Raw genomic sequence first — 144179 nt, 5'->3', positions numbered from 1 at the left:
CCCCATTTCAGTTTACGCAGATTGAATTTTTCAGTATACTGACTGATGGTGTTTTGTTTTTCCGTCTTACTGACCAGCATTTTTATTTTGGTAATTAGTGGAAGGTGATCACTTTCCGCGCGTTGCCCCACCGAAAATGAGCTCACCTTCGATATCAAATTTTTGCTCATTATTGTGAAGTCTATTGTTGACTTCGGGTTGCCGCTTACAAAGGTTACAGGTATGCCATTGTCCCCATTGTCGTTCTTGTTCAGGATAAAAAGGCCCAGTTTACCGAGAGCTTGGATTATTTTGTCATCTTTTGTTATATTGATATTAAAATCCCCTGAGATAATCATGGAATATGACTCATGGGTGTTTTGCAATGCCCTGATCAAAGTTAGTAATGTTATCAATTTTTCATTTTTCTCTTTCTTTTCAGGGTGTACATAAACATTAATCACCAATAGGTTACGAATACATGGACCCTGATCCAGCTTCTCCGTAAGTTTTATTGCTTGTATCCAGTTTGCCCCAGTGTCGACTTCTTCCGCTTGCCATCTGTATTGTTGGGCGATGTATGTTGATAAGCCTCCTCTCGGGTGACCACATTTTGATAATTTTTCAGCGAGGACGTGAAACTCAATATAGCCCGGGATGGAAGTTTGATGTAGCTTCCAGGTTTCTTGTAGCAATATTAGGTCATGCTGTTCCAAGAAGTTTACGGTTTCTTGGTCGTGCCCCATACTATTAAAACCATGAACATTCCAGGAGCAGAGGCTGATCATATGTGGGTTTGTATCAATTAAATCATTTTGGTTACAAACTGTTATCTGTAGGTGTAATTTTCTATTTTCTTTTAAATGTTTAGGCTTGCTAGGTACACTTATTGCTCAAAACCGATACCACCCAGGACCAGTCAGTAGTTTGTTCCTGAGCTCCTCCTTGCACCACTGTCTTTTCTTGTCTTCTTGTGTTTTGTGATATTTTTTGCGGGGTTACTGAGCATGCTCCCTTTAGACATGATTTTTGGGTATTCCCCTCTTCCATTTTCTTTTTGCTTGTGGTTATGCTTTTTAAAAGTGGGAATGGGTATTTTTTCCGTTCTTCCCACCTTAGTCTTATGCCCCAAGCTTCAAAAGACGTGCTCTTAGCAAGTAGTCTATCAACTATGTCCTTAGACGACCAGGTGGTTAAAGACTCTTCTACTTCTGTGTTGTTTTTTGTGTGTTTAAATTCTACAGACAGAAGGTTTTGGGATGTAATGTCGTCCAGTTCTGGTATTTCTCTCAGCAGCCGCATTATATTACCTCTGTTCAAGAAGTCTCGACCCCTGTTGTCTGGTAATCGGGTGTAAATACCAGTTTGTCATTTGTATCTGTTATTTGTGAATTCCATTTTGCTTCTTCCAATTTTGAATCTTGTGTTATTTCACCGTTTACGATTATTCTTCTCCCTTGGCTCAGAGTATCTATTGTTATTTTTTCATTGAAATCGGCTGTTCTTCTAGGGTGGGTAGTGGGTTCGTTAATCCTGTCTGTATTCAGTTTATAATCCTTCTTATTTATTTTATCCGTGATTTTGTCGATATTTCTTTTTTTGAGTATCTAAGTGCACACTGTTTGTTTGTTTGTTTGATGAATACTGCAGGTTCGTCCATCTTCATTTGAATTAATTTTTATTGGTGTTCTTAAGTTTTCTTTTTCCTCTACACTTTTTATGGATTGACTTTGGTTGGTTTTGTCTATTACATTTTGTATGTTGTCGGCGTTGATTGCGGCATTTTGATGTCTCATTTCTTGATTTAATGATTTGACCTTAGATATTTGCATTTCATCTGTCTGGTGAATCGTTACTATCCGATTTACACAGGGCTCTTGAACTAAAACCCTTTCGTCCGCGTTGATTGTGGCATTTTGATGTCTCATTTCTTGATTTAATGATTTGACCTCAGATATTTGCATTTCATCGGTCTGGTGAATCGTTACTATCCGATTTACACAGGGCTCTTGAACTAAAACCCTTTCGTCAACCTTGTCCTGAGAATTGTCTTTATCCTGCGCTCCTGTTGTTTTTTTCTGAGTATTCAAATGTTTACTCCATTGTGTTTGTTTTGATTTTGTATCGGTAGGGCCTGTTGGTGATTCTATAATCTGGCTATTCCCGTTCACTGCACTTGACTGGGCTGGTTGGTCTGGGGACTTGACTATATGCTTTGAGATGGTTACTTCAGAAACTGGTTTCTCTTTCTTAGAGGAGGTATGGTAGAAGATGGGGTACATATGAGTGTCTGCTGTAGGTTGGAATTTAAGTTGTAACCTTCCTTTTCTAGCGTGCTTTCTTTGTCTTTTTGTTAGCTTGACTTTAGTTTGGATTGTTGCACTTTGCGCCTCCTCTATTTGGCCTGCTCCATTGTCGGACTTTTCTTCACTTGTCTTACTTATCTGTTCCTCTACGTAACTGTTTTGGTTAGGATCAATTTCTATGTGTTGGCTCCTAGTTTCTACTTCCGAATTTGTTTCCTTAGTATGGCTCGTGGATTTGAAGTTTTGTTTTGTATCCACTGATGATTGAACCACCCTTAGGATGTCATTTAGTATGACCGGTAAATTTGACATGTTGTCCACTAATTTGCCGCATACACAGCTTGGCTTGATGGTCTCTGTATGGAGTCCCTTTTCGGCCCTCCCTAGAAGCAGGTTTGCCATATGGTCCAGCCTGGTGTTTATACCTGAAATATGACCCGCAATAAGGTTTATTAGGTCGATTTGGACATCCATTTTATCTGACTGCAAATTCAGTGCTTTAATTGCCTGGTCTAAGGTGTTTAGTAATGTTTTACTCCATGGGGCCTTGTCGTCTTCTCTGGACGGTATTTCCAGTACCTCTGACTCTTCATCCGACTTACTCGTAGATGATATCGTAATTGGAAATTCTAGGTTTAGTTTGTTATTAGACCATCCTCTAGTTTTATTTTGGGCTTTATCCCATTCGAGGGGGTTGACGTTTGGATGCAATGGGGTGGATTCCAGCCTTCTGTTACCACTAGGACCGTTTTCCTGGTCTCCTTGTCGTCTATGACTGGTTTGTAGACCTTGGCTGATTTTTGAGTATGCTTCTAACTGGGATTGGTTGTTATTTTCTCTTCCTGTGTGTCTGTCCAAGCTTATGTCATCAGGTAGGGAGAGGGAGGTTAGCCATGAGTTGTCCTGTGAGGCATTATGCTTAGCCCCCAATTTATTCCCCGTTATTGTTTCTTTCACTTTTCCCTTGTCCTTGATCTTTATTTCCTCGACTCTTTCGTGAATTTGGGAGTCATTCCTGTTTATTTGGGCTGTTACTACAAGGGACTTGCAAGGGCCAATGTTACTGTTTTGATTTGCAGGGGACCGAGAGGTTTGTAGCTGGTCTATTGGATTGTTTGATGGACTATTCTCACTATGAGTACCTTGTGATACTTTTTTTTCCACCTTCTTGGTGGTAGATTACTCCTGCGCGTTCTTTTTTACGCTTGGTGCCGGTATAATTGGGCTAGGTTGGAGGTCTTGTTTCTGCATTTGTCCATAGATGGTCGCCATGGGGTCTTTTAAGTAAAATAATTTTTTGATCCCAATGTTACTTTGTTTTGGGCTTGGAATTGCTAGCTCAGGTGCCGATACTAGTCTCTCTCTTTGTTGTGCTATCCTCTTCCTTTTTATACTTGCCTTTTGTATGCCCTGGTACGTATCTTCCTCGTTCTTTTTTGATCTTACACTTATATTCAGCCGCACTTTCCCAGATCTCATTCTTTCCGATTTTAATAAAATCCGTCCGGCCACCTATGCCACCTCTGCTCCACTTCCTACTCCACCTCCACTCCCCCTCCCAAGCCTGTCTGCCCCCTATGAGTAGGAACAGCTGCCGACAGGGAGGATAGCGAGGTGTGATTACGGTGTGTAACGTATGGGTGGGGTGATTACTGGCGTTGAAAAAGCACTTGGGAAGTCAGGATATGATAGAGCCCAAATGGAGCCCGATGGAGATCGCTCTTGTGTGAGATATTTTAACAAGCTTTCGGTCTGCTGATACCTGTCACTGCTGTTAAATAGCTGTTCAGGTGGGCAGTTCCTTAGTTACTGTAGGGCCGGTTATAGACCCCGACAGCTGTTGCTGAACTGTAGCTGAAACTATAGTCCGTAGCCTAATCTGCAGAGTCTGTTGGATTGCAGCTGCACGGCTACACGCTACTGCTGTGTCACTCTTTCACTGTTACTGCTGCCCTCTGCTGCTGCTTCAGGCGCCATCGAGGGACTATTCTGAACAATGTGGGGTGGATATAAGGTGAATATAGTGAAAATAGTCTCTTACCCCACTCACCGGTACTCGCCGTAAAATGTCGCAGTCCGTGCTCTGTCATCTGCGGCGACCATCCGCCAAGCGCACCGAGATGATCGCCCTCCCACAGTGGCGACAACGTCCTGCTTAGCGTCCTTAGCGTCCTTTTCGCTTGTTCTGCCTCTGCCACTGCTCTCTGCCACTGCTGCACTCCGCTGCTCTCTGCTCCTGGACAACTAAAACACTCTAGGAGGCTGACAGCGTTCCACTCGCTGTTCTCTGAGCTAAGCAGCTCTCTCCCGCTGTCTCCTGCAGTCCTGCAGCTGCTCCAGGTCTGGATCTTGGGCGGGTGTGGCTCAGGTCAGCGTCTCGTGGCTCACGGCGAGTCTCCCGCGTTTCCCCCGCGGCCGCGGGTCTCCGCGGCAGTTTACCGCTATTCCCTTTTTTTTGCCTCTGGGTTCACCACTCGCCGCTCACCTCTCCTCGGCTCAGCTCGGCTAATGGCAAACGGCAAGGCAATGGCGGCGGATGGCGGCTTGCGGGACTGAGGCTGGAGACCGGAGCAGCGCAGCGCGGCGGTGACGGCTCTGCTGCCTGCTCTGCACTGTGTGGGCGTGTACTCAGCAGAGATACAGTGCAGAGACAGGATTCAGCGGTGGTGAGCAGGTAAAAAGACCGCAAAGAGTAAATGCGTGTCCTCAATATTGGTTGCAAGAAGAGAATGGCAGTGTGCCGGATGAAAGTTTCTGACGGTGCCTGAGGGAGGAAGAAGAGTGTGTGCTTGGAGCCACTCTTGGGGTAGATCAGTCAGGTCCATTTGTGAGCGGAAAGGTGAATGATGTGGAAATAACTTTCCTAGTGGACACTGGTGCTACCCGTTCTACTGTTAGATCAGTGGAAATTCAAAATCTTCCTCTCTCAGGTAAGACAATCCAGGTTGTAGGTGTAGCTAACAGACAAATAAATACTCCTTTGACAAAACCAGTTGAAATAGAAATTGGGACATATAAAAATATGCATCAGTTTGTAGTGTGTGACAGTAGTCCTGTTAATTTGCTAGGCAGGGATATATTGTGTAAAATGAACTGTGCCATATACTGTTCACCAGATGGCATAGAATTGCAGACTCCAGACGAAGATAGTTTGTATAAATTGACAATGCTCATGATTGAGGCAGAACAAGACAAACTGTTTTCTGTTTTTGATAAAGAGAAAATTCCTGTTGAACTGAAAGAGGCAGTGAAAGAAAGTGTGTGGGATTTCACTGCAAAAGACATAGGTTTGATGAAAGGAGTTGATTCTGTGAAAGTGTCCATAAAAGAAGGTGCAAGTTATCCGAATATACCGCAGTATAAAATGACTGCGAAGTAATTGAAGGAATTACTCCAGTGATCGACAAAATGATTGAGCAGGAAATTCTAAGAGAAATTGAGAGTAGTCCTTGTAATTCACCAATAATGGGATTGAAAAAGCCAAATGGAACATTTAGAATTGTACAGGACCTGAGAAATGTTAATAAAATCGTAGTCCCATGTTGTCCAATTATTCCGAATCCAGCAGTGATTTTGTACCAAATATTCCCTACCTATTCCCCTATAAACCCACAACCCGCTACAGAAAATAAATTAATACAATTAAAATAATTATCAATTAATCAATTAATTGAAATGCATCACCAATTATATTTTAATTAATTACCAATTAACAATTAATTAACAATTAATTCAAAATAAATACCAATGAATAAATTAGAAAATGTAATATTTATAATTAAATTACTTCCCACCCTATTCCCCTATAAACCCACAACCCGCTACAGAATTTTATCACGCAAAAATTAAATACCATAAAATGAATTAATTAAAATAAATTATAAAATAAATATACACTTTTCACACATATACTAACAAAAAATCACTTTAACAAATTGGATATTATTAAAAAATTGAAATGAACTTGCTTACCTGAAATTTGATATTTTTGTTATCTATATTCTGTTCATTCTATATTTTTGTTGTCTATATTCTGTCCATTCTATGTTTTTGATGTCTATATTCTGTCCATTCGATATTTTTGTTGTCTATATTCTGTCCATTCGATATTTTGTCCATTCTATATTTTGAATTCGATATTACTGCTATTCTATTCGATATTTTTGTAGTCTATATTCTGTCCATTCGATATTGTGTCCATTCTATATTTTTAATTCGATATTAATGCAAATCAATATTAAAAACTCGATATTTTGAGTGTATACCATGCAATACATATGGATATCTGGTGGAATTAGAGTGATTACAGGCAGTAACCTGGTCAGAGTGCATTTATAACATTTGAAAAACACTAAAAACTGGCAGATGGCGGAACCTTCATAGCAATGCACCTGACCCACAATACCTCAACAATAATTTCCCCTTTTATATGGTGGACTGGGGTTTATGTGCACACTGATACCACACCCACCATCACAGTGATAGTTCTATACAGAACTTAACATGTATCAAATTTATAAGCACTGGTGCACCATATATCAGAACTGTAAAAAGGCAGTGAACTTGTTATAAAGACACTGAAAGTGATATCCAAATTTTCTTGATTAATTCTTTTATTATTCCAATAGATAGAAACGAACAGCCGACGCGTTTCGTCCCGGATGGGACTTCTTCAGGGCTGTATTTTCACAAAAAAACATTTGAAAAACAACCACAAGTGAAATGCTGCTTTATGCTGCCTGTCTTTTCGTCACAGGTATCACCGGTGGCCTGCATGGAAACATATGACAATCATATATTTTTAACATCTAGACATAATAAGGGTTCTTTTCCGAAGGGCCAGACCTCTCTTGGTCTCATTGGCTGGCCCTGCAAATTTGCTGTCCATGACTTTTGTCATTTTGACTAATTCTTTTTGTAATAAAACCTCGTAATCCTTTTGTGGATAACTCATATACCAGTAAGCGTGAGTCCTAACATGATAGGGATTTTTCCTGTGAAAAAGAATAAGAGCATAATGGGGAATCAGTGAATCAAAACATGATAGAAGGAGATTCAATGATGTGCATTCCTGAGACCTCTGTTATTTGCACAGTTCCAGATGCACTTACAGTTCCTTTTAGCATTAGACCAGTAGTTTCTATATATAAACCAGGTCCCGGGGAAAGCCGGATTCAAAACTCAGAAGCCCGCACTCAAAAACAAGCATCATAGGTTACACCCATGAGTCAGAGGGTGGGAGAATTTATTCCTTTAAGTCTGATTAATACATATTCTCCTTGTGTTGCATATGCCGACACATCTGTGCATCAGAATGTTGTAGTGTAGTTCCTATATTCCCAATAGGCTCTGCGCATTGGAATAATATATCCTTTAGATTAGACGTAGGACTGAGGTCTACTAGGTCTCCATCGAATATACTAGACTTAATTGTGAGTGCCAGCTAGCTCAGAGGTCACTAGAAACTTTCTCGAATTCACAAGAAGGGATTAGTTTCTGACAACCGCATAAACATGACAACTTTGTTTCCCCAAGATAAAACTGATCATCAGAGTTGTGGAGACAATAGATATATATTTCACTCAGTCAATCGTGCATGCTTCGTTTCACCAGAGGTGCAGAGAAATAGAGAGATGGGCGTTTTCAATGAAAAGGTTTTATTGAAGAGTCTTCTTTCTCCAGCATAAGAAATTAACTGCTACAATCGTAAAACTGGTTGTAAAATATAATGCATACAGTATAAAGAGTAGAATAAAATAATACTGTAAGAGCATTGTATGGTTCCTAAACCATAGATAAATACATACATAAATAACAGAGGCTAAAAGTACTCAACTGGTGCTTCTAAAATACGGCTACCCTGGTGTACCTAACCTAAGTTTAGTACGAGGGAAGAAGTAAGTGAGGTGTAGCATAAATGTAGTATTTTTTTACCAAGAATTTGTCCAAGATTTCTCTTAGGATCTAATCAGCTCCGTACCTTAGTTTAGAATGGGGAAGGTCAGTCTCGGGACTCGATTTCCCAACAACCTGAAAGGGTAGCTTGAAAACACTGGAGCTGGATTTCTCGGCAGGAGAAAAGACAGTGTCTCTCTCAGTGCGCCTGCTGGAGGGTCGACTTCTCTCGGCACTTGCTGTAGCAGGATGCGTTGGAGCAAGTAGATAGTCGAACTGCTCCAAACCACCGTGTGTTTGCTAAGGCAAGTGTGGGCAAGTGTGGGCATATTTATACCAAGAAGTTGCCGAGTTGGACGTAAAGGTGGACATAATAGCGTCATTAAAGACTCTTGGTTCTTTGAAAGCTCCATGAGTTCTTGTACAATTCCGTTCTCGAGCAAGGGAAAGTCCCTAGCTGCTGAAGCCGAGTTTTCCAAGAAATCGTTGTAGATTTTCGGAACTAGTGGAAGTAGTCCTGCCGTATTTGGACTGCATGAGCTATGCCTAAATATGGTTATGATTTCTATGCCTATATAAGGATATGGTGATTTACAACTATATAAGGGCATGAATCGAGAAATTCACAATAGTGTCCTAAAATGGTTTCCAACAATGGATTTGGACTTCTGAGGGAATTCCCAATTTTACCAGATATGGGTTCACTTACTTTGATACCGCCTTTAAATATGCAGTCCACTTATGTAGGAAAGTGCCTCCTTTGACATTGTTAGCTCCCGTTTTCCCCCTGAATTCTGATGCACATTTGAACTGTGAGTGTACTGGGTCCCTGCTATCCAGGTTCTCAGTGCCAGATCTCTTTTACCAAAACTGTACAACAATTGGCACAACTTGAGTTGTCCCTGTAAGTCCCTAATAAATGGTATCCCTGGTAGCTAGGTCATGGGTGCAGAAGAGGGTCCTCTTGGGCTGCAGCACTGGTTGTGCCACCCTAGGGATCTCTCACCAAGGCTATGCACTCTGCCAATGCAGGCTGTGTATCTTGGTGCAGAGAAATCCAAAAAGTCGACACAGCACACAGTACTGTGTGTCATGCCTCCCATACACTACACGGGATGTAAGCCACAAATACTGCAGGCAGGGTGCACTATATCCTTTGTGTGGGCATATCAGCCTGAGCAGATATGCCCCTACAATGTCCGGTCCATTCTGAGATGTCGTAAGTGCACAGGGAAGCCACAAAGAATACATGAGCTGGATACTTGTCTACACTAGTTTCTTAGCTCCATGATGGCTTCATTGATTTCTAAGGTGTTTGGTACCAAACATCTTGTATTTATAAATCCTCACTGATGCCAGTGGTAGATTTATTTATTAAATTCATTCAGGAGACCCTTTTAGAGGGTCCCCAGAGAATGTACCAAGCACTGGTATGGTTCCTGGCTTATTTTCACCATCCTTCCACTACCAGACATGTTTCTGACCCCATGGGGGGAGAGGCAGTGCTCAAGGAGTACAGAGACAAAGCCTCCTTTGGCCAAAGGTGCTGCACATCTCTTCCAGGACATGATGGCCTTCTTGGGCAGGACACTTCAAAGACAATGTCAACTTTGAAATCTATTCAGGAACTTCCAGATGGTGGGGGAGGCCAAGCTCCCTTTTCAACTCCATTTTTGTTGGAAGGAAAGGAGGAAACATTTGTTAGGTTAGGAGGAGGGTGCCAACTTAGCCTACATCACCCCTAGGGTGGGGCAGGCGAAATGGGGAGCGGAACAAAGATGGACCTAGGGCTACTGAAATTCCATCAGCTTGGGATGAGGAGAAAATCTCCTATTAGGGCTACTTTAGTGCTTTTTCACACAGAAAGTGGGCACTAGAGGGTGTAGACATCCTACAGGGAGGTAGCCCATTGGCTACTACCAGACTCCCCTAAAACACTCATAAATTAATTATTTAGGTGGCACCCCGTAACCGGAATATTAGATTTGATGGACAAGAGAAGACCAGGGAAAAGAAGATTTGGTGCTTGACAAATTACGCCCTGCTGCAGGACAAAAAGGCACCAAACCCTGCCTGCTGCTCCTAGTACTCGAAAAGTGCTGCTGCAGTGTCTTCCGGAAACCAGAAAGAACTCTAAGAACCCCGGAGCACCTCCAGCCTTTCAGAAATTGCTGTGAAGCTCCCTTGGAGTGAAGGTATCTGTTGGAAAGTTAATTATTGGTAGGGGTAAGTATGCACGTATCACTAGTAATAAGGCCACTAACAAAGTATGGGGTCCAGTAAAGGTCTCAGTAAATTAGCCCCTTGCTCAGCCTTTGGTAGCTAACAACAAACAGTCAGGCCTAACTTAGGAGACAGGAGGGTAAAGCATTAAAAAAAACATATATAAAATAAGTAAGACATAACACACAATAAAAATCCCACACTAATTTATAAACATAGGAAATAATTTTACCCCAACATATAGACACCAAACAACAAGAATCCAATGTAGGGATCAGGAGATATGAGTTTTTAAAGATTAACCATTTACTAGTTATTAAAAACATATAGCGCCACTCTCGAATATCTGGTCGCACTTGATTGGGATAAAGTCAAAGTTTCAGGCTGACTGCAATTTGACCCTGGTGGGATACACTAAGCTGGAGACCCCAGTCAAAATGTTACCTTCATACTTAGAAACCTATATGGAGCTTTTTCTTACAATGGCACTGGACCCTTCTCAGCAGGTTGGATTCGGGAAGGGTTCGCCACCTTGACTTTCTGCAAGGCCTCGGTCAAATCCTGGAAGTCTGGAGCTTTCAGCGGGATGAATCTGAAATCCTGGCCAGGTCGCAGTTGAAGAAAATTGACTTATATCTCGCGTTGGGTCGGTAACCTTATGGAGCTTTTTCCCAAACGTTCTCCAAACTATAGGAGGTGCTTCATGAAGGTCTCCTTGTAGGTTCAAAGTGTCCAAAACACAAATCCAAAGGTGTGGAATTTCCTAGTTGTTCTCTGAAAGGTCTGCGCCACAATTCCCACAATACACCTGGCCAAAGCCTTAAAAGTGTACTGGACACACTCCAAGCTGAAGATTCTTGGAGATGATGCATGTCTGCCCTGTTAACCTGTAGCTTCAAGGAGTACACTCCTTAATCCTTCTTGAAGCAAGACACAGTCCCCAGGGTTATAGTACCAAATTGTGGAGCAGGCGCAGTCATTCAGAGTGCTGGCCTTTGGGTGCAAATTCAGGTTCAAGCAAGTCAGCCCTTCTTTTCCTCGTAATTTCAGCAGCAGATCTGAGAAAAGGTGCAGGTCTCATATATTCATTCTGAGATCTGTTGTGGCAAGCAGGGGGCACCTCTGCCCAATGAGATTCTTGGTGCCACCCAAAAGCATGGCAACTTACTCCAAAGAGTTGTGACCTCTTCTTGCCCCACAAAACATTGCAAGTCCAAAAACTAACAGGGATGAATTCTTTCCAGAGGAGTAAGAGCTAGCTAAACCAACCCACCGTGAGGCTCATTTCCATTAGCTCTCCTCCCCTTAACCTCTGCAAATACCTGTTCTAAACCTGCCATCTGGTTGGATCACAGGATTTGTGGATGGATTGGCTTGCTGATTTGCTCTCTCTTTGAGTTGAGTTTGATTTACCTAGCCCCAACTGCAGGACTTGTCCTCCCCAGCTGAAGAGCTTTCTCCGTCAGATAACCTGTGCTCCTGCCAGGCCACTTGTCACCTAATCATAGCAGCCTGGCTAAATCTGTTAAGACTGACCAATCAGCAGAGATCACTAGAAAGCTGGATTCTGGCTTACACAAGAGAAAGCTTTGTACTACATATGATAAATTCAACAGTGGCAAGTTGTTGGATTTCTCAATACCAATATTTCAAGTCTTTGAATGAGGTTTTTCACTCCTTTTATAGCAATATTTATAACTACATTCCATATTGCAATGTTAGCCTATGAAGTATCTATGATGGGTAAAATGAAATGGGCAGTTTTTTACTCACCAGGACATATAACACATCTTTTATAAGGTCCCTGAATATACATACATAACCCCCCCCCACACCTGGGACAACTAGGGGAGACCCTGGGGGTATCTCATAGGCAGAAATAAGGTAGATTATCACTTTTAAAGTGCCCAAAGCACCAAAGTCATGTTTGTACACACTTTTACTTTTAAAGACAGTCTGCAAGGTCAGTGTGCCTTTAAAATGACAGCAAGCACATAGCAGCACGCACATGCAAGTACAGGGAACCTGCTGGCCTCTAAACCAGCATCTAAACCTCCATGCACCATTATATACTAGGGACCTGTAGGTAGATTGCACCCCCTGGCCCTAATATCTACTAGGGACTTATAGAGTCTGTCCTGTCATTGCCAATTGTTAGCGTCCCCTATTGTATGTACCTTTTTACACATAGCACTGGCCCTGGATCTTGTTATCAGAGTCCAGGGTCTAGTCAGTGTCAGTTACCATCAGTATTCTTCAGCAGCAAAAAGGGGGTGAACACCGCAAATGGTTGACTTTCTAACAGTATCACTCCTCTACACACTGCAGGCACTGATCCCGTGTAGTCCGGTTTGTCGACATGCTACTCCCAGATGACCTAGACACAGCACCAAAGTGAGAAAAGGTACAACCGCACCTGAGGGTCAGATCTGTCTTCCCACCAAGTTTGTAGACACTAGGACCTGCCAGAGCTACGGCGTACCAATACCTGGGGTAACGGATGCACAACGGGCAAACACCAAGAAGAACAGTTCACTCCGTACTCCCGAACCATCAGAATTAAGCAACTATGAGAGACATCAAGACGCATGAGACCCACTTCTTAAGTGGTCCAGCTGCCCCAAGATTGCCTCTCCAAGTTGCCTCCTCCTGACCGCAAGGACCTCAAGATGCATGACACCTGGTTGACCTGTTCGCCCTGCACCTGGCCCCATCAGCCCCTGTACTGACCAACTTGCCCTGCTCCGGTAGTCCCCAGCCCCTTGCGACCTCCTCCTTTCAAGGAAACCTACTGGAATTTCCTGTAAGTCTCTCTGTGAAGTGTTTTTTCAAGTGGCACCCTTCGTCTTTGAGCATCAGTTTCCAAGACCTCAGCACCTCTGCCCACCAGCTGATACGGGACGCTGCTGAACTTCTACTGCTGGAACTTTGGACCTGGTCCCGACATCAACTTAAAACGAGAAGAAGAAATTTGTGAAAGCATTGCCTTAATTTCTACGCAATTTTCTGTTTTTCCCCCATTGTTTCCTATGGTGCGTAATGGCGTATAGGAGTGATATATTTTCCAAAGTTTGAAAAATCGTCACCCTTAAAGCACTTAACATAGAACTGTGCTCTTGGTCTTAAAAATTATATAAACATCATGTTATTTCTTAGAAGTTGGTCTCGGAATTATTCTTGAGCGTCTGTCTCATTCATTGCCTCTGTGAAAACAACAAATGCTTAACACTACCCTCTGAAAAGCCTAACTGCTCGCCCACACTACCACAAAAAGAGAGTTGGTATTATCTACTTTGACGTCTGCCAGCCTTTTGGGGATTTCTTGCACTCTCTACAAAGTGTACTTGATTTTAGTGCACAGTATAGAGAAGCAGTTTCCTTCAATTTTAAAGGTAAACTTGGTGGATGTGAGTAAATTGAAGGTGGAGTTGGATAAAATGATAAGTGGTTATCTCATATTGCATTGCAAAGAAACTTATCAGCAATGTGAATTTTTGTTCATGAGTAAGGATGTTACTAGGAGAGCAAGACAAGCCCATGATAAAGTATCTCAATTAGCTCAGAAATGTGAAGTAATTTTGGAGCGGACAAAGGACTTACAGAAAAGGCACCAACTAATTTTACAGTGGTCAGGACATAGAACATATGTGAATACCAGGGATGAAGATGCAAATTCGGGAACTAATCCACAGCATCAGAATTTGGATTGAACTAGTTAAGTAGAAACTTAAATGGCCAAACAGAACAACTCTCAAGAGAACGACGGGAGAGCAATCTCTTACAGGAGGTGGTGGGGAGATTGGAGATGGAACATACCTAATAGAGGTTACATATATGTCCCTTGGAGTAGGAGTGATCTTGCATCATTTACAAATTAATTTTCCAAGTTAAGGGAGAAGTGTGTGGAGTGGTATAAACAAGTTGAGCAGTTTGATACTATTTCAACATTGTTCTGGAATTGATTTGAATACCTTGTTTGATATTGTGGTCCCAAGTGATTGCCATAGAGTGGCCTGAGAGAGAGCAGACAAGAGATTCTGCCACTCATTGTTTTTCAGTTATAGTAATAAGGAGTCATAATAAGGTGATGATTTGGTTGAAGTCTAAGGTATCACCCCAAGATATTGACTGGGTCAAGATGGACCGGACATCTCAGGAAGCAAAATAAACAATTCATGCATACTATGAGAGATTTTTGCAGGCATTCAAACAGTATAGTGGAATGGGAACACTGAAGCCTAAAGATGTGGGACATTTTGGTCCAGGTTTGTGACAGGATTGAGGCCCGAGATTAGTATGATGATTCAACAGCATTTGATTTTTTGGTCGAATAAGTCGATTGATGAGATTGTGGGCTATGTTAAATATAGCAATGATGAGAATAAAATGAGATAGAAAAAGTTAAAGGAAAAATTGATGGTGTTACAAATGAAGACTGCTAAGAGAGGAATTCAAAATCCACCGTTAGTAGGTAAAGCCTCTCAAAATTAGGGAAGGTATCAACAGGGAGCTCTGGCGATGGAGGTGACTTCAGTCGCACGGTAGGGGTCGGGTGTCCCCATTAATCCAAGTACTGGAATTGATGTAGCTTCATTGAAGAAGTCAAATTCATGCCACTACTGCAATAGGTTGGGGCATTGTAAGCAAGAGTGTTGCCTTAGTCCGGCAAATCAGGGACAAAATCCAGGGTTTGCACCACCTTAAAAAAAGTATTTTCATGCAACAACAGAATGTACCCAGACCTAGATCTCTTAATTTTAATGTGCCACAAGCACCAGTGTTGCAGGTTCCCATCCCTTGTTGCCATTGCAAGCTGCTAATATTCCCTGATTTTCTTCATACCAGATCCTGAATTTAAATCAGAATGCTTTCCAGAATACTAATGCTTACCAACAATTTCCCATGTTTGAGACAAGTGAAAATGTCAGCACGATCAGTCTTCCTGATGGTTTCTGAGGGGGGGGGGAAGATTGCATTCTTGGAGCCGTCTTTGAGGTAGACCAGAGTGGCCCATTTATAGATGCTGAGGTAAATGGCTACGATATATCATTTTGGGTTGATACTCGTGCTACTCATTTTACTGTGAGATCAGTGGAAGTCCCATACCTACCCCTCATGGGAAGAACTATCCAAGTGTTGGAGTCGCTAATCAACAAATGAAAAACCCCATTAGTGAAGATGTCTCTGTAAAGATAGGGAGTTTTGAGGATAATCATCAATTTGTGGTTTGTGATTCGAGTTCTGTGAGTTTATTGGGATGTAATTTGTTGTGCAAACTGAATTGCACCATATACTGTACCCTGAAAGGTGTAGAGCTAAAAACTCATGATGAGGACATTGTCTTTAAATTGGCATGTCAGAATTTATTACTGGAATGTTCCCGACGATGACAACAGAAGACTTGCCTTTATATCTTAAAGATTAAGTGAGACCAGAAGTTTGGGATATTTTTGCAGTAAAGGACATTGGACTCATCAAAGGAGTTGAGCCTATCTGTAAACAGTCAAAGCTGCATGTGGAATATCCCAGAACACCGCAGTATAATTTGGCCCTGGAATTGATTACAAGAATACCTCTGGTGATCAAGACAATGACTCTGTCGGGGATTGGCCTGCAGCTAATGAAGATGGCCGCACACTAACGCAGCTCTAGCGTCCCATACCCGACAACCCGCATCATCCGCTGATTACTCCGCATTATACTGCAACAAGCAAACTAACAATTGTTGGCCACTTGCAACGCTCTCAATCCAGCGCCTTTGTGGAGGGCTCTGGTGCAGAACCAAGGCCATCTGGATCGGGGCCTATGCCGGGTGAAAGGCCGAAGATGGCAACTCCCTGTCTCCGTAGAAACAGCAAATGGGCAGCCCTATCTGACGCAGTAAAAGATGGGAGCAGCTGATACTGCACGGCTGAGGGAGAACCGGCCACACCAGCACAGACACGACACAGGCAAGTCAGATCTAGCGCAAGCAGAACACAAGCAACAAACCGGCCTGGAGGGGAGATATACCAGGCCCAGCTGACACATCTACTAGGAGAGCAAGGTGCGGCAGCCCGGATGAGATGAGCCACGGCGGCGTTCAAATCCGCAAGATATCCCCGCATAAAGATAGAGGTGAGCCGGGAGTTGATGTCACATGGGTCACTCAGAGAGGCTCCTGTGCCCGAGATGGGTTGCTGTCATTGGAGCACCACGCAGTGAAAGGCTGGAAGGGAGGGGCAATCCTCAGTGGGCCCGGCAAGACTCCCTGCCCATTAGAGGTGACTGCTTAAGTGGGTGGTGCCCCTCAAGTGAACACGAGGGGAAAGGGGGGCCACACCCAGCAGACAGTATAAACCGTTCCCAATAACGAGAAACATGAGCTAGCAGAGAATGAGCTGTGCCTTGGAAACCGAACAGCGGGAAGGGGCACCCAGCTGAACAGCAGGCAGAAGGTATTACCCAGCGGACTGCGGGATTTGTAAAAATTCCACAAAAGGCCCCATCCAATCTGAGTGATTAAGGGCGGGAAAAGTGGACAGGCCTCACTCCAGACAAAGCTGGATAGGTTTGCATGGCAAAAGGGGGCATAGACACAAGAAAATGTGGTGGATGCGATCCAATCACAGGATCAAGCGCCTATAGAGCACACTGATCTCAATCTTCACAATATCATTGCCGCAATAAACAGTTTATGTACTTTACTGGAATTGAGACTGGACTCCCTGGTCAGAGCTGAAACGCTCAACAGAGACACCAGAGTCAAAGAAGACTCATTAGCTGACGACACTGCTCACTTAAAACAACAGATCAGTGACCTACAAACCAATTGTGAACTCCTGGAAACCCAGCTAGGAATAACATACGCATTTAGGTGTACACGAACACGCAGAGGGACCAGTGCCAGATCTCTTCGTAGAAGAACTAATCACGAAACAGCTGCAGCTACGAGGCCTCTCAAACTACTTTTCCATTTAAAGAACCCACAGAATATTATGGGGGAGGTCGAAACCGTGGGCCTCTCCCTAGACCTATACTAGCACGAGTCTTCAACTTCTGGGACAGAGATGTTAACTTACAAACTGCCCATAGTGTACCATCAGTCACCTACGAAAACAGCAACATCAAGTTTTTCCCTGATTTCACTCTAAAAGTACAAAGACAAAGCTTTCTGGAAGTCAAACTGGCTTTAAGAGAAAAATAACTGAAATATGCCATGGTATTTCAGCCAAATTGAGAGTTGCAGCGAAGGCAAAACTTGATTCTCCACAACCCTTGAAAAAGAATGGGAATGGCTTGATGGATGGCGCAAACTCGGAAACCGTGCACCCACCGGAAGATGCTCAAAACAGATGTGGAACTGGCAGAAGCAGACAAACACCAACCCTCGGGCCATGAGCTCCAAGGAGGAGGAAACGGACGAGACCCACTAAGAAAACTTAGACGATGTGGCCACGTAGAGGCGAGACACTGCTGACAAAATAGTTTCCACCAGCTGACTAGCTCAAAGAACAATAACGAAAGTTCGACCGTCCCAGTGACTTTTATGTTGTTTCCTACAGGTCCAAAAATTGACAACTCCACAATTGAAGGTGTTAGGTAAAGGAACTACCTTAAACAGATGCCCACCAGTTTGTCGGACAACAGACAAGTTGCATGTGTCACCGGTTTGTTGTATATGGAAGGGAGGGGATGAACTGGTGGTGTCACGTTCCATTGAATTTTTTGGGGGAGTTCAAATGGCACTCTGAAATGTTGGGGAGGCGGGGAGTTTACTTACCATCATGCAGGGAGGTAGGGTGGAGGAACGAGGTAGTACAATTTAGTGGGGGGAGTTTTTAGATTAATTAAGTTTTACTCATCAGAGCAGTAGGGCGTGTGATAACACACCCTCATAAACATATCCAATCCATGCAACCCAAACAAACAAACTGGGCCCCGAACAGAGAGAGCACCCACAACAGCGCGACAGGACATGGACCCACAATGCCCACTGTAAAAGCAGTAGGCCGCAGAGGCCAGGGAGTGAGCAAATACAGAAATTATGCCTCCGATGATGGATAGCAAATAGGGGGCTACACTCCAAATCCTATCCTGGAATGTAAACAGATTAGGAGTCAAACTCAAACGAGTGTTAGTGCTCCAATTTATAAATGTTAAGCACCAGAGGCAGTACTATTACAGGAAACACAACTGGTAGGCAACACCTGCAAAGCCCTGGATAGATAGGGTTATGAACTAATCACACATGCAGGATTCAGCTCGGGATCCAGAGGGACCGGTGTACTTATTCGCAAAAGCTTTCCTTTCATAGTGCAGAAGCCCAGGGCAATTTTGCAGCAACTGTAACATGGGAAGGAGACTGTCGCGTATAGACTGCATGTTCACACTAACAGACGATGTTCGCAACTTCAGGGAGGCACGATGTCTGGTGAGGGGTATATGCAATCACTCCCCTATTCTGGGCAGGTTTGCCTTTGACATGCTTGCTTGACAGACAACTCTTAATCCATGTTACCTGAAAGTTCCACACATCAGAAAGGAAATAGTGCAATACATGGATACATACTTTAACGAAAACGCTTGATCAGTCGAATCACCACAAACACTTTGGAACATTCAGAACAGTAAAAAAGAGCCAAGCACTCTTGCTCACAGTAGGATATAAGAGAGAAAAGAGAGCAAGGATAGAAGCATTAGAGTAGGAGAAATTAGACATAGAGGCGAGGGCCATATATTCCGAGGAAGATTTGACCAGGCATACCCTAGACATTAAGGGGTCGATTCCGATTCGGGATTAAAATCCGTGTTACGATTCGTATTCGTACCCGTTTACGTATGCATTTAAAAAACCCGTACGAATTGCGTAGTACGATTCGAAAACCGCAAATACGTACGAATATCTGCGACCCGTACGAACCACATTCGAAAACAAGTACGAAAAGTCATCGTAACGTCAATCTTGCGATTTGTAAACATGCCGTACGAACTAACAAGTACGATCCGGACCCGGGACCAAGTACGCGATTTGTACGGGCAAACGTTGTCCCGCATGAAGCAAGATTCGTACGGAAAACATGGCGTATGAGCGAGCCGCACCAACAAATATGAGGCGCACACCCCACGATCAAGCGTACACGTACCCCCGACCCCGATACACGAGCCTAACTGCCAGACGCACTCACAAATACGAGGCGCACACCCCACGATCAAGCGTACACGTACCCCCTACCCCGATACACGAGCCTAACTGCCAGACGCACTCACAAATACGAGGCGAACACCCCACGATCAAGCGTACACGTACCCCCGACCCCGATACACGAGCCTAACTGACAGACGCACCCACAAATACGAGGCGCACACCCCACGATCAAGTGTACACGTACCCCCGACCCCGATACACGAGCCTAACTGCCAGACGCACTCACAAATACGAGGCGCACACCCCACTATCAAGCGTACACGTACCCCCGACCCCGATACATGAGCCTAACTGCCAAACGCACTCACAAATACGAGGCGCACACCCCACGATCAAGCGTACACGTACCCCCGACCCCGATACACGAGCCTAACTGCCAGACGCACTCACAAATACGAGGCGCACACCCCACGATCAAGCGTACACGTACCCCCGACCCCGATACACGAGCCTAACTGCCAGACGCACTCACAAATACGAGGCGCACACCCCACGATCAAGCGGACACGTACCCCCGACCCCGATACACGAGCCTAACTGCCAGATGCACTCACAAATACGAGGCGCACACCCCACTATCAAGCGTACACGTACCCCCGACCCCGATACACGAGCCTAACTGCCAGACGCACTCACAAATACGAGGCGCACACCCCACGATCAAGCGGACACGTACCCCCGACCCCGATACACGAGCCTAACTGCCAGATGCACTCACAAATACGAGGCGCACACCCCACTATCAAGCGTACACGTACCCCGACCCCGATTCACGAGCCTAACTGCCAGACGCACTCACAAATATGAGGCGCACACCCCACGATCAAGCGTACACGTACCCCCGACCCGATACATGAGCCTAACTGCCAGACGCACTCACAAATACGAGGCGTACACCCCACTATCAAGCGTACACGTACCCCCGACCCCAATACACGAGCCTAACTGCCAGACGCACTCACAAATACGAGGCGCACACCCCACGATCAAGCGTACACGTACCCCCGACCCCGATACACGAGCCTAACTGCCAGAAGCACTCACAAATACGAGGCGCACACCCCACGATCAAGCGTACACGTATCCCCGACCCCGATACACGAGCCTAACTGACAGACGCACCCACAAATACGAGGCACACACCCCACGATCTAGTGTACACGTACCCCCGACCCCGATACACGAGCCTAACTGCCAGACGCACTACCAAATACGAGGCGCACACCGCACGATCAAGCATACACGTACCCCCGACCCCGATACACAAGCCTAACTGCCAGACGCACTCACAAATACGAGGCGCACACCCCACGATCAAGTGTACACGTAGCCTAGCGACAATACACTAGCATAACTGACAGGCGCACTAACAAATACAAGGCGCACAGCACAATAAAGAAGGCTACAGTCTACACAGCATATGAAAACAATGTCCTTGGAACATACAAACAAACAAACAGAGGGCCCAAGTCACAAACACCCTTTATGACACACCCACCAAAAATTCAAAAAAAGCCACGCCCACAAATGGACCAATAAAAGGGCCCACACATACACCCCATCATCCTTTGCAAATACCTATGCTTGCCAAGAAACAATCATCACACCAACTGCAGCCACACACCTTCACACACACACACCCTATCTCATTCACACACACCACCCCTTCACAATCTGACCCACACACCCTTATCCATATACACCATCACACCCCCAATCACATACACCCCACACCATGACCACACCAAAGGGTCCAAAGTTCACTAACCCGGAGATGGAGATCCTTACAGATGAGGTCATCCGAGTCTATCCATAGCTGTTTGGTGCATTGGTCAGACAGACCAGCATAGCTGAGAAGACACGCTTGTGGGAGAGGATAGTCGAGAAGGTGAATGCTGTTGCACCCATCAGGCGCACCAGGGCGGTTTACCAGAACAGGTGGTACGATCTGCGGAGGATGGTCAAGCGCAAGATGGATGACGACTACGCCAACGCTCATCACACTGGAGGTGGACCTCCCCGCAGACCTGCACAATACCATCCCTGGGAGGAGAAAGTCATGGCCATGCTACCACCGGTGGGAGTTCACGGAATTGAAGGAGCCGTTGAGCCTGGTGAGTATACAAACAACTCATGGAACATGGGTGGACTCCCAGCAGTGGGGGGGTAGGGTTTTGGGGGTGTGTGGCCATGACTCTCAGCAGTGCCCAACAGTAGGGGGGTGTTGGGGGGTGTGGGGGGGGGGCTGTGGTCATGACTCCCAGCAGTGCCCAACAGTAGGGGGTGTGGGGGTGTGTGTTTTGTGTGGGGGTGGGGTGTGACCATGACTCCCAGCAGTGCCCACCAGTATGGGGGTATGGGGTGGTGTGTGGGGGGGTGTCACCATGACTCCCAGCAGTGCCCACCAGTAGGGGGGGTGGGGGGGGTGTTGGGGGGTGTGGGTGGGGGTGTCGCCATGACTCCCAGCAGTGCCCAAAAGTATGGGGGGTGTTGGAGGGTGTGGGGGGGTGGCCATGATCCCCAGCAGTGCCCACCAGTATGGGGTGGGGGGGTGTATCTTGTGTGGGGTTGGGGTGTGGCCATGACTCCCAGCAGTGCCCACCAGTATGGGGGGGTGGTGGGGGGTGTCTTGTGTGGGGGTGGGGTTTGGCCATGACTCCCAGCAGTGCCCACCAGTATGGGGGTGTGGGGGTGTGTGTTGAGGGGTGTGGGGGGGGCTGTGGCGTGCCCCACTGGCACGTGTGTAGCATACCCCACTGGTGCGTGCGGTTGTACGGGTCGTATCACCAATGCATTGTGCCTATACGCGTGTGTAGCGAACCCCACTGGTGCGTGCGGGTGTACGGGTCGTCCCACCACTGCATTGTGCCTATACGCGATACAAGCGTGTAGCGTACCCCACTGGTGCGTGCGGGTGTACGGGTCGTCTCACCAATGCATTGTGCCTATATGGGTGTGTAGCGTACCCCACTGGTGCGTGCGGGTGTACGGGTCATCCCACCAATGCATTGTGCCTATACGCGATACAAGTGTGTGGCGTACCCCACTGGTGCGTGCGGGTGTACGGGTCGCATCACTATCGAAACATGGCGTTTGCAACGATTCACGCACCGTACTTGTGTGTGGATGCCTGAAAATACCTAGGGGACGAGTTGGATGCACTGAATGCAGGCTGGTTGTCATGGAAATTGATATTTGAATGTGCTACAGGTGTCCTGCAAAATTCAGTTGGCCAAAAGTATACAATGTTGCTATGTTTGCTGTGTAGCTGGAGCTAGAATTTCAAACCATGCAAATGTGTGTCAGGTCCTTATGTGTAATGGGATTGGATGAAACATAGGATGCAAAGTGATGTGCCCTATCACACTGTCTTCCTGAGAATGACAGCCCCTCAGCAGCAGAGATTTAAGGCTGCATGTGGCTGTGAGAGGGCACTTGCCTGCACAATATTTGAGTGGACAACACTGCTGCTGTCTCTGCATTCCCTGGACCCTGATTTTGCTGGACATGGAGATGGCACCTGCATTCAGTGAAGGGGAGAACCAGGCACTGTTGGATGCCCTCCTACCCAACTACAGCAAGCTGTATGGGAAACCAGGGGATCAGGTGAGTGCTTAGTGTGAGTGTGACTACAGCCATTGTGTATTTATGGGACAGAGAGAGATGCAATGTACTTCAGAGTGAGTGCCTGGTGTGTACAATAAAATATCTACCATGCAGTGAATGATGTATCTAAATCTTGTGTACTGCGTACCGCCATTGTGCTAAGTACATTCACTTGAGAGTGTGTGGTCTGCATAGAGTTCTTAGGTGTCGTGGGATATGTGCCAGCATGTCACGTGCTGGACACCACCATGAAAAAGCATAGCTTGTTCAGTGTTAGCCATGCTCAGTGAGTGTTTAGAAAGCCCTAGGGCATCATTTTGCTTTCACAGGCATGTAGTGCAGTGGTGTTTGCTCACAGGCCACATTCACATGAACAATGATACTAGTCCTGTCTGCATCCTCTGCCCTGTTGTTATTATCAATGTGGGGCAAGTGTGGGTTTTTGGGACATGGAGCATGTATACTAATGTACTTTCACTTTTTATTCATGACAGGTATCTGCCTATGAGAAGGGTGAAATCTGGCTGGACATCGCCAGGGCTGTCAGGAGTGAGGGGGGCCTCGCAGGAAGCTCAGTAACATCAGGAAGAGGTGGCTGGACATCCGGTGCTGGAGCCGCCGCATCGCCAGGGTACAGCTCAAGCTGGAAGCTCAATGCCGGCATGGCGGCAGCCGCCACCTCACCTCCCACATGCTCCGGGTCCTGGAAGTGGTGTTCCCAGACCTCCATAGGCAGTTGCAGGAGGGACAGCAGCAAGAAGGGGGTAGGTCCATGTCTGTTTGTTGTCATGTGTGTCACATGCTACCTACAGTGCTCCGAGGCATGCTAACACTCCCACAGTTGGAGTGGTGTGGTCAGACAGGCACTTTATGCATTGGCATTAGAATGGCCCAGTTTCAGCAGATGCTTGTTTACATGCCTTGCCCTACTCCACATTTGAGCAGCGAATTGCCTATTGATAGTTTTTGACATGTACTCCTATGGTGCAATGTCTTAGTATGCATATTTCTTTGCACATCATCATGTTGGAGGGGGGTCTGAGGCACCTGTTGTTACCCTACATGTAGCACCACATGTGCACTGTGTCTGGCCTTTTTCATATTTTTGCACTGATCTTGAGTCTCAACATGTGTTCATTGCACAATTCTGCCTCAGTGGCCTTTGTCCATGGTACACTTTCTAATTGTCATGTGTTAACTACAGGTGCACACTGTACATGTGCATTAATTTGTGCATGTGCATACTCACACTGGGCAGTGCGTGTGTGCATATTTTCAAAGTATGTGGCATGTTCTTTGTAAATTATATTGTTGGTGAGCCACACAATGTGAGTTTGGGTGTAGACAGCTGTGATGGCAGTGTGAGGTGATGGAACAATAGTTTCAGGTCCCAGGATGGCATCACATGGCACTTTGGCCTGGACTTTTCCCATGTGGCACAGGGTGAAAGCAAAACAAACATGACCAGGTCTGGATTTGGGTGGCAGGGTGGGCTAATGAACTGTGATTCATCATCAGCTATCCTGTTGTCAGGCAGTGGCTCATGATTGTGTCTCTCTATCAAGTTTTTGCCTTGCCTGTTACTTGTATCCTATTATAAATTTTGCGTTGTGTCTCTTACAATTGCCCAAGACTAGACTTAGCATTGTGCATAGTTCCATGGCATGTGACTCATGATGCATGCCATGTTTAGAAATGTGCCCTAATGATTTGTATGTGGTATGTCTGATGTGTACAGGTGACTGATATGTTTTTCTTCTTCTCCTTGCCAACAGCACCATCATCACAATCTGGAGGAGACACAGGTGCGGACCAGGCAGAGGGACCCAGCGACAGTGCCACCTGCTTTGAGGAGTTAGAGGGAGGCAGTGGCACGGAGGGTGAGGAGAGTCAGACGGCCGTCCATCATGTGCACGACACCTCCTACCATGCGGACGGCTCGGAATCAGACTCTCCGGCGGAGGGGGAATATGCAGCTCTGCCATCTTCAACATCTTTGGCTGTCCCCTCCTCCTCCACTACCATCTCCACCCTCCCAGTTGTTAGGGTCCCTAAGGTCCGTGCTAGCCCCCGTGTCTCCTTTGTTCCCGGCACCGCAGCCCCTGCCCCTGCTCCCCTGCTTCCCTCAGTGCTGAGTCTGTGGACCTTCTCCGGCAGATTCAAGTAGGTCAGACATCCATGTTGACTGTTCTCCATGAACATACACGAATAATGACACAGTTGTTGTCGTTCATGGAGGGCATGTCATCTGCCATGTCTGATCTACGTCGGAGAGTGGCTACCATAGAGTCATCACTGACGGCAGCACTGTCCACCCAGCAGCATCTCCCCCCCCTCATTCAGACCCATCCACCTCCGCCTCTCCCATACCTACCCAACATACACACAGATGCCACAGAGCAGGCACAACATCAGACACACCCAGCACACCCACACGCCAGAAGAAGCGCAAATCTCCACGCACCCAATCTCAAGGGGATGTAGGCACACCCACAGGGAGAGGGGACACATGTCACACACGCATCCACAAACCCACGAGAACAGACTCACCTACCTCCACCCCCAATGTGTCCCCGGGTTCAGGTGGTAGTTTATGTGAACTGGATGCAGTGTGCCGCCAAGTCTATGTAGACACATTCGGCGAGGCACCGGCCAGTGTGGAGGGATCCACACCACCTGCACCCACTACACCTGTCCTTCACTCTCCTGTCCCTGCGGTGCCGGAGGATTCCACAGATGATGCCCCCACTGTTTCCACAGACATTTGAACTGTATGTGCAGGCAAGTGTGAGTGTGACTATATCCAGGATGCCACAGCCTTGTTAGAACTTTATTTTGACTGGCCATTGGCCTTCTATGAGCATGGACTCATTTTGAATTTTTCAGTTTGGATGCAGCTGAATAAAGCTATTTTTTTTTTTGGTTCAGTACTTTTGGCTTTCTGATAATGGCTTTGACAGCTGTGTGCCTGAGAGCTGGTGTGATGTTCACATTTGGGTATTGTTACTTGTGTCTATTTCCTGATGGTAATGAGGTCAAGCATGGTATGTTTCTGCTTTCAGTGGTGGGCACTGCTGGGGGTCTTAGCCACACACACTGTAATGCTGGTGGGCACTGCTGGGGGTCTTAGCCACACACACTGTAATGCTGGTCACTGCTGGGCACTGCTGGGGGTCTTAGCCACACACAAAGTAATGCTGGTGGGCACTGCTGGGGGTCTTAGCCACACACACTGTAATGCTGGTGGGCACTGCTGAGGGTCTTAGCAACACACACTGTAATGCTGGGCACTGCTGGGCACTGCTGGGGGTTTTAGTCACACACACTGTAATGATGGTGGGCACTGCTGGGGGTCTTTGCCACACATACCCTATGCAGGTGGTCACTGCTGGGCACTGCTGGGGGTCTTATCCACACACACTGTAATGCTGGTGGGCACTTCTGGGGGTCTTAGCCACACACACCCTATGCTGGTGGTCACTGCTGGGCACTGCTGGGGGTCTTAGCCACACACACTTTAATGCTGGCCACTGCTGGGCAATGCTGGGGGTCTTAGCCACACACACTGTAATGGTGGGCACTGCTGGGCACTGCTGGCGGTCTTAGCCACACACACTGTAATGTTGGTGGGCACTGCTGGGGGTCTTAGCCACACACACCCTATGCTGGTGGTCACTGCTGGGCACTGCTGGGGTCTTAGCCACACACACTGTAATACTGGTGGTCACTGCTGGGCACAGCTGGGGGTCTTAGCCACACACACTGTAATGCTGGTGGGCAGTGCTGGGGGTCTTAGCCTCACACACCCTATGCTGGTGGTCACTGTTGGACACTGCTGGGGTCTTAGCCACACACACTGTAATGCTGGTGGGCACTGCTGGGGGTCTTAGCCACACACACCCTATGCTGGTGGTCACTGCTGGGCACTGCTGGGGGTCTTAGCCACACACACTGTAATGCTGGTGGGCACTGCTGGGGGTCTTAGCCACACACACCCTATGCTGGTGGTCACTGCTGGGCACTGCTGGGGGTCTTAGCCACACACACTGTAATGCTGGCCACTGCTGGGCACTGCTGGGGGTCTTAGCCACACACACTGTATTGCTGGTGGGCACTGCTGGGGGTCTTAGCCACACACACCGTATGCTGGATGTCACTTCTGGGCACTGTTGGGGGTCTTAGCCACACACACTGTAATGCTGGTGGGCACAGCTGGGGGTTTTAGCCACACACACCTATGCTGGTGGTCACTGCTGGGCACTGCTGGGGGTCTTAGCCACACACACTGTAATGCTGGTGGACACTGCTGGGGGTCTTGGCCACACATACTGTAATGCTGGCCACTGCTGGGCACTGCTGGGGGTCTTAGCCACACACACCCTATGCTGGTGGTCACTGCTGGGCACTGCTGGGGGTCTTAGCCACACACACTGTAATGCTGGTGGGCACTGCTGGGGGTCTTATCCACACACACCCTATGCTGATGGTCACTGCTGGGCACTGCTGGGGGTCTTAACCACACACACCCTATGCTGGTGGTCACTGCTGGGCACTGCTCGGGGTCTTAGCCACACACACTGTAATGCTGGTGGGCACTGCTGGGGGTCTTAGCCACACACACCCTATGCTGGTGGTCACTGCTGGGCACTGCTGGGGGTCTTAGCCACACACACTGTAATGCTGGTGGGCACTGCTGGGGGTCTTAGCCACACACACTGTAATGCTGGCCACTGCTGGGCACTGCTGGGGGTCTTAGCCACACACACCCTATGCTGGTGGTCACTGCTGGGCACTGCTGGGGGTCTTAGCCACACACACACTATGCTGGTGGTCACTGCTGGGCACTGCTGGGGGTCTTAGCCACACACACCCTATGCTGGTGGTCACTGCTGGGCACTGCTGGGGGTCTTAGCCACACACACTGTAATGCTGATGGGCACTGCTGGGGGTCTTAGCCACACACACTGTAATGCTGGCCACTGCTGGGCACTGCTGGGGGTCTTAGCCACACACCGTATGCTGGTGGTCACTGCTGGGCACTGCTGGGGGTCTTAGCCACACACACTGTAATGCTGGTGGGCACTGCTGGGGGTCTTTACCACACACACCCTATGCTGGTGGTCACTGCTGGGCACTGCTGGGGGGTTTAGCCACACACACCCTATGCTGGTGGTCGCTGCTGGGCACTGCTGGGGGTCTTAGCCACACACACTGTTATGCTGGTGGGCACTGCTGGGGGTCTTAGCCACACACACCCTATGCTGGTGGTCACTGCTGGGCACTGCTGGGGGTCTTAGCTACACACACTGTAATGCTGGTGGGCACTGCTGGGGGTCTTAGCCACACACACTGTAATGCTGGTGGGCACTGCTGGGGGTCTTTGCCATACACACCCTATGTTGGGCACTGCTGGGGGTCTTAGCCACACACACTGTAATGCTGGTGGGCACTGCTGGGGGTCTTAGCCACACACACTGTAATGCTGACCACTGCTGGGCATTGCTGGGGGTCTTAGCCACACACACCCTATGCTGGTGGTCACTGCTGGGCACTGCTGGGGGTCTTAGCCACATACACTGTAATGCTGCTGGGCACTGCTGGGGGTCTTAGCCACACACACCCTATGCTGGTGGTCACTCCTGGGCACTGCTGGGGGTCTTAGCCACACACACTGTAATGCTGGTGGGCACTGCTGGGGGTCTTAGCCACATACACCCTATGCTGGTGGTCACTGCTGGGCACTGCTGGGGGTCTTAGCCACACACACTGTAATGGTGGTGGGCACTGCTTGGTGTCTTAGCCACACACACTGTAATGCTGGCCACTGCTGGGCACTGCTGGGGGTGTTAGCCACACAAACCCTATGCTGGTGGTCACTGCTGCTGGGCACTGCAGGAGGTCTTAGCCACACATACTGTAATGCTGGTGGGCACTGCTGGGGGTCTTAGCCACACACACTGTAATGCTGGCCACTGCTGGCCACTACTGGGGGTCTTAGCCACACACCGTATGCTGGTGGTCACTGCTGGGCACTGCTGGGGGTCTTAGCCACACACACTGTAATGCTGGTGGGCACTGCTGGGGGTCTTTACCACACACACCCTATGCTGGTGGTCACTGCTGGGCACTGCTGGGGGGTTTAGCCACACACACCCTATGCTGGTGGTCGCTGCTGGGCACTGCTGGGGGTCTTAGCCACACACACTGTAATGCTGGTGGGCACTGCTGGGGGTCTTAGCCACACACACCCTATGCTGGTGGTCACTGCCGGGCACTGCTGGGGGTCTTAGCTACACACACTGTAATGCTGGTGGGCACTGCTGGGGGTCTTAGCCACACACACTGTAATGCTGGTGGGCACTGCTGGGGGTCTTTGCCATACACACCCTATGTTGGGCACTGCTGGGGGTCTTAGCCACACACACTGTAATGCTGGTGGGCACTGCTGGGGGTCTTAGCCACACACACTGTAATGCTGGCCACTGCTGGGCATTGCTGGGGGTCTTAGCCACACACACCCTATGCTGGTGGTCACTGCTGGGCACTGCTGGGGGTCTTAGCCACATACACTGTAATGCTGCTGGGCACTGCTGGGGGTCTTAGCCACACACACCCTATGCTGGTGGTCACTCCTGGGCACTGCCGGTGGTCTTAGCCACACACACTGTAATGCTGGTGGGCACTGCTGGGGGTCTTAGCCATATACACCCTATGCTGGTGGTCACTGCTGGGCACTGCTGGGGGTCTTAGCCACACACACTGTAATGGTGGTGGGCACTGCTCGGTGTCTTAGCCACACACACTGTAATGCTGGCCACTGCTGGGCACTGCTGGGGGTGTTAGCCACACACACCCTATGCTGGTGGTCACTGCTGGGCACTGCAGGAGGTCTTAGCCACACACACTGTAATGCTGGTGGGCACTGCTGGGGGTCTTAGACACACACCCCCTATGCTGGTGGTCACTGCTGGGCACTGTTGGGGGTCTTAGCCACACACACCCTATGCTGGTGGTCACTGCTGGCCACTGCTGGGGGTCTTAGCCACACACAATGTAATGCTGGTGGGCACTGCTGGGGGTCTTAGCCACACACACTGTAATGCTGGCCACTGCTGGGCACTGCTGGGGGTCTTGGCCACACACACCGTATGCTGGTGGTCGTTGCTGGGCACTGCTTGGGGTCTTAACCACACACACTGTAATGCTGGTGGGCACTGCTGGGGGTGTTAGCCACACACACCCTATGCTGGTGGTCACTGCTGGGCACTATTGGGGGTCTTAGCCACACACACCCTATGCTGGTGGTCACTGCTGGGCACTGCTGGGGGTCTTAGCCACACACACTGTAATGCTAGTGGGCACTGCTGGGGGTCTTAGCCATACATAACCTATGCTGGTGGTCACTGCTGGGCACTGCTGGGGGTCTTAGCCACACACACTGTAATGCTGGTGGGCACTGCTGGGGGTCTTAGCCACACACACTGTAATGCTTGTGGTCACTGCTGGGCACTGCTGGGGGTCTTAGCCACACACACACTGTAATGCTGGTGGGCACTGCTGGGGGTCTTAGCCACACACACCCTATGTTGGTGGTCACTGCTGGGCACTGCTGGGGGTCTTATCCACACACACTGTAATGCTGGTGGGCACTGCTGGGGGTCTTTGCCACACACACCCTATGCTGGTGGTCACTGCTGGGCACTGCTGGGGGTCTTAGCCACACACACCCTATGCTGTTGGTCACTGCTGGGAGCTTTGGGTTAGGATCGTACTTGCTAGTTCGTACGGGGACGTTGTTTGTGTACGATTCGTATGGGAAAACCGCTCCGTACAGCTAATCGGAGCGCTTTTTACCGGATCGGAATCGACCCCTAAGTGACTTGATTACAGGCAGCTGGTGTCAGAGACAGCCAGAGCTAAACACTGGCCAACACAACAGAAAATATATGAAATGGGAGACAAGGCAGGCACCCCTTAAGCTTGGCTTAAAAAGTGATAACAGGCCCTTTGGTGGGTACAGGTATTGAACAGAGATTCAGGGGAAACATTGAGAGACCCCCAAGAGATAGCTGAGACCTTTGCAATCCATTTTACACTCCTGTACATGCCCAGAACCATGCCCACAACCATCCGATGGGATAGAGTGAAGTACCCTGTCTTGGTCAAAAAGTGGGCACCACTCAGGAGATGTCAGACTGCTGCACGGTGATTTCTCAGCATACAAAGACCTTCGATGTCAGCTGTGCCAAGCTCCCTCTCACTTGGTGATACTAGTAGACCAGCAAACCCTGCCCCATCTGGCACTTACTGGCCTTCATAGTCAAGCCTGCCCTTTGTGTAGCGTGAAGCACTTCCCTGAGGTGGCACAGGTGGCCTTTTCAGCTTGGGTTGATGACTGCAATTTAGTGTAGGTAGGCAGCACTTAAGTACTCCAACCTCACAATCACCTGGTTGACCAACCTCTAGAAGGTGGAAGACAAATGACATAATCCAAAACTGGAAATGACCCTCTAGGTCCCCTCATTTAAGGTGATCTGCAAGTAGCTAGATGCCAGATCAAATGTGCTGAGGAACTTGGCAACCCCCAACCACCAACCGATCAATGGGCCCATCTGCTCTGGGGATGTGGTGAGCGTCAGTCTTAGTGATTAAAGTGAGCCCCAGGTAATCTACCAAGAACCTGATTTGAGGGTGGTACCTGGAGGACCAGTCTTGGGAACCAGCAGCACAAAGGTAGACCAAGGGCTGCTTGAGGGCTCCTTTTCTCTCAGTTCCAGTATTTTTTATACTTCCTTCTTTATGCTGACTTTAACCTTGTCAGCCTGTAGATCTTATTATTCAAAGGCATACTGTCCTCAGTGTCAATGTCATGGGTACACTATGTAGTGAGACCTAGGGTTAGGGAGAGGAGGAAGGTAAACTGTCCCGACAATTAGCAACAGTCCCTCTGTTGCTCTAGGGTCATTGAGGAGAGAGGCTGATACCCTCCGCTGACCCATCCTTCTCCTTGGAAGACAGAAGCAGGATAAGCGGTGGGTGGAGTTTGCTTTGTTTCACTCAGTGGAACTCCGTGGAGTTACATAAAACCTCTGCTGAATTCCACGGAGTTCCGCGTGAGGGCATAGTATCCTTGGACACCCAAGTCAGGAAAAGAGAAAGCACAGTTAAAGGCTCTTTTGTCACTCCGAGTCCTTTCCTCATTGTTGCAGAAGAAAAAGAAAATTAGCGATTCTTATGTTTTAATTAAAAAATATGATTGTGAAAAACACCACGCACACTCTGATTATCTTCAGGTACACAGCTGTGGGAATACAGCACCGACACTTGGCACAATGTTACTTACATTGCTGACAATGAAAGTGAAATCATGACAATAATCATAACCCTCCAGGCTTGGTTGGGCACATTTGTACCAGAGACAAAGAAGGAAGCACTCACAGTGACTCACTGCATGCGCTGCTGCACTCAGGGGTCCACTGCCCGCGTCCTAATAGAATGCTTCCTAATAATAAGGTAAAAGGAAATCTCAATCAAGTGCATCAGCACCAGTTGTTCTTTATAAATGTTTTATGAGTATAATTAAGTAGTAAAATCTACGTGTTTAGTGGCTGACTGGCAGTATTAGCACAAAAGATAAATACAGAACAGCCAAGTCCCTTCGGGCACATCTTTCGTTGCAACATGCATTCTATTCTATTCTATGAAGTCAGAGGGAACCTCGGGTTGCCCACTGCTTTTGATCTACAATTGTCCACATTTTTCAAACGTGATTAAAATCCTGGAGCTTTTATTATGGGTATGGATGGAATACATTTTAGCCCCATTTCCTCTTTGCATGTGACTTGTTTTACAACGCTCTCAAGAATTTTTTTATTTTTCAAGTGGGCAGTTCCAAGCCTTGCTCCTAATGCAGCTGAGTTAAAAGCAGGGGCAACACACGTCAGTGGCCCTCATTACTACCATCTTGAGGAATGTTGGTGCTGGTCACATCCATGCTCTATGCCTATATTGCTTAGTGACAGACCTATCTTGCTCTAATAAGCTGACCCTGAGAACATATTGAGCATGACATTTGTCATATTTTAGCAATCTTTTGCTAAAGCATGGCAATACTGAGGTTATCTTCATGTAGAAAGATACGGAAGTCCATGGGAGAGACACATCATTATTCCCATGTGTCTCCTGAGCATGGGGATATGTAATACATGTGGATTTTCGGGGAGATTAGGGTGATCACAGGCAGTAACCTGTTCATAGTTATGTTATGTTATACAATTATTTGTAGAGCGCACAGCTACTCAATTGAGTGTCCCGGCGCTGAAGCAGAATGTAGGCCAAGCCAGGTAAGGAAAACCAAGCTCTGGAATTTACAGCTGAGACAACCAAGTTTTTAGAGATTTCCTGAATGCCAGGAGATCCTGAGTCAGCCTTAAATCCACTGGTAGATTGTTCCACAGGTTTGCCGCTTGCACCTGGAAGGAACGACCCCCAATGCGTGCCCGAAGGTATCTGGGGGTCCGAGCCAGTTGCAGTGCTGCAGACCTGAGTACACAGTGTGGGTGGTAAAAATGGACTCTCTTTGTGATGTACCCAGCCCCTAAACCGTGGAGAGCCTTAAAAGCCAGGACCATGGCTTTGAAATTAATCCTTTTGCGGACAGGGAGCTAGTGTAGGGATTTCAGCTGGGAAGACAAGCGGGCTCTGGGGCCCTGCACGAGTATGGCTCTTGATGCAGCATTCTGGGTCACCTGCAGTCTACTCAAAAGATACTCAGGCAGCTGCAGATAGAGTACATTCATGTAGTCCAACCTGGAGATTATTAATGCCTGGACCACCGTTTTTCTGTGGGTGATGGATAGGAGGGGCAAGAACTGTTTCAGCATTTTAAGCAGGCCAAAGCATAAACCAGCCACAGATTGGATCTGTGTCTGCATGGAAAGATTTTCATCCATCTTCACTCCTAGATTTTTCACTGTCTTTACGGGAGACGTGGGGGGGACATGTCAGCGGGCCACCAACTGCGCCAGAGGTTACTGGGGCGGCGGCCGAAGATAATCTTTGATTTGCCAGGATTACAATTAAGCTGGTTGCACTGGAGCCAGGAGAATACTTCTGTTAGAGAGCTGTTCATCATGTCACCCTTGAAGTCCATGTCTTTGCTGCTGGTAAAAAGCAGCTGCGTATCGTCAGCGTACGATATGATTTTTGCGCCGTGGTTCTCAGCCATGGTTGCTAGATGTCTCATAGACAGATTGAAAAGGATGGGGTTCAGGATGGAGCCCTGGGGCACACTCACCTCTAGAGGGGGGATCAGGGCAGCAAAAGGTGGGACCCACACTGTCTGCTGGAGGTCCTTTAAAAAGGGGGTGAACCAATTGAGTACCGTATCCCCAAACCCGCTCTCCCGAAGTCTCTGCAGGAGGCGATCATGGAGGACGGTATCAAAAGCCACCGATAAGTCCAGCAGTATTAGAATGGCTTTGCTGCCTCTATCCACTACTTCCTCTATTGCTTCAGATTCTTCCAGGAGTGCTGTCTCTGTGCTGAAGTTAACCCTGAACCTGATCTGACTCTGGTCTAGTAGAAAATTGGTTTCAATAAAATCCGTGTTGACCTTGTTCACCACTTTTTCCAGGGCCTTGGACATGAAAGGAAGCAGAGATATAGGCCTGTAGTTAGAGGCTAGTTCAGGGTCCAGAGTAGATTTTTTTAATTGGGGCAGAATTTTTGCTATCTTCGACTTGTCGGGGACCTGGCCCGTCTTCAGGGAGACATTCAATATCTGGTTGACCACTGGATTGATAATATCCGCGATTAATGCCAGTGTATGTGCCGGGCAAGGATCGGAGGGGGAGCCGGATTTAAGGCCTTTCATGACTTCTAAAGTTTGTCCCATTGGGATCAGTGGGAATTGTTCAAATGAAGGTCCTTTGACTTGTCTTTGAGAGGGATTTGGCGCACCCTTGTCACTCTGCACCAGGGAAGTGGTCAGGAAGGACTCCTGGATGCTTACCATCTTGTCATGAAAATAGGTTGCCATGCGACTCGTCATGCCTCAGTGGGAGTTAATGACTTCGCTACCACTGCAGGGGAGAAGAAATCGCTGACTATTTAAAAAATGTCCTTATATTTGTTTGACGCACGTTCGATTTTGGCAGATAGTAATGTTTTCTTTGCCTCAAGAACTTGTTTAACATAGGCCTTTAGTGCCTGTTTGTACATAGTTTTATCATTGAGGTCAAAGTTTTTCCGCCAGACCCTTTTGAGGTGTTTGCATGACCTCTTACTTTCTTTGAGGGCAGTGGTGAACCAAGGGGCGGACGGCCTGGTTGTCTTTCCAGAGTGTGAGACAGGGGGAGCATGTTTCCAGGCTCGGCACAAAAGCCAGTTATTAAGATCCTCGACATCCGTCTCAAGGTCCCCGCTAAGAGAGATCGGATGGTTATTAAGGGCATTAGGTAGTGCCTCCGGCCTGATTAAGATGAAGGGTCTGTAATTAATGCTTTTGCAATTCCCGGAGGCCTTAGTAGGATTAGAGACCTTCTCAATTGAGAACTCCAGGAGGAAATGGTCGGACTAAACAAGAGGAAGTGGTTGGCTCATACCTAGTGTGGCCATAGAAAAGATCTGATCTAAGGTGTGGCCTTTTTCATGAGTAGGGGTAAAGACATAGGGAGCCAGATCTAGTGTCTCCAGTGATTCTTGTAATGTGGTTGAGTCTTCATCTTCCGGTACATCCATGTGTAGATTAAAGTCACCCAGCACCAGACAATGTTTGTATTTTAAGACAAATGGAGAGACCGCATCACCGATTGCCGCTAGAAACCTTCCAGCATGCCCTGGAGGTCTATATATATTAGAATGCCCACTTGTAGTGTAGTTCCTATTATCCCAATAGGCTCTGCGCATTGGAATAATACCTTCAATAGTATAGACCTAGGACGGAGGTTAACTAGGTCTTCTACTGACGATATTACACTTAAAGTTTTGGTTTTGCCAGCTAGCTCAGAGTTCACTAGAAACTTTCTCGAATAGGCAAGGAGGAGTTTAACCTCCCTGGATAGACAAGAAGGGATTTAGTTTCTGACAACCATAGAACATGACAACTTTGCTCTCCCCTAATCAAGAGTGTATCTCTAGAGTCGTGTGAAAACAAAAGACAACCTATTTTACTCAGTCAGTTCAGTGCATTCTTAGTTTCACCAGATTGTAGAGAAAAGGAAGAGACGGGCGTGTTCAATAAAAGATGTTATTTATTGATCAGTCTCTTTTCTCGTACAAGAGAAATGAATCGATATTATTGCGATACTTATGGTTAAGTAAAGTGCATACAATAAAAGCAGGAGTATAAAATAATACTGCAGAAGCATTGATATGGTTTCTAAGCCATATGATATTTAAAACTGATAAAATAGATACATACATATATACATTTGACTAATCGCACTCAACTGGTGCATCTAACCACGCCTACCCCAGTGTACCTGACCTAAGCCTAATACGTGGGCGGGAGTAGATAAGTAGCAGTTTAAGTTAAGTTTGTTTTTGCCAAGTGACTAACTCAAGAATTCTCTGCAAGGGGTTGTTCAGTTCTGTACCTGAGATCTAGAATGGTTGAGGGCTGGTATCTCTCGTCTCTGGTCTTGATATTCCAGCTGCCTGCGAGGGCCGCTTGGAAGCGCCGGAGCTGGATTTCTCGGCAGGAGAAAAGCAGCGTCTCGTTCTCAGCGCGTCAGGAAGGCGGGGCAGCGCGTGTGGGCTTCGCTCTCTGCTGGGCTCCTCAGCACGTCTCGCTGCTCCGATCTCGTCACCACCGCGTGTGTTTGCTTAAGGCAATGTCGGTAATATTTATACCTGTAAGGTGCCGAGATTGACGTAAGGATGGACATGGATACGTCAATAAGGATGTCATATGAACGGGCTCGTTCGCACATTCTTTTGCTGAAGTTCTCGGTGTAATCAAAACAATGGCCGCAGGGATTTTCCCAGGTTGTCATAGGTTTGATTTGTTTTGAGAACTCCGTATGCCTTATCAGGGGCTGGAGGAATAGTGCTTGCCTAATTAGATGGCAAGCGTTATGACCTAATCAGATAACGCGTTCCTGTGCCGTGGTGTGGCTTAATCAGATAACGGTTTTTGCACCGTGGGATGGCTGCTAGTTAATTATTAACTAGAACAGGGTCAGGAATAGGGGGATCGATACAGAACCTATAGGAATACATGACACCCACTCCACGCAGACTATGTCCATATTTACAAGATCTAGGCATAGTAAATATACAGTAGTGTATGTGTATACCGTACCACCCCAAAATACATTCATATGCATTTTGAAATTATGTAATATACGAGAAAAAATAATCATATGCACTATATGCACTCAAGCAGTAGAGAAATGCTAAATTAATCACGCATATTCATACATCATTATTAATAAAATATTGAAAATAACACATGAAATGGCTCTTAATACAGAAGAAAAAATGCGAGACCATTTCATCACAAAATAAAATATTTATGAACATGCCAGAGGGCAGCTAATGTCTCTATAGTTCCTAAAATAGAAATTTAGTTCCCTAAGAATAGTTCCTACTTTAAGCAGAAGATAAGTGTCCCGAAAAACTGCAAAATATTTTGGGGCCGCTGAAAAAATTATGTTCCGCTGTCCGTAAACTGGAGAAAAATGTGTTCACAATACTTTATTATCAAAGTTGAAGGCCAAATTCAGGGTGTTGGGAACGGCGTGTGCTAGCTTGCTCAAAAGCCATTATTTCTGCTCTGGTGAGAACATCATATCATTTAGACTCTCGAAAAAGCTGTCAACAGCTTCCTGTGAAAGTTCCATTAACTCGGAAAAAGATGTTACCATGCATTCATGAGCATGATTGCCTCCATTGATGTTTTGATCAGCATAGCTGACAGAAGGTCGTACCTGATCGATGCTGCTTTCATCTTGAACCTCACTACTCCTCAATCGTAGTGGTGAAGTCTCCACGAATGCCGTCATCAGGATTGGTAGCCGCTGGGGACAGCACAATGCATGAGCCGTGACCTGACCCAACAAAGTTTCTGCATCCATTGGCGCATCCGATTGTAGCGTCAGACAGGTGTCCAACACGCATTCTTCTCCGCATAGCAAGCACCTTAATACAGGTAAAACACAGCTTTGCCACATTGGTCTAAATGAAAGAAACCAAGTCATGTTCAGGTCTCTAAGCCGGGACAGTCCTAGGATTTTAGATATCCGGTCCCGGTATCCAATGGCTAGGATTGTTTCTTCCCTTGTCGCAGGTGTTTTGTCTGTGACACGGTTTGCCATAGCGAAATAACAGGATTAAAAATAGGATTCCTGCCACTAGTCCCAAAAGGAGAGGAAGTCCACCAAAGATGGAATGGACAAAGTCCGGAAAAATACCCAGAATGGCTTTAAATGGTGTTAAAGCCCCCGAAAACACTGTCTTAAATATATTTGAGACTCCACTGGTATCAGAAATATTTAAGATTTCGTTCAGGATTTCTGCGAAATGTATGGGGGAATTAGTTGATAACAATGAATGAATCTCTGCCGTTGTCCTTGCAACTTGGAGATCATACGTTTCTTTTGATGACGTGAGCCTGGTCGGCGTCTGAAGGAGCACTGTTTTCATTCTGCTTAAAGTATCAACTCTAATGGAAGAAATTTTCAAATTCGGCCATAACCTTGCCTCCATGTATGGCATTGCGCTGGGGAACAATACTCGTTCACAGCACATGACCTTCGCAGTCGTACTTATGAGATAAGGTATTCCGTGCACCAAGCTTCAACATCTGCGGTCTACAATTATAATGTAACTCCCGTTCGATAGTCTCCTAAAGAATGGTTCTATTTGTGTCGCAGGTGTGCCTAGCTGGTGACATGAAAGGTTATTTGAGGACCCTTCACAGGCTCCGTGTAAACTAATACCATTACACAGAAGTGTACTGCTTAGTGACATGGCACAATTGTTGCCACTAAGAAACACTTTCCGGCCTTTATTACTGACACAAGCATGTGAATAGGGCAAGTTCCATGTTGACTTAATGTACCCTTTACCCAATTTTTCGTACATGCCAGCCTGTATATATTTTTGGCAGTATTGAAACCTGAAAGTAGATATTGGAATGTTAATTATTCCATGTATTATCCATTCACTGACAGGTCGTTCTGACATTGTCAATGGTAATCTCTCGAGTTTCTCAATGCTCAGGATTGTATAATCAGCACCCTTCTGTGCCATACTGATTTGTTTATCAGTGAGGTTAAAGATATTGAATAGTGACGTTGTGTTGATTAAACGCCAAGGCACATAGCCTGAACACAGATTTTGTAACGTCCAGCCAAGTTGTACAATAGAACGCAATTGGGACTGACCGTGTTGTAACAACAGTAAGTCTTGCGATATTATGTCGATTGCTGAAGACACAATGCTGTCCAAAGAGTATATTCTGGAGGACAGAGTCATTAACCCATTGTCCACTACAGAAAGTGATTTTTCCAAATTAATACGGTCAATTTCCCGTATTCTCTCTGATGTTTCAATTTGAGTTATTTTCCAGGCTTCGTTATAAGCTGCATATACAGAGGCTGCTATGAAGCGTTTTTGACGCTGTTTGCGCGGTCCCATAATGAAATCACGCAAGTCAGCACCATCAGTAAGTAAAGTTAGGTGTTGCTTAATTTCTGCCAGTGTGGATGTTTGTAGCCATTGAAGGCAGAGTTTGCCCACACTGTACGTGGTAATTATCCCTGGGTGTTGTCTTTGGGAATATCTAGGGTCTGGCCTTGTCAATTTGAACCCCTGGATTTTGTTCAGGAATCTGTCTTGACAGTTATTTGTATCTGTGGGCCAGATCAACCACTGTTTCCAATCAGGATGTGTTCTGTTTTGGCTTAATATATGGTTTACGTCTATCTCCTCATCTAAAGATATATTACCGTTCATTGATGGCTTTGGAATAGACGGTTTGTTTAAGTCTTTGATTTTGGCTAGGCCAAGACAGGTAGTTTGTTGAACAGTGTCATTCAAAAATATAATTTGTTCTGGGATCATGCAGGCTCTAAACAATGATTCTATACCTTGTACTTGCCATTCCTTTGTACCCCAAACACTTTTTACTTCAACATTTTTGTCCCAGTAATCAAAACCAAATGTACTCATTTGCTCAAAAAACGAGTCTGAATATATCAATTTAGTGTTTGTAAGCATGGTCTTTGTACCTGTCTTATTCGATAATTTGAAATAAAATGTTTCTGCATTACTTGTGTTGAACCCTGAAAAATAAGAATATTTGTCATAAAAAGTTCTTGAGCTACCTTTTGGAGGGGTTGCATAGTGTTCCCATTGATTATAATTTAAAACATTTCTAGGTTGTGCAGATTTATGCAGATAATGATTACTATAGTGATTATAGCAGAACATTTTATCATAATTAGACGAACCCTGCAAATAATCATGTTTTGTAAATTTAGCAGACATCACTAGGTCAGACATCATATTATTAATGCTTTCAACGTCCCAATCATCAGCAACTGAGCTTGGTTTTACAAAGTCACTCAATGAGATCTTGATTTGATGTGGATACTTCAGGATTTCAACCGGACCATAGATTTCATAATCAGTATTGTCCCATGCTACCCCACCGGGTATAGGATTGGCTGTGAAGTTGACTGAAGAAAGTTCTCTTTTCTCGACGTGTGAGGACGTGTGTGGTTTGAGGACCAAGTTGATGTTCTGGCTTGCTGTGTCCATTTTAGCATATTTTCCCTCAATGAAGTGTCCCAAACATAGTACCATGATGAGCCAAAGTATGAGGATAAGTGCACCTAAGGCCACCCAGAATTCAATCCATGGAGAAATCAGATAGGTTTCTTTCAGATGTTGAAAAAGTTCCTTAGCTTTATCTTTAAAGGTTTTTGTTGATGTTTGTTCCTTTGATTCACTCAGGTCTTCAGATGAATCATCGAAGTTGATGAAGTAACCGGATGCCGTTCTGTCTATTGTTCCTAATGCTTCAGGATTGCTGTTTGCTTTATTAGTGTGTTTTGTTGCAGCAGCATAGTCATTTGTTACTTCATTGTAGATTGGTGTGTCTCTGCTAAATGTTTTTATTTGGGTTTTTAGAGGTTTAAGTTCCATAGCATTGTTGCATAGTCCTTGTTGTTGTTCTGTTGGCATTTCAAATGTGAGTAGCCTCTTAGATTGAACCTCTGTGTTTGTAGCAAACCTTGGTGTTCTACTACTTATCGGGAGTCCACTTGGCCTACTGTTTGTTATCGGCCACATGATTGTGGTTTTATCAGGTCGATTGATACAACTCTGTTCTCCTTTTTACCAGCAAGGGGCGGTAGTACTACTGATCTTGTCCCGTTGATAGAAAAGACAGGAACTGCTTTTCTGTAAGAAGGCCCAAATTCCTTCTTTACCGCGATCTTTTCTCTGACTAGATCCCCGACTTTTGGAATCCAGACAGGTCTTGCTGGGACAGGTGGTTTTTCTTCAGTGGTCGTTGGCTGTTGTTTCAACTTTATGTTGCTCAGGTCTTTCCTTGTTTCGTTTAAGTCCTGTAAAATAGCCAAACGATCTTTGATATCAAAGCTTTTTTCTTTAACCACTGAAGTCTGACTGTCAAGATCTAAGACCATCATTCTAGTTCCAAACAATAATTCGTACGGACTGAATCCCCTCAGAGAATTTCTTGGCAGGTTGTTTAGACTACGTTGGACACTTATTAGATGTTTGACCCACCCAGCTCCCGAACCTAATACCTTTTCCGTTATAGATTGCTTTATGTCTTGGTTTTTTCTTTACACCATCCCGTATCCCTCAGGAAGGAAGTGAGAAGAGTCCCGCTATGCTATGCTCATTTTGCCTTACTTCCCCATAAGCTTGAAGGCTAAAGGGAATACATTAGTCAAAACGTAGCATGCTCCTAGCGTATATGCCATTATAGACTCGCAAATCTTTTTATAACAGTCCAGACGTCAGCCGAGCGCTGGGGTCTACATCATAAGTGAAAATTAGTCTTTTTATGTTAATATAACGCTTTTTCGTGATGGGTACTTTCTTATTGTTGTTGTTTTTCTGGAGCGAAGTGCCATGGTAATAGTCCTCCCCGCTTGCCACTGCGATCTCTATTGCAGTCTGGGCAGTATTTTACAAAAATGTGATGATGCAGGCTCATGCCTGGCCACCAGTACACTGATTGTAATTCTTCCAGAGAATCTTTTTGTTTAAGGTGTCTGAGACCCTCACCCATATGTGCGTCTGCTATTAACAAGCCTCTCCTGTCCGTGTTTGGAATCACTCTATCCCCCACTCCAGGGATTCGAGCAAAAGGGACCGAGTTTGCATCGATTATGTATGTATAATTGAGTGGATAATTGATCGGTAGCGCCGAGCAGTCGCCTTTTGATGACGTTTTCACCGCCAGCACAGTTTCACCGTCAATGTATTTTACTGTACGCTTTTTTCTAACTACGGAAGCCGATTCAGTTGCTGCCGTTGTGGCTTTCTCAGCCAATGAATTCCCTGCAACGTGAACGCCATCACGTTGATGACTCAGTGAGTGTATCACGTGAGTTTTTGGTACTTCTTACTGTAAAAGAACTACTTGTTCCCAAAGCACTTTTTGCTTTATTGTTACACCTGTGTCATCTTTATAACCGTTTTGAATCCATTTCTGTGAATCGGTATTGTATGATTTGACGCAGTAATACGAATCGCACACAATTAGTGTCGGGAATTCGCGATCGGCATTATCTAGCGCCATTTTTAACGCTAATTTTTCAGTTTGTTGTTCTGAATTATTTTCCACTGAGTGTGTTTTTGTAAGTAGAGGTCTTAATTTACCTCCGCGCCACACTTCTTTTACAATTTCGCATGTGGCCATGTAAGCCAGCTCTCCCCAAACTGAGGGTTGAGCATGCCCGTCTGTATGTATTACACAGGCGTACTGTCGTAAAGGCAGAATGTCGATTGGCAGAGGGTATGTCATTTCATATTCTAGATATTTTAATTCCTTTAATTCTGGATCAAAGTAGTATTTTACTCTGTCTGTTGTAATTGAATTCACTCATTGTATCCATTCTGGATTCAACGCTGTTGTTGGTAAATTACATGGGGTTGTTAATGCCTCAAAGGCTGACTCCGCTGTTCTGACTGTGATACGTCTACCGTCAGCGTTGTCTTTTTCTCTTGCTATAGCCGTTTGAACTGCATGAACAATGTTTTCTTTAATACTGAACTTCTTTTCAGCTTCTGTGTACAAGTGTGATTTGTATGCAATTGGTACCTTTTCTCCCTCATTAGAGGTCAGGTATGTGAATCCGCATCTTCCTGGGATGACTAGAATCACAAGATTGCGTGTGTTATCACGTGTTTCTAATTTTGTTTTAATTAACATGTCTGTTTGTAAAGATCTCAAAATTTCTGTGTGTTTTTGAGTCCAATTGATTCTTTTAAAATCTGGTTTTATTAGATCATAAAGGGGTTTGACCCTTTCTGCGTAATTTGCAATGTATGTTCTTCCGAAGTTTAGGAAGCCTAGAATTGATTGTAAGTTTTTTAGTGTTCTAGGAGCTTGGAGTACCGCACATTTCTCTAGGAAATTGTCAGCCAGGCTTTTGCCTTCACTTGATAATTCATATCCTAAAAACAGGACTGTTAGATGGGCAATTCTTGATTTTTTAAAGTTGAATTTGTAACCTTCTGCTGCGAACCCAAGTATTATGGTGTTCACTCTCTTCAAGTGAGTATCCAAGTCATCATCTGTTAGGTAAATGTCGTCGACATATGATAATGCCTCGTCATCGTATGTTTGTAGTAATTCTGTTACTCTCGTTGAGAATAATCCTGGGCTGTTCTTGTGCCCCTGGGGTAAACGGCAGAAACTTTTTTGCGAGCCATTTACCGAGAACGCAGTCAAATATCTGCTCTCTGGTGCTATATTTTGACAAAAGAATCCATTAGAGATGTCTAATGTTGTTTTGTATTTTTTGCGCACTATGTTATTCATTAGTGCGGCACTATGCGAGTTTTGCACTGCAAAAGTTTTGCAACATGAGTTAAGGTGTCTGTAATCCAAAACTAGACGATAAGAGTTGTCTGGTTTGGAGACAGGAAACAAAGGATTGTTCATTTGTGAGGTGCAAGTTTCAATCACCCCCTGGTATTCAAGTTGATCTAGGATCTCTTTTACCTGTTTTTTATCTTCTTGCTTAATTGGGTACTGCCTTTGTGCAGTAGGTTGTGATTTTAACTGGATTTTGTGAGGAGGAGAGTCCTCATCCCATCCTACATGATTTTTATATAAAGCAGGAGCTTGAGCTACTGCCCACTTTCTAGCAAGTGTATATTTTTTATGAATTGGAATATGATTTGAGAAGGCAGGCATAATTATTTCTTCGCCATGAGGGCACTCCCTGACAAACTCGGGTGGCCAGTCTTTCTCAGCTAGAAGGATGTCATAGCCCTTGGACAGATTATCCCAAAATAGTCCCCTTATTTTTCTAGTCTTATCCCCCTCTATACGCAATGTAATTTCATATATTTTATGAGGTTTGCTAACTCTGGTATCTGCAGTTTCCACCTGAATGTATTCATTCGTGTCCACTGTCTCCAGATGATACATAAGGACTTTGCGAGCTATGCTCACTTCTGCTGCGCTGTCTAGCATTGTCTGAGCCCATTCTCCGTTTTTCAGCTGTGTCCTCAGTATTCTCGGCATTGTTGATTACTTTAATACTGGCTACCTTCTTTTTTGGAAATTGTAACTTTTTATTTGGATGAGCAGGTTCCTTATCTTTGGACTTGACGTGCTCTTCCCTGTGTTCTGATCGTCCTCTTCTTTCCGATTTCTGCGAGGAAGTCTGAAAAGATTGAGAGGGACGTGTATCATTATCTTGATATCTATCAGGTTTCTTTATATTATCCCTATTTCTAAGGTTGTATTTTTTCCCAGAGGGCTCACTTTGGGGAGACCTGCGTCCTTGGTTCGGAGATCTTTCTCTCCACCGAGGAGACCTTCCTCTGGACTGGAATCTTTTTTCTTTAGGATTGGATTGTTTGTTTCCATCCCAGCTCTTTTTTTGAGTGTTTAAATTGTTTTTAATAAATACCTTTTCAGGACTTTCAATCAGTTGAGGTTTTACCGGTATTCCACCCAGACTATCTCTTCCTAGTTCTTCATAGGATTTCTCTATGATTCTGGCAATTTCAGTTGGTTGGTCTGCTATATCTGTCTCTTTTAACCTTTGGCGGATCGCCACGTTTGCTGCTTCTCCCTTTATGTTGGCTAATAATATAGCCGAGACCTGCTTGAAGTCTTTCAGTAATTTCATACCAAGAGTTAAAGCGGGTTCTGGACCATATTCATCTTGAATTTGTTTTAGCACATCTGGTATTACTGACATGGATGGTACACCATGTGTTTTTGTGTATATGGAAGCAAAGACTGTACCCCAAGTGTCACAGTCCTCCACGTGTGGTGCGATTCCCATTGGAAGACAGATAGTCAGAATCCTGTGTTTATCTACCGGGGTGGTGTCTGGAAACACCGCCTCTATTTGAGTGATTTTTTGTGCTAGCCAGAAAGGTATTTGTTCCCGTTTTGCGGGTACTTTACCTAGACAGGACTGTATGTTCTGTGGTGTAATTTTATTTGTGTTACCCTGATGAGGGGTCAGCTGTGGAATTTTACTTGCTGGTTGGACTGTTGAAGTCCGCATTACATATTGGACTAATTGTCTATGTATTTTGATTAGCTGTTTTAGCTGTGTTAAAAGCTCTGCTGCAGGCATTTCTTCAATGTCTGGATGTGGTGTGTATCCGGCTAGGACCGGCCACGTTGCTCCTGGTCTACCTAGTGGACCGAGCCTGGTGATGTGATTATTATGTTTTAGGGCGCCTTTAAACAAGAGCAGGTGCTCTTGGAATTTGAGTGGTACTTCCACCTCCTCGAAAGGAGTGTAGGTATCCGGTGGTTCCTCTATTTTATAATAGTGGAACTCTTTTGTTACAGCGTTTGCTGCTGGAAAGTTTATCCATGAATAGAATACCTCTGTCTGCCGATATTCGTGTGCCTCAATTACGAATATGACTGTACCACCTCTCAATGTCAGTCCATTTTCTATAAGTTTTAAAGTTATAGATTTTCTTATGTTGACCGGGATGAGTATTATATCCGGGTCATTTTGTAGCAGAGTATTATCAGCTACTAGGAGTTCAGCTGCTAGTCTAACTGTCTCCCTTTCTTCATCACTGTCTACCATTTTACCGACAGGAAGGTTATTTTGTTTGTTTGCAGATCAGGTTTCTATGGAAACAAAGATTAGATGCACAATATTTTGGAACAGTGTATCCTTCAACGTTGACTAAACCAAGAACCATACATAGGAGTCTCCTCCTGCGAGGTTTGGGGGATATGACCTTTCACCCACTCCAGACGTCTTTGGAGTATTATGGGAAAAAAAGGGGTTCTGTGTGAAAAAGCACGACTGAGTTACTCTAATGTCTTGCGTTAGTTTTATCGCCTATCCAAACGTTTGGGCGCCATGTAGTGTAGTTCCTATTATCCCAATAGGCTCTGCGCATTGGAATAATACCTTCAATAGTATAGACCTAGGACGGAGGTTAACTAGGTCTTCTACTGACGATATTAGACTTAAAGTTTTGGTTTTGCCAGCTAGCTCAGAGTTCACTAGAAACTTTCTCGAATAGGCAAGGAGGAGTTTAACCTCCCTGGATAGACAAGAAGGGATTTAGTTTCTGACAACCATAGAACATGACAACTTTGTTCTCCCCTAATCAAGAGTGTATCTCTAGAGTCGTGTGAAAACAAAAGACAACTTATTTTACTCAGTCAGTTCAGTGCATTCTTAGTTTCACCAGATTGTAGAGAAAAGGAAGAGACGGGCGTGTTCAATAAAAGATGTTATTTATTGATCAGTCTCTTTTCTCGTACAAGAGAAATGAATCGATATTATTGCGATACTTATGGTTAAGTAAAGTGCATACAATAAAAGCAGGAGTATAAAATAATACTGCAGAAGCATTGATATGGTTTCTAAGCCATATGATATTTAAAACTGATAAAATAGATACATACATATATACATTTGACTAATCGCACTCAACTGGTGCATCTAACCACGCCTACCCCAGTGTACCTGACCTAAGCCTAATACGTGGGCGGGAGTAGATAAGTAGCAGTTTAAGTTAAGTTTGTTTTGCCAAGTGACTGACTCAAGAATTCTCTGCAAGGGGTTGTTCAGTTCTGTACCTGAGATCTAGAATGGTTGAGGGCTGGTATCTCTCGTCTCTGGTCTTGATATTCCAGCTGCCTGCGAGGGCCGCTTGGAAGCGCCGGAGCTGGATTTCTCGGCAGGAGAAAAGCAGCGTCTCGTTCTCAGCGCGCCAGGAAGGCGGGGCAGCGCGTGTGGGCTTCGCTCTCTGCTGGGCTCCTCAGCACGTCTCGCTGCTCCGATCTCGTCACCACCGCGTGTGTTTGCTTAAGGCAATGTCGGTAATATTTATACCTGTAAGGTGCCGAGATTGACGTAAGGATGGACATGGATACGTCAATAAGGATGTCATATGAACGGGCTCGTTCGCACATTCTTTTGCTGAAGTTCTCGGTGAAATCAAAACAATGGCCGCAGGGATTTTCCCAGGTTGTCATAGGTTTGATTTGTTTTGAGAACTCCGTATGCCTTATCAGGGGCTGGAGGAATAGTGCTTGCCTAATTAGATGGCAAGCGTTATGACCTAATCAGATAACGCGTTCCTGTGCCGTGGTGTGGCTTAATCAGATAACGGTTTTTGCACCGTGGGATGGCTGCTAGTTAATTATTAACCAGAACAGGGTCAGGAATAGGGGGATCGATACAGAACCTATAGGAATACATGACACACTATTGATTGATGGGGAGATACCACCAGGTGAAAGGCGAGGCATTCAGCTCTCTCCACTTTGACCAAGAGTATTGTAGAGCAGGAGTATTGTTTTTTTTAAATGATGGCAATGCCACCCCCTGTACCAGCTGGGCGGTCTTTCCTAGTAATCTGGTAACCCGTAGGAATAGCTGAGGCTAAGGTGGGGTTGGACACCTCGCTCAGCCATGTCTTGGTTAGGAATAGAAAATCAGGGGATCTATCTGCCAGTAGGTCGTGGATATTAAGAGCGTGTTTATTCAGGGACAGGGTGTTGAGAAGCAGGGCGCAAAGTTGCTTTTTGCCCTGGCCTTGGGGAGTGTCACCAGAACCTAGATTACACCCAGATCCTTTTTTAGAAGACTGCTCGGTATCAATAATAAAGCCCTTCCATCCGCAAAGGGAGCATCCAATTGGAGGTTGCTGCCAGAGAACAGATATAGGCAGAGGGGGGCATACACACAATTCCCTTCTAATGGCTAAAAGTGCATCTTTCGTGTATGTTATACCCCGCCCAGTACTGGTCTTACCGGCAGCATGGCCGGCGCCGGTCGCCTCCGGGACGCTGGCGGGCGCAGACGGGCTTGCCTTTGGAGAGCCAGCGGCCCGTCCGCTGCGCGCGTCTGGCCTAGCATGAACCTAAATAGCTGGCTGGGCGTGAAAACCACTGTGTTCAGCTTTCCCCTCCGGAAGTCAGGGTGGTATCCGGTTCCCTCCAATCAATCGGCAAACGCTGTGTTGGACTGGGGAATCGGAGACCCTGAAGGCGCTCAGTGCAGTAACAAGTAAGCATCAGACAAAGTGGAATCAAGCTGAAGTTAAGAACCAGTTAAAATTAGAACTATTGGCATGCACCTGCGGTGGGCAGTATACACTCAAATTATTGAGTTTTTAATATTGATTTGCATTAATATCGAATTAAAAATATAGAAAGGACACAATATCGAATGGACAGAATATAGACTACAAAAATATCGAATAGAATAGCTGTACTATCGAATTCAAAATATAGAATGGATCAAATATCGAATGTACAGAATATAGACAACAAAAATATCGAATGGACAGAATATAGACATCAAAAATATAGAATGGACAGAATATAGACAACAAAGATATAGAATGAACAGAATATAGACAACAAAAATATTGAATTTCTGGTAAGTAAGTTCATTTCAATTTTTTAATAATATCCAATTTGTTAAAGTGATTTTTTGTTAGTATATGTGTGAAAAGTGTATATTTATTTTATAATTTATTTTAATTAATTCATTTTATGGTATTTAATTTTTGCGTAATAAAATTCTGTAGCGGGTTGTGGGTTTATTGGGGAATAGGGTGGGAAGTAATTTAATTATAATTATTACATTTTTTAATGTATTTATTGGTATTTATTTTGAATTTATTGTAATTAAAATTTTTATTTGGTAATTAATTAAAATATTATTGGTGATTAATTTTAATTGATTGATTAATTGATAATTATGTAAATGTTATTAATTTATTTTCTGTAGCGGGTTGTGGGTTTATAGGGGAATAGGGTGGGAAGTAATTCAATTATAATTAATTACATTTTATAATTTATTTATTGGTATTTATTTTGAATTAATTGTTAATTAATTGTTAATTGGTAATTCATTAAAATATAATTGATGATTCATTTTAATTAATTGATTAATTTATAATTATGTTAATTGTATTAATTTATTTTCTGTAGTGGATTGTGGGTTTATAGGGGAATAGGGTAGGAAGTAATTTAATTATAAATAATTACATTTTTTAATTTATTTATTGGTATTTATTTTGAATTACTTGTTATTTAAATTTTTAATCGGTATTTAATTAAAATATAATTGGTAATTAATTTTAATTAAATGATTAATTGATAATTATGTTAATTGTATTGATTTATTCTCTGTTGTCGGTTGTGTGTTTATAGGGGAATAGGGTGGGAAGTAATTTAATTGTAATTAATGAAATATTTTAATGTATTTATTGTTTTTTGTTGTTCTAATGTTTAATTATTTTTTAATTGTTAATGAACTAATTGTAAATTGGTAAATAATTTGTATTAATAGGTAATCATTTTTAATAATTCATTTTTATTGGTATTTCTAATTGATTAATTATTATATAAAATTGTTAATTACTGTTAATTAATTTGTAATTGGTATTGATATTGAATTTATTTTTATTTATATATGAAGTATTTACTTTCCCTACTGTTGCACTCTCTGGAGTGGGAATAGTAATTTTTACCCCTACGCTATCCAACTCTTTCCCTACTGTTGCACTCTCTGGTGTTGGAATAGTAATTTTTACCCCTACGCTATCCAACGCTTTCCCTACTGTTGCACTCTCTGGAGTTCGGAACGTAATTTTTATCCTCCCGCTATTCAAAACTTTCCCTACTGTTGCACTCTCTGGAGTTGTAATAGTAATTTTTACCCATACGCTATCCAACGCTTTCCCTACTGTTGCACTCTCTGGAGTGGGAATAGTAATTTTTACCCGTACGCTATGCAACGCTTTCCCTACTGTTGCACTCTCTGGAGTGGAAATAGTAATTTTTACCCCTAAGCTATGCAACACTTTCCCTACTGTTGCACTCTCTGGAGTGGGAATAGTAATTTTTACCCCTACGCTATCCGACGCTTTCCCTACTGTTGCACTCTTTGGAGTGGGAATAGTAAATTTTACCCTGCCGCTATCCAACATTTTCCCTACTGTTGTACTCTCTGGAGTTAGAATAGTCATGTTTACCCCTACGCTATCCAACGCTTTCCCTACTGTTGCACTCTCTGAATTGGGAATAGTAATTTTTACCCCTACACTATCCAACGCTTTCCCTACTGTTGCACTCTCTGGAGTGGGAATAGTAATTTTTACCCCTACGCTATCCAACGCTTTCCCTACTGCTGCACTCTTTGGAGTGGGAATAGTAAATTTTACCCTGCCGCTATCCAACATTTTCCCTACTGTTGCACTCTCTGGAGTTGGAATAGTAATTTTTCCCCCTACGCTATCCAACGCTTTCCCTACTTTTGCACTCTCTGGAGTGGGAATAGTAATTGTTACCCCTATGCTATCCAACACTTTCCCTACTGTTGCACTCTCTGGAGTGGGAATAGTAATTTTTACCCCTACGCTATCCAACGCTTTCCCTACTGTTGCACTCTCTGGAGTGGGAATAGTAATTGTTACCCCTACGCTATCCAACTCTTTCCCTACTGTTGCACTCTCTGGAGTTGGAATAGTTATTTTTACCCCTACGCTATCCGACGCTTTCCCTACTGTTGCACTCACTGGAGTGCTAATAGTACATTTTACACTTTCGCTATGCTACGGTAAAAATATTGTACATTTGTTATTAATATTATGTTTATATATATATATATATATATATGTGTGTATATATATATATATATATATACATATATATATATATATATATATATATATATATATATATATATATATATATATATATATATATATATATATATATATATATATATATATATATGTATATATATATATATGTATTACCAAATCAATTTTTATGTTTTTTTTACTTACATTAATTATTTATTAATTTTAAGGTTATTTAAGTATTTTAAGTATGTTTAAGTTCATTATATTTTTTATTTCATACATTTTTAATTAATTTAAAGCATTTTAAAAAATGTGATATTTTGACTTACTATATTTTTTACATCGATATTTTTGATTCGATATTTTTGTACTTACCTGTTTGGAGATAGGAGGTCGATATTTTGGTATTCTATATTTTTACCTCAATATTTTTGTAATTCGATATTCTTGAAGTCGATGTTGTTTCAGTGATCCGTATTGCATATCCCCATGCTCAGGAGACACATGGGAATATTGATGTGTCTCTACCATGGACTTGCGTGTCTTTCTGCATGAAGACCACCTCAGAGTATTGCCATGCTTTAGCAAAAGATTGCTCAAATATGACAAATGTCAGGCTCAATACCTTCTCAGGGTCAGCCTATTGGAACGAGAGAGGTCTACCACTTAGCAATATAAGCTTTGAGCATGGATGTGACCAGCATCAATATTCCCCAAGATGGTAGTAATAAAGGCTACTGACGTGTGTTTCCCCTGCTTTTAACTCAGATGCATTAGGAACAAGGCTTGGAACTGCCCGCTTGAAAAATAAAAGATTACATGAGAGCGTTGCAAAACAAGTCACATGCAAATAGGAAATGGGGCAGAAATGCTTTCCATCGATAATAATAATAAAAGCTACTAGATTATAATCTCGATTGAAAAATTCGGACAATTGTAGATCAAAGGCAGTGGGCAACCTGAGCTGCCCTCTGGCTTCACAGAGTGCATGTTGCACCGAATGCTGTGCCTGGAGGGGCTTGGCTGTTCTGTATTTTTCTTTTGTGCTAATACTGCCAGTCAGCCACCAAACACATAGGTTTTACTTCTGAATTAAATTCATAAAACATTTGTAAAGAACAACTGGTGCTGATGCACTTAATTGAGATTTCCTTTTGCCTTATTATTAAATAGCATTCTATTAGGACGCGGGCAGTGGGCTCCTGAGTGTAGCAGCGCAGGCAGTGAGTCACTGTGAGTGTTTCCTTCCTGGTCTCTGGTACAAGTGTGCCCAACCAAGCCTGGAGGGTTATAATTATTGTCATGATTTCACTTTCTTTGTCAGCAATGTATGTAACATTGTGCCACGTGTGGGTGCAGCATTCTCACAGCTGTGTACTTGAAAATAATCAGCGTGCGCGTTGTGTTTCTCACAATCATTTTTTAAAATTAAAACATAAGAAGAGCTAATCCTTTTTTTCATTCTGTGACAATGAAGAAAGCACTCAGAGTGACAAACAAGGGTTTAACTGTGCTCGCTGTTTTCCTGACTTGGGTGGCCGACGAAGCTATGCCCTCACGTGGAACTCCGTGGAATCCGCAGAGTTTTTGAGTGACTCCACGGAGTTAAAAAAGCAAACTCGCCCCTCCCGTAATCCTGCCCTCCTCACCCAGACGTAGCACTTCCAACAAGGAGGATATGAAGCTCTGTTACTGCCAGAAGACCACTCTTGGTCGAGTTTCGGTCTGACAAAAACTTGTGGGTGATGAAACCTGTGAAGCCCTGGGCCCTACAAGACTGATGGTCTGAGCCTTATGAGTTGAAGGGGTGCAAGGGGGAGATCACCGACCTGGTGGACCTCAAGACCCCCAATAACCCTTAAAGGTCCTGCATGTTAATCGAACCAAACCCCACTTTAAGAGGTCTAAGGTTACCATGACGGAGTGGAAAGAGGAGAGTAAACCTTTCCCCAGGCTTCCTTCTTCCAAGGAGAAGGATGGGACAGTGGAGGGTGTTATCCTCTCCCCTACAAAGACACTAGAGGAACAGAGGGAATGTCGCTAATTGTTGGGACAGTTTTCCTTCCTCTTCTCCCTAAGCCTTGGGCTCACTATATATTGTACCCATGACATTGACACTGAGGACAGTATCCCTGTGAATAATAAGATCTACAGACTGGCAAGGTTAGAGCCAGCGTAAAGAATGGAGTATAAAAAATACTGGAACCAAGAGAAAAGCAGCCCTCAAGCAGCCCTTGGTCCAGCCATGTGCTGCTGGTTCCCAAGACTGACCCTCCAGGTACCACCCTCAAACTCAGGTTCTGTGTAGATTACCGGGGGCTCAGTTCAGTCACTAAGACTGACACTCACCTCGTCTCCTGAGCTGATGAGCCCATTGATCGGTTGGGGGTTGCCAAGTTCCTCAACACATTTGATCTGGCATTTAGGTACTTGCAGGTCGCCTTAAATTAGGGGACCAAAGAGAGGTCTGCCGTCTCTACCCCAGAGGGCCATTTCCAGTTTTGGATTATATCATTTGTCTGCCACCTTCCAGAGGTTGGTCAATCAGGTCATGTTGAGGTTGGAGTACTTAAGTGCTGCTTACCTAAACAACATTGCAGTCTTCAACACCAGCTGAAAAGGCCACCTCAGGGAAGTGCTTCAGGCCTCGCAAAGGGATGGCTTGACTATGAAGGCCAGTAAGAGCCATATGGGGCAGGGTTTTGGTGGTCTATTAGCATCACCAAGTGAGAGGGAGCTTGGTACAGTCCGTCCAGTCCAAAATTCATACCATTCTGGCTTGAGGGATCCCCAAGACCCTTTTATATTCCCGAGTTAGGCATATGTAGTGAAGCATCTTATGCCTTACATTGTCCTCACAAATAACTTTTCCAGCTGTGACCTTTGGCACATTTGTATTAGGTGACACCATTTGTAGGGAGAAATATATTACTTTTGTCCTGATGAAGGTGGTTTTATCAAACACACACCACTGAAATGTGTCGATGCTCTATTTCGTGTTAAATGTGGATGGTTCAACAATACTGTAGTGACAGGGAATTAAGACTCATGTCCACTGTTGTACCAAGATAATCCGAATTAACATTTGCAAGACAAAGCTAATTATCTGTGTTTTCTCCTGATATTTCTCTATAGCCAATTAAATGATTCTAGTTGATGTAGGTGTTTCTATATATTTGTGCTAGAAAGTTTAATGAACTTTTGTGTTAGGTCCATTGTTTTTAATGATAAATAAATGTTGTACTTTACATAAATATAGTAGTGGTCTTCTTTGTAAGTGCTCTTATAGTTTCATAATGGCACAAGAGGTGTGTGGAATGTGAGTATAGATGTGGGGCACTATCGGCCTTTGTATAAATTGAAACCAAAGGGAAAAACGTTTTCTCATACAACACATTTGCACACACAACATTGTTGGATTAGTTTCTCTAAAACAAAACTTGCTATTACATCTAGCTTAACACAACATTATCACAACACCCTAAAATGTATGTATAAGATCTCGTTTCACACTATGTACAAATGACATCGCTATCTTCATCCACGGGGTGACAGGGCCATTTATATTTCAATAGTATCACTGATCTGTGCGTACATCGCAAGGCTGCTTTCTATTATAAAAGATAAGCCTCTGATAGATTAGTAGAGGAGGTACTTCTGCTGACACTGAGGCTCCTTGCATGCTGAGAAATCACCACACAGCGGTCTGACATCTTGTGAGGGTGTCCACTTTGTGACCAAGAAAGGGCCCTTCACTCTATCTCATCAGGTAATGGGGTTAGATCGTCTCCTACAGGATTCTTTGCTCCACACCTATGCACACTCTAGGTACACTTAGAGTAAGTTCTGCATAGTGGGAGTACACTAGATTACTGCCTTGTTTATATGCCTGCATCTATACATTGTATAGCACCATGGTAGAACTATATCTACTAGTTACGCTTTTAGTGCTTGTAATCATGTGTATCTGCTTCTGTCTTCTGATTATTGCAACATACGTATTTTATGCAAGAATAACATTGGTTCAATAAATATTATTGAATGCCTGCATTTATACATTGTATAGAACCATGGTAGAACTATATCTACTAGTTACGCTTTTGGTGCTTGTAAACATTTTTATCATGTTGAGGCACCTGAAGCATTCAGAACAGAGGTATACCATTCTTGGGTTAAATTCCCACCTACCGATGCACATACATGGTTATTTCAGGAAAACATTGAAGATATACCACCTGATGAGTAGTTTCCATACGTGGACTTAGAAGTCCCGCTAACTTACCAAGAGCACATTAATTGGTTTAAAGGTGCCCTACCCCATACTACAGAACATGTGAGACTCAGTCCACTCAGCAGAGAAGGAGCAACTTGGCCGGTCTTAGCATCATACACAGCACATCCAGACGTTGATGCCTCAACAGCAGCAGGAATGTGAAAACTTTACAGAGATCCAGTAAACGTTTACAGAAATCTTACTGAATACATAATGAGAACATTTACAGTGCAAGTTGCTGGGGCTGTTAAGGCTGCACAATCACACATGGCTAGCACTGGTATTAGCCCACAAACATTAAATGCCATTATGGGAAAGTTTCCCACCAGCAGAGAGCAAATCCCGTTCTGGATAGTACAAAAAACAGCACAGCTTAAAGCTGTTTTTCCCCATATGGGTCCGTAGAAAAACACAGTAAACTGACAGTTTGCGTGCTGATGGAGATGGCTCCCCCGGTATAAGATTGTGTCACTTGGGATATAATCTTCGCTGCTGTATATACCAGAACACATGATACCCCTTCGATAGAAGTCATAGCAGATGAACTGAAACAGATAGACAATGAGTACGTGGCAGAGCCTGCCGTAGATCTGGGGATAAAACTGATGGCCAATTTTGCCAAAGTATCAGACATTATGTTGAATTACATAAAAGGGAAGGCAGCAGCAGTGGCTATACACCAACGCCTGAGGGAATTCACTCTTGCACAACAGGAGAAAGAATTGTGTAAGATTATGGAAGATTTATATGCTTCACTTGGCAGAGATAATCTGGGAGCCAGAACTGGGAAACCAATAGTTAAGAGCAGTTCTGAAAAGGATAACTCTAAGAAAGTACCTGATTCTTCAAAGAAGAAACGGAATAATAAACAAAAAAATTAACAAAACAAAACACAGTCATTGGGTGTGTCTCCTCAACAGGAGCACGTCGAACAAAAATACAATCTGAGAAACCGTGACAATATTAGAATACCTGACAGGTATCAGGACACTGATACAATTTCATCTCATTCCTTTCAGGAGACTTCTGAAAAGCATTAGAAGAGAGACCGATGGTCATAGTACAATTCGGAAGAATGAGTGAAACTGAAAAGGGAGACACATTGCACCTCCGACTACATCATTAAACAGGAAGACAAACAAAAAACTTCAAAACCTCTATTTAAAAAGAAGCAGGTAGCCAGGATTAAAATTAGAAATGTCCAAGCTGCTGAGGACTCCACTTCTGAATAGGAAATGGGCAGTGACGATGCTGGACAACGTGACAGGATTCACAATAGCTTGCCAGAACCTAATGGATTATCTGGAGGTATTAGCACTATGTAAACATATCATGATGGAAACACCTGAACAAGGGTAAGGGTCACACATTGTTTATATGAAATAATGCTCCAAATGGAGTGGGACAGACCCAGGAAGGTAAAGGGTCTATTTTGGGAGAATCAGACATATGGTTACAACTTTCTTTTGGCCAAAAAGGCTTGGCCACCTGAGTCCTTAATGTATTGCCCAATTGGGGAAGAAGTTATTGTGCCTGCTTTCTCTGACTGCGTACCAGAATCAGTTCAAAATCCCTAGGCACAGGAGTGGGCATTCGCACCAGCTCCTGCACCTTACCACAATCAAGTTGGATAGGATGATGAGACCCCTTATCACGAAATCCCATTAAAATCAACATCTCAACCACAGAAACAATACCTGATTAAACCTGAGGCAAAGAAACAAGTCAGGGAGATCTTAGATCAACTTGAATATCACTCTGTGATTGAGAATTGCACTTCACCTATAAATAATCCTTTGTTTTCCGTAATGAAACCCACTAATTAATATTATCTAGTCTTATACTACAAACATTTAAATGCATCTACCTGCATATTTGCAGCACAGAATGCACACAGTGCCTCACTAATGAATAACATTGTGCGGGGAAAAAAAACCTAGATATTTAAAATAGAATGTTCTGCCAAAATATTGTACCTGGTAGCAGATACTTGACAGCATTCTCAGAGCTAGACTCTCAACGCCAATTTTGTCGATTAGCCCAGGGCTATGAGAATAGTCCGGGCTGTTTTAAGCCAGGGTAACAGAGAAATAAAAAAACTTTGATGAGGAGGCCTTGTCCTATGTAGATGACATCTATCTGATGGATAATGAATTAATGGAACACTTATCTTTCGTGAACTACATAATCCCTGGGTTCACCCACCTGGGATACAAATTCAATTTCAAAAAAGCAAAAATTGCCCACCTCAGTGTCCTATTTTTAGGCTGCAAATTGTCAAGTGAAGGCAAAAGCCTGGCAGCAAAGGTTTTAGAAAAATTTGCACTGATCCAACCTCCAACAACTCTGAAAAACTTCAATCCATTCTAGGATTCTTGAATTTTTGCAGCACATTTTGGATTACGAAGTAAGGGAGAAACCTTTTTACGATTTAACTAGACCTGATTTTTCAGTGTACCGTTGGATGCAGAAAAACATATTGATATTCTGCGTTCTGAACAAGCAGACATGATAGCTTCCAAACATTTACACACACGTGTTAATACAATGAATGAATGAATGAATGAATGAATGAATGAATGAATTAATTTATTGTTTGGTTACTCAAAACCATTACATTAAAACCAAGTGCAAAATTACAAAAGTTACAAAAGTTAAAAGAGAGGGCATCTTCTTTAAGGCAAGTCTATATGATTAAAATCCGAGTACTTGTGGGCTAGTAGAAAATAGTGTTCAAAGTCCTCAGCCAGCGTGCCTCGGCTGAGTCTCTGGTCATTTTTAACTCGAAATGGCCATCAGCTTAGTGCGAGTCTGGTGGATGAATTTCCCAAATGTGGCCATCTGTTTTACCGAGTTTAATGTGTATAGTCGGTAAACCGCCTCATTTGCGGTTCGTGTCCCCAGCTGTAATATAATGGGTCTGAGATAAAGGCTGCGAGCTATGCACAGGGCCGGGCATCAAAATTCATGTTAATACAACTAACTTGGTGATCTAAGTGGTCGCTGGTCCTACTGGGTACATCTACATCACCTTCATTGAAGGCGATACAGTACCTATCGCATACAAATCACATTTGTGCACAAACGCTGTTCTGTAGACGGTATTTGGAATAATAATTTATATCACTCTGAAGTCCAGCGCCCCCTAAAGCAGGTTATTCTAATGACTTGTGTGCTAAAGTAACACGGGGTAACGTTGCACATAGGGTACTGACTGCGTAGTAAAGGCGTGTGATGTGAATGCCACCTGGGTTCCATCAAACAACCCCCAAATAGAATAATGATGACATTGTCAGAACACATATGACCTTCAACCCCTTACAACATTACATGAAATCAAATGAGGAGATGAGAGAAAGACTGTGGTTTTTAGACCCAGAAGAAATTGTGGGACAGTATCTACATACATGAACACCATTAAAACACTGCAGGTAGTTTTGATGTGTTCCCAGCAAATATACTGAGGCAGTGTTTTTGCAAGTATTTCTGATGGATTTTGCAACACATGTTCAGACATGCCAACATTTTAGACCAGGAAAGTTGGAGATTTTGAAAAAAAATCAGTGGGAGTGTTTTTTTCCCTGTAGACTTCTACTTAAGGAGAGGCAATTTCAGGCTGGTGACAGCAAAATACGGCCATTTTTGGCTTAGAAAATCATGAGTCTACTGCCTGAATTGGATCTGTTGATATATATGCGTGTGTTTTTCTAAAGGTACTGCGAAGCTTCGCGAGGGTCCCATTCCATTCAATTGAGAGTCCTAGCAAGCTCTAATCACAGATGTCCATTCCTCCTCTTCAAACCTAACTTCTATCCCAATCCTTTTCACCTCAACCAGGCTGCCCACACTTATAAGTTATATCAGTTATTGCCTATCCCAATCAGTATTGACATTCCACAAAATTCTTTCTTTCCAATTAAATATACAGGAGAAAAACAGATTTAACCATCCACAAAATACCATAGGCTTATACCAAAATACAATAGACAGCTCACCAAGCCAACGTCTGAAGGGGGTCACCCAAACAATCCAGTGACTGAAGGAGGTTCACCCAAATTTGTAATTTGTGTTCACATGAGCAGCCTGTAGCCAAACTTAACAAGCATTTTCAATGCAAATTGCTCGCAATATTGAAAGTTTGAGCTCTTGGCGTTCGGATATTATTTCCAAAGCCGATAGCTCAACCCTTTAGTAATGTGAGACGGATTGCACAGGCGGCATGCTGTGTTGCTTACAAAAAATGTACAATGTTGAAAAATAGAGTTTTGCAAGCCGCACTGATGAAAGAAAGGCGCGGCTCGCCAAACTGTAAGCAGCACGGTACGCCGCCTGTGCCATGCTGGTTACTAAAAGCATACAATGGTTAAAAAAGTAGAGCTTGGCAGTGGCGCTGATGAAAAGAAAGGCACGGCTTGCTACACTTTATTTTTTCAATATTTTAACTTTTTTGTAAGCAGCGTAGCGCGCCTCCTGTGTTGCACTGCATACTAAAAGTACATATTATTGAAAAAATAGAGTTTGGAGAACCGCACCAGAGAAATTTAAAGATGAAGGCATGCCTCGCTAAATGTGCAGAGTGAAACAGAAGAGCTTGTCCTGCCTGCAACAGCAGCTAGGAGAAAGTCATTAGTAAAATAGTGCTCACAAACTGTAAATAAAACATACCGAGTAACAACACACAAAAGAGGGCCAGTTCTCATGGGAAGTTACAGAAGAAGAAAAGAAGGGAGACTGAGTCTATTCACAGATTCAAAAGCAGCCATTTAGAAAGGACAGTAACAGGAGCCAAAAAATGGGCGGAAAATGGGGGAAAGTTCATACCTGAATACAGCATGTCTTGAAGAGACAGCGCAAGTGCTGCCTAGGCTTAACCTAAAAGTGGCCCATAATTTGCCCACCACTCCATTTTTTCATGTACAAACAAGCAAAACCAGAGGGGGACAATGTTATACAGTGGTGTTGAATGACATTTATCGATGGGGGGACTCCTATTTGCTTCTTGTACTTTCTCAGAAATATATTTTCCTTACCTTTTGTATAGCAGTTCTGTAGAGATGTGAGAGAAAACCTCTCCCTCTGCCTTATTTTCAGTTTAAGTTGAGGTAGCTGGAACTTTCATTGACAATTATGCACTGGGGAGGCAAGATGGCGGCCGCTGCAGTGGCCGAGTGAGGTGCCTGCTCTCTGCTCCTTGGCTGGAAAGAAGAGGAAACATTTTCTGGTGCTTATACTGCCGTTCTTAATGTCGGAACTTGATCAGTGAGAAGCTCAGCGTGATACCCGATTTGAGCATCGATGGATATGCGGCTGTGTGGCTCGATGGCTGTGCGGTACACAGTGGGACAGTGAAAGGCTTACTATCGGCTCTTATCTATCTGTTACTTACGACTGGTGGCCGTATCCCGTAAAGACCTGGGGAGTTATCTCTCATTTTTTCATGATAGACGTCCTCTTTTGCTCCGGTTTTCCCCGAACATCCGTGTGGCGGCTACCTCCCTTTTCCCTTGGAGTGTCAGCATATCTGTGCGGGGGAACCAGCTCACGATCGAGGATGCCGCCGAAACCTCCTGTGAAAGCTCCAGTCACTAGAAGCTGTAAAACGAAGGTGATTGTTGAGGAGGCAGCCGTGGTTGAAAAAACTCCGTCGAGCGGATTGCAGCCAGAGATGGAATCAAATTCTAAAAAAGGAGGTGAGCGCAAGAAAAATGCAAACTCCACAACATTAACGCTTCCCGAAATAGGGTGACCAACCGTCCGTAAATTTCACGGACAGTCCGTAAATTGGACCTCACGTCCGTTGGGATCCTTTTAACGGACGCCGTTGGTCCGTAATTTTGGCCATCACAGGGAGCAGCGCTGCTCCCTGTGAAAAGCCTCGAGCCCCTTGATGCTGGCGCCTCGCACTCCTCCTCGGAGCACTAGAGCAGCCCCACCCGCCCTTTGTCACTCTGTATGGGGCTGATGATTGCCACATACAGAATGACAATGGGCCCATCCGAAGTGTTACCACATGCGGTGGGCCTCCTCCTGCCTCGGTCAAGGACAGCACATTTTGTTAGATGGAAGGAATGTGCAAACAAGCACAGGCTGCTGCAGAATCCAGTTCATTCAAAGAAGCTGGTGAAAAAAGTTGAAAAGAAGGGGCCCGGGCTAGAGTTCTTTCAGTCTCATCATTTTAGCAAAGTGCAGTTTCAATATTATATTGAACAAAGCCATGATTGCTGCATTTTTATTTTATGCATCTAACAACCACTGACAAAGCCAATACTTCTGGCTTGTTGTAGGTGTAACGTTACTTGTGTTATATATCTGGATAAAAAGACAGAAGAGGCAAAATACCAGTCCGGTGGCACACTATGCTAAGCACAGATTTTTAGCTTAGTTGTTTTAAGCCACCCGCCCTTAATTACTCAAACACCCCCTTTTGAGAGACGCCCCCTCCCCCCCTTTTTTCATCCAGCTTAAAGCCCTGGAAACAACACCATATCACAGTCGCCTCAAGTCCTAGCACTGCATCATGCATGACTCATGCCTTCCACTTTTTCAGACTGCCTATGTGCAGGGGCACAGTGAACCCTGCCCCACCGCACCCCTTGCTTTAGGAACTACAGCGAGGGTGCAGTTCTTGATGGGTCTCTTCTGTCTGGAACTCTGCAGGCGAAGACTCAGCTCATAATTATTATGAAAAGGTTTGCAAGTGAGTAAGTGAAGGGATGGATGGATTGGTGAATGGATGATTGAAAAGGTGAATAGATGGATAATGGGCCAAAGGATGGAGGGATGAGTGAAAGGGTGGATGATCGGTGAGTGAATGGGTGGATGGATGAGTGAAACGATGGATGAGTGATAGGGTCAATGGATGGATTCACGAGTGGATGCGTAGATGGATAAGTGGCTGGATAGATGGAAGGAAGAATGGCTAAGTGAAAGGGTCGATGGAGAGAGAAAGGGAGGATGGATTGATGACTGAAAAGGTGAATGGGTGAAAGGATGAGTGACTGGATGGATGAGTAAGTGAAAGGATAGCTGGATGGGTGAAAGGGTAAATGGCTGGATGGGAGAGTGAATGGATTATTGTACGGATGGATAGGCTGAAAAGGTGGAGGGATGGATGAGTGAAATGATGGCTGAAAAGATACACAATGGATAGGTTTGCAAATGGTTGAATATGTTTGGATATAAATGGGATTACTTATATCATATTGCGCGACCTCCTTTGATGTGTCTGTAAAACCTACCCTTTGTCCTGAAGATTTGTCCTGAATTTTGACCCCCTGTCCTGAATTTCGTCCTGAATTTTGACCCTTTGTCCTGAATTTTTACACTCACCGTCCTGAATTTGCACCCATGACAGTTGGTCACCCTATCCCGAAATGTTTGGCAAACAGACGATGCGTACCAATCCACAAGAGCCCACTAAGGATGTGCTATCGTGCCAGCAATTTCAGGGCGATAATGACATTACTGTACCAATAGATCCCGCTGTTCCTGAAACTCTTATATTAATTTGTGAAAATGCAGAGAAAAGTCCGAGTGGGTGCATTGTGGGAGCTGGAGTTGGTACTCAAAGTAATGATGATGCTATCACACCACCAGTTGTTACCGGGATGGGAGTGCAATCGGCTTTTAGTGACAAAACCATAAGGAATCCGAGTGGGTGCATTATGGGAGTTGGAGTTCAATCGACTCCAGGTTTGAACCCACCCGACCCTGTTGACTCTAACGAGATTACTGAGGGGACAACAGTACCTATGGTGGCTGATGCTGCATGCTCTGATTCATTAGCCTCCCTAGAGGTGGCTGATAACTTTTACTCTATGTCAGATCATTCTTCAGATGAGAGTATTGACAAGGCTTGGACAGATTATCCAGATGACAGCAGCATAGATGAAGATTCTAGAGCAAGCGAGATTTCACCAATGTCAGTCGCAACTATTAGGAGGCACAGAGCTAAGAAAACAAGCTCAAAGGGTAAAACACCAGAGGCAGGGGAGGCAAGGATGGAAGTTGAAACCCAAGTGGCGAACTCTAGTACCAGTCAGCTTCATGAGCCACATAATTTCTCGGAGGTGACACTAGACATGATCTATAATACGATGGTTGCTCATCGGGCGGAAACAAAAATGGAAATCTCTTGCACACAAGCTACATGCAGAAAGGTTCAGAACGCTGTCAGACGAGTTACCAAGATCTGCTCAGATATTTCCCCCAGAGTTACTGAGACTGAAGCAAGAATATCCACGCTAGAGGATGTTGTAGCTGCGCAAAAAACAGAACTTAATGCTATTAAAGCCCAACGGGATGACATAACCTTTAAACCTACCGAATTAGAAAATCAAGCTCGAAGGAGTAACCTGCGTATCTTAGGGGTCCCGGAGGAAATGGGGGGGCCAGATGTACGGAAATTTGTGTGTGATCTTTTTCAAAACGCTTTTCCAGAACTTACCTCTTGGGATTGGCCCACTGTGATTGAACGGGCACACCGCTTCCCTTTTGTACTCAGGAAACCAAAACAATCGGAGATCGAACGGCCTAGAGCAATCCTAGTCCGTTTTAACAATTTTCTGGCGAGGGAGGCGGTTTTCGGCCTGGCTAGGCCTGATAAATTAAGGTGTGCAAAGAGCTGTAGTTTCTTTGTACAACCAGACTTTTGCCCTGCCACGGTTTCAAAACGCTGGCATTTGCGCCAACTGATTGTTGGCTTCCAAGAGAAAGGAGCTACTGTTTATCTTCAGAACCCGGCAAAGCTAAAAGTAACTATTAATGGGAAAACAAAATTTTTTGTTTCAGAATTATTGGCTAAGGAGTATTTGATGTCACTATAGATTTGTTACATGTAGCTAATAATTCTGTGTCTAATAATTATGGGCCAGATGTAGGTCGGTCGGTAACGGCCGAAAATCGGTATTTTCGGCCGTTACCGACCGGTATGTAGGGGCTAATTTTTACAGAATCGGTATATTTACCGATCGGTAAATTTACCGATTCTGTAAAATACCGAATCGGTATTTTTTACCGATTCGGTAAATTTGAGATGTAGGTGGGACTCTTCTGAGTCCCACAAGCCTTACCGAATCGGTATTTTACCATCAAATCCAATTTGATGGTAAAATACCGATTCTGGTGTGCATGCACATGTGTGCATGCAAACCTCTGCCATATGACAGGCAGACCTGTCCTTGGGCCATGTATGCCTGCCCTCAAACAATTAGTGCCTCGCCCATGTAGACATCCTTATTTAACGTAGACCGGGTAGGGATATAAATTCTCACTCCTACCTTGAATATGTCCAATAACATATAAAGTAAGGTCTGGATGTACTCTTTTCACTTAAAAACAATGCATCACACAGGACCAAATCATTCACCAACAGAAAAGTAGTGAAGAATAGAGAGAGTACCTCACGGTAGAACAACCCGAGGGGGTTCCCGGTCAATAATTCCCGGTTTACCCACTTCTCATCATCACTATTTGTGTCTGTTTGTTATATTTTCTCACTATTCTCAAGTCTGCACTATCTTTCTGTCAAGTGCACGTTTGTTTTTTCACAAATAGAGAGAGGCGCCGATGATGAGAAGTGGGTAAACCGGGAATTATTGACCGGGAACCCCCTCGGGTTGTTCTACCGTGAGGTACTCTCTCTATTCTTCACTACTTTTCTGTTGGTGAATGATTTGGTCCTGTGTGATGCATTGTTTTTAAGTGAAAAGAGTACATCCAGACCTTACTTTATATGTTATTGGACATATTCAAGGTAGGAGTGAGAATTTATATCCCTACCCGGTCTACGTTAAATAAGGATGTCTACATGGGCGAGGCACTAATTGTTTGAGGACTTTCTGAGTGGGGGGCTGCCTCGCACATCCCCATCCCCCTAAACCCCTCTTATTTATGCGCCCATGTATGCCTGCCACATGGCACCCGAGCCTGTTTTGGGGGGGCCAGAGGGTGTCAAAGTGACACCCCCTGCACCCTTGTGAAATTCGGTATTTACCGATTCTGTCAATACCGAATCGGTAATGCCCATTCATTCCTATGGGCTTCAACCCCCATAGGAATGAATGGGCATTACCGATCGGTATTTACCGAATCGGTAAATACCGATTTTTTTTCCGATTCGGTATTCCAGCACATTTGGAATACCTACATACCCACACCTCGGATTTACTGATATGTTAATTAGCGAATCGGTAAAATTCGGTAATTAAGAATCGGTAAATCAATCCTACCTACATCTGGCCCTATGTTACTTCATTCCCGGGATGATAAAAAAAAAAAAAAGAACTTTATAGCCAGAGCTGTTTTCCGTTTCCCTCAGTCTGAGCTCGCTGTTATTGGTCACCAGCAATTTGGACAAAAAAAAGTGTTTTTTTCTTATAATATTTCTCTTTTTTCCAACCCAAAAAGGAACAGAGGGGCACCTAGGGTTCACAGGGACTAATGGTCCATATGCCTCATTTGATGGGATGGGTGGGCAGAGTGGGGGGTGGCTACAGGTTAGGGGGCGGTGGAGGGCTTGTGGTGGGTGGAGGGGTGTGGGGTGTAAGACAGCGATAGTTATTTCAGAATGTATAGTAGTGCAGACTAACGTACTAGCAGGCTTGTGTTGTATATGTGCAAATAAGGAAGCTCTAATTCTGTTATTTCTAAAAGCATTACAATGAATAGGAAAATTAAAATATGTACGTTGAATATTAATGGTCTCAATGATTTTAAGAAAAAGGGGATCCTATGTAATATAATCCAGTTACTACAAATAGATATTTTGTGTCTACAAGAGACACATATCCCTTGGGACAAGAGGAATATGTTGAAACATTTGGGTCTGGAAGATCTAATTTGTTCAAGGCAGACTGGGATAAAAAGAGGAATTGCTATTCTTATGAAACAGGGATTAGGGAATTGTGTCAGAACTTTAACGGACAAGTGGGGTAGATGGGGTTTAGTAACATTAAATATTGAGGGAAATAGGTTTACTGTTTGCTCTATGTATGGGCCACATTTAGATGACAGTGAGGTAATGAATGCAGTTAACCTAGAGCTTGCTACCTGGTGTCAACCTATAATTTTTTGTGGTGATCTAAACGTGCATATTGATGCTGATATCAATATTAGGACAACTTGGAGCTATAATGGACGCAAGACCAAGACTTATAAAGCCCTCAGAGAACTTGTTCTGGGGAATAGTCTGATTGACGTGTGGAATAGGTTGCGACCTCTTGAGTCTGGTTTTACTTTTTTTTCGGCTCCACACCAAAAATGTGTTTGTTTAGATTACTTTTTTATTTCTTCAGAACTTCTAAAAAAAGTAAATATTGACATAAAGCCACAATTAGTCTCAGATCATAACCCTGTTATTTTAGAAATGCAACTAGTCTCCCAACACAAAAACTTTGTCGACAATGGTCTTTTCAAAGAAATCTGTTGTTAGACGAGGACTACCCGCAACATATGTCTAAAATTGAGGTCTTTGCATGTAATAATGAGACGGCTTCGGTCCAAATAGTTTGGGACGCCTTTAAGTCAATCATCAGGGGGGAAACCATCAGCTACTCTAATTTTTTACAGAAAAACAAAAGAAAAAAATTCAAACAAGAATTAGATAAAGTGATGAAGGCAGAATTAAAACTTGCTTCTAATATTAAAACAGGCTATGGTATAGAAGATGCTCAACGTGCACTAACCATTGAGCGCGCTGTTGTATATTCTTATCTAGCTGATCAGGTAGCACTTAAATATAATCAACATAGGACCGAATGTTATGAGTTAAATGAACAAACGGGCAGAATGCTAGCACATAGACTCAGACAGAAAGCCGCTTCTAATGATATTATAGAGATTATAGATCAAAAAGGAGTAACTCAGGAATCTAAAGCCGGGATATTAAAGGAGTTTCATGATTTTTTATTATTCATTATATAATAAGTCAAATGATGGTTCAGGCACCGCTAGTGATACGTGGGCATATTTAAATAGTTTGGATAAGCTTGCACTTTCGGAAAGCGATAAGGCGATACTAGCTGCCCCCATCGTTTGGGAGGAGATCGAATCAGCTATCTTAGATCTTGCTCAGGGTAAAGCGATGGGACCAGACAGCTTACCACTGGAATTATACCGCACTTTTCGTAATGTTCTGAAACCAGAATGACTCAAGTTGTACCAACAGGCTTTTCAGGGTAATCCACCGGATTCTTGGTCCTTGGCCACTATAATTGTGTTTAGGAAAAAAGGAAAAGATGGTACTGAATTAGGATCATACAGGCCAATCTCTCTTATAACAGTGGATAGCAAGATCTTTTCCAAGATTCTCGCCAACAGGCTAGAGGATTTTTTGCCCATTCTGGTTTCCAAGTTTCAACATGGCTTTATTAAAAAGAGAGATACAACTGATCATGTCAGACAAATTATTGCCCTGCTAGACTGGGCGCAGGCCACGGGATCCCCAGTCGGACTAACCCTACTGGATGCAGAAAAAGAATTTGATAGGGTCGACTGCGGATTCCTGTGGTCTGTTCTGACATGGAAAGGATTTCCTATTGAATATATAAACTCAATAAGGGCGTTATACTCAAATCCTAAAGCAGTTATCCGGATCGCTACTGAGACTTCAGAATCTCTAATGATAACAAGGGGGACAAGGCAAGGGTGTCCCTGCTCCCCCTTGGTATTTGTGTTATATATTGATCCTCTTTTGAATTGATTAACAAAAGAAGTTGTCAATTCAATGTACTTTATTCGATTTTCACCTTTGTTAAAAATCATAAAAGCAGTTCAGACAAAAATTTCACATTACAAATACATATAATAAATAATTATAAAAAGATATTAAATCAGATTGGGGTGATTAATCGAGAATTGAAAAATTCATAATAAATTCCATGATTTCAACACAAAAAGAAGTTGTCACTTCTCCTGTTAAAATTCATCAAATAGAATACAAAGTCTTCGCATACGCTGATGACGTTGCGATTGTCACTTCTAATATTCAATCGGCGCTACCCAAAATTATAGAACTAGCCCAAGAATTTGGTGAACTGTCAGGATATAAATTGAATATTTCGAAAACCCAGGTGATTCATTCTACTAAGGGCAGACCGAATGGTATGATGATCTCGTCTGAAGTATCGTATCTTGGTGTAATAATATCAGCCAAAGTGGAGGATATTGTTCGACTTAATACAGACCCTTTGTTAGACACTGTGAATAGGACCTTGGAGAGACTGAATAATTTACATCTATCCCTGTATGGTCGCACCAACGTATTGAAAATGATGATATTCCCTAAATTTCTTTACTTGTTTCGGACTATACCCTTATTGTTCCCTTCTGTTGTTTTTAGCAAACTAGACAGAATTGTCTCCAGATTTTTCTGGGGCTACCGGAGAGCCAGAAGATCTCTTAAATGGTGTACTTTCCCAAGGATGAGGGGAGGCTGGGGGGTCCCAAATATTCGGCTATACTATTGGGCAGTCTCTTTAAGATACATGGGAATTCTAATTTTCCAAAATTATGCTATGGATGACTCAGTTAGACCATCAATCTATGAAATGGTTCTGAGCTCTGAAGTAGGACAATGTTTATTTAGATTAATCGAACCCAGCTACTATAAAAAAACAAATTTAAAATTATGATCTCAGTGTTTCAAATCTGGAAACAGTTTAAAATGAGATTAAACTGCTGTTTAGATCTAAATTATTATACACGTTTTTGCATGATCCGGTCCTACCTGAAATCTTTAGAGGCCTTATAATTCAGAGATGGCACTCCAGTGAGTTGTGTTCTTTAGGCGATCTATATTTAAAGGGGCAATTTGTATCATATTCCGATTTACAGCAAAAATATAATCTAACAAAAACAGATTTTTTTTAAATATCTACAAATTCGGAGTTTTTGGGAGTCAAAAAATCTATTAAATACTATCACGATGGGAAAAATAGATGTATTAGAAAGTTGCAGGAAAAGAAGTAAAATTGGTGTAATATACCAGATGATGATAAATAGAACCCAGGACAATTTGCATGTATATACAGATAAATGGCAAAGAAAATTTGGAATTGCAATTGTTGATCTATCTGGGTCAATTGAATTGGCTAGCAGGGTATTATTTAACGGTTCACTCAAAAGCCAACATTTTATGTCCGCTTTTGATTTATATTACACCCCAGCTAAGCTGGCTAAGTGGAATGCTAAAAGTGGAGATAAATGTAGCCGATGCAACTACTTTGCGGCAGATTCCATTCATATGTTTTTAGTTGTCCCAAATAACTCCATTTATTATTGATATACAATACTTTTTAAATAATATTTTGAGGACATCAATTCAATTATCCGCAGAACGAGTAATATTGGGAATACAATCGGATCAAAGTGGCAAAAAACAATGGAAGAAGAAGGCCTGATCTTTATATGTATGTCTGTATTTCGTTATTGTATTACTTCACGTTGGCTAGATGTTGATCCACTAAACTTTCAGCATTGGCAGTCTAAATTATTAAATGTCTATCATCTTGAAAAAGCGATATATGAACTAAAGGGAGGGAGAAGAAAATTATTTGGTCAAAAACTCTGGGCTCCTATTTCTAACTGGATTTAACTCAGCTAATCTGGAAATTAATGTTATAAATTATTCTTCATGTATTCTTTGCAATAATTTTGCACTATTATGGCAAGGATGTTATGCTGTAATGATTTTTTATTTTCTGTAGGGTTTTATGTATCTGTTTCTTTCTTCATGTATCTGTTATGGACTGTACCTTGAATAACTATCTGCTGTCATAAAATCAATAAAAAAAAAACAATTTTGCAATGTGCATTGTCTCAGATGCAAAGAAACAAAAGACCCCCAGCACTATATGGGCAGAGATGAAACATCTGAGTGCTGTTCTCAGGCCCATCTCAGTCTGACATCAACAAAGAAGGCTGACGAGGTGCCTGAATGACACTGTGAAGAAAAGGCTGCTGTTTTAAAGCTCTCAAGCCGAATCTGGGTTGGTGATTGACTGAATTATAGCACTTCTATACCTGACTAGCGCATTCAGTGAAGGGTGAAGGATGCAGTGCAGCTGCCAAAAATTGAAATGTAGCGATACAAAAGGGGATGATGGACGGAGCGTTTGTACAAATCAAACACTCACCCCCAGTCAACTGATCTGGGTTTAATCCATCACCATTCTTTAGTTCACTCAGCCACCCCAGTTCAGACATGGCTATATGCAAATCAGTCTGACCCTGTGCCTCCTGGGAACAGTCCAGCCCGAACTGCCAAGCCATGTCTTCCCTGGACCGGAAACAAGCATCCTGGGACCGGTTTCGGATTCATAATCCTCATCAGCCAGGCTATCTTGAATCCAGTGGCCAAGTGAACAAGGGACTCACGTCTGCGCATACCCTGCCACACTTAGGGCGAACAAAGCGATACAAAAGGGGATGATGGACGGAGCGTTTGTACAAATCAAACACTCACCCCCAGTCAACTGATCTGGGTTTAATCCATCACCATTCTTTAGTTCACTCAGCCACCCCAGTTCAGACATGGCTATATGCAAATGAGTCTGACCCTGTGCCTCCTGGGAACAGTCCAGCCCGAACTGCCAAGCCATGTCTTCCCTGGACCGGAAACAAGCATCCTGGGACCGGTTTCGGATTCATAATCCTCATAAGCCAGGCTATCTTGAATCCAGTGGCCAAGTGAACAAGGGACTCACGTCTGAGCATACCCTGCCACACTTAGGTCGAACAAAGCGATACAAAAGGGGATGATGGACGGAGCGTTTGTACAAATCAAACACTCACCCCCAGTCAACTGATCTGGGTTTAATCCATCACCATTCTTTAGTTCACTCAGCCACCCCAGTTCAGACATGGCTATATGCAAATCAGTCTGACCCTGTGCCTCCTAGGAACAGTCCAGCCCGAACAGCCAAGCCATGTCTTCCCTGGACCGGAAACAAGCATACTGGGACCGGTTTAGGATTCATAATCCTCATCAGCCAGGCTATCTTGAATCCAGTGGCCAAGTGAACAAGGGACTCACGTCTGAGCATACCCTGCCACACTTAGGGCGAACAAAGCGATACAAAAGGAGATGATGGACGGAGCGTTTGTACAAATCAAACACTCACCCCCAGTCAACTGATCTGGGTTTAATCCATCACCATTCTTTAGTTCACTCAGCCTCCCCAGTTCAGACATGGCTATATGCAAATCAGTCTGACCCTGTGCCTCCTGGGAACAGTCCAGCCCGAACTGCCAAGCCATGTCTTCCCTGGACCGGAAACCAGCATCCTGGGACCGGTTTCGGATTCATAATCCTCATCAGCCAGGCTATCTTGAATCCAGTGGCCAAGTGAACAAGGGACTCACGTCTGAGCATACCCAGCCACACTTAGGGCGAACAAAGCGATACAAAAGGGGATGATGGACGGAGCGTTTGTACAAATCAAACACTCACCCCCAGTCAACTGATCTGGGTTTAATCCATCACCATTCTTTAGTTCACTCAGCCACCCCAGTTCAGACATGGCTATATGCAAATCAGTCTGACCCTGTGCCTTCTGGGAACAGTCCAGCCCGAACTGTCAAGCCATGTCTTCCCTGGACCGGAAACAAGCATCCTGGGACCGGTTTCGGAATCATAATCCTCATCAGCCAGGCTATCTTGAATCCAGTGGCCAAGTGAACAAGGGACTCACGTCTGAGCATACCCTGCCACACTTAGGGCGAACAAAGCGATACAAAAGGGGGTGATGGACGGAGCGTTTGTACAAACCAAACACTCACCCCCAGTCAACTGATCTGGGTTAAATCCATCACCATTCTTTAGTTCACTCAGCCACCCCAGTTCAGACATGGCTATATGCAAATCAGTCTGACCCTGTGCCTCCTAGGAACAGTCCAGCCCGAACAGCCAAGCCATGTCTTCCCTGGACCGGAAACAAGCATACTGGGACCGGTTTCGGATTCATAATCCTCATCAGCCAGGCTATCTTGAATCCAGTGGCCAAGTGAACAAGGGACTCACGTCTGAGCATACCCAGCCACACTTAGGGCGAACAAAGCGATACAAAAGGGGATGATGGACGGAGCGTTTGTACAAATCAAACACTCACCCCCAGTCAACTGATCTGGGTTTAATCCATCACCATTCTTTAGTTCACTCAGCCACCCCAGTTCAGACATGGCTATATGCAAATCAGTCTGACCCTGTGCCTCCTGGGAACAGTCCAGCCCGAACTGCCAAGCCATGTCTTCCCTGGACCGGAAACAAGCATCCTGGGACCGGTTTCGGATTCATAATCCTCATCAGCCAGGCTATCTTGAATCCAGTGGCCAAGTGAACAAGGGACTCACGTCTGAGCATACCCAGCCACACTTAGGGCGAACAAAGCGATACAAAAGGGGATGATGGACGGAGCGTTTGTACAAATCAAACACTCACCCCCAGTCAACTGATCTGGGTTTAATCCATCACCATTCTTTAGTTCACTCAGCCACCCCAGTTCAGACATGGCTATATGCAAATCAGTCTGACCCTGTGCCTCCTGGGAACCGTCCAGCCCGAACTGCCAAGCCATGTCTTCCCTGGACCGGAAACAAGCATCCTGGGACCGGTTTCGGATTCATAATCCTCATCAGCCAGGCTATCTTGAATCCAGTGGCCAAGTGAACAAGGGACTCACGTCTGAGCATACCCTGCCACACTTAGGGCGAACAAAGTGATACAAAAGGGGATGATGGACGGAGCGTTTGTACAAACCAAACACTCACCCCCAGTCAACTGATCTGGGTTTAATCCATCACCATTCTTTAGTTCACTCAGCCACCCCAGTTCAGACATGGCTATATGCAAATCAGTCTGACCCTGTGCCTTCTGGGAACAGTCCAGCCCGAACTGTCAAGCCATGTCTTCCCTGGACCGGAAACAAGCATCCTGGGACCGGTTTCGGAATCATAATCCTCATCAGCCAGGCTATCTTGAATCCAGTGGCCAAGTGAACAAGGGACTCACGTCTGAGCATACCCTGCCACACTTAGGGCGAACAAAGCGATACATAAGGGGATGATGGACGGAGCGTTTGTACAAATCAAACACTCACCCCCAGTCAACTGATCTGGGTTTAATCCATCACCATTCTTTAGTTCACTCAGCCACCCCAGTTCAGACATGGCTATATGCAAATCAGTCTGACCCTGTGCCTCCTGGGAACAGTCCAGCCCGAACTGCCAAGCCATGTCTTCCCTGGACCGGAAACAAGCATCCATGGAACCGGTTTCGGATTCATAATCCTCATCAGCTAGGCTATCTTGAATCCAGTGGCCAAGTGAACAAGGGACTCACGTCTGAGCATACCCTGCCACACTTAGGGTGAAATGTAGCACAAAAAATCTTGCAGTTCTCCTGCCTCAATTAGAGTTGTGGGAATAAAGTATGTACAATGGGAGAGCTTCAGCTAGCTCCCATAATGAAAACTCATGATATGACTTGATGGTCACATTGACAATCACCAAGCGTCTTGCCTGGGCATGCCATGAGAGGCATGGTATTGGTGGGTCAAGCAAATCAGTCAATGGAACTGAAGTCCATGGAGAAAGTCTCTTGAGCATCAAGGCCATGATATTTTTTTATAAACAAACTCCTGCTTTGGGGGTATGTTTTAGGAAAACAAAGAAGTATGCTAAGCTGGGCCAAACAAGCATGTTGCACATTTATTTATTTTGTATTTATTTTTCTCTATTTTCTTTTAAACCAGAAAGTGATTACAATACATGAATTGCATGGGTGGATATATACTTATACATTGCATATATTATTTAGTCATAGATGACAGTTTACATAGTAGCAGTGGAGAACAAAAGGAAGATTAGGTCTGCAGAGCGTGATACACAAACATTAACTGTATCAGATACTTTAGACTATAGCAATCAAGACTGGAGCGTTATATATCTAATCCTTCAAGGTCTGTGTGCAACTATAGCAGTCTACGTGCCTATGTGTTGGTCATGGTGTCTATTAGGTGTGTCAGTATGTATGTTTTTAGGGGATCCCATATGTCTCTGGGGAGTGAGGCTAAAGGGAGTAATTCCGCATAGGTGAGTGTCTGATCCTGCCCGAATATCATGTCTCTGAACCATTCTTTGAACTTGGGGGCCCTGCCACTTCCCCATCATCATGCCACCCTTCGCTTAGCCAGCAGCAGTCCAATAGAAACAAAACGCAGATATCTAAAAGCTATATTTTCTGTGTAGCCTAATAAAGCTGTCATGAGTGAGACTTGTATTGAGGGCGTAGTCATTTGTACTATAGCTACGAATACTTGTTGCCAGTATTCCTTGCAAGCCCAGGCGAGGTGTAAAACATCTGCCCCATCCCTCCCACATCTGTTGCATCGGTTATTGTCTCGAAGTTTGTATTTATATATTTTGGCAGGAGTATAGTAGGTGTGATGCAGAAATGTATAGTGTGTAATGCAAAGACGACTGCTAGACAATACTTGTTCTGTCTGGGTACAACAGTAGGTCCGATGCTTGTCTGCTATTTCCTGCCCGATACCTATCTCCAATTTATTTACCCTTTTCAGTGCACTGCCCAGGGCCCTATTAACATATATGCTATGATATAATGTAGACACCACATGTGTAGCTGTTTCGGACTGTAATATCGTATGTAGTGGGGTTAATGTTTGCGGTCTTTGGGGTATGAAGGTGTGTATTCTTTAATACCTTGCAGCAGTATGATATATAAGAAGGTGTCCATAGAAGAGGGTGCCAGTTTTGAAAACATCTGTTGCAGTGTATGGAATTTACCAGTTAGGTACAGGACACCACACCAGTTAATGTCAAATTTCGATCTTGTTTTTTTGAAAACACCCTCCTGTAATACCGGCATCGTTGGATGGTATACTAGGGGAAGCAGAGGTGAATATAACATCCATTTGGCTACTTTCTGCCAGGCTTTCACCGTGCACAAGACTGTCGTAGGGGCAGCATCACTGGTTGAAGGTGGGCTAAGTATGACACCCTATTGAGGTAACCATTGTGCTACTGCCACGTGGGGCATATACCTGGGGGAGGTGGAACCAATGTTTTGCATACTGAGCCTGGGCACAGATATAGTATAATTCTAGGTTGGGGACGTCAAAACATTATTGAGTGTATGGCCTACTAAGTATATCCCATTGCAGTCTGGGCTGCTTGCCACCCCATGTTAGCCTAATCATTTCAGTGCGTAAGGTCACGAAAAAATACCTTCCCGGACCAAATGGACTATTCATAAATAAGTATAAAAGTTTGGAGAGAATAACCATTTCTATGAGGGAAATACGTCCTGCCATAGCTAGTGGAAGTGAGTTCCACCTCTTTACTCTACTAGTGATTTTTTCCAGGGTTCTAACATAATTTATATGCATCAATTCAGACCTATTAGTCGTTATGTGTATTCCTAAATAGTTCACCTCTGGATCACACCACTCTATGGGGAAGTCGGGAATTAATACCTTTGCAGATGTAGTAAGTGAAAAGATCTGAGATTTACCCCAATTTATATGTATATCTGAAACGTCTCCAAACCAGACAAATTCTCTCAATATGAGGATAAATTCTGTTGGGGATTTCTAAGAAAGAGTGTCATATGCTTATAAGGAGATGGGAATGGAACGCATATGACAGTGTAGTGCTTTGTCCTGATGGTGATGTCTCATTCTGGCTGCTAGGGGCTCTATCGCGAGCGCAAAAAGCAGAGGGGAGAGCGGATATCCCTGCCTCATGCCACGCGTAACAGAGAATGGTGATGAAGTCTTCCCAGTAATAATAACCTTGGCTGTTGAGGAATAATATAGTAGGTGTATCCAAGCCAGGAATCCTTGTGGAATTCTAATGCATTGTATTATGGTAAATAAATAGTCCCATTCAGCTGAATCAAAGCCCTTTGTGACGTCTAAAAAGACTGCCACGAGTGCCAGCTGAAGGTCCACATTCTGCAGTATAGAGAATAATGTACAGAGGTTATGAGACATCGCCTTACCCGTAATTAATCCAGCCTGATCATGCAACTCTAGTTTCTCCATAAAAAGGCTTAATCTATTAGCCAATACCTTGTAGATTAAGTAAAGTGGCCGATATAAATTGCATACGTCTGCGGACTTACCAGGTTTTAGGAGTGAGGTAATAAGAGCATCTCTCATCGAGCCTCGGGGAATGCCTGTTTCTTGGGCTTCTGCATAGAACTCCTTTAGTATAGGGATCAGCTGATTCACGTACATTTTGTAAAAGTCTATCGGTAGGCCATCTGACCCGGGTGCTTTGCCTGACTTCATTTGCATAATTGCGGCACGTATTTCATCCGCCTCGAGTGGTGCCGTGAGGAATTATCTTGGTGTATCCCGTAGCCAACTGAGAGCTACATCACCTAGATAGGTAGATAAGTCAAGTGAGTATTGCCTGCAAGATCTCTACAAGTTAGCATAGTATGAAGAAAAATTGGTTAGTATATCTTTACTGTCTCTATGTCTCTCCCCATTGTCATCAGTAACCTTCATCACGTAATTAGAGAAGCGTGGTTGACGAATTTTTCCGCCAAGGCCTTGCCTGGCCGCTCTCCTTCCCCATATCTACGCGTCATGTAATATTTCCCTGTAAGCAGTACTTTTATATTCGGAGAGTTTATCCCTAAATTTCGCTTAGAGAGTACCATTTACAGGATTTCCATCTCACCTTCAAGTTTCTTTAGCTCCTCTTCTAGCTTCTGCAAATGTTGTTGTATGTCTCGTAAGACTCCAATGCTCTAAGCTAAACAGGAGCCCCACATCGTGACCTTAAAAGCCTCCCACACCGTGCCCATATGTGTGACTGAACCCACGTTTCTCAGAAAAAAGTCTGTGATTTCTTGGCCCAGCTCAGATTGAAAGACGGTGTCTAAAAGTGCTTCTGGAGTGAGTTTCCAACTCCTAAGAGGTACATTCAATGCCGGAGGACACAGTGTTAAGCGAACTGGAGCATTATTGGAGTATGTCCTGGCTAGGTGTCCAGCATTTACTATCCACAGTGCGATAACCCTGGTCACTACCCAATATACTAGCCTAGCCCATGATGAGTGCAATGCTGTGAAGTGTGTACCTTCCCTTTTCGCATGATGGATGTGTCGCCATACATCCAGAAGGTCATTATCAGAGAACATGTCGAGCAATATACTATGGGTCTGAGTGTAGTGATATGGGAGTGGGTTAAATCTGTCCTTGATAGGATTTAGTGCCGTGTTGAGATCTCCCCATATTACATGTGTGGAACCTAGTCCAAGAATTTTACCCCACAGTGTAGTTTAGCATTCTGGGTGTCTGTGTTCGGACCATAACAACACACGATTGTGACGTAGTGTGAGCCCAGCCTACCTCACGTCATGCAGGATCTCCCCTCGGAGTCACAATGCACCCCACCTAGGATGAATGGAAAGTTCTTATTGATGATAATTGCCATACCTCAGGAGTACAAGAAATACGAAGAAAACACTCAATGCGCAGCCCATTTGCTGGCAAACGTGGAAGAACACTTTGTTTCAAAGTGTGTTTCCTGAAGCATGACAATGTGAATATGATGCCTATCAAGGTAGGAAATTATCTGTCTATGCTTACGTTGATCCCCCAACCCTCGAACATTTCATGTCAGCAATTGCATTGTTAGTGGTGCTGTGTCTTGAGACATATGTTAAGCATCACATGTTCGCTGTAAAATTTTCCAGATCTATCGCTGCCTTTCTTTTTCTGTACATGTATAAGCAATTTCACCCATTTCTTCACAATGCATAGTTGGATATGAAACATTTTTCCCTATTCTTCTCCCCCACAACATCAACCCAATCATGCTGGTACTCTTTTGCCCATCCCCCTCCCGTACATCAAAACCCATTAAAAAACTATAATCAAACCCAAAACAAATGGGGGATTGCCCATGGGGGTACACCAGGGGGACCACCAGCTCCTCCCTTCCCCGCCTAGCAGTGGAACAGCCGTTCATGAATCGGAAGGGGGGAAAGGAGGGGGACTGCCCGGCATAGTCTGAATTGCTGTCCCATTATTTCTTCAGAGCCATTTCCCCCTCCCTTTACTCTCCTCCTAGTCTACTTATCTGTGTATAGCGCTGTGACAGAGTCTTCCTCTCTGACCGTGCTCTCAAAACACTTGATCGGAGAGGTAACCTTAAGGCAGCGAGTCATTCCTCCTACTGCCCAGAAGCAGCAAGGACAATCCATCGTTTTCCCCTGAGGCCTCGTGAACGCGTTGAAGTTAGAAGTCTTCGGTTCTGGTTGTTAATCTGATGTCAGAGATTGAGATCTGGATGGGTTGTCTTGAGCTGTACAAGAAGAAATCTGTTGCTTGATACGTTTGAGGAAATCTTCCACCTGCTGCACGTTGGCAAAGAAATGTTTCTTGCCTTGAAATGTGATTTTTGGGCATGCAGGATACATTAAGGCATAGTCAATTTGAGCCTGGCACAATTTTTGCTTGATTGAAATGAATTTGCCTCTCGCCTCCTGCACTGTAGCTGTGAAATCGGGGTATATGGTAAATTAGTTGCCCTCGTGGTTCAGATGTCTTTTTTCCCGGGCCAGTCTAAGAGCGACATCACGGTCCCGAAAGTTGAGCAAGTGTGCAATGATTGGTCAGGGATTGGTTCCCGGGGGAGATCTTGGCCCAGTGAGTGATGTGCTCTCTCTATTGTCATTTGTGGTGAGAAGGCTTCAGCACCAAAAGTGTTGCACAGTAAGCGTTCAAAGTAGTCCTCCATGCGGCCTGTGTTTGTTCTTTCTGGAATTCCAATGATGCTCATATTGTTGTGCCTACTGCGCTCTTCCAGGTCTTCATTTTTCGTTGCAAATATTTAAGAATCTTATCCATCTGAACAACTTGTTTTTGCATTTTTATCGTGGTATCCTTATTGTCGAATATGCGCCGCTCGGTCTCTTTGATTCACTCATTATGTTTGTCTAGCTTATGGACAATGAAGTCAATTTGCGTCGTCATTGAGTCCATTTTGCTCTCTATGGAGGTGAGACTATGCTGCATAGTCATCCTCTGGGAAGGGGGTGGGTTCTTGTGAATGTTCGGTACTTTCCGGAGGAGAACTCGGCGATATTAGCAACCACGCGTCAGCCGCTAGGTAATCCATTTGTTGTGTGTGGGTCCTGCTGTCTCTCAAGAGGGCTGCGTCAACAGATGCAGACTCAGCGTAGTTGTGGCTGAGAAGGATCATCGCCTCACAAACCACTTTTTTTTCACCCCTCCCCAGAGGAGATTCTGCGGAAACCGGAATAAGGGGTAGAAATATCAGGAGGTGTTTTAGTTTGAGCCTTACTTGTGCGGTGGTGTTTAGCTTCTTGGCAGCAGTTCATCCGTAGCGGCCCAGTCACCGCATGGACTCCAGGGGCCTCACGTAGTGCTCGAAGCCGACTTTTCCTCCAGGGGCCCGACCTGCAGTCTCTGCACTAACACAACTGTACCGCGCCATCGCAGCCAGATGTCTCCTTCGTTAGTGACAGAGCACCAACAGGTGATTGATGGAAGGTGTCTTGGGCACTCGATGCTCTTCCAATGACGGTTACACTGGGAGCAAGAAGGATAATCAGACGGATTATGCCGCCAGGCAGCAAGAGCCTCACTGCAGTGTGCCATCTTGGTTGTGCGCCACCTAGTGCCCCCCAGCATTTTGCACATTTTCATATTGTGCTGACTACAGTGCAACCACTGCAACAGTCGCTGCAAATAGATGCCCACCCTGGAGACGAAGAGCTTATACTATGCTAGGTGGCCTGCAACTCTAGATCCATATTAATGCTCATCCGGCAGTTAACGGGACAGTAGTGTTAACTTTGGGCAGGGCACTTGAAATTAGGTCATAAGAGAAGCCCACTTATCCAAGGTAAATCCAATAGCAGATCTGTTGAGCCCTCTATATTCCACATTCCCAGCGCAGGTATACTACCGGTGCAGTATTAATGCTGGTATTGATAATTTGGTGGTGCAGTATCATCACAGGATTATGACTTATCCCCTGAGAACCCCCTACTAATGAGGAATTTAAGAATTTGGATTACTAGTTGGGGAGTGAAACCCCATTGAAGCAGCAACCTCAATCTTTGTCAGGGTGAAGTGCCAAGCAAACCCTAAATTATCCAGTGCTCAACCCTCTGGTAGCTTAGCACAAAGACAGTTAGGCTTAACTTAGAGGCAATGTGTATTTATACAGCACTTAATAAAGTGAAAACACAATACAAGAAAAATCCTACACCAATTTAGAAAGATAGATTACTTTTGGTAAATAATTTAAGACCAAACCAAAACAACAACAATCCAATCAGTACAACTGGAGAAATGTAATTTTAAATAGTTAAGTGAAAATAGTGCTTAAAAGTACAAAGCACCAACTGTTGATATCTGACCGCACTAGACCAGCCCAAAGTCAAAAGCTCAGGCCGACCGCAATAGAGCATGAGCTGCCTACAGGGACCCAGTTAGGCTCCGTGAACAAGAATACCTTAAATCCTGTTTGTGAACAGTTGTGGAGTCCCGTGTCGAGGTTGCATCGTGCAGCCAAGGCGATGTGAGATCCTAGTCTGAGATGCATTGTGCAGTGACAGTTCTGATGTGCTGTGAATTTGTGATGTGAGGTCCTGCATCATCGTCATCAAGTAGGCCGTTGACGCGGGGGCTTGTGGTGCGAAGTCCCACATCGGGCATGCATTGTGCACCTGCTGGTTCTGAAGAAGTTGCAGGTCTTGGAATGCAGAGTCCTACACCGTCGTCGAGGCTGTCATCAAAGAGAGGCTTGTGATGCAAGGGCCTGCACTGGGGATACGTCGCACAGTGGCGGTTCCGATGGGGCTGCGGGCTGCAAGGTTGATGCAAAGTCCTAGCACCAGGAAAGTCCACACAGCAGATGCGATGCATTGTTTTTGCCAAGAGTTGCACCACACAGCCAAGAAGATGTGTCAGTTCTGCTAGGTCGCCAGATGGGCTGGCACAGCATCTTCAGGCCCTCTTCCAAGGATCCAGGACTGGGGTGGCACCACTTGGCAGGGAAGGACTCACAGATGGCAGAGTCCGGATGCTGGGTTCAGGTTTTTTGGAAACCTGCTACGTCCTGGGGCTTCTGATCAGGAGGCCTGTCAACTAGCCCTTAAAGTCACTCTGAGGTCCTAGGTTTAGAGATGCAGGCCCAGTCCTTCTCACCCAGGCAAGAGGGCGGCAGGGCAGAAGGTCAGCACAGATGGACAGCAGACCTTCAGAGCAGCAGTCCAGTAGAGTGGCAGTCCTATCAGCAGCACAGCAGTCATTCTTCTTGGCAGAGTCCTCAGGTCCAGAAGTGTACCGAAGAGTTAGGATCTCAAGTGCAATATTTATACCAGGTGCCTGCTTAGAAGTGAAAGAATCTTCTAGATGATTCCACTCCCAGAGGTGCTTGGAATTTCCTGCCTCCCTGCCCTGGCCCCAGAATGTCTGGTGTCACAATAGAGTAATGTTAAGCCCCTTGGGAGAGTGCACAGGCAGGGGCTTTGTAAAGTGAAGATACGGTAGGTGACAGCTCCTCCTCCCTGTTAATTCATAGTGGCCCATCCTGCTAACACCTATCTTCCCTTTGTCTCACTGTCTGGGAGCACTACACAAATACCAACTGTCAACTACACCCAGTCATATTGCCCAGGATTCGGCTGCAGACATCAAATAGTTAGGACAAGGAAATGCCAACTTCCTAAATTGTGAATTAAAATTAACCCTGGGCGTAGTGGGCGTAGTGGGACTTCGCGGAGCTACGTGAAGTGGGCGAGAAACTACGCCCACCTCCGCACTCCGCGTAGCCCCACTACGCACCGCAGGCCTCCCTCCCGCCCTCCCTAAATACTTTAAATTAAAAGTGGAAAAGAATTAAAACGCACTTACCTTGCCCGCCGCTGCCCGCCGCTGCCCGCCGCGTCCCCGGGGCTCGCTATCTTCATGGCTGCCGTCTTGTGTACTAATGCGCATGCGCGGGCGACCGCGCATGCGCATTTCTCGTGAGAAATGCGCATGCGCGGCCGCTCGCGCATGCGCATTAGATACACAAGACGGAAGCAATGAAGATAGCGAGCCCCGGGGACGCGGCAGGCAGCGGCGGGCAAAGTAAGTGCCTTTTAATTCTTTTACACTATTAATTTAAAGTATTTAGGGAGGGCGGGAGGGAGGCGGGTGGCGGCCAGCTACGCTCCGTCTGCGGAGCGTGCATAGTGCCGGATTCTACGCCTGCTACGCAAAATGCGTAGAAGCCGGCACTACGCACACTCCGTGCACGGAACGTAGCCGCCCGCCCAGGGTTAATTAAAATCGGACCATTAAAGAGGGCTTTTAATTACAATTCTTTAGACACTAAACTTGGCCTGGCTACCCGCTCCCAATTGAAAGATATTGCATATTAAATTTAATAAGGTAACCCAATGTTATCCTGTTAGGGAGAATGGGCTTGCAGCAGTATACGGATTTAGGAGTTTTTTCGGTTCCAGGACATGTAAAACTAAAAAGTACATGTGCAACTTTTTAATGACGCTGCACCCAGCTCTCTGGGCTGTGTGGGACCTGCCTTAGGGTGACCTATAAGTATTAAAAATGAAGATTTGTGTCTGGCATGAGGCTTATCTTGCCAGATCGAAATTAAAGTATAGAAAGGCTACATAAGCAGGTTGCACAACAATAACTTCAGGCCCACTAGTAACATTTAATTTACAGACCTGGGCACATGTGGTACCACACTACATAAATGAAATGGGTCAATTTACCATAAGCCAATTTCACCATGTTTCAAGGACAGAGCACTAGTACTTTAGCACTGTTTAGCAGTAGTAAAGTGCACAGAGTCCTAAGGCCAGCAAAAACAAGATTAAAAAAATGGGAGACATGAAGACAAAATGTTTGGTAGGATACCACCCTAAAGTGGATAAGTGTAACAAAGAATAATATGTGGAAGTTGGTATCTCTTGTGATATCATTGTGTGAATCATAGTAGAAGAACTGATCTGATATTGGTTAAGTCATTTATTATTTTTTGGGTGGTCTACCATACCACCATATCTGAGAGATCTCACTGAATTGAGAGTTCCCAATTTGCCTTTCATAAATCTCTTTGCCAAAATTGTATCTACCAGTGTGGCCCACTAGGCATTCCCCTTTGCATAACAAAACCAAACCCTCAAAACAGGATTACTTGGGATGGAAAAGTCCTCTTCATGGTAACCGACAAGCACCCCTGCATGACTGCCCCAACTCTACTGATGTCTGGATCCCTAGTGCTGATTTGTGTTGCCATAGCCAAAAACAGATCATAAGTGTGCAGCATGACATAGGTTATCTAACAGATTGAAGTTTTGTTGGACTGGGAGGGGCGCTCAAAGAGCCACACTCATAGTGGTGAATGGATGTTGCCTTTACCATGAGTTAAGCAGAAGAAGCGCGTGGGTGGCAGCATACTGAGTAGTGATCAGTAGGGGTGAATAGGTCCTTTGTAACCTGTGTAACTGGAGTGAGGCCTATAGGCTCACTCCTTCAAAGTTTCCAGCTGTGTGCCTAAGTCCACCCTTGACCTACCCCAGGTTGTTATGAAGTGCTCACAGTGCATGAGTCGTGTACATGTGCTGGGTGTATGTGTGCTGGGAAGGGTATAATACAGGGATAAAGCAGTACTGTGCAGTGCTTGCATGTTGAATGCATGTGCTGGGTGTATACATGCCTGTAACTGGTACAGTACATGAAGGATGTAGTGCTGTGCAGGAGGTGCATGTTAAATGCATCTGCTTGGTATATGTGTGCCTGTGAAAGGTGCAGTATATGAAGGGTGTAGTGTTATTCAGTACTTGTAGGTTAAATACATGTGCTCGGTGTATGTGGCCCTGTGAATGGCACAATACATGGCGGACTATGAGTTCCATTTTGGGAGATCCAAGGCTGCATGATGAAACTTGGAGAAGAGGTAGATGAATTCCCTCCAACAGATTTGTGTATTACTGTATTCCTGTACGCTGGGTGGAGTGAGTATGGAAAAGGGAGAGCCAGGCTTTCCCCATGAAAGGATGCTCCTTGATTCAGAGAGAGGTAACAGGTCACATGGATGAGGCCTGGGAACATCTCAGGAAGGAGATGGGGCTGATAAAAGAATTATAAACAGTAGGACTAACGCCCTGGGCTAACCTTTCGTACACATATCACTGTGGCTGTCATCCAGGTGGGAACACATAGTCACTCCAATGTCCTGTCTTGTAGGGCTACCATCTTTGGAGTCACTACTGTTGTGACAGACTGCTTTAAAGAGGCAGAAAGGGCAGAGGAGCGGGTACTTCAAAAGAAACTGGCCCACAATATGAGCTTCAAAGACTTCCGAACCTAAATCACATTTTGTGTCTGAAAATGAATCCAGTCCAACTGTCAAGCAGCCAGTTGGGCTGTGTGAGAAGGAGATGCTCTGTTTGCCTGTGGCCAAGACTGGGGACCAAGGTCTGCTAGTGGCGCTGCTGTATTAGGGGACATCACCCAGGTAACCATGCATCAAAAACTCTGGATGTTCCGATCCCGCAGACTGAATTCGGGTCAGGTCAGCCCCAGGAGAACTTGCTTGCTAGATAGCACTTCAGAGCTGGAACACTTTTGACTTTACAATAGAGTCAGAGTGGACTCCTGAGACTCCAGCTACTAGTGGGGCTTACCTCGATACTTTCAAGTGTGGATGAGGAATAACCATTATTGCTAGAGCGAGGTGGCGTGGGGAACAGGGAACTGCCTACAGAACTCTAGAGCCCTGACTGTGTAGTTGTGTGTGAATGTCGTATTTACCTTTGTGTTGATAGCTGAGGAATCCTAGCAGGTAGATTCCCTGAGTAAAGTGTGAGGAAATGGCTGCTGCACCAATTAGGTTGTTACCCGTGTGCAGGACAGTCAGCGACCCCCATATGCCAAGAGAAGGCCACTGTGAAGTGAGCTGTGGATGTTGCTGTGTTGATCTGGTTGGAGCCCGTATACAGTGAAGGATTGGCAACCTTGCACACCCATTAACTCATCCCATTTCGCCTACTCTTATTCTCCAGCTTTTTCTTACTTACTTTCTGCCAGACTCATTGTCCTTTCAGGATCCATCCCGTCACCAGATTTTGGGGTAGGAGGACGCATGGGACAATATCCCCCAGGATTTTGAAGTGGCAACTGGAGAATAAACAGTTGTAGACAGAACATGTCTTTCTGAAGCCATGCACCACATTGGCTAAGCCGCCTTGAAGCGCTTTAACCTGAGGAGTAAACATATGTAGTGGCTGCAAGACCTCTTTGTATTGTTAATTATTTAAATGCTGTCACTAAAGTTTTCAGTCTCTCCTACACTCATTCTGCTTGCCCTGCCCAGAAAGCCAGCACAGTAAGGGAAGCCAGGGGATGCTATTTTATGATAGTGTTTCTGCTGGCTCCCCTGACTTGAGAAAAAAAAAAGAAATTCTTGGAGAGGGTAAACGCCTCAATGACCTCAATTAAATAATTAGCAAAAACAAAAATGTCTCAATCACCCATAAAATATGCATTTTATATAACAGCTCTTCAAGAAGATACTTGCATCTGTTTGATCTTAAGTTTCTGTGGAAACACTGAAAACATAAACTCACGCCGTTAAGTCTTATGACAATGAACATTTATATACGTGTGTATAGTATTCGTTGATTTATGGTATGATAACTGTATTTATTGAGCTCCATATTACAGCACTAGTTGGATAATAATAATTAAATAACTAAATACAAAGCACAGAATTGGAAGAGAGAAGGATATAACTCTGCAATCTCTAAACAGCACAATATGCAGTTCTGGATTCAAATTCCAGCTTCCTAATTTGACCAAATTGTGTGATCATTTTCCTTAACCATCCAGTTTGAGGGCATATTGAAGTAATTCAGTACAGAACCGGTGCTCTAAAAAAACCTCACATAAATGATTAATATAACATAATCTTGCTTTACATTTATTAACACTATTACTTATTCAAACAAAGAACATGGTAAACTGATACATTTTGGGAAACTTGTGACAATGTTGCCATGACCTGGATGCATTCTAGAACATTTCATGTTTACAGTGAATTACTTTTCATAAGTGTCACTCAATTCAATGATGTAATTGTATATACTTGAGACACAATGAAATGTTGAAAAATACACTTTATTCATTCAGTCAGTCACTATTCATTTTAAAGTCCTGATAATATTTTTTCCATGACATTTGTTGCCTAATTTACATCTTTTGATGGTTTGGCTCGTGCTTTGGCTCTTACAAACAAGCCTGAACCCTGGCTCTGCTCTTCTCAAGGCTGTCCATGCTTCACCAGAAATGTAGGGCCTGATTACGATGGGACTGCCGCCGTCAGGCCGTCGATCGCCGCCCCACCACCATCTGCCCGTGTAGGTCTACCAGCCGCATTGCGATGGCAGGCATATGGTAGGTGGGTGGAGAGACCGTCTGCCACACATCTGACGGGCTCCTTGAGCCCTTCAGACCATCGGAGGGAGTGCAATCCCTACAACAGTGGCATAGGGATTACAATGTCCCTTTCTGCAGGCCGTTTCATGGTGGTTAACCCTACATGAAAAAGCAGGCAGAAAGTGACTTTGGGCCCCCCAGTGGGCCCCCCTCAGCAGGGGCGTAACACAGGCCCCCGCAGCCCACGCGGTGCGGGGGGGCCTCTAAGCTCCAGGGGGCCCCTCGGGAGAACAGACACCACACCAGGCTGTGCCTTGTGTTGGTTATAAACTTCGCCACTGGCGCCACCCAGCACTATCATCAGTTTGTGCTGGTTTCATTATAGCTGATAAATAAGTGGAAGCAACTTCAACTTTCGCTTTGTATTGCGCAGCAGATTGAGGGTGTGTGCGAGGCCCGGGTTCACGTGACATGAAATTGTCAATGTATTTGAGCCTTTACAGGGTTGTTGGCGTAGGTGACTGCCGCCCCCTGATTTGCTCTCTAGCCTGCTTCAATGCTGCTTGGCCCACCGGAAAATAACTTTCCAGTGGTCCCCTAATCACTGAAAACTACCACCAGCCAGAGCGAGATACTGCTTAGAGCTGCCTCTGTGTGACTCGCCGTGTGCTCTGAGACATACTGAAATGGCAGCACCCGGGTGAGTCATGCATTTCAGTTTAATGTTGACATCTTTCCGAGAGAAAATTACCGGGCATTAGTTGTATTTTCAAGTCTGCAAAGGCCTGGATTCTGGACATGACTTATACTAATTGGAAACAAAATCCTATGTATTCATTTGCAATTTCTTTACTTTAAGTATTAGTCCCTATAACACATTTAAACATGCTTTCTATTTATATATTTTCCATGAAGTATACAGATAAATGGTAAAAATATGTACCAGCTGTGATTTTGCTTTTCTTGTACTGGCTGGAACATCAGAATATCCACCCTGTGTTTATTTGATCTCTGCAGCAGGTACCTAACTGTATTATTAGGACACAGTGAAGTGCAATGACATGGAAGGGGGGTATGTAAGATGTTTTATGATGATGGCTTTACTTTTATATTTTCTTAGTATACCAAGCTTTGTATCAATATTTTAACCTTCAATTTCAGGGGGTTTGCTGCAGTTCAAAGATATTTTAGGGCTTCTCATTGATCAAAAAAGTGTAATTTCTAATATTTATCTTTTATCAACCACTTTTGCTTGGTTTTGCTTGCAGGAAAATGTTACAAAAGTGACACACATTTTGCATTTGAGTGTCACTCATGCACTGAAACCATGGAAATGTTGCACAGTCTGAAAACTTGGCAACATTGTGTATGAAGCTTTCTCACACCCCTCTGTCTCCAGGCAGCACCCCAATGTATGGAACCTTCTCCAACCTCCTTTCCTCAGACTCCTGAATCTGGTGACTGACTGCAGCGGCCCACAATCTCCAGGCAGCAAACCCATGTATCCTTCTTACACCTCTTCCTTCCCTCAAAACCCCTGAATCTGGAGCCCGGCTGCAGTGATTAACACCCTCCGTGCAGCACCCCTATGTAAGGGCACTAGGTTTGTGCCCTTCTATTTATGGTACTATGTAGCAGTTTTTAGCTCTTCTTAGAGTTTCTCATTGCTTCATTGGGTGTAATTGCTGACATTTATGTTTCTCTCGTCCTCCTTGTTGGATTTTGCTCGCGACAAAGTGTCACTCATAGTAGGTGAGTGTCACTCCTAATTACACTAAAGTTATGAAAATTTCACACATAAGCAATCTGAAACCTTGGCAGCTATGATTTAAATGTTAGTTACCAGAGTCGTAGTTATCGATAGTGCTGTAGGTGCACTGGTGCCGAAGCACAAGAGTGTAACGGGGCAGTTGCACCCCAGTACTCAAGGCACACATCCCTTGCTGGCATTGTGGCCTGTTGTGCCCTGGGTGTGCCACAGTTTGTAGCCATTGAGCTTGTGCAGGCGATGTAGTGACGTCGTGTTTGCTTGAAGCAAAACTGGTGCGTGGCGCTTGCCCTGTGTGCATCCCCCACCTGCTTCCAGACAAACTGCCACAACAACAAAACAGGCAGCTACATTAGGAAGGCATCACCTCCTGCAACGCATTAGCAAAACATGTTGTCTTTTTTATTACATTAATGCAGGGAAGTGCGTTTTATTTTGTCAGTTTGAGTTTTATTGGCTTCCTCCTGTTGCACTGCGCTCCCCCCCCTCTGACGTCCTAAGGGCACCACTAGGAGCCTGGCGACAGCCAAATGTCTCTCCTGTGCAGAGAGCCGACAGTCCGTTGCTTGAGAGGCTCCTCTGCGGACCCCATCACTCCTCTTATTCAGTACTCTATGTGCAGAGGACCCAGGACGCACTCTTGGAATGGAGGTGAAGGAGGTGGAGGCAACCTCAAGTGAAGAGGGCGCTGAGCTGAGATTGGGGTAGAGGTGAGCATATGAAGAAGAGGTGTTGAGATGAAACTTTATTGTGGTTTACATTAAGGGTATACAGTATGTCTGGGCCATGATGCTTAGCCAGCCTCATAATAAACAAGAGGCTATGAGCCGGCGGGTTCACACGCGTTGCCTTGTGAACCAATATGCTTTTGTGCAAAATGTGTACTCTGAAATGTGCTGCTGACTTTAACCTCTTCTCTGCCCAGGGTAATGAATATTGAGCCAGGCCAGCTTTCAGTGAGCATGTTACTAAGGACTGAAAAACAAGCCAGCATGAGCTATGGTTAAAAAAAAACAAATACTATTTAAAGCAGCAGTGTTATGCTTCCACATTCAACAAAATGTTGGGTTTTGGCTTACTATGTATTTTCTAGCCAATGTAGTTTTCCAGGGCTTCAAGATAATTCAAATCATACTATTGACATAGATGGATGTAAAAGGTAGAGCCAAACCTAGCCTTTCAGGAAGGCCTCTGAATAGTACCTGCCCTCCCCGCCTACCACGGGATGATTGTGAAACGCCTGCCTTGGAGGTAGCATGGGAAAAACACAACCTTTAGGCTGCCAAACAACCCTAGGGCCACAACACCTGGCCTGGCCTCCCTGCGTGGCTTCTCAGCCTCCTGACACTCTCTTCTCCCCCGCCTGCCATTGCCTCAGTGCAAGGAGTGCTTGGCAGAGGAGTACTGCAAAGACACTGCTTTTGTGTTTAGCTGTTCCACCTACCGAGCCCCATGTCCCGCAGTGGCCGAGTTGTGAATGGTCTAATGACCAGAGGAACACCTGCCCCACCCCGACCACATCTATTAAGGCACAGTGTGATGGACTGGCTGGAATGAATGTGGAATAGCACTGCTTGTGGGGTCCGGGCTAAGGTGAAGGTGGCCCAAAACTACAGCCACAAAACTGGCCTCTCACTCGTCTCAGCTCCCCACCTCTAAGCACAGCCTTTTGTGCAGCGACCCGCCTACACATTCCATAGTGGCAATGCCGGCTCTAGGGCGGTGCGATTGGTGCGACAGAACCGGACATTGACTAGGGGTGGGGACGTCATTAAAAAAAAAGTATACTATCATTACCTTTTGCCGTGTTCCTGGCCTCCAGCAATTTTCAGACATCAATTAAAACGTCAATATAACTCAGGTGATTTATCATCTTCCTGGAAGGTTTGTCTAGTGGAAGTTTTGACTCATACTTAGGTAGTGCAGAGGGTTAAGATGCCTGCTGCTAAGAACGTGTACCATGCATATAACGAAGTGCATATAATGCAAATAGGCTAGTGGGTTACTGCTTCTGTAAGAGAGCTCCTTTTGTTACTTGTCGTTTCTAAGGCAAAATCCTAATATAGAACATTGAGCTATTAACTGTCATCCTGGAGCTGCATGCAAACTGCAAGGTATATGTTAGAGCTATAGGTTTTTTGCCCAGTCTTTCATCATCCTAATCTTGCAAAAAGGGTTCATTTGGGAAGAAAATAATTCTTATTATGAAAGAGAACTAACAATGATGTTACGTTTTAAATTCTGAATTTGTGCTTTAAAACTAAATGACACGGTTAAAGGGTGCGAGTGAGGGAATCCGTGGCAGAGGTGGTCATTGGGGGGGGGAAACAGACATTGTCGCACAGGGCGCCACCAGCGTTTAAGCCGGCTTTGCATAGTGGCCTATTCAGGTGGCTATAGTGGGGGCTGGGTGGCCAGTAGGATATTGTGGTTGGTTGTCCTCCATGGAACCAGCCCACAGGTGACACTAAGGCAGGGCCCATGCGCTTTGCCAATCCATCCCTGGCTGCTGCCCATATTACTAACCTTGATTCCCATCGGCTGTGCTACAATTTCACTGTCGGTACAAAAGGGGGTGGTGATGGACGGAGCATCTGAACCAATCAAACACTCACACCCAGTCAACAGATCTGGGTTTAATCCATCACCGTTCATTAGCCCACTCTGCCACCCCAGTTCAGACATGGCTATATGCAAATTAGTCTGACCCTGTGCCTCATGGGAACAGTCCAGCCCGAACTGCCAAGCCATGCCTTCCCTGGACCAGACTCAAGTTTCCTAGGACCGGTTTCTGGCATTACAGCCGTCTTCAGCCAGGCTTGCTTGAATCCAGTGGCAAAGTGAGCAAGGGACTCATGTCTGAGCAAACCCTGCCAACTTATGGCGAACAAAGTGGTACAAAAGGGGGTGATGATGGACGGAGCATCTGAACCATTCAAACACTCACACCCAGTCAACAGATCTGGGTTTAATCCATCACCGTTCTTTAGCCCACTCTGCCACCCCAGTTCAGACATGGCTATATGCAAATAAGTCTGACCCTGTGCCTCATGGGAACAGTACAGCCCGAACTGCCAAGCCATGCCTTCCCTGGAAGGCATAAGTTGGCAGGGTATGCTCAAACGTGAGTCCCTTGCTCACTTTGCCACTGGATTCAAGAAAGCTTGGCTGAAGACAGCTGAAATGCCAAAAACCGGTCCTAGGAAGCTTGTTTCCAGTCCAGGGAAGGCATGGTTTGGCAGTTTGGGCTGGACTGTTCCCACGCTTGAGTTTTGTATATTGCTGGATTGCTGATTCTTTTATTATGCACTTGGAAAGTATTTGCACTTTTTCCTTTGCTTCACTAGCTACAGTTAGTATCGATTCTGTCATTAGGTGCTTGCTAATATGGTTTGTTATTATCCTACATGATGCGGTATTGATGGTGGTGTTTGCACTTGCCTATAATATGTGCACCTGAAATTGTGGAATTAGCTTTGTTTACAATACAGAAATGATAAATACAGACACACATCTGCATCAATGTTCTGAAGCATCCAATCAGTTTTCATCCTCAGCCTTGTGTGCCTGCCTGTTTATGCCCTGCTTACTAATAAAGCCCTGATGGTAGATATTGAAATTGCATCCTCAGTTCATTTTAAATACTATAGAGTGGTTAATATTGTACAAAATCCCTGACCGACGCAAGTGTGTGGTATGCAGATAATTCACACCAGTTTATTTCTCTTGGTGCTGGCAGGATACTGGGTTATATCTTGTGTACTGCTCATGTATATTGTCATTCGAGTCTGTTAAATTGAAGATTTGGGTTTGTCTTTCAAAGTTTCAAGTCATTTTCCATCAATGTCCATTCTAATTCAGACCCTATGTAGTTGTTCCTTGTTCTTCAGCGATAGTCAGTTTCTCAAAAATACAACCGCATTGCTCTGATTCCTGTTTCCGTTAAATAATCTGCCCTTGAAAATAATGTTACAAATGGTCTAGCTTATATGGTAAGAGTGTTTCTTACTTTCTTATTAGAATTTTGAGAACGCAAATATAGAGACATTTCATTAAATGTTGGAGGTTTCAATTCAAAATATACCAGATTTGTGGGCCGTGGGGCAAAGTGGTGGGCGGTGGTTCAGGGGGGCCCCCTCCATGTACTTTGCAGGGGGGCCCCCTCAGGTTTCGTTACGCCACTGCCCCTCAGCCCCTTGACCCTCTGCTATGAGCTGCCCCCCTAAACATCACTACACCATGTGGCAGGCATATTTATTACTCTATGTGTTCATTGGCTTTTTCATTGAGAATATCACAGCATATTGCAACTTGATGTTCAATTGTTTTTATGTTTTTGTTTTTATTATAGTTAAACAGTTGTTTAATTTTGGGGTCCCATACTTTTATAACAACATGTTGACAGTTCACATTGCCTTGATTGGTTAAAGTGTTGAGTGGAACGGGATCCTTTTTGTTGTTCATGTTTACAAATATTCCTCGTAGCATTGAGGTTTGTGCTGCAGTCTTTTTTCGGGCCTCAGCACAAGCGTCAATGCAACGAGGGATGCTTTCCGGCTGCCTCCACGGCGGTCGGATTGTAATCTGTCTCGTGGGCCCGCTGACTTCCTGTCGGCCGGTCCCGTTCCTGACAGAAGGGCGGTCGGACGCTCGTCCGACCTCCATAATAAACAGGCCCTTAGTGCCAACTGTGCCCTTTGGTTTTGTCAATTAGCATAGCTTTCAGTGCTGCAGCAGGGCAGCTCATACGTAAACTCCTTCAAACCGACCTTCTAAAGAAATGGTTTAAGAAGGAATGCCGGTGTCAGTCCTGCAGGAGCTGATAGTGCAACTGATGGGAAGGAATGCAAAACCTATAAACTGGGGGACTTCATTTTATTGTAATCCGTTTTTTCTGTGCAGTTTTTATTTTCAGTAAATGGAGAGCAAAGAGTACAATTAGAAGTGCCTGACATACCATGGCCTGTGCACTAATCTCAAACCTTGCAGTGCCACGTTGTTACCTACCAGACAAATGCTCCGTGCTGAGAAGTGGATGGATTTCTCCCTCTTTGTTTTAAAAATAATCTTTTTTAAGAAGTGGTGATTATACTGGGCAGCATTTATGCTTGGGCACCTAGGCCAAAACATAGCACATGGTGGAAGAGCTTCTTTGACCTAGCTAGGCGAGGCTCCTCTGGCTCATTCCTAAGCGGACTTGCCTTGATAATTGAAAACAATCTTGCCATACTGTATTGCCAAAGGGCACTGATTGGTTAGGATGATGGAGATATAGCAAGACAGGAGGCCACACCAGTTTTCATTCTGTTTCATAGCTGCTAGGTGCCCCCATCCCATGCTGATCACCATCTAGCAATCCTTTTTGTTTAAGCCAAGATCATTGCAGGTGTGTTGGGTAGGCAGTGAAGTGGGGGCTCCCTGTAGGGGGGCCCTATTCATTCCAAAGTCTTTGAATATCTGTGAGATATTTGACACTGAGGAACCCGTAATTTCACCACATTCTGCCGGGGTGGGCTTTAGTATCATTCCTGGATCATTGTGTTCTGAGACATGTAGTTTAATGTAGCTTCACTGTTAGGTATAACTGGAGGTGTCATGCATGACACGGAGCTGGTTACAAACAATGGGGCACATGCATCAAAGGTTTTTGCGATCGCAAACAGTGCGATTCGCAAAAATCGTCTGTTTGCGATCGCAAATTGGCCTTTGGAGATGCATGAAAGGGTTTCCTATGCGCAATTTAAGAATTCGCAAATTTTTGCGAATTCTTAAATTGCATTTAAGGAATCGCAATATGCGATTCCTTAAATGCAATGCTAGAATGCGATTTCTCTGTTTGGGTCCGCAAATTACAGACAAATCAAACTTGTCTGTAATTTGCAAAAACTTTGAAAAATGCACTAAAATGCTTTTTTTTAAGTTTTAGGTTACACACACACACACGCCCTTGGGGTATTTATGTGCGCAACATGGGTGCACATCACAATTTCAGGAGTGCAACAGGGTGTCATTTTGACACCCTTGCACCCTTGAAATTGCATGTGCAACACTCGCAAATTGCGCATGCAATCTCCCATTCAGTCCTATGGGCCTGGAGGCCCATAGGTATGAATGGGAAGGCATTCCTTAATTGCCATTCGCAATTTGCGAGTTGCATTTAGGGAATGTTTAGGAATTGCTATTTTTATAGCGATTCCTACATTCGTAGGCTTTTGTGATTCGTTAATAATCGCAATTAAGGACTCGCAAAAGCCTACCTTGATGCATGTGCCGGTATGATCTTTAACTCCTTCATATTTCCATTGGCATCACTCTTTCCAATTACTCCAGCAGAAATTATAAGCAGGGCCACTGGAATTATGCAACATAGAGGATAAAAGTATGCAGCAGAGTTTACTAAATTATGTGGCAAGAAAAGGCACATGTTTTTTTTGCAGTGTAGAAGAAAACTCGTTATTTCAGTGTCCTTTTTAGATTTGAAGATAACCATGGAATATGTTCTCTCTTCCCAGCTCTTTTTCTTGTAATCTACACCCCTGTTGCATGTTGCTATGAGTTTGTAATAACTGTGTGCGCTTTGAAAATGTACACTAGTGCATGTTTCATGCTATGTTGTACATTGCACATTTTTGCATGTTGTGCACAAATGAATAGAAAAGCTGCTTTAAACTAATAGATTTTGCTAGGTAATCATTTATACAGGGTATTAGTATGGGGGTGGAAAAACATATGGGTTTATTTCCATAAAAATTAATACTCTTTTATGTTTGTTTTTGTTTATAGGCCCACCATAAAATGGCTGTCTGCGAATCCAGCAAGGCTGTGAATTGTATTGAATGAAAGAGCATGCGCAGAACCAGCTACATACGGCCAAGTGCCTCGAGTGAAGACCTGGTTCAAGGACACCATGAACTGTACATTCTTGTCACCCTATTTCGGAAAAAGGGGGGTGGTGATGGACAGAGTTTCTGAATGATGCAGAATACTCTTACCAAGTCAATAGATCATGGTTTTAATCCATCACCGTTTTTTAGCTCACTGCACCATCCCAGCTCAGAACCTGGCTATATGCAAATTAGTCTGTTCCTGTCCCAGTGCATGATGGGAACAGGGCAAACCAAACTACCAAGCCAATTCTTATACTGGGAAGGAAACAAGCTTCCGGGGACTGGTTTCTGGCATCACAGCCTTCTTCGGCCCGGCTTGCTTGAATCCTGATGGTGCAATGAGCAAGGGACTCACGTCTGAGTATACCCTCCCACACATAGTGTGGATAAAGACTAATTTGCATATAGCCAAGTTCTGAGCTGGGATGGTGCAGTGAGCTAAAAAACGGTGATGGATTAAAACCATGATCTCTTGACTTGGTAAGAGTATTCTGCATCATTCAGAAACTCTGTCCATCACCACCCCCCTTTTCCAAGATCGGTTTTATCCACACTATGTGTGGGAGGGTATACTCAGACGTGAGTCCCTTGCTCATTGCACCATCAGGATTCAAGCAAGCCAGGCCGAAGAAGGCTGTGATGCCAGAAACCGGTCCCCGGAAGCTTGTTTCCTTCCCAGTATAAGATTTGGCTTGGTAGTTTGGTTTGCCCTGTTCCCATCATGCACTGGGACAGGAACAGACTAATTTGCATATAACCAAGTTCTGAGCTGGGATGGTGCAGTGAGCTAAAAAACGGCGATGGATTAAAACCATGATCTCCTGACTTGGTAAGAGTATTCTGCATCATTCAGAAACTCTGTCCATCACCACCCCCCTTTTCCAAAATCGGTTTTATCCACACTAGGGGGCTCATTAGGATTGCGGTTTTTCCGCATCCTCCGGGCCGGCGGAAGCCACCGCTGGCCCGGAGGATGCGGAAAAACCGCAGCGGACCCACCAAAGACCCACCGCCACATTAGGATGGCTGGTGGGTCCTGGTTTCCGTCCGCAGCTTTTCCGCCGCGGTTGGCTTACAACCGCGGCTGAAAAGCTGTAATATGGTGACGGTGTCTCTCAGACACCGTCCACCATATTAGGATGCACAGAAAGAAATGCTTTTACACGGCGGATATTCCGCCGTGTAAAAGCATACGGTGCTTCACTGCGGGGCCCGTTGCGGGCCCCCTGGGTGAAGGGGGGGTGGGGGGTGCACAAGCGGGGTACCTATGGTACCCCCCTGCATATGTATGCTGCAAGCGGCAGGCACCGCGCGGTGCCTGCTGCTTGCTGCATACATATGCAATGTATGCTTTTTTAACATTGCGGCGGGTGCAGCTTGAAGCTGCACCCGCCGCAATGTTAAATATCCAGGATGTGACCGCCAGGGTGGCGGTCACATCCTAATTTGCACGGAGGGACCGCCGCAGCCCATGCGGACGGTCCCTCCTACTCTAGGGTGGCGGACGGACGCAAGTCCGTCCGCCATCCTAATGAGCCCCTATGTGTGGAAGGGTTTACTCAGACGTGAGTCCCTTGCTCATTGCACCATCAGGATTCAAGCAAGCCGGGCCGAAGAAGGCTGTGATGCCAGAAACCGGTCCCCGGAAGCTTGTTTCCTTCCCAGTATAAGAATTGGCTTGGTAGTTTTGTTTGCCCTGTTCCCATCATGCACTGGGACAGGAACAGACTAATTTGCATATAGCCAAGTTCTGAGCTGGGATGGTGCAGTGAGCTAAAAAACGGTGATGGATTAAAACCATGATCTCTTGACTTGGTAAGAGTATTCTGCATCATTCAGAAACTCTGTCCATCACCACCCCCCTTTTCCAAAATCCATTCTTGTCACCCTGCCAATGTATCAGTATTTGTCCTTCCCGCATGCGATGTGACAGAAAGGAGGAAATAGACTGAAACATTTTTCCTAGTAAATTTTGCTAAAACACATAATTGTATTAATCATTAATGCTTCTTTTGTTAAAACTGGTATGGTTTGGAATTTCAATGAGAACAGAATTGTGAGACCCTCATGTCATATATGGTAACTAATCACAATGCAAGTTTTTTCCTAATCTGAAACATTACTAGTGTAGTCTGCCAAGAATTAGAGTATAAATAATAACCTCTTTGGAGGCATGTTTGCTTTAGGGGGCGTGTGAGCTTTTGAAAGGGAGCAGATGAAGCCAGACATCATATGGGTTAGGTACGTGATCATCGCAGGTGCAGCCTGAGAGATTGCTTCCGAGTACAGGGGGGGTTTCTTGCTCATATTTTTTTCAGAGTCCTTGCACGTCATATTTTTGGCAAGGCAGATCAGATTTCTCTGTGGTTTGTGAAGGAGGGGCATTTTCAAGAGCAGCCTCTCTCAGATGAACAGACCAGGGACAGAGAGTACAGATGATTAGAACAGGTTTAGATGCAAAATTCTAAGTTCATGCTTTGACTAATTAACTAGTTTTTGAAAGGATATATTTGTCTTATGCATTTATTTCTCTTTATGGGATATTTTTGCCATTTATTATTTATTAACTAGCCTTGCAAGTCTCACTCTTTTCTTTGAAACTCTTTAAGACTTTTGACTGACATTTTGCGCCACATTTTGTTTTCTACATGTGATGCTTTATATGCAAACTATAATATGTTCTGTATTCATTCTATTTTTCCTGTTCCCAAAATTCAGTAACCTGACTGATATTTGACTAATGAATAAAGGTTCAGAGAAACTTAACCTTTGACCCGAAATAAAACCTTTAAAATACTCACCAACTCTCTTTACTGGCTTAAATATTATTTGTATTTTTGATTTTTCATGTTTATGTAAAGTCTCCTGAAGGTAATACACAGTGTCAAGAGCCCAGCACCTTTTCAGCGGTAAAATAGAGGTAGAAGAGGTTTTGCATTGAGAAATTACTTTGAAATTACCGCTGTATCAACACCATCTGGGCAAAGGTTTCACCCCATTAGAAACAGCCTGACACTCAAATACAGTAATGAGCAACCGAAAGATTGTGAATTAAACTTTGCAAAAGGCCTTCCACTGTACAGCACACAAGTTTAATTTTTAAAACAGATTTTAAATCTTATACAAAAAACATTATAAGCATTACTTATAATCAGTTACTTTGGTATACTTTTCCTTTTTGTGCATGAAAGCCACTATGTCAACCAAATACTGTTTATTTCCTCCATGAACATCCCTCTACTAACTCCCCCCTCCCGTCCTCCTACTGCAGGTTTCATTTAATGTTCAGCAAGTTAAGTTCCCACAGTTAAAAAAAAAAAAAGTTTTATATAGCGCGAACTTGACCCGAATCGGGTATCGGAGCGCTTTACATTGCACCAGTTACGTTACATGAGGACACATATTCATTTTTGTTAGGCACGGGGAGATTAAGTGATGTGCCCAGAATCACAGGGTGTTTTGGCATCGTTACCGAGACTGATCATATTCGTTAATTTCAATGTGTTCACTCTATACCCCCTTCAAGATCTTGGTGTATTGGGCTCCCCCGATGAGATTGTGTCAAGGGTGAGAACCCTCTTGAGTCTGGTTCCAGGTTTCTCATTCCCTCCTCCAGTGCCTCCCATGTTGTAGCTTGTACCATTGCCCTTATCCCTCTGCATGTATTCCTGAGTAGTACCCTACTTTCATATCCCACCCAGGTTTCTAACTCTGTTTTCAACCCAGCTACTTGGGGCCAGCCTGGTGGCTTCCAACGTCTCGTGATGTCACACTTGACCAGTATGAAAGCAAGGTCTTGGAATCTATCAGTGACCCTTGATTTAGATGTATGGGGAAATAGACTAAGGAGGCAGTGCCCTGGTCCACAGGGAACCACTCGCTCAATTATTCTAGCCACCACAGCCGTGACCTCCTGCCAAGATGTGTGCACGATTGGGCAGCTCCAGAACATGTGCATCACGTCTGCCCCAATTTCTCCACATCGTGGGCAGTTCGCAACCTCCCTGAGGAAGTATCTGTTAATACATTCTGGGGTGAGGTAGTCCTGATGAAGAACATAGAAATTAATCAGTTTGAATTGAGCATTTCTCAAAATCTTATAAGCTCTGTCTAATATGTCTACCCAATCTTTATCTTTCATTGGAAGCCCAAATTTTTCTTCCACCTGTCCCTCAGTAGTGTCAGAGGTTGGAGGAAGACCCTGCCCATCTCCCTATATACGCATGTTACTGCCTTGATCTTGCCCCGCCGTTCCTATATACCCGCTTGTAGTCTGGCTTTTGGGTTCTATGCACCCACCTCCAAGTGTCTCCTGATCGCTGTTGTTTCCACTCCTTGCAACAGAAACTGACCCGGGGGGATGTCCCAATCTGCCCAAAATGCCTCAAACAGCCGTAGCTCACCCTCTTCATATAGATCCCCCAGTTAAGTGGCTCCTGTCTGCACCCAGTCCTCCAGACCCCTCCATTGGCTCCCATGTGGCAGCGCCTGCAGCACTGTCATTGGGAGGTCTGGCGAGTAGGGCACTAGAGTTTGTATCTTCTGCAGGCATCTCCCCCAGCAGCGCTGTATCACTTGCAATTCATTGGTACACACCCGTGGTGCCCCCCAACCCTCAGTAGCATCTGTAGGAGATCTCACTCAGCGAGGAAAGGCTCCACCACTCTCTCCTGGTTCTGTCCTCTCGCTATGCACTGTGTAAACCATTACAGATTTCCCGCTAAGTAGTACGATTTAAAGTCGAAAGATGAACGACATCACGTATGTGTCTAACTCAGTGAATCGTGCTCTCTGTAAACAAGTATGATAGGCGCAGAAGGGCTATCCGATATTGTAGGCAGTGAGGTTCCCACACAAGTTCTCACAGTCCCTTCGGTGGCTCCCCGCCCCCCACTAGTGGAAATAGTCGGGACTTCTGCCAATTTACTTTGAGCCCCGAAAGCACAGCGAATTCTATCATCATTTCCCGGGCTCCTCGCAATTCCCCTCCCAGATTGCTCAAGAACAGGAGCAGGCCATCTGCATATAGTGCAATGTGATGGGCAGGCCTCCTATCTTCAGGCCTTGGTATTTCCCTCCTGACCAAGCAAGGCAAGTCAAAGGCTAGATGGCCAATGCAAGCAGTAGGGGGGAGAATGGCATCCCTGACGTGTCCCCTCTCCACTCCATATTGTAATGAAATTGTACAGCCCATACGTACTCTTGCAAGGGGCTCCGTATATAGCAACTGTACACAACATAGGCAGCCTTATCCCAGTCGCATTTGCTCCAAAACTCCATATTATCTCCATGATAACAGAGAGTAAGTCAAAAAGTGAGACAAAAAATAAAGCAAACTGGGACACATTTGATCTATATGACCATGACAAGATCGCCAAAACGCTGTCCGAAATCAGACCGAATAACCACTATCATGACCCTTTGCCTGCAAAATGTGTAAGAGAAATAAGCCACATTGTGGTTCCAATCTGGACCAAGATAATAAACGCTTCACTTACACAAGGGATCCTCCCTGATTGCCTAAAAACAGGACAAGTAGTTCCAATAATAAAAAAACCGACAGCGAATGCATCAGATCCGAATAACTATAGACCAGTAACTAACATCCCTTTACTGGCCAAACTAATTGAGAAATGCGTGCAGAGCCAATTGAAGCAACACATCACCAAGTTCTCCCTACTAGACGAATGCCAATCGGGATTCAGAACAGGGCAGAGCACAGAAACAGCGATCCTGCATATTGTTGATGACGCACTACAAGCCCTAGACCAAAATCAAGCATGCCTATTGATTCTCCTAGACCTGTCATCTGCGTTCGACACAGTAAATTACGAGGCACTTCTGATCAGGCTACAGGACAGGATGGGATTATCCGGAAACGTCCTGAGATGGTTCAACTCTTTCCTAAGTAACAGATCTCAACGATTCATGGTTAACCAAACAATCTCAGCCCCATGTCCTAATGCAATTGGGGTCCCGCAAGGCTCAACACTATCCCCAGATCTATTCAACCTGTATGTCGAACCCCTCACAGACATTCTTCGGAAATCAAAGATATCCTACCATATGTATGCAGACGACACGCAAATATACTTAAAGATCGCCTCTCTTGATGACATAGATCTAATCAATGAAACACTAATGATGGCTTTGCAATGGTTAACTTTGAATCATCTGAAATTAAATGCCCAGAAAACCGAATTCTTGCTAATTTCACCTCCAAGGAGCCACCCTGAAATAAAGGAATGGACCAAATTGGTCACTGCGCTAAACTGCACACCTACCCTAGTCAACTCAGCCAAATCACTAGGAATCACATTAGATGAGAAACTCGACATGAAAGCCCACATTAATTCAATGGCAAAAAGTGCACGCTTCCATCTGAGCTACCTAAGAAAACTAAAACCTTTCATCTCAGAGGCAGATCTAAAATTGGCTATACAATCCCTAGTGATATCCAGGATCGAATATGGTTGCTCTACCTTAACTGGCCTACCTAAAACTTCCACAGCACCACTAAAAGCCTGTCTCAACGCTGCGGCAAGACTCATCACTGGATCTAGGAAATTTGATCATATATCTCCCCACCTGAAAGCACTAAACTGGCTACCTTATGAGGCCAGAGTTCAAATGAAGATAGCATGTATTACTCACAAAGCGGTGCATTATAACACGCCAGAATATCTAGCCAAGAAAATTAAGCTATCGGGAGGAAACAGACCAGGGAGAAGCTACAAGGAGCTGCTGTTGAGACCAGCCTTCTTCCGAAAGAAAAAGACTTATGACCGAGCATTCTCTGGAGCTGCCCCCAGAGTCTGGAATTCACTCCCCCCTAGCATTAGGAAGATTCAAAATATTGTACAATTTAAACGTGAAATGAAAAGCCTAATGATGAGTAAATACCTTGCATAGGGAAGCCGACAGATCGCTGGTATGAACTGTTACATCAACTGAAGGGTGGCCTCCTCATGAATACTATCTCTGACAGGAGACTGACGCCACACACAAGCCTCGGCTATATCCGCCAAACTATATAAACTATATAACCTCTACCTCAACTTATCGATTGATAAGGATCGTGATACAAGCTAGGTCTCTATCACTTCTTTTTGCTAATTGCACATGTGTTTGGAATATATATAGTTAGACACTCTCTATAGCCATAGTCTCTGTTATCTCTTATTTTATCTGTTGTATATCGATACCGTACTGTAAATGTGTAACCTTCCTCGATGTTAAGCGCTCTGATACCCACGGGTCTTGTTCGCGCTATACAAAACTCTAAATAAATAAAAATAAATATAAATAAATAAATATAGATATCCCCATTCAAGGCTATCAAAGGCCTTTTCTATATAGATGGCAAAGACCGCTCCATCTCCTTTTCCCCAGTTGATCACTTCCAGCATAGACAGTAATCGTCCAATGTTGAGGGCTGTGTTTTTAAGTAGAATACACCCTGTCTGATCCAGGTGCACTAGTGTAGTAAAAAATTAGGTATGGGCGAAATCTGCGAAATCGCGGTCCGCCAAATCGTGCGAAAGCGAATTTGTGATTCGCATAATTCCCGAATTTGTGCGAAATTGCGAATTTTGGGGGTTTTGCATGTTCGCGGGTTTTTTTGCGTGTTTGCGGGGCTTTGTGTGTATTCGCGAGCCGCTAGCACGGCGAAGTTACCCATGCGGTCATGTATGGGCACAGCACCCTCTGGTTCACCACTGCCACCCTCTGGTTCACCACTGCCACTCTCTGATTCACCACTGTCACCCTCTGGTTCACCTCTGTCACCCTCTGGTTCACCACTGCTAGCCTCTGGTTCATCACTGCCACCCTCTGGTTCATCACAGCACCCTCTGGTTCACCACTGACACCCTCTGGTTCACCCCTGCCACCCTCAGGTTTAGCACTCACCACTGCCACCCTCTGGTTCATCACTGCCACCCTCTGGTTTGCCACTGCCACCCTCTGGATCATCACTGTCCCCCTCTGGTTAATCACTGCCACCCTCTGGTTCATCAGAGCACCCTCGGGTTCACCAGTGCCACCCTCTGGTTCATCACTGCCACCCTCTGGTTCACCACTGCTACCCTCTGGTTTATCACTGCCACCCTCTGGTTCATCACTGTCACCCCCTGGTTCATCACTGCCACCCTCTGGTTTGCCACTGCCACCCTCTGGATCATCACTGTCCCCCTCCGGTTCATCACTGCCACCCTCTGGTTCACCACTGCCACCCTCTGGTTCATCACTGCCACCCTCTGGTTCATCACAGCACCCTCTGGGTCACCACTGTCACCCTCTGGTTCATCACTGCCACCCTCTGGTTTGCCACTGCCACCCTCTGGATCATCACTGTCCCCCTCTGATTCATCACAGCACCCTCTGGTTCACCAGTGCCACCCTCTGGTTCACCAGTGCCACCCTCTGGTTCACCACTGCCACCCTCTGGTTCATCACAGCACCCTCTGGTTCACCACTGACACCCTCTGGTTCACCCCTGCCACCCTCAGGTTTAGCACTTACCACTGCCACCCTCTGGTTCATCACAGCACCCTCTGGTTCACCCTTGCTGCTACCCTCTGGTTCAACACTCACCACTGCCACCCTCTGGTTCATCACAGCACCCTCTGGTTCACCACTGTCACCCTCTGGTTCACCACTGACACCTTCTGGTTCACCCCTGCCACCCTCTGGTTCAGCACTCACCACTGCCACCCTCTGGTTCATCACAGCACCCTCTGGTTCACCACTGCCACCCTCTGGTTCACCACTACCACCCTCTTGTTCACCACTATAGATTATGGTGGGGAAAGCACACATTCCCAGCCTCAACTGAGATGATTTGGGGCTGTTTAATGTGTCACTGAATTTGAGCTTCAAGTCTGGCACCTGCTTCCTTAGCTGTAAGAGCTTCCTGTTGCAGTTTAATTTTTTTTACAGGAGCATTGTGCCATACTTGTAACTATTCTCTGACCCTGCTTTGAGGGTCAGAGCAGGGTCAGAGAATCGTTGCAAGTAGGCAACCGAACTCTGGAGGGGCCCCTCAGGAAGCACTACAGGGAATGGTTACAAATTAGCTTGAACTTTTGCACCTGCTAAGTGCTTTCAGTTTTCCAAAATTCGTTTTTCTGCCGTTTCGCGAGATTCGCGGGGCGGGAATTAGTGCGAAATCGAACTTGCAATCCGCAAATTCGTGCGGATTTCCTTTTTTTTGCGTCTTCGCGCGATTTTTTGCTTATTCGCGGACCGCTTGCAGCGCACCGACCCCGAGGTTGCCCATGAGGTCGTGTATGGGCGCGGCCATCTTGTTTGCGTGACGTGTTTCCGTTTCCGGCCGCTAGTTGCATGCGGCACGCGATTACGTGTTCGCGGGCGTTTTCGCATGCTCGCAAGGGAAATATCGCGCGAACTTACCCACGCGGTCCTCAATGGGCGCGGCCATCTTGTTTTTCATTCATTTCTATGGTTCTGTGCATGCTTTCTAATCCTCCTTTCATCTGTTCAATCCTTTGTTTCTTTGGACTTTTTTTATCTTTTCTACTCTATATCCTTCTTTTTTCTAGATCTATATTTTGGTTTTTTTTTCAACTTTTCGTTACTTTTAAAGCTACTTTTTTTTTAAAAAAGTTACTTTACTTTTTCCCTATTCTTTACTTTTTTGTTTTCTTCCTGCTGTACAGGACCATGGCAAAGGGAGCCGGGAAGGAGAAGGGAAAGGGTCCCGCACCCCGTACCCGGCTCCCATGCGGGCTATTGCGGGGGGAGAACGTCACAGTCCGGGAGATCTTTAGCACGGAGGAGGTGGCCCCACTGGTTTTTTATGTCCAGCGCCGCCTCCCCAAGACCATCGCGGCAGGCGGCAGGATCGCTGGCGGGTACGGGCTCCGGGAGCGTTAGAAGCGGTGGGAGAAGGTGTGCCGGGCCATGTATCAACACTCTCGGGTCCGGCGCACCTACAACCAGGCCACGCACCGGTGGCCCGACCTCCTAGACCATGAACATGACCTGCTCGACCTGCTAGGCATCGAGATCCCCGGGCTTGGTGAGTAGTAGTAGCTATTTAATCACTACTCTGTTTTCTCCTGCTCTATGTGTTATCATATTGCAAATTCTTTTTTTTCCAAAGAGCAATAATGCTGCCGATTACATTGTAGGTAAATTATGTTTCAAAATGTTTTGTGATTGCATTTCAGGTGCACTGCTCTCCTGCTCAGTGGCGGTGCTACTAAGCTTATTTGTTTTCGATTTTTTGTGTTGATTTCATTGGCCTAAGTAATTATGTATGAGTGTACTTTACAGAACTGCGTAATGCTAGACACCAAGGGGCAGATTTACAATTACTGGCGCATCCCAGCAAATTAGCAGGGATGCGCCAGTAATTGTGCGCCACGCCTCCACCACCCATGGTGCGCTGAATTTACAATGCGGCGCACCATGGGGCAAAAACGACACAGAAGCGCTACGCATCTGTGCCCTAAAGCCAGCGCATTGCTGGAGTTGCGTCGCAACCACGATGCAGCTCCAGCAATGCTCTTGGGTGCTCTATCTCCCCAATGCTGCGTCAAGCCGTACGTCTGCTTCAAGCAGCCGCAGGGTTTCGACTGACGCAGCATTGGCCTAAAAGTGACTGAGTGAAATCTTGTAGATTTCACTCAGCCACTTTTAGGATGCGTTCCTGCACAGGAACGCCCTCCTTTGCACTGGAACGCCCCCTGATGGCGCAGGGCTTTACAACGTGATGCATCTCCCAGATGCGTCATGTTGTTAATATACCCCGCACCATGGCACCTCTTTTGCGCTGCCGCTGCGTCACAAAAGTCACGCAACGACGGAGCAAAAGAGCCGCAAGGGACTTGTAAATCTGCCCCTAGAGACTCAAGTCCAGTCCTTCCTTTGTACACCTGCCACTAATAAGAGTGGTAGTGGATTGATAGTTTGAGGATTTTATTGACTGGTTATGTAGTAGGAAACATACACTGGTCTGCAATCACGATGGACTTTGTCTGTCACTTCGCGTGCTGCGGAGTGCTGCCTGCCAGTCCTAATCGAACCTTTTTGTAGGTGGTTTAGTGAGTTACATAACTTTCCAAGTCGACGGTCCGCGAATCTAGCAATACTAATATCCTAGTAGACCACACCAGATAGGTCAATAAATGTATTGCAATTGTTGTCTATTTGCTATTTCCTCGAAATAATTTGTTATTGTTCTTTTGAAATGTTTGATTTGGTTGACAACAATCATCCATGTTTGGGTCTTTCTTTCTTGTTGTACATCAGCTCCCCCCAGGGGCAAGAGGACAGAGGAGGAGGAGGTAGCGGCGCCGGCGGCTGAGGATCAGGAAGGCCATGATCGGTCAGGCGAGGGCTCCTCCGCTGGCCCCAGTAAGTTTTCATGTTAATATTAATAATTATACTTCCCTACCTTTTAGAGTACCTATTTTTTACTAACGTTCCTCATTCGATTTTTCCTACATCGTCTTGTAGATTGTTTCTAAATTCTTATCCTGCCTCTACTATGACTCCCTGTGGTACTACTAGATTATTATTATTAGTCTGTCTGTGTAGCTAACTAAGCTTGCACAGTTGGCAAAAGGTGTTAAACGAAACTCCCATTCTATTCATCAATAGCTCTATGCACTGAGTGCAGTCCCTTGGGTTGTCCATAATGTCTATTGAAGTCTTCTAAATGTTTATGCTTTGACAATTCCCAACAAGAAACTTTCAATGACCACCAAGAAAGAATAAGATACTAGTTTACTTTTTGATTGGATAGGAGGACAATCCATACTACTATTGTTGCAGGGACAATTCTGCACAAACAGAACTATGGACACTAAATAGTGCATTGTTTATCAATTATAATAGGCACAGTTAGACTTTCCACATACCTCAGTCATAACAGAATTTGAACCCCCATCTCCTTACTGACTAGCTAGTGTGACAGAGTCATTTAGCTCCCTAAATCATCGATGATTGATCCTCAATGATGATTTTCCAACCAAGGACATAAGACTACGGAGTTAGAGTCCAGAACTGTCAGAGCCACGGACTCATGCTTGCAAATTGCAAACCCTTTCGCTCACTCACTCATGACTATAAAAACCACAGAGTCTATGTAAGTTTTAAAGCTTTATTAAACGTAAAAACATTTATTAAAATCAAGTTCATCATACAACATAAACGGTGGATTAAAAATGGAAAAGTGCTTAGTGATTTCACACATTAATTGTGGGCGAGCCCTCACCTGGTTGGAACTTCAAATCTTCTTTGTGGTGCTGAATTGTTGCTGACTCCGTCCTAGTGATGATGATCTGATGTTGCTCTTGTTCTTAGAAGGGAAGCTTCTGTCTGTTATGAGAAAAATGGTGCATGTTAAAAAGCAAGCATTCATCAGTTGCGCCAAAAACTGTAGCAAGACAAGCAACACCCTTCCATGAAAAAAAGTGCAATTTTTAGTTTTGAGATGACTAGACAGTCACAAATTATTACATTTGTTTGTGTAGTCGTAGTGACATTTTTTCATTCCTAGACAAAATACTAGGGAGTGGTGTATATGGCATCTAAGAATCTGAAATGTATTTTCTAGGTGGAACATCGGCACAACCATCCACCGGTGCCGGGGCCAGCGTGGAGGTGGGCACTCCTGGGGTGGAGGCGGTGCAACAGCCAGCGGAAGCTGCTGTGGGGGATGCCACGGTAGTGGCAGACAGTTGTAAGCTATTATATTCCTTACTTATTGAGATAGCAGACTGCAAAGTGTGCTCCCTGCATGGGTGTATATGTTGTACAGGACAAGTATACTATAATGTTAAGAAGACGTACAAATTTAGAACTAAGTTTTTATTAACCAGGCAGTAGCCTCCTCTAAATTGACTTCAACTCAGCTGTGAAAGTTTTTTCGAGAACCCAAGTCAGATCAGAGATGAACTTAATGGATGGGATGAACGAAAAGGGAAAGAAGGGTGTAAGTAAGTGTGGGAGGACGAGCGAGTTAAAAGTAATGATGACTGGCAAAGAATGATACATGTTTTTCAATGCTGCCCGAGGTGGCTGGGAATATGATGCATGGCCGGTTGAAGGATGAAGCAAGGATGGGTGGAAGGAGAAAGGAAAGAGGACTGCCTGGGTGGGTGAAACAGAAACTGTATGTGTGCACAATATATCCTTTGGTTGAAATTCAAATGCAAGTCAAGCACGGATGCATGGCTTGCGGTTTCCAAAATAAAATGAAAATTTTGTTTTCCCGTGAGAAAAAGTAAGGTTTGTCCACTTGAGACATTAAGAAGAATGATTGACATTTACTTTGAATGGATGGATGCCTGGATCATGGTACTATCTGACTCATAGATAGCATATGTGTATGTAGAGAGAGTAGACGGTCACTGGATGAACTAAGTGTTACTTTGAAGAGCATGTAACACCGCACCCGCACGTCCGTTCCAGTGTAGGAAAGGCAAGAAAAAGAAGTTGTAATTTTTCCGAATACTACCATGAATAGTAGCAGTACTTTGTATTGCTAGCACAGCATATATCCGGCGATTACGGGGGCCACTCACTACCTCTGTTAATAATTTTAGTACAACTCTGGCATTCATGTGTGGCCTATCAGTGTTCACTCAATAAAAAACAAATCACCTAAAGTCATCCCATATGTAATCAAATACATATCCTATGAAGGGATAGATAATCATATTATTTATCTCTTCATTTTCCTTTTCTAGTAGTCATTGGCACTGTAGGGTGAAAGTTAAATTAATTAGGCAGTAGCCCTTGTAACAGAGTATTCTCAGTGCCACCCATAATAGAGAAGTAAGAGCTTCACCAACTGCATGTACTGGACTGGTACAGTAACGCAAGCCCGTGTCATCATGGCGTGCGTCTGTTTTTCTCGGGTGCAAGTTGACTGCGCTGGCATTATGCCGGCTTCCAGAAGTTTATGTACCAATTTCGCTAAACAAGAGAGAAGAAGAAGAATAAGACTGGTGTACTGTCATAGTCGACTCTAATGCAGTGAGTCCATGGTGCTCATAGAATTGATTCCTGAAACTCCCACTAATGTTAGAGCAAGGCTGAAGAAGTGGGAGGTTAGATAGATACAGGCCACAAATGTTATGTACTGTGCTTGCAAGTTGCTAGTTCTACTGTGACACAACTTTCTGCTGAATTATTTTGTGTTAATCTTAAAGAGCATTGGTTACAGACTATGTTTTTCTTTCTTCGTGTAGATGCTCCTTCCAAACTGTCACGGAAGGAGCTGGCTAGACGGGCCCGGCAAAGGAAACTGGAGGCGACTGACGCTGAATATCGGTGGCTGGTGGCCCAGGAGGAGGAGGAAACGCAGTCGCAGACCACCACAACATCTACAGGGACAGCTGCATCCTCCTCCGTGCTCCCTAGGTCAGCCAGTCAGCGCAGGCCTCCTGCGGTACGGAGCCGTGGTACCGCAGCCACCCGCCACCGCCAAGCAGCCAAAAAATCAGCTGCCCCCCACAGCAGGTGCAAGGCACGCGTGCACCGCCTAACACTCAGGGTGTTCTACCTTGAGCAGGAGCAGAAGAAACTGAGAATCCTGCTCAAGAACCTTCGCAAGGAGCATGACCACCTGGCCCAGAAAATACGCCGCCGGCTGCATTAGTGAAGGAGAGACTGTCCCTTGCCCCTTTTTAAAGACTTTTGGGGGGTGGGAATTGGGAGTTGGGTTTTTTGGACTTTGGGGACTTTTTATTTCACGGACATTCTTTGGGGTTAGGGAGTGGGGGTGGGTCGGGTCTTGCGGGATAGTTTATTTTTGTTAGGGATATAAATAATTATTACTTTCAACTTAAACATAGCATACGTGTTTTTACTGCAGTTGAGGCTGGAGGGGGGGTTAACTGTAAGTTTGTTTTCCGGAAACTTAATGGCTTCTTGATTCAAATTGTGTAAGTAATTGCCCAAATGTTTACAAAAGTAAGTGGCTCTCACAGAGTTAGTGAATTCAATTGTCCTAGGACTTTACTAGTACTACCGCCAGTCTCTCGTCTCTCATACTACTCCATTATTCTTGCTCCCCCCCAAACGCTTATCTTACCTGTAATTCGTGTTTGAAATTAGGGCTAGGCACAGGGCTGGCTGCATGGCAAATGGCGATTAAGGTTGGCAATCCTTGGCGGTTGAAATGGCATCATTGCGGTGGTACTAGTGATGGTACACAGTGGCAGTTGCAGCATATGAAAAAAAAGAAACCTTGATTGGCCTTAGCGGAGCATTAGAATGGTACGACAGATACTATAGCACATGACAGTACACTAGAAGAGTGCCAAAATGTAGCCTTACAAATTCCAAAGTATTGAAAGTATAACTACTACTTGCGTGGAATTTAACATTGGCTACTACTATAAGAAATAGTACTGAAGGTGAAGGACACAGCAGCGTAATCATTTGCCACGTGTAGGAGGAGGATGTTCTTCATGATCAATCCATTTCATGGCGCCCATGAAAATCTGCTTTGATTTGCCAATAGCCATGGGTCTGTGTCAAGCTGACTAAGAATATATCCTTCGATTCCTTCACCAGCCTTGAAATGTAATTTTCAGTTGCTATGACCTTATCCTCACCAGCAAGTGTGTGGAATTATTGCTGTCATTTACTCACACATCAATGAAAACCACACAGCCCGGGGGAAGAGGGTTAGGGTTTGGAAATTGGATGGGAATGGGTTTTTTGGGAAAGTTTTGTGGTGAGAGGAAAACAAACACAGCATGGACAAACAACAAATGAAGATAAACAAATCTTTGGATACGAAGATATCCATAAAGGGGCATAAAGGAAGTGCTTGCACTTCTGCAGGCATGAAGTTGATTGCTACATGGATGGTTAGGTTACTTTAACTAAGTAGTACTTTCTAATGAATGAAAGAATGCGACAGTACAGGGCTGCAGTAATTATGCGTTTTCGCTTGCCTATCTCTGCACTCGGAGAAACACTTTGTTCATTAAATTAGTTTGAAAAATAGCAAAGTAAAAGTATACAATGGCTGGAGGGATGAATATAGAAGCAGAGAGCAAAGAAATGCAGAGTCACACTCATAGAAGTTCACAGCAATAATATTACTTAAAAAATAACTAGATATGAATGGATACTGTTACTGTATGTTGTTGTACTTATCCTGTTGAATTTGGGAAGTTGCATGCATCAAGCCATTCCTCTTATTTGCGGTACTCCTCCGTTCCATCTGACACTCCGTCGATCAATGTTGGTGACCAGAAGACACCCTGTCCACTGCCTGCCTGGCGGATGCTGAATTGCGGGTCGCTAATGTGAAGCCTGACTTCATCCTTTGTTCCATTGCACAGGGTGAAAGCCGCCCTGTAAATGTTGATGGAAAAACAGGAAGTGATATTAAAACACCACCGAGAAAAAAATATAAGGTACGTACGGTGTGTAGTGCAAAAAGTCACACTTTCAGTTTCAGAATCGACAGTACAATAGTTTCGAAAGGGAGTACTCTGAGTCTCCTTTTGAAGGATAAATAAGTATGGGAGAATTTTGCGGATCTTTCCCCTCAAGCTAGGTGTAGTGTAAACTATGATTTTAGAACAAATTAGACCTTCCCAGCAGTGCTCCCAGACCCTTAAATACAGATGCTAAAATGTAGAATACCCCCAATCCGACCCCAAAAACGTGCGATACTGCTACCTGTCTGAGGCCTAGTGGAAAATGGTGACAAAACGTACTTTGAAAGTAAAGTAGGCCCAAATCCCCCCTTTCCCAGCATGGATGTTCTTCAAACCACTTGCAACCAAAATTAGACATTTCTCGACAAGTGCTCCAATAGTAGACCCCAGAACCCAATTGGCAAAATCTCGAACACCCCCAAACACATGCAATACTGCTAACCCTAACTAGCCCTAAGTTAAAAAATAGTGTCAAACGCTTTCTTCAACTAGGCCCTAACTCCCCTTTGCCACCATGGATTTGCTTCAAACCTCTTGCAATCAAAAGTATCCATACCCAGCGTTGCTCCAAGACCCCAAAACCCACCCACAAACACCAGGAACCCCCCAAGCAGGCCCCCGAAAACACGAAAGTGAGCGAAAACTCTGTAAAGTTAAAAACTTTTTCACCACGGATTTTATCCAAACCACTTTTATCTGGTATTAGACCTTCCCAGCAATGCCTCCAGACCCGTCAACCCAGGTGAAAACAAGTAGAAGACCCCCAAACAGCCAAAAAGCAAAAATACAAAAATGGGGACTTAGAAATTTTAGGCACATTTCCAAAATCACTCCGTACGCGCTCTGTAGCTAGGCCCTAACTCCCATTTGCCACCATGGATTTTCTTCAAACCACTTGCGATCAAAACTACCCATACCCAGCGTTGCTACAAGATCCCCCAACCCACCCCAAAACACCAGGAACCCCCCCAAACAGCACCCCAAAAACAGGCAAGTGAGCAAAAACGGAAAAACGTTTTCACCGTGGATTTAGTCCAAACCACTTTTATCCGGTATTAGACCTTGCCAGCAATGCCCCCAGACCCGCCAACCTGGGCGAAATCCAGTTTCACACCCCCAAACAGCCAAAAAGCAAAACCTTAAAAAGTGAGACAGCAAACTTCGGGCATATCTGGAATTCAGTCCAAATGCGCTGTGCAGCTAGGCCCTAACTCCCCTTTTCCACCATGGATTTCCTGAAAAACAAATGCAATCAACATTAGACTGTGCCAGCAGTGCTCCCAGACCCCAAAACCCACCCACAAAAACCTAGAAGCCCCCCAAACAGCATCCCAAAGACAAGCAAGTGAGCAAAAACGCAAAAACTTTTTCGCCTCCGATTTTCTCCAAACCACTTTTATCCGGTATTAGACCTTCCCAGCAATGCCCCCAGACCCGCCAACCCAGGCGAAAACAAGTAGAAGACTCCCAAACAGCCAAAAAGCAAAAATACAAAAATGGGCACTTAGAATTATTTGACCTCAATCCAAAATCACTCCATGCGAGCTCAGCAGCTAGGTCCTAACTCTCCTTTGCCACCATGGATTTGCTTTAAACCTCTTGCAATCAAAAGTATCCATACCCAGCATTGCTCAAAGACCCCAAAACCCACCCACAAACACCAGGAACCCCCCCAAACAGGCCCCCGAAAACGCTAAAGTAAGCAAAATGCCTGAAAATTGAAAAACTTTTTCACCTCCGATTTTCTCCAAACCACTTTTATCCGGTATTAGACATTCACAGCAATGCCCCCAGACCCGTCAACCCAGGTGGAAACAAGTTTAACACCCCCAAACAGCCAAAAAGCAAAACCACAAAAAAGTGAGACAGCAAATTTCGGGCCTACCTGGAATTCAGTCTAAATGCGCTGTGCAGCTAGGCCCTAACTCCACTTTTCCACCATGGATTTCCTGAAAAACAAATGCAATCAACATTAGACTGTGCCAGCAGTGCTCCCACACCCCAAAACCCACCCACAAAAACCTAGAAGCCCCCCAAACAGCACCCCAAAGACAGGCAAGTGAGCAAAAACGCTAAAACTTTTTCACCATGGATTTTATCCAAAACACTTTTATCCAATATTAGACCTTCCGCTCTATGACCCCAGGCCCCTGAAGCCACCCACCAAAAAGCAGAACACCCCCAAACAGGCAAAAAGCAAAAATGGGCCTTCCAGGAATTCAGTCCAAATACGCTCTGCGGCTAGGCCCTAACTTCCCTTTTCCACCAAGGATTTCCTGAAAAACAAGAGCAATCAACATTAGACTGTGCCAGCAGTGCTCCCAGACCCCAAAACCCACCCACAAAAACCTAGAAGCCCCCCAAATAGCCCCCCAAAAACATGCAATACTGGTATATTCAAAACATGGCAAATTGCGCTGTTCACAAAACATTGCTGCTTTCAGCACTTCCACTAATTCCACTACTTCGATCCTCCTGAAACTCATCTGGACAGTCACTTGTTCCAGCGATTCACAAGAATCTCAGCAAGGCAGAACAAAATCGAACCACTGCGCTCTTTGAAGAAGAAGAAGAAGGTCTATGACTAGTTCTCACTTACTTTTCACCCAAACACACGCGCCCGCAAAACACCCAAAGAGGCCAAAATTCTGCCAATTATGGACCAAAGAACACCAAACCCCCCTAAAACATTGCCAACATCATTATGAACGAGCCTGCATCGGGCCCGAGCCCTAGAATCAGCGTGAACAATACCAACGTAATCCCAAAAACCCTAGTAAATCGCACTAACTGAACCCTAAACCGTAGATATGCTTTATCTGTCTGTGTCAAAGAGCCTAGGTATGCTACATCAGGAGGATGCTTCACTCAGTGGTGCCTACCTTGACCGTCTGCATGGCCCTGCCGCAAGCATGTCCCAAATATCTTTACCACTCAAGAATTTGCGATTTTTCGATACTTTCGCGAGATTTGCGAAATACCGAAAAACAGCTAATTTTGCAAACATAACGGATGTTTGGCCCAAGCTTGAGGTAGTGCCATGCAGTGGGTCAAGGCAGGCACCACTGAGTGAAGCAACCTGATGTAGCATACCTAGGGTCTTTGCCAGACAGACAAAGCACATCTAATTGTATGCAGCAAGCCACATAGTCCCAATTTTACATGAACTGCTGTCTGGAGTGGACTTTGCCTGGCATAACAACAACAGTACACTGACTCGCCCTCGACCAATACATACCACGAATAGACAGACATGTAGTCCTGCTGTAGTAGTTGTTGTAGACTGGTTTACCTGTTTGCCACTCAAGAATTGGCCATTGTTCTTCCGTAAATCGATGCTGATGATCCATCCATCCAAGTGAGTGACTGTAAAGAAAAAAGATATATTATTTAATCAATCATCATGGTATATTGGCAAGTGAGTCCGCTCCAAGGTCATTTTACATATTTTGTGAAATGCAATATAGTGGCCCCTGAATTTGAAGTACAATTTTAATCAAACAAGGTAAAAAAAACAGAGTTGTTGACATGAGATACAATTACTGTGTGAAAGATTAAATAATAACTAAGACAAGACATATGAATCATCATTTCATGCACAAAAAACAAACAGCAATTGGTTTCATCAAAGCCAGACAGCCATTGCTGTCCACTGCATGCCATCTTCTCAATTATTCATTACCTGTTCTACTTTTTGTCCGCATCTTCTTCGAAAAGTGAGGGCCCACAGGGCAGCCTCTCCTGTCAATATCAGAAGTAACTCTGTCAGCAATCAGCAAGCATGTAGTCAGTCAGTTATTTCAGTCCCACTTGAGGGGACTCGTCTACGAAGACAAAGTTTATTTTTTCTCCATAATCCATCCATCTGCCTTGAGTGAAATGGATAGGGGGAGTCTGGAGGAGGAGGATAGAGGAGCATGATTGAGTTGTGAACTTGTGAACATCAGGAATGCAGACTGCGGCACCTTCAAATAAATAAGGTAAATAAGATGAAGACAGTGCTGATGATGGACTTGTTGTGATTAGGTGATTAGAGTTTTGTTGTGGTAAAAGTTGCAAAACAAAGAAAGACACACAGGAATAAAAGTGAATAAGTACGGAAAAAAAGGAAGTAATTTTTAGGCCTCGGTGTCAGGGAAGTAGAGCTCATCCTCAAAGTCTATGAATTGAGACAGGAGTAGGTCTGGTGAGAGAGAAGAACTTCCGTTGGCGTCACCTAAGTCGGTGTCCTCTTCTTCCTGCATGCATTCACGTATTTTGTAATCAGGTGGTATGAAGTGCTGATTCATCTTGATTATTGTTAACCTCTCCACATTTTTGGGCAAAAGGCGGGTCCTTTTTGAAGTTACAATGGCACCAGCAGCACTGAAAACACGTTCAGAAGACATGCTTGCGAGTGGGCAAGACAAATAATTTAGAGCCAGGTTGGTGATCAGTCGCCATCCAGACCTTTTCATATACCAATATGCCAAGAGGTTCTCATTATGACAGACCTATGTTGGGCCATCCAGATAGGACTGCACCACCGACTCAAGGTTCTCCATGGTTGATCCACCTTGCGTAACATCTGCGACCTTTGCAAAAGTGGACCGAGCAAACCCTTGCTGAGTTAGCCAATCCCCTTCCGACAATATTTTTGGGCGACCTGGTGCAGGTGAGGATGATGATACGGTTGCTGGTGTCGTTAACGGCTGTGAGGGAAAGGGACTCCCTTCGGCCGCGGATTGAGAAGTTGAACTTGACGCCGGATGGCCTGCTGATTCAGTTGTACTTGTGCTACCTCCTTGAAGGTTCTGCCGCTCTTTTTCGAACCGAGTGGCTGACACAGCTAGCCAATGTTTGTACATTGAAACATCTGCTTCATCAAAAGGAATGAATGCTTTGCTAGCCACTGCCTTTTTGTACCGTGGATCCAGAATAGTGGCACAAATGTAATGCTGTTCTGTATGTATGTTTTTAAGCCTTTCATTGAGAAGTATTTACAACAAGGGGTGGGATGGACAGAGTCTCTGAATTAAGCAGAGTACTCTCACCCAGTCAAGAGATCAGGGCTAGATCCAACACCGTTTTTTAGCTCATTGCACCATCCCAGTTTCAGAACCTGGCTGTATGCAAATTAGTCTGTCCCTGGCCCAGTGCATCATGGGAACAGGGCAGACCAGACTACAAAAGCCAATTCTTACACTGGGAAGGAAACAAGCTTCCGGGGACCGGTTTCTGGCATTCCAGCCGTCTTCGGCCCGGCTTGCTTGAATCCTGATGGTTTCATTGAGAAGTAGGCGCCTTAATAACTTCTCCGCCAAATCATATGCTTCTCGCTTTTCACCATCATCTCTGAACGTTGAAGACACGTCCTTCAGTTGGTGCTCCAGCATGTGCAACAATGGGATACCTTTGCTGAAAGAACAGTCCTCCCTGCTGACTTCACGCGTGAAGAGCTCAAAAGGGTGATGTCTGTCAGGCTTGCAATTAGCTTCCATTCCTCCAACTCTAGCCTCATCTCTTTGTGGGTAGAACCCAGTTTATAGACATAATCATTTATTACATCCCACTGCTCAGACAGACGCTCAAGCATGTAAAAGGTTGAGTTCCAACGTGTTGCCACCTCCTGGATGAGTCCTTTGACTAGCAGTCTACGTTCATGTTGAATGGTCCTCAGCTCCTTCCGGGCCTTAAAAGAATGGCTGAAATGTGTGCAGATTCTTCGGCAGGTGGTCAGTAACTTGCTGACTGTGTTTTCATTTTTCAAGAAATCTTGCACCACAATGTTAATACTGTGCGCCAAACACGGCACTCTGAAATAGCCACCTTGCTGCATGGCCTTAACTATATTACTGCCATTATCCGTGGAAACATAACCAACTATGCGATTTCTTGGATGCAGCCATTCAGAGACCTTCCTATCAAACTCCTCCAAAAGGTTAGGTGCAGTGTGAGATTTCTCCACGGCAAACATGCCTACTGTTGCATGTTTGCAAATAGCTTGAAAAACTTCCTCCGTGTCAACACCTGCTTGTAACTGTTGTTCGAACCCTGCAAAAGAGACCCAGTGTGCAGTGATGCACATGTAATCAAGGGCTTGGCAACTGGTCCACATGTCTGTTGTCATGTGGATAGTGTGAACAGCACTCTTCAGAATAGCTGCGCCAATCACCTTCAGCACATCTTGATGTAGTGCTGGAACAGCATCCCTGGCAAAATAGGACCGGCTAGGAACCTTCCATTTAGGGCAGATTGTTGCCACAAATTCACGAAAACCCACCCCTTCCACGAAAGAGAAAAGGAGAAGGTTCAGCGCTAGCATTTTAGACAGCTTTGCATTATACAGACGTACCGTTGGGTGGTTGCTTTCAAATGGCGCATCCGACCAAAACACGCTGCTAATGGTGGGCTGGATCATTTTACGTGATGATGATGATGATGATGCAGACTTCAAACAAGTTAGGCTCATTGATTTAGTTTTTTGCATTGGTGTCTGTCCCTGACTCTTAGTGTGCCTCATACATGTTGCAGGGGTAGAGGGTATGGGCGCTACCACCGCAGTCCTGCTGCCAGGGGTACTGGCTGTACCAGAAAAAATGTCAGTCGGTTCTTGACTTCCCTCCTGCATTCGGCCCCTCATCAGCATCAGATGCAATGTCAATGGATACATTTGGATCAGTTCTACTTTTGACTTGCTGGATCTTACTTAGGTGCACATACCACTGGATAGGGTGGTGTTTTTGGAGATGACCTCTCTGGCCTCCAATACCATAGTTGGTACCAAGCTTACCCCGACTAACTGATACTTTACAAATCGAACAAACGACCATGTTTTCCGCCTTTTTGCTAACAGTAAAGAAGACCCAAACTGGGGACTGGAGATGTCTGCTGGTGGTGGAGGTGCTACTTTGACTTTCAATGCCAGATGAAGTGGAGGATGGGTGTGGCTGAATTTGTTTATGTTGTTTACTTACAGCACCACTACTTGAGGTAATGGAGGTCGAGCTGGATGGAGGTCCCTGCCGGCCCTTCTGACGAGGAAATATGGAAGCTGTAGGTCGTGTTGGTGTTGTAGTTAACTGCCTTGGTGGTGGTACCAGTGCCACGCCGCCCACATCCTGCTCAGCAGCCATTCGGGCTAGGGTTAAAATGTTTGTCTGCTGCATTACCGCTGTGGCTGGAGTGACGTCTGTGATGACTGGGTCATCGTCAGACTGTTCATCAGCAGCAAAAGGCACCACTTCTTGTTCATCGTCATCAACCATAAGTCGAAGCCTCGCGGGAACCTTCCTTTTAGGCTTAGCTACCTTTGTCGGCTCATGGTGTGCCTCACTGTCAGAGTGCATTGCTGGGTTCCAATCACGATCAAGGTCATCAGAATGAAGGGGGCTTGAAGAAGAACTTGTAGTAGTAGAAGTAGCACCCTTCCTTAAACTTTTTCTTGCTGGAGATCTGGAAGACAATGGATCATCCTCAGGAGGAATGGCTTCCTCGGATGATTCTTCCACTTGAATATCAATTTCCTGATGTGCCCCTACTTCTGGAGGAACAAGCGTTGTAGGCAGTTTTGCCGCTCCATGAACCTCTAGTTGCACCTCTCCATGCACCTCTACTTGCGCCTCTCCTTGTGCATGTACTTGCGCCTCTCCTTGCCCATGTACTTGCGCCTCTCCTTGCCCATGTACTTGCGCCTCTCCTTGCCTATGTACTTGCACCTCTCCTTGCCCATGTACTTGCGCCTCTCCTTGCCCATGTACTTGCGCCTCTCCTTGCCCATGTACTTGCGCTTGTACTAGTTGCACTTGTGGTTGTCGTTGCGGCTGTGGTTGTTGAACACTCGTCAGCTGAGTTACACCAGGCGTTGATTGGATGGTACTTTCTTGTGATGAGCCAACATCACTGGTCGATGGTGATTGAACAACCAAAGTGGCTGCCGCAGCAGCACTCAATTTGGCGTGGTGGCACTGAGCCCAATGAAGCGGAGGTGCTGCTTCCAGCTTGGTCCCCGGCGGACACCGCTGCTGCTGCAGGCGTAGTTTGTTTTTTTCCCCAAAAAAGGCGTCGGTGGGCAGGTGTCGGTGGGCACACCAGTCTCCTTGGTAGGTGGTGCGACTTGCTTCTTCTGCTCCTTCTTACTGGCAGTGGCACTAGCAACTTTTTTCGCTGAGGCGCTACGGCCACCTTCTTCAGATGTCAACTCAGAACAGCAGGCCACAGTTGCACGAGTTGCAGAGTTGTCTTGTCTGTGGCCACACGTGACGTCACGTGACCTTGTGCTGCACACACCTCTGCAGGACTTCTTCCTGGCACTGATGGTTCTCTTGTGCACCTAAAAGCAATGGAAGCCAGAGGAACATCAGTTAAACACCCCAAAAAGTCAAAAAACACTCTAAAATCACCACAATCCAATGCCATCCATGCCCTCAATGATGTTTAAATTCAAGACACCCCACAGAAAGACTAGGCCCATGCACCACTGAGTAACCCTGGGCATAACGGATGAAAGCAAGGCAAAATGGGTGCAGGCCTGAGCATACTGCCTGCCTTCAAAATGGCCCCTTGACCCCCACCACATGGCCAGGCCCTGCCTGTACCAGCCCTCAAAATGGCCCCCACCACATGGCCAGGCCCTGCCTGTACCAGCCCTCAAAATGGCCCCCACCCACATGGTGATGCCCCATCAACACCCCAAAAAATCGAAAAACACATAAAAATCACCACAATCCAATGCCATCCATGCCCTCAATGATGTTTACATTCAAGACACCCCACAGAAAGACTTGGTCCATGCACCACTGAGTAACCTTGGGCATAATGGATGAAAGCAAGGCAAAATAGGTGCAGGCCTGAGCACACTGCCTGCCTTCAAAATGGTCCCTTGACCCCCAGCACATGGCCAGGCCCTGCCTGTACCAGCCCTCAAAATGGCCCCCACCCACATGGCCAGTCCCCAACAACACCCCAAAAAATCGAAAAACACATAAAAATCACCACAATCCCATGCCATCCATGCCCTCAATGATGTTTAAATTCAAGACACCCCACAGAAAGACTAGGCCCATGCACCACTGAGTACCCCTGGGCATGATGGATGAAAGCTAGGCAAAATGGGTGCAGCCCTGAGCACACTGCCTGCCTTCAAAATGGCCCCTTGGCCCCCAGCACATGGCCAGGCCCTGCCTGTACCAGCCCTCAAAATGCCCCCCACCCACATGGCCAGTCCCCAACAACACCCTAAAAAATCGAAAAACACATAAAAATCACCACAATCCCATGCCATCCATGCCCTCAATGATGTTTAAATTCAAGACACCCCACAGAAAGACTAGGCCCATGCACCACTGCGTACCCCTGGGCTAAATGGATGAAAGCTAGGCAAAATGGGTGCAGGCCTGAGCACACTGCCTGCCTTCAAAATGGCCCTTTGACCCCCAGCACATGTCCAGGCCCTGCCTGTACCAGCCCTCAAAATGGCCCCCACCCACATGGCCAGTCCCCAACAACACACCAAAAAATCGAAAAACACTTACAAATCACCACAATCCCATGCCATCCATGCCCTCAATGATGTTTAAATTCAAGACACCCTATGAAAGACTTGGTCCATGCACCACTCACTACCCCTAGGCCTACTGGCTAGTGAGGCTTTACAGGCACCCCAAAATAAAAAATAAAAAAAATATAACAGTGAGCTAAAATTCCATGACATAAATGAGAATTAAGTTAAAAAACAAATCAGAGAAACAGTTGTATCATGCACTCATGACTAACCCTGGGCCTACTGGATACTGTGGCTAGCTACCCACCACAATATGTATTTTGTTAAAGTTGTGAAAAAAGTTTTAGAACTGGAGTTGCCTCAACTGCAATGCCCCAAACAAACAACACCAACTTACTTGTAAAATCTCAAGTCCAAAAGTGATCCAAACTCCAAAGTCCAAAAAGTCCTCAAATACAAAAATCCACCAGCAGCAAGAAAAAGTAATCCTTCCAGCTACACAGCCAAATGAAAAGTGACCAGGACATGGACAAAGCACAGGGGGGAGCCTGCTGGACAGGAACAGGAAGTTGGAGACTCTGGGGCACTTCCTTCCTTCCACCCCACCCCACCCCAAAAAATGGACTCCTGTACCAAAAAGTGCAGCCAAATGTCAATCTGAGGAGTTATTCTGATCAAAATCATCATTTTCACAAGGTTTATGCTTCCTGCGGTGGATTTCTTGTGCAGAATTGCAATTTTTGCAATTTCGGGAACGCGAGCTGTTCAAACCTCCCGCCGGAAGTCAGCTGCGTGCCGTCGTGGGCATTTATGACGTACTCGCATTGTCAAACTCTCGCCGTGCAAGATGGCAAGCCGCGATGACGTAATTGCGTTCGAAAAACTCTCGCGCGATCACGCAGCAAGATCGAAAATAGCGCAGCACACGCAAAACAGGGAGAAAAACAACTCGGCAGGCTCAGAGTCAATGCCTCGAGCGCGATATTGTATTTTTCAAGCGCGACCAAGCAAAATAATTCGTAGCTTGCGAATTTGCGGATTATTGGGTAAATTTGCGCGATTCGCGGATCGCGAAATCATCAGAAATCCGCAAATTTGCCCGCGAAACGGATTTTACGCCCACACTTATCAAAAATGGGAGGAGTCTGGTTGCTAGGATCTTGCTTAATATTTTAAAGTCCAATTTAAGAATGGATAATGGCCTATAGGCTGTACAGTCTAGTGGTGATTTACCCGGTTTAAGCAGTGGTACAAGTGCCTCTTTTGTAGTGCCTGGGAGTACTCTCTCCTCTCTCGCCACTCATACAGCTTCACAAATTTTTGGGCTAGCTCCTCCACATAGGCAGCATAGAATTCGAAGAGAGCCCATATTATCCTGGGGTTTTGCCCCTGGCTAGGTCCTTAATGGCCCTCCTCACTTTCTGCTCAGTAATGTCCACCCCTAATATCGCAACATTTTCTTCCTGTCTATACAGGTGGCGCCTGGCATGGTCTGATATTTCCACCATAGCGCTATCTCTACGGATCAGGTTGGCCAACCAGGCCAGCAGGGATCCCGTCCTGTCCCTCTCCGCATGGGTCAGTTCAAATATTTTTATAGGTAAAACAGTGCAGCCATTCCTCTTATGCTGCTACGTTCTCTTTTGCATCCAGGAGATCCTGTCGGATCTCTGGATGCTCAGGCCTCCGTTTTTTGTAGATCGCATAATGCCTTATCTGCCTTCTCCACATCTGTCACCAGAGTGCGACGCACCCCAATGGATGTCGCCATGCACCGACCCTGGACCATTGCATTAAAGGTGTCCCATTCCATCAGTCTGGACGAGGTTGTGTCCTCATTTACAGACAAGTAGAGTATTATGTGGCCTCAAGTGTCCTCGAGGAATACTTGAAACTCCACCACCTCCTGTTGAAGCTGCCAGGTAGGAATGGGCTGCCTGCTTGTCCCACATCTTAGTCGCATCAGGACTGGTTTATGGTCTGATAACGTATGAGTCAAATATTCCACCCCTTGTACAGAGGCATGTATATCGGTGGAGCACAAGAAGGTATCTAGCCGCATGTGTGGCTCATGTACATTTGAGAAATGAGAATAGTCAACGGGTGTGTGCGTCTCCATGTGTCCAACCAACCCCCATCTGGTTTGCAACTCTGTAAAGGGCCTTTCTATCCTAATGGCTGGGGCAGAGGGTGGGAGCAGTCCTGTGTTGGATCCACTACAAAATTCAAGTCTCCCCCCAGGGCTCCGGAATACAGCAGGTAGGGTGCCAACATGCCAGATATGTTGGCCAGGAATGCGCTCTGGTCCGAATTAGGTAAATATAGGTTGATTATCATCACATTCTGGCCTTCTAATCGCCCAGTGACCACTAGGTATCGACCCTCCGGGTCAGCCCCGTCTCCTGTGTATTGGAAGGGGAATCCCGCCCTTATCCAAATCAGCACTCCTCTAGCAAACAATGAAAATGAAGTGTGATATGCCCGTCCCTCGGTCCCAGGAGATGCTCCTTCTGAAGAAGGGCTATATAAAGCCCCCTCTTGTTCAAATAGGAGAAAACTTTCTGTTGCTTCCTCATTGTGTGCATTCCCCTCACATTCCAGGTCATAAGCTTATAGGGAGTGGTATTATCCATTAGTAGAGTTATTCTGTGGCCTATCCCCCCACATATGTAGCTACACCCTCAACAGAAATCTATGTGCCCCTCACCAGTTTCCTGCATTTCAGTGGTTGATGTATTGTCCCTACCGTTTCCCCAACTAACAACTTCATAATCCCTGAACTCACCCACCCAGGACATGTGAGTATTTCTCCCCCAACCAAACTCTATGCAAACTGTGCAATTGAAACAAAAAGAGTAACTATTGAAGGGTCGTGGAAGTCACTTAGGAGGATGGCAAGCAAATCCCATCTGATCCCCGGGCCTCCCCCATCCCGTGCTTTACATACGCATGGTGTGTGACCTTTTTAGAAGCCCATTGGTCACAGCCTCTTCAGCAGCCCGCCCTCCCCCATTCACCCTCTGATACTTGCTTGCAGGATACAGTTCAAATGATGTAATATGCCATCCCCGGGGTCACATCTGGGAGTTCCTGACTGATGACCCCCCACCGTGCTGGAGCTATGATGCATGTCCGAGTCTCTAGACTCCTCCCCCATCAGTGAGGATGTGTCTCCGGTCACTGAGGTACTCAGTGATACAATTGCCGCTACCTCTCTGTCCCTTTCCCGCTGGTTTTCTACTTCTGTAGCGTCCCCCTCTCCTCTTTTGCCAGTCCGATGTCTTCACCTGTCTTTTTCACGGAATCCGGTCTTGCCAAATGATCGCTTGGTGATCAATCCAGTTCCACACTTCGTGTGTTGTAGTATAAAACCACACTCCTGCTGTAGTCGTCACTCTTAGCTTAGCAAGGAATGTCATTGAGTATTGGATCCCCATCTGGTGTAGTTTTCTTTTCACCGCCAGAAAAGATGCTCGTTTTTTTTTAAACTCTTGGGAAAAGTCTGGAAAGATTCTGACTGTGCTATTGTCCACCACTATGTGGTCTTTCTGTCGTGCCTGGCAGAGCACATAGTCCCCGTCTTTATAAAACAAGAGGCATGCCACTACCGGTCGTGGGGGACTCCCCAGCAAGAGCGGTCTCACTGGAACTCAATGGGTCTGTTCCAAGGCAAAATAGGGGGGAAAGCCCTCTTTAGTGACATTTTCTTAGATCCATCTCTCTAGGTATGCCACCATGTTGTTGCCTTCAATTTTTTCTGGGAAGCCCATGATCCTCAGATTGTTGTGGCGCAATCAATTTTTGGAGTCCTCCGCTATGAGCTCTTGGGTGTACACCTGCTTTTCCATTTCTGCTAATTTGTCTGTGGTGGTGGTTATCATCGGCCTCATGTCACTGATATTGCTCTCATTAGTGGTAATCTGCTCCACCAGGCATCATTGGTCCACCATGAGAAGTCCCAGTCTTCCCTTTGAGTGTCTATTTTAGTTTCAATAGCCATCCTTGAAGTCTCTATAGCTTGGAGGATGTCCTGGAGCGTCGGGCCTGTGGGGGGTTCTTGTTGATCTGTGTGTCCTTTGCCTCGGGTCTCTGGGCCCTTCACATTGTTGGGTTCCTGGTTCTGCAGTTCTGGGTCTCTCCTCCTGGTATTTTTTCCCATGTTAGAGTTCCTCTTCTGAGAGTGCCTTCACTTCTATGCCCTCTTCGTCTCCTTACCAGCCCCTGCACCCTTAGTTTGTGGCCCCCACTCCTCAGCTTCTCAAAGCAGGGCAGCAGTGCTTATGAGGTCTGTAGCTTGCTTCACTTCCCCTGAGCTCTCCCAATTCGGGAGCTGTGAGGGCCTTTCATCAAGGTCAGGCTCTTCATGCGTGGGCGGTGTGGGCATGGCTACTGGGTCATATTACGGTATCTTCCCCATGTGGGTCTGGTTCCTAATTTACACTGATCCTGGTGTGGGATGTGCCTTAGTAAGCCCACTTGTGCAGGGGTTTGCCCTTCTTTTTGCACTTGTCCGTTAGACTGTCAAAGAAGAAATTGGCATGTAAGCTTTAATATAAAATGAGAAAGTTTATTAAACCTTCATGAGGTAGAACTACGTCTATACACAACCCTCAGGCAACGTAAGAGGCAGCACATGGAGTACAGAAACCGTGACGTGGCGCCTTTATACTATAATATTTGCATAGTAGGCCTGGAAGCTCAAAATTACGTTACGTCTAAGTTACGTCTATAACAGGTGTATACCAACAACTATAAGTCTTTTTGAGCATGCACAAGGCTCTAGCTCAGTGCTGAAACAGTTAACTATACTTGATGACTCCAGCAGAATACCAGGGCAGACAACAGTGAAGACGGAAAAGCACATGGCGAGCACATGGCTAACTAAAATGTCTGCCACATACAAAATGGCTTCAGCTCATGCTAACTTCCACACCGGTACGAGGCTGGACTTCTTGTCTCTTTGCAGGCCCTCCGCCTCTAACCTTATTGAAAAGTCTCCTTCTCACTCTGGCAGCTGTGCACTCTCAGGGGGCCATGCTCCCCTGGTCTTCATTCCCTCAGTGAACTTTACTCCAGGCACCTCTGTATGTCAGGTGTTTAACTCTCCAATCCACCCCCTTTCTCCATCTGATTCGACAGATCACCTGTCTTCTTTGGCCTTCTCCAGCCATATTGGGCACCTCCTGCGCGTCATCCGTGTGATAGCCATCGCCCTACTAGGCCTCAGCATCCCTGCTAATGGAAGTCTTCTTGTATCAGCGGCCTTGCGGTCGCCTCCACAATCCTGCCTTCCCAGGCGATTCCTTGTGGGTGTTTGCGTTGGACTCCAGCCCTCTGACCGTGCTTTTGCCAACCCCCGCAATCGGCCAGATCTCCCTAATTCCGGACGCAAGTCGAGCAGGCCAACCAGAGCCTCTAATCCTTTTCTGCCTTGCAGAGACATTCGGGACGTGGCCTAGTCTCTCGCGGCCGCCCACACTTCAGTATTAAGGCCCCGCGGCTGTCGGCTCCAGCTCGACTCGTGTCCTCCTCCCTCCTTCCACTCTCTTCCGGCACTGACAGGGGCCCGTCAGGGTGGACCCCAAGTTAGCTCCTACCTGCTGTGGGCCCGCTCTCTCAGCTGCTCGCTGGGTTTCTCAGTTGGCGGCCCCAGCTGCCATTTTGTTTCATTACTCAGCCGCTCTCACCAGTCACCACAATCAGCTCCAGCATCTATCGGGTAAGGGACACACCCTCAACCGGAGTGCCCCTCGCTCCCAGGGGCCAATCGTTTGTGCATAATCAGGATGGTACTGGCGAAGGCCTCACTGCCAGGAGCGCAGTTCAGAGCCTCCTACTCCATCGGCATCAAGCCATGCCCCCCCCTGTACAGCACACATGTTGCTTCATTTTTAATAACTTTTTGGGTTAAAATCTACAGATTATGCAGCAGATTATGGGTTATGTGGCAAATCAGCAAGTCCATAATGATGTGGAAAACACAGCAGCTGAAATGTCCCATAATTCTAGTAACCGTGACTATAAGCCTTCTTATGGCTATATGACATTTTAATTGGCAGAACAAATGTGCTCTGCCAAACAAAAATCAAGATTGTGGTTATTTTCATGAAATCTTGCATTGGTTCTATGACATTGATGACACCATCAGCCACTCTTGGCATTTTACTTAACTCCAGTTTTCATTCTGGAGCTTATAGTTTTATTCTCAGAAACAGTAGTATGCAAAGTGTTGTTGATTATAAAGTACAGGTTGGCTGATTGTGTCACATGTGATAAAGGTCTGATACTAATATGGCATCTGACAATGAGCTGCGTATGCAAAGTTGTGATCTCACAGCCACTTTCACTCCTTTTGATGAACAATAGGTACACTGTGACTGGCCATATTTTTTGAAATACCATAATAGTCATTTTGCAAATGTATATTCGTTCCTATCTCAATGCCCTGTAAAGGAGCCCAAAGGTGGCATCTTGGCACTAAATGAGACACTGAAACAGAAACATCCCCAGACTGGGCAAAGTGATTGATTTTTAATACAGAATGTCATATAGCTCTCTGTTTCCCTCATAACAGGTTTGAACAGCTCCCTTTTCCTCTGTGTTTTGGCACTTGTAGTTCTACATGTATGGTTAGCAAAACAAACTACAAGTGCAAGAATGAATAGAAATACCAATAAATGCATGAGTTACTCATACCTATGACTTGGTTATTTTCATTATCCAACACACAGGTGTCAGTTTTAAGAGACTTGATAGAATGAATTGACCCTGCCAAAGTCCAAACTGTCACCTGATGCTTGCCAGAAACTTCTGCAACAGACATTTAACTTGTTCAGTATTTTTCCAGGTGTTTTCACTAATGTTCTTCATCTCTCCCGTCACCTGTTTTAATCATAGTTAAGAGTTCAACTTTCTAGTATGGATGCCTGAATTTAGTGGTCTTTGTAGCTTGGGTCAGACCCTCAAAAAAGAAGATGACCAGTCTTACTCATTAACACTCTCAGTACCTCCATTCAGTTGACTTTGAGTCTTGGTGAAGCTTTCCGGTACAAGATCCAAGTAGAAAGGGCAGGTGGCAAATGCTGGCAGATATCTGAGCACCTTTAGAAAGGACATAGAGAGTGAGGTCCTGCAGCACTTTTGCACTTGAGGAAGAGCAAAGGGTATTCTAATTCAGTCAAGACCTGGGTAGAAGGGTAATGGTAAACCTGGAGGTAATGTTGAGTCTTCGAATAGAAAGGATCAGCAGGGACTTTGATGGCACATGAGTTACCAGGAAGTTCAAGAGCTGCAGGGTGAACAGGAACTTTGGAGAAAGGAAAGAGGGGAGGAGCATTAATGACCTGAGGTTCACCAGGAGCTTCAGGAATTGAAGGCAAAGAGAAGCTTCAGGAACCTTGAAGTGTGGGGAGCAATGGGGACCTGAGGTTAAGCAAGGAGAGCATGAGTCTTTTGGACCTAAGTGTTAGCAAGATCCCTTGGGAATTACATTTGAGGCCCAAGCCTAGGAGCCAAGCTGGAACCTTTTCGAGCAGGATCTTAGCTCGGAACCTAATAATGAAAGGTAGCCTTTGGGGCTTAGGGGTGAGCAGGATCTTTGATGATCTAGTAGAGAGTGGGAACCTCAGGCCCATGGTGTGTTCAGAGAATCAGGAGAGCTTGGAGTAAAAGAAACATCAGGGAATCTCATGGTGAACATGATCTTCACTGACCTGAGGTTAAGCAGGGGCTTCCAGGGAATAGTAAGAACGAGATACAGGTACCTAAGGATGAACAGCAATCAAAACTGACCTGAGGGTGAACAGTATTCAAAGACTCCTGGGAGTAAGCAGTTTTGAAAAGGCACTGTTATAGATTTTTCTGATTAATAAATAATGTTTTCTCAGCATTGGCCTAGCAAAATCGAAACTAGGCCCAATTCCATATTGTATTTCTTCACGTCCATGTTTTTGTCTCACTCTGTCTCCGTATGCAGTAAATTGTGCGCTAGTAAAATGCTTTGGTGATATACTGTTCTTGGTGAGCCTTGGAGGAAGCAGCCTTAACAACATGTTATGTTATGCTGATTTGGAAAGCATAACATAACATGTTGTCAATTCAACATTTAACAGTTCAAGGTCCTTCCTGCTCTGTTTCATGGGGCCTATTCTTCTTAGGAGTTTGTCATTGTTTTGGGTTTAGCTAGATTTGTTCTGACACATCTGATGACATTAGGTCAAAAAGGTTTTCATAAATATTCATTCAGCGGACGGTGTTAGGATGGTGTTAGGATTGTTAAATCAATATTACAATTTGATTGCCTTATGCTGACCATGTGATTTTACTGTTTATTTTACTATGAAAGAGACTCGATCTGGAAGTGAGCCATGAATCCTTGCCTGATTCTTAGAGATCAGACCCACATCAATCTGTCTCCTGCTTACAACTTAGAATATTTTGCAAGACTTTGGGCTGATTTGACTGAGCCTTATAAAAATTCCCTATGTTACTTAACTAGCTATATTTTTTGACTTCTGAAATGATTTCTGTTCTTTAATATACCTTCATGGATTCAGTTGGAAATGTTCCCTTTCTGCAGGGTCACCCGAGTTTTTTTTGCCTTATTCATGCTAACTATAGAACTCTGTGCACTTTAACCCTGATAAACAGTGATCAAGTGCTCCTCCTTTCAACACAATGATAGTGATATACACCTGATTGGTTTAATTATTTTGCCTATAAGTCCCTAGAATGTGGTACCAAATGTTCCAAGGACCATTAAATGTAATGGTACTAGTGGACTGCAGCACTCATTGTGCCATCCACTTCAGTCACTGCAAACACGACTGCAGGGCTGCCACCAATAGTCTGGCAGTTTAGGTTTTGACTGCAAATTCAATCTGTCAAAGTTACCCATTTTGGAGAGGCATAAACCTTCCTTTTAAATATGTCTAAGTCACTGCTAAGTAGGCCTCATTGCCGACAGAGCAGGGTACATGGTATTTGAAAGTTGGACTTGTAAAAGTTTAATGTTAAACAAGCCTTACTGGGGGGCGTGGCTTGGACGCCGAGCTAAGATGGCGGTCCCAGCTTGAGCTCCGCTCTGTCGCGGAACTCGTATCCGTCTGTGGAGCCTCATTCTTGCCGCTTCTGCCCTCCGAGTGCTGGGCTTTCACCTCTGTAGATGTGGTGAGTATTTCTACCGCTTCTGGAAGGTTTTCATGCCCGCGTCTGGACACTACGATTTGCGGCAATAATCTCCTCACTGAAATCGCGGGCGGCTGCCATTTTACAGTGCTGCACCCGCATTTAGTTACCGGCCCGTTTATTCTACCGCACATCTCTCTGGCGAGCAATTAACTTTACAGAGCTAGAATATGTGGCCTATTTCTCCTACCATGCTATTGGCAAGCAAGTAATACTGCATATTGACTTTGTTCTATCCTCAGCGTGCACCTTTGCTTTGTGCTGACAGGAAATGTTATCCTCAATGAACAGTTTTCTTTTTTTTCCAACGTGGTGTGCTATGTTTGACCTGCTGTGCACAATGGAATGACTTCTGTTTGCATTGTTGTTGGATTTACTGCTCTTTGGCGCTATTTCTTATTTTGGAGGCATGATGCTCTTGTTTCCTCAACCTTCTTTATTGTGCCATTTCTAGTATTGTGTGTATGTATACTTGTTGTATTCCACGACTATACTATCTTAATTATCATCAATACTATGTGCAGTTCTTCCTGTTTTGGAGTCTACGTATCGGTTTATTCATGACTGCATATGTATTCCACTTGCTTTGAAACACCTCATGCTACCTACCTACTGAGGAGTTAATCATCTTGGATGTCCTTGTGAGGGAGTGTATTTGTGCATTTTAATCTTTCAACCTACTCGCTCCTTCATTACCAGTACCATTCTGTTGAGGTTTGCATTGAGTCCTTTACGCAGACCTCTTTTTCTTTTGTGTCTCATATTTTTCTTTTCTTACAATGGCTCACGATACCCATTCTGCCAGATCTTCTGTAACCGGTACTAAGCCAAAGAGACACAAAAATGATCCACCATCTCCTATTCATTCTTCTCCAAACCCACTTCCGGACTCTATTCTAGATGAAGTTCGAGGTCTTCAACCTTTTATGACTGCAACAAATGAAAAGCTAAATCAAATTGAAGAGAGATGGATTGTTATGGAAAGCAAAGTAACGGAATTGGAACAACGTGTTAGTGACTTACAAGACGTCTCTACAAAAATTCCAATACTGGAGCAAGAAATTCTCAAGCTAAAGCTCAATGCAGAGGACCTTGAAAATCGAAATCATAGAAATAACCTACACCTGTACGGCCTTCTGGAAAATGTCAAAGGGTCTAATATGGTTCACTTTCTTCAGAAATTTCTTTCAGAACTTTTAGGTCTTTCATCATCAGCAAATCCCCTCAACATCCAAGGAGCTCACCGTCTGGAACGCTTGACCACCAATGCTGCAAAACCCCGTGGTATCATTATGCTCTTTCTAGAATTTACTGAACTGATGAATATTTTAAAAGCAGTTCAACTCAAGCGTCATCTTATTTGGTCTGGTCCGAATATATTCATATCACAGGATATTTCTAATGCAACCAACGCGCGTCGTAAGGAATTCCTTGCCCTGCGTCCTCAAATGAGAAATCTCAATATTCAATATGGAATACTACATCCTTGTCTTTGCAAGATCACCCATGATGGCCGTTCACGCTCCTTTGATGATCCAGAGAAACTTATACTTTTCCTACACAATTTATGCCGGAATGGACACTAATATCTGATTTCTATTACCTTTCAGTCATTTTCTTTTGAAGTGAATATACTCCTCTCTCTTTTGTTTATTCAAGTTTCTCTTTCTTGCTTTGCCTATTTCTCCTCTCTATTTCCGCTACCTATGAGGCTCTCTCTCTATATTCTCTCTTATCTTTATTTCTGAGATTCGCTATCCTCTGCGTCAGCATGCTCCCACCTCTCTTTCTTCCTCTTTTCTTACAGGTCTGGCTGTTTTGCTTTGATCTGTTTATTTGTTGTACCCTTTCCCCTCCTTTCTGCTTTTCGTGTTTTTCTCGTCTCCTTTCTTTCTTTCCCTCCCTTTCTCTTTCTCCTTTTTCTCTTCTACTTTCCTATTACATTTTCTTGGATTGTTTACTCTTTCCTTTTCTCTTTTTATTTCTCTTCTTTTCCCTTTTTTTATTCACTCTTCTATTAATCTTCTCTTTTGGCTATGTGTGCTTTTTTCCTATCTTCCTCTAATCTCATCGATTTTTCTTCAATGTATCAATATTAACCATTTGTTGTCTGTATACAATTGTATTGTATGTAATTTGTGTGTATTATTCCTATTATACGTAACTCATGGGTGCTGTTTCCTTTTTTGTAGCTGTGCTCCTGATGTGTCTCTACTCCACATGTATTATACCTTCCTAACCCTCCATTATGTGTACGTTTGTTACATGGAACGTTCGTGGTCTTGGACACCCAGTCAAGCGTCAGAAGGTACTTTCTCATTTATCTAAACTTGAATCTCAAGTTTCTTTTCTTCAAGAAACTCACTGTACTGATGCTGAATCGCTTAAGTTGAGGAGGAATAGGGTGGGACAAGTTGTCTACTCTCCTGCATTAAATAAAAAAGGGGGTGTTGCCATTTTATTTCATAAATCTTTATCTGCACAGATTCTATCTACACAATGTGATGATGCTGGACGATGGGTGATAGCTAAGGTTGTTATACACAACAAAATCCTAGTTCTCTTGAACATTTATGGTCCTGTCAAACCAGACCCTAAATTTTGGGATGAAATTAAAATTTGATTTCTTCTATTGACTGTCCTGATATTATTGTTGCTGGTGATTTAAATCAGTGGATTGTTAATGTTAATGTTAATGTTAATGGGTATTTATTGAGCGCACTTACACCGGGTGGCTTCATGGCGCTAACCAGAGAACAGAAAAGAAAAAACTGAAGGCGAACTGAGCAGACCACAACTGTCAATTATCCCAGATTATAGGCTAGCTGAAACAGCCATGTCTTGAGGAGCATCCTGAACTGCATAGTGTCAGTACAGGATCGAATTTCCAAAGGAAACGAGTTCCATAATTTGGGTACCAGAACCGCAAAACGGCGGCCTCCCTGACGCACCCGTTTGAACTTGGGTACAGAAAGCAAACAGAGGTGAGTTGAACGAAGAGTCTGGTTTGGCACATATCTGGGTAACAGGTTAGTGATGAAAGCAGGGCTTTTCGCATACAGGGCCTTAAACACAGTGCAGCTTGTTTTGAAAACACATCGTTGGAAGATGGGAAGCCAATGGAGTTTCTGAAGCGCTGAGCTAATTGGTTGCCATCTGGGCTGGCGCATGAGCAACCTAGCTGCCTGGTTTTGAACCAACTGTAATCGCTTAAATAAGTATTTTGGCATCCCTAAGTATACAGAGTTCGCATAATCCAAATGTGATATGACTGTAGCCATGAGAATCCGGACCAGAGCGTCCTGAGTAAAAAAATCGATGGATTTTCCTGATCTTTCTCATCTGAAAGAAGCATTTTGATATCACACTGCCCACCTGAGTTTTTAATGTTAAATCCTTGTCCATAAAAACCCCCAGCGTTTTAGCTGAGCTGGAAGGAGAAGGAGATGGACCAAGCTTCGTGGGCCAGTAACGAGGACCCCAGAATTTGCCACTGTCCCCGGTCAAGACAAGCTCTGTCTTGCCCGGGTTAAGTTTCAGATGGTTACAATCCATCCACTGCTGTATAAACAGCAGTGTTTCATGGAACTCCGCCACTGAGCGATCGGAACCATCCATCTCGAGGACCAACTGCAGATCATCTGCATAATTAAAAACTGTCACATTTCTCCACTTCAAAGATCGAATCAGAGGAGAAATATAGATGTTAAATAAGTGCGGTGACAGTGCTGAGCCCTGAGGAACCCTTCAAGTAATTATGTGCGGGGAAGCAAGGTAAGGCACTTGGCGGACTGCCTGAGACCTGTCACTTAAAAAAGATGACAGCCAACTGGCAGCCGCCCCCTGGACGCCTGCCAGTTCGACAGGGCTGACCAATATTGCATGGTCAACCGTGTTGAACGCCGCTGAGAGATCTAACAATACCAGTGCCCGTGGAGAGCCCCTATCCACATGCTCTCTGAGAGTATCCATTACTGCCACTATAACTGCTTCTGTCGAATGAGCTGGGCGGAAGCCCGCTTGGTGGGGATCAAGATAACCCGACTCCTCCAAAAAATCAGACAGGCAGTTTGCTACATGGGTTTCCAAAAGCTTTGCCACAAAAGGTAACAAAGAGATTGGGTGGTAATTGGATAGCAGTTTAGGATCTGCCCCAAGTTTCTTCAATATGGGGACAACTATGGCCTTCTTAAAGGCCACGGGGACTTCCCCCACAATAAGAGACTCATTCATTAAGGCTAGTATAGGACCAGGAAAAGCCAAAAAACAGTCTTTGAGAACATGCGGCGGACAAAAGTCAGAAGGAGCCCCAGACTTGACCTTCACTAGAAGCTTATGGAAGGTTACTAGGCCAATATTAGGGAATTGGCTTATCATCTGAGTGTTTTTAAGATGGTCATCAGCACTAGGTGCAGCGAGACATTTAGGAATGTTATTTTTAATAGTAATGATTTTGTCAATGAAGTAATCATTGAGAGAGTTGCATAATTCCTGTGATGGTGCCGCCTTCAATAATATCCTATCTGGATTAGACAATTCATTAACAATATTAAAGATCTCTTTTGAGTTGTTATTTGAATTGATGATGCGGTTAGAGAAGTATGCCGCTTTAGCTGCCAGAATATTTTTCTTATATTCTTTCCTGGCCTTCACATAGGTCAGTCTTTCTTCCTGGCCATACTTTCCATGCCACTGTCTCTCCAATTTACGAAGCTGTAACTTCTGATCTTTGAGTTCAATCGAGAACCATCTGATTGCGTCAGCGCGTCGGGTGGTTTTCAATCTGGTAAGGGGGGCATGTTTATCGCTGACATTCTTGAGCCAGTTCGAGATATTAATATCCATCGTCTCGATATCTGGCCCACCCTGGGGAAGTGTGTCGGCCAGCGAGCTAAGAAAATCACTTTTATTAATAGAATTCCATCTTCTGGCCAAACCACCCTCTATGGGGTTAGATTTCTCAACAGAAGGGAGCCGTAGATTAAATTTCAATAAATGGTGATCAGACCAGGTATAGGGAGAAACAGTAGGACTGGAAATATCCGCCCCATTTGTCCAGACATGATCTAAAATATGTCCGTTTAGATGGCTAGGGGACAACACTTTCTGGGTGAAGTTTAGATTCATAAGCAGGTCCGTCATTTCAGCTGAATGCGGGCCCTCCTCAGGGTCTTGATACCAGTAATTGAAATCACCCAAAAGCAATACCCTGGCGTGATCAACCATTAGTTTAGCAATCTGTTCGCTAAGTTCCAGCGGAAAGGAAGGAGTATTATTGGGGGGCCTGTAGAGTAATACACAGAATAGGGGTACATGTGGAGATTCAAGTTTTATCACCAGGTTGTCAATATCTTTAAGGGCAAGGCTAGGCAAAGAACTAAACCTGTAATCACTATGAATATTAGCTGCTACGCCTCCCCCTGCCTTATTGGCGAACGATCTGCATGAATGATATAGTAGTTATTGGGAATGGCTGCCAGCATGTCCGGACTAGGGTCCTCCGTGAGCCATGTCTCTCAGTCAGCAATAACATACTGGGGCTATTTGAGAGTAATAGGGAGAAAATATCCAATTTATGCTTAACAAGCGAGCGAGTGTTCAAATAGTATACTGTCGGGTCTGGACTGATTTCAGGCCTGTCATGAGTGGATAAGGTACCAGTAGGGCCTATGCCATCAGGCATTTCCGGGAAAAGGATCCTGTTTATTAAGATGTCATTTTTCGACAACAGATCCAACGTATACTGGGTTGGGGTCAAATCGGTAGTGTGCAAGTTTTGTAAAAGTGCTGCGGAGTAGGTGATAATCCGGGCATTCTGACTGGCCCCTGGTTCCGTCCGGGTGCGGAGGGGCGCAGACGGGCTTGCCTTTGGCGCGCCTTTGGCGCGCCGGCTGCGCCCGTCCGCTACGCTCCCGTCTACCGTGTTGCATTATAAGCCCCAAGTCCTCCTTCTAACTCCGCCCTCAGGGCGGGGAAAGTGCTCACCAGAGACTCTATTAGGGGATAACAGGGTCTAGCGCGCTCGCGCCACGTCCCCAATTAAGTAGGGCAGCGTGCTGGCATGAGGGCAATGAAAACAACTAGACCGCACTGTCTCCCAAGATGGCGGTGCCGGTCAAAGATGTATTGAGGGTCAGGGTTCGATTCCCCCTTCCGCTACGATAACGCCCACCCAAAACAAATTCCCACACAATCAACACAAAGGTCTAATCATCGATGTACTGATATTCAATTTTAGAACAGTTTCAGTTAAAAGCAGTTTCTCAATTTTAAAAGTTCGGTACAAACAAGTTATTCTGCAGTAATTAACTAGAGCAGCGAGTAAAGCGCCTGTCAGTAGCTCTCTGGGTCTAGCGCGCTCGCGCCACGTCCCCGATTAAGTAGGGCTGCGTGCTGGTGTGAGGGCAAGGAAAACAACTAGAACGCGCCGGCTCCCAAGATGGCGGTGCCGGTCAAAGATGTATTGAGGGTCGGGGTTCGATTCCCCCTCCCGCTACAATAACGCCCACCCAAAACAAATTCCCACACAATCAACACAAAGGTCTAATCATCGATGTACTGATATTCAATTTTAGAACAGTTTCAGTTAAAAGCAGTTTCTTAATTTTAAAAGTTCGGTACAAACATGTTATTTCTGCAGTAATTAACTAGAGCAGCGAGCAGAGCGCCTGTCAGTAGCTCTCTGGCCCCTTTTCCGATAGATTATCTAACTGCAAATTTAACCCAGATAAATCTAATAAAGCATTTCAATCAGCCATCACCTCTCGTCAATTTTATGATGTTTGGAAGACATGTAAACCTGATGTGCTTGAATATACTTTTTTTTCTAATGTTCACCATACTCGTTCTAGGATTGAATATGTTCTAGTCAGCAAATCCCTATCCCCTTCTCTTCAATATTCAGAAATTGTTTCCATTTTTATTTCTGACCACACCCCCGTACACGCTGTTCTTGACCTTTCACTTACTTCCCCTAAATTCAGTCAATGGAAGCTCAATGGTTTTTTATTATCTGACACTACTTATATTACAGAAGCCACCACATTTATTAAAGAATTTTTTAATTTTAATAATCCACTGGATACCTCTGTCTCTAATAATTGGGGTGCTTTTAAAGCCTCTTTTCGTGCTTTCACTATTTCCTATGTCTCCGCCAAAAAGAAGGTCATGCGAAAAAAATATACAGACCAGTTACATCATCTTAAATTACTGGAACACACATAATATACCTCCAAATCCCCTTCCACTCTACATGAATTAATTAAGGCCAAATCGGAACTCAATAAACTAGCTACTATTGAAGCTTGTAATATTCTTCTCAAAATTAAATCCAAATACCACGGTGGTCAAAATAAAGTGGGTAAAATGCTTGCCAATTACCTGGAAGTTAAATCTGAATGCATAAATATTGGCCCTATCTTTAACAATTCTACTAAAAAAATGGTATCATCGGATGAAGATATTGCAGAAGTCTTTCATGAATTTTATAAATCCCTTTATTCTTTCCCTCTAATGAAAATTTACATACTTTTTTTTCAGGTCTTCCTTCTCCCCCATCTATCCCTGAAAAATCTAATGAATTAGAGAAGGAGATTACTACTCAGGAAATAATTAATGGCATTAACTTTTTTTTAAAAATCCAAAGCCCCTGGTCCTGATGGACTATCTGTTGAATTTTATGTCATCTTTGCCTCCATTTTTGTTCTGCACCTTTTAGCATTTTTTAATTCCTTTATTAACGATGCCAAAGCATCAGGTTCTTTTATGGATGCCCTAATTGTTATTATCCCTAAGCCAGACAAAGATCATACTCAGTGCAAAAATATCCGGCCTATATCTCTAATAAATTATGATTGTAAAATTTTTGCCAAGATTTTTGCGTTACGACTTGAAATGATCATTCCTTTATTAGGTAAAACTGATGAAGTTGGATTTGTCAAGGGTCGATTGACATCAGATAATGCACGAATGTTCACGAATATTATCTCTTATGCTAAAAAATATAAATCTCCTCTTGCAGCATTATCCCTAGATGCCAAAAAGGCATTTGATCGGATCAATTGGCAATTTATGTTTAAAACTCTTCAATGGTTTGGTTTTGGCCCTACTTTTATATCTTATGTTAAATTATTATATTCCTGCACTCGAGCTAGTATTTTTATAAATAACCATTTTTCAAAATTTTTCTCTTGGTCCAGAGGTACAAGACAGGGGTGTCCCCTTTCACCTTTACTTTTTATTGTATGTCTTGAACCTTTCCTGGAGCGTATTCGTATTAATCCACATACCTCTGGTTATATTCAAAATTCTATTGAGACCAAAATATCTGCTTATGCAGATGATATCTTAATGACTCACTCCCGCCATTTATGGAAGAGGTCCACTTATATTCTAGTATTTCTGGGTATAAATTAAATCTCTCAAAAACAGAAGTTTTACCGGTAAATACTACTTTTACTTGGTGTCCTTCTAAAATGAAATACCTTGGTATTTGATTTTCCTCCTCTTTGCACACTACTCTTAAATACACGTTTGATTCATTACTTACAAAAATTCAGTCACGTCTTCACACTTGGTCTCCTTTATTTCTTTCCTGGTGGGGTAGGTTGGATACTATAAAAGTGATGATTGCCCTCATGTCCTTTATACTTTATCTATGCAACCCATTCGAATGCCCCTTTCCTTTTTTTCTCAAATTAATTCTGCGTGTATATAATTTTTGGGGAACAAGAAACACCCACGTATTTCTCTTACCAGGCTTATTTCTCCTAAAGCTGAAGGTGGTGTCCGCTTCCCTAACTTCAGAACTTATCATTCAGCTTTTTTAATTAAACAAGCCTTTGCTTTATCCTATGTCTTTGCTGATATCCCTATTCCTAGATGGATTGTTTATGAACGCTCCTTATTAAAGGATTTTTCTTTTTCAACTGTAATTTGTATGTCCAATAGCACTTTCCTGTTACATAACCCTATTTTAAAATATTCCCAGAGTTTACTATATAATATATTTTCTAATGACTTCACCCCTTTCCAATGTTTCTTATCCTCCACAATATTATAACTATCTCCCATACAAAGGTAAATCATTCTACTACAAATTTTGGAAGGAGAAGAGTATTATTTATGTTCATCAATTGCTTTACCAAAACTCTGTTCTCCCCTTTTCCACTCTGTAGCTACAGTATCATTTACCTGATTCATGTACTCAAGAATATAATATCATTTCCTATGCCTTACAATCACAGTTACATATGTTTGTTATACCAGATGTTACACCTTCCTTTACTCCAACCTCTTCTTGATATCTCTTACTTTCCACACACAGACCTAAAGCTGCTCTTGTATATAAGTTATTGTTATCTCGTGTTTCTGAGAGACCGAAGTCTCCTGTTGAAACTGCATGGGAAACTGATTTGTCTGTTTCTTTTTCTGTTGCAACTTGGGATAAATTGTGGTCTAAATTGTTTAAAGTTTCTGCTGCTGATCGTATTAGCCAATCTTTATATTTCTTCTATAATAGAGCTATTATGACCCCAGTTGGGATCTCTAAGTTTTCTCCCTCCTCTTCTCCTTTGTGTTGGTCCTGCTCTACTGATATTGGCACATTGAGACACCAACTTTATGAATGTTCTAATGTATTTAACTTTTGGAAATCTGTTTGGTTCACATGCATGAAACTTTTTAATTGTAGCCTTACATTGACTTTACAAAATGTATTTCTAGGTTCCTCATCACCTGACATTGATTGCTCATCTCCTTTTTCCTTGGTATTTGATCTTTTTATTGCTCTAGCTTTTAAAGTTATCTTGTTATCCTAAAAAGATAAGTCTGCGTTATCATCTGTTACTTGGTGGAATTTTGTTTGTGATGAACATAGAATTGCTAATGTTTCCTCTCTCTCTGTCTCCCAAAAAATAAAAGCTGATCTCCTTTGGCTTCCTTTCTCATCTTATCTATCTACTCACAATCCTGTAAATTAGTCGGTCCCCTTATGTCTATCCACCTTTCTTTTCTATCTTTCCCCTCTTTCTCTCTTTCCTTCTCTTTCTATTATTTTCTAACCCTGGGCGTAGTATGCGTAGTCGCGCTACGCGAAGCTACGCAAAGACGTCCTCGCACTACGCGAGCTTCGCGTAGCTTCGCAAGCGTGCGTAGTAGCTTGCTGGTCCCGTTCGCGAGGCGTTTTTCTTGCTCGGGAGTGCGTTGTGCGTGTACGGAGCGCTGTCTGTGTGTTCGGTGGATTGTAGCGTGCGACCTTACCCATGTGGTGGGCTATGGGCGCGGCCATCTTGTTTTTTCAATTGTCCCGACCGCTCGCGTCCCCTATTTCCTCTTCCGGGTCGCGTATAGCGTGTTCGCGCGGTGCACGTCTTGTTCGGGAACACAACTACTTGTTCACGCTGACAAAGTGCGTGTTCGCGTGAAATTGCGCGCGATCTTACCCACGTGGTTGCGATGGGCGTGGCCATCTTGTTTTTCACACTCAATGCTATGGTTCTGGGCCTAGTTTTCTATCCACCTTATATCTGTGCATTCTTTACCTATTTTCACAGTTTTTCTTACTGTTTTTACTTATCATCTATCTCTCTCTGTCCCTAAGTTTATATTTTGCATTTTATTTCTACTTTTCCACCTTTTTTTAAACTTTTCTACTGTTTTATTTTACTTCTTTATTTAAGCTCCTACTTCTTCCCCCTAACTTTTTTTCCTTTTGTTCTAACATTTCTTTTCTACCTCCACCTCCACCCCAGAACTATGGCAAAGGGGAGCAGCAGAACCGGCTCGAAGGGCAAGGCGCCTGCGCCCAAGAGCCGGCTGCCTTGCGGCAGAATGCAACCTACAGGGGTGAAGGCCCGGAATCTTTTCGGGGAGGCGGAGGTGGCCGCCCTTGTTTTTTTTATCCAGCGCCACCTCCCCTTGACCTTGGCAGCAGGTGGCTGGCCAGGTTCTGGTTACCTCCCAGAGGAGCGTCACCGCCGATGGGCGAAGGTGCGCTGGGCAGTCTACCGTCGCTCGGATATCCGGCGCACCCACCAGCAGCTGGCTCACCGGTGGGCAGACATTCTGGACAGGGAGCAGGACCTGTTGGACCTGCTAGGTGTCGAGGTCGTGCGGCTTGGTGAGTAGCTAGTAATATTAATATATGTATATATAGTAGTATAAGTATTGTGTATAATTCTTGGACGAATAAGTAACACGATTAATTGTGCGCTTAGTTACATTGCAGATCAATTCTGTCTCAAAATCTTCTGCTACCGTATGACACAGGTGCTGCTCGCTCGCCACTTCTCTTACTGGTTTGTATAACTGTGCGCTAGCTTGGGCTGGTGATTATTGATGTTAGAGTTTACTTTAGAGAACTGAAGTTAGTTAATGCTATTGCTAGAGTCTAGTCCTTACATTGTCCTTTAGTGAAATAGTGGTGGATGGATAGTATTAGTTCATATTTTCTTAAAGGTCTGCATGACGCGGCGCCTCCTCTGACACTGAATGCTTAGTTAGTTCTTATTTATCCCACCCATCCATAGAACCGGTTTGCAGTTTGTTTACTGAGTGGTAGGCTTAGCAGCAATAGCATTGTCACGTCAGTCAGTAGCAGTTCATATGACGCAAGCAACCAACAATTTCGTGTATGCACAAATTTATGCATGTGTCCTACTCCTCAATCTCATCTATGCATGTTTGCGGGCAAAAATAAAATGGAAATGCCAACTTACTGAACAATTGGCCCGGCTGGATTCTGGAATAGGTGGTGTAGGTCAGGAGGTACTGGCTTCGTTAGTATATTCTGCAATCAGAATATTTATGGAACATTTGATTAGTGTTCTATAAGTAGACGGTCTGTGAATCCTGCAAGCCAGTAGTCATTTAGACTTCGAAGTAAATTTTATTGCAATTGTTGTTTCCTAAAATGTTTGAAAGGATTTTTGAATGATGTATTTGTTTCACAGCACTCAATGTTTCTCTTTCTTTATTATTTCTTACATGAACAGCACCACCCAGGGGCACGAAGACGGGGTCCGAGTCGACGGGAAAACCACCAGAGGAGCGCTCCACTACCGAGGATCCTGCTGCTGGCCCCAGTAAGTCCTCCAGTGCTTATATTATTACGAATTATATTTCCCTAACTTTTTAACGCACCTTATTGTTTCAAACCTATTAGCCTCCTTCCTAATTAAATGTTAGCTAAACCTTCTTTGGTCTTCAATTTGTTTTCCAAATTTTGGGTATCTAATGCCATCCCTGACCTTAAATTCCTTCAAACTGCCTCTGCCCGATGACTCTCTGTGCTACTACTATTGGACTGTCTTTAGCTAAGCTTGCCCTGTTGGCCACTCTTTAGTTAAGATAAAGCTGTGATAGAATAGCTGTAGCCACTGGGTCCACTCCTGTCTTTTGCATTGTCCTCTGTAATCTCAAGTCTTTGTCAATTCCCACCCTAAAAATGCGCAACCAGATGTTTGCCTACTAATTTTTGTTAGGTTATTATACTACTACTACTGTTGCGGTTATTCTCTGCACAGGCACATACAGAACTATGCACAAGAAAATAGGATGTTGGTGATAGGGAGGTTGGACCTTACTTACACCCTAGTCACAGAACTCAGTCAGAAGAACCAACAATTCAATGACAGTCTACCTACCTAAGTGTCTCAGTCATAGTCATTTGTCCCACTCCCGACCCCCACAAGAAGATAGTTAGATATACCCAATGATTTTCTTACACAACCCAGAACAGAAGAACACCCTTTCGCTCACTCACTCGTTTAAGTCCATAACACCCCAGACACTCAAAATATACCACAGAGTCTATGTGCAAGTTCAAAAACTTTATTTTTTTAATAACAAGCTTTGTATTGTTGTAACTTGTGAGTTGTTCCATGAATAACATCCAGCTCCACCATGCAAAATAAAGAAGATTAAATACTCTACATTTTTGTACAACTAGTGCACGATAGAGAACTGTGGGAATTGTGGGAGACCCCTCACCGTTGAACGTATACTGGTTACACATGCATCTTTCGAAAGCTCTGCTAATCTCTGGTTCGTAGAAAGCAATCTTCTCATCTGCCTAGGAGAAAAATGTTGCACGTTAGACAGTGAATACAACTATGCCAGTTTATAGCAGTCATGCCAAAAAGTGTAACATTATGGATAAGCAAAAGGGA

Source organism: Lissotriton helveticus, chromosome 7 (genome assembly GCF_964261635.1).
Source record: "Lissotriton helveticus chromosome 7, aLisHel1.1, whole genome shotgun sequence".
Lineage (NCBI taxonomy): Eukaryota > Metazoa > Chordata > Amphibia > Caudata > Salamandridae > Lissotriton > Lissotriton helveticus.
Note: the sequence above shows the minus strand (reverse complement) of the source record.